The sequence below is a fragment of the Myiozetetes cayanensis genome, unplaced genomic scaffold (genome assembly GCF_022539395.1).
Source record: "Myiozetetes cayanensis isolate MyiCay16 unplaced genomic scaffold, myiCay2020 scf5-8, whole genome shotgun sequence".
NCBI lineage: Eukaryota > Metazoa > Chordata > Aves > Passeriformes > Tyrannidae > Myiozetetes > Myiozetetes cayanensis.
In genome coordinates, this window is record NW_026087742.1 from 106164018 (window position 1) to 106308196 (window position 144179).

The 144179-nt window shown below is 39.4% G+C and overlaps 2 protein-coding genes across 7 annotated transcripts; one reads left to right on the plus strand and one right to left on the minus strand.

The window, feature by feature from the left end:
* Positions 1–20077: 20077 nt before the first annotated feature.
* On the plus strand, positions 20078–55301 carry GK (glycerol kinase). 2 transcript variants are annotated; one of them, XM_050333317.1, is made up of 20 exons: positions 20078–20249; positions 28169–28242; positions 28881–28987; positions 29577–29654; positions 30590–30669; positions 31650–31787; positions 32225–32334; positions 32926–32992; positions 35461–35496; positions 36138–36205; positions 37694–37736; positions 38423–38503; positions 40417–40495; positions 42348–42444; positions 44049–44133; positions 46678–46798; positions 46964–47107; positions 48067–48147; positions 49630–49716; positions 52870–55301. In XM_050333317.1, exons 1-20 carry the CDS (start codon positions 20172–20174, stop codon positions 52875–52877), a joined length of 1662 nt encoding a protein of 553 aa, XP_050189274.1. In that variant the 5' UTR covers positions 20078–20171; the 3' UTR covers positions 52878–55301. The 2 variants fall into 2 exon arrangements, with proteins under 2 accessions (XP_050189274.1, XP_050189275.1); XM_050333318.1 differs by lacking the exon at positions 49630–49716.
* A 22908-nt stretch (positions 55302–78209) lies between these two features.
* Positions 78210–121420, minus strand: TAB3 (TGF-beta activated kinase 1 (MAP3K7) binding protein 3). 5 transcript variants are annotated; one of them, XM_050333312.1, is made up of 8 exons: positions 121198–121418; positions 97113–97301; positions 93124–94258; positions 92806–92883; positions 89581–89741; positions 87208–87301; positions 85786–85869; positions 78210–82786 (listed from the first exon to the last, which is right to left on the minus strand). In XM_050333312.1, the coding sequence occupies exons 2-8, from the start codon at positions 97212–97214 to the stop codon at positions 82638–82640; spliced, it is 1803 nt and encodes a 600-aa protein (XP_050189269.1). In that variant the 5' UTR covers positions 97215–97301; positions 121198–121418; the 3' UTR covers positions 78210–82637. The 5 variants fall into 5 exon arrangements, 4 of the variants coding, with proteins under 4 accessions (XP_050189269.1, XP_050189268.1, XP_050189267.1 ...); XM_050333311.1 differs by having other exon boundaries at positions 92806–92943; XM_050333310.1 differs by having other exon boundaries at positions 92806–92979.
* Between the last annotated feature and the right edge of the window lie 22759 nt (positions 121421–144179).

The following is a 144179-nucleotide window of genomic DNA, read 5'->3' on the forward strand; positions in this document are numbered from 1 at the left end:
CTAACCAGAATCACTGGAAAATCAATCTACTTTCATAGAGATACTTAAGTATGGATTTAAGACTTACCTTCAGGCAACTATGATTTGGAAAATGTAAGTGGTCTTTTTTTTTTTCCCCCAGTCATGAACATGGAATGTTTACAGTTCTCTAGAGAATACCGTCTCTATTTCTGTTTTATGTACCTACGGAAGGGAGACATAAACTGATAATTTTTTTGTCATATAAATTGTGCATTAACATCCTGACAGTCTGGGCTTTGGGGGCATTAATTTATTTTAGTGACCTTTTCTACATTCACTCCTGACCTTGGAAGACCTCTCCTCAGCTAAGAAGCACTGCTCTATACGAATTTCCACCATGTGGTTTATAAACTTCTCTGCATGTAGCACTCAGAGGGCCTGATCCAGAGCTGAACGAGCTGGGAGATGATACAGCACAGCGGCATCTGACCCCTTTCACAGAGATCTCTGCGTGTGCTGTGCCTCCTGCTCCCAGTGGAATAGATGTAAGAGGAGAGGAAAAGCCTCAGCACCTCAGAGAGTCTTTCAGTCAGTCTCTTCATCTGTAAATGCAGATCAAATTGTCTAAGGCCATGCCAAATAATTTTTGTCGGTGTACTTCACCACAGTGAGCCGAGTGCACCAAGACTGTGCATCCCTATTACCAAAATGGAAAAGAAATACGTTTCAAGTAAACTGTTTCCTTCTCTACCACATTCTTCTGTTCACAGGGAATTTCCTCAAGGAGACTGCTTTAATTTTGATCCCACATACATCTACCTTAGCTTCTTATTTCAGTTCAAGAGTTTATTTTCAAAAAAAATGTGCCAGTTGTTTGCCCTCAGTACACTTCGGTTTGCCTCTTGAAGCATGGGAAACAGACTATTTTTGGATGAAACTCAATGAGAGGACACACAGCAGGACCACACCTGAAAATTGCCATGGCCAAGTTTCCTCATGGAGTTTCATGGAGCCACAGTGGAGCTGATCCAAGATCACCCCTGTCCCCCAGAGCATGCATCCCAGGGAGGTAGGGTTTCAGCAGCTGCTCTTTCTCTGCCAACATCTACTCCAAAGGTGATGCACTATTTGCTGATGCAAGCAGAACAGAAAAATGCTGTCAAGGGGCTCACCTCTAGGATAGTACCTGACAGTCCATCATGCCCAGAGTGACCCTTGCCCATCAACATCACTGAGCTCGTGTGACTCAGAGCATTGTAACTGATAAGGCTGCACTGCCAGAAACAGAAGAGAAGGCTGAAGTTCCTCCTGTACAGCTACAGACTCCAGCACAGAAGTTCAGAATAAATAAATCTGCCTAACCTGGCCTATTTGGTCAAACAGTGCAATGACTCATCACTTGCAGTCAAAATGTTTGTATTCTAGAAATTATAAATTAGGAGCTTTTGAAAGGACCAATATTCCATAGATTTTTGTTAAAATTAATAGTGGTAATAGTGCAGAAAATAAATCTATTTTCCTGCACATACAATCAAACAGGTATTTACACAGTAAGCCCTCTCTTGTTATCAAAAAATTTCAGCTCTATTCTCATTTGGTATGTCTATACCTTTAACCAGAAATTTTAAAATTCAAAATATTAACTGTATCACTTTAAGATTATCACCTGGTTTATAATTACTTTGTGCAAAGGACAAAGGAGATATTTTTAAACCTTTTGATCTTTGGAAAGAAAGATTTTATGGGAAGGAGATAAGCATTATCTAGTACTTCATCATAAAGAACAATCATGAATGATTTATGTTCATTACAGCTGTAAAATCGGATATATTTCAAGCTTCCCAGTATGCCATACTTGATTAGAAGTCAGTTAGAAGAAAAGTCAGTTTTCAATGCATTTATTATGCTGGTATAATTAATTATTTAAGTAAATCAGCAGTATTTAAGCAGGGAAGAACCTCCATCATACACAGTTTTCTTTCCTCTTCCTTCATTGTTGGTAGTATAAAATAGATCAGCAAAAATTTCTAGGTAAAATATGAGGATTCCCATCTTCCAAATGATTGCCAGGAAAGTCTGGTTTCAAGATATCTCAGGCTGAAAGGAGTCTTCTGTGCGAATTGCTCCAATTGTTTCCACCTGTTATGTGGAAAAAAAGGTGGCTATCACATCGTTCTCTCGGCCATGCACTTCCAAGGAGGTAAAAAAAGGTCATGGATGCACTGAGAGCCTTGCCATCCTGGAAAAGGTGAGGGAGTTTTGGTGCCCACCTGTATTTACTGTCTCCAGCTTTCCATGACCAGTGATGACCCATGCAGCAATGGGAAGTCTGACTGTCCTTGGCACCCACAGCTTTAATTCCAGGAACTCAGGGAGCACAGCACCTTCCATGTAGTTAAATCCATCAGGTTCTGCAGTTTGATACTTCAAAATAAAGTAGTCATTTCATCACACAAAATCACCATTAAATCTTTTAGTTAACTACAAAGGCAAGGGCCATGAATTTCTTGATTTCTTGTTACATTATAATATGTCTCTTTGTACTTAGGTAAAATAGGGTACATTTTCTGCCTTATATGCTCCTTCTAGTCAATATAACATACAATTTATTCCTGTGTTCAATTTTGTTTCTCTTTTGTGGATGACATAATATTTAGTTATATGCAGACATCTCTACAGATTTGATCTATACGAAAATCAAGAAAACAAAAGCAAGGCCTTTAAGAAAATTATAAGCAAGACCATTGCACTCTCCAATAAAAATCTCTAAGGTCAAGGGGAGTTTTATATGGGAAAATATGGCAGTATTGGACGTAGCATATGCTACTCTTCATTATTTTCCCAGAACCAGTCTTTTTAGTAATGAGTAGCCAGTTAATGAAGACTTTTCACTCCATGTTCTTTTCTTCTCTCATTGATTTACATGAACTAGGAGATTGATCTTGTCACAGTTCAGAAATCTTTCCCTTCAGTCTCAGCCTCTCTTCATTCATAATCCTTAATTTACCTTTCGTGGTCAAATTGTTCTGCCCATATCCTTTTCTTTTTAATGGTCATAAATAATACTGCACTGATGTATCCTGAACAAAGTGCTTTATTGTCCAAGTGATCCCACTGATGGCAGAGACTATACTGAGGTTTCCCTGCACAACCACACATGGGCACACAAGCCTGCAAGCGCTGTCAGCGCAGGAATCACAAGTGACCTGCAAAGCATCAGAAGGCAGTGCTGGGCAGGCTGCCCTCTTTTCAAAGCCTGGCCAAAAGCCAAAAACTTTTCTCTTTTTTTCCTCTTTTTTCTTTTTTTTTTTTTTTTTGGTCTTTTAACTCTTACCATGATAACTTAGGAATGGATGGTTTTTAAGCCAACAAACAAGAATATCTAAATACCACCTACTTTTTAGCACCCCTCAAATAACAGTGAGGATAAAAGGTGGTCTACAGTGTGCAAACACATAGATGTATGTATTTACTGGCATCCTGATGTACACCATGGATGCTGTGTACAGCTTGCTCTCTTCTGCTGACTGAAATACCCCAGGGTATGATGCATTTCAGTCAGCAGCAGAGAGGAGCCTGACTCTGCAACACACTGGGTAGAGCGCAAACCACAGTCACTTGTCAAGCAACAAGGTGTATTCTACCCCAGCTCACCACCCAGCTCAGTAAATGGGTCTATCAGCAGCTATAACTCTCCTTATCTTTGCACCTTCCAGATCTTTTTAGGCATCTTTTTAAGCTTCTCAGAATGCAGACATCAGTTCTGCTCCTTTCTTAGAATTTGTATTGTGGTGGGCATCAGTAGTCCTTTGAAAGGCGATTTCCAAAGAGGAAATTTAGCAATGATGTTTTTTTCTGGGGTGATTTTTGCTCAAGATGCATCATTCCTCTGTAAGTATTTAAATTTCAAAATATGTGTATATACACTGAAGGTTTGGTGGTTTCTCTCAGTTTTAGTTTTATTTAATGCTTTTCATACATTGAAAATTTCTTTAAATGCTTGAAATTCATATAAATAATTTCACAGCAATGTGATACATTTTTTGTTTATAAACTTGAGTGTGTGTAGCAGACAGGAGCAATCAAAATTAGTATTTCAAGTGGTAAATAAATAAAACAGCTATCACAAATCCTTGAATTTCAAGGCATCTCCTGCAGAATAAAAAAAGTGTTTGAGCCCTCAACTATAGCAGGTCACTTCCCACTACAGGGGTTCCACAGGGCTGTTATGCTGCATTTTTTACTCCACAAGTCTGAAATGATTACTTGCATATGCTTAATTAAGTAGCAGCTAATTACATCCTATCAAACAGATAGAAAGGCACATCATTTGATGATTATATATATATATATATAAATATATTATCTTAGTGATAAGACTAACCAGTAGGTTGGAGAGGAAATATTTTTGCTGCTTTCACCTTTTATTGAAAAGCCTTTTTACAGATTCAGTGTCTAGAGCAGAGACTCCAGCAGCCCACACCATCCTAGGAAGAGGGCAGCAGAGATGTTGCTGTTTTACCAATGTTGCCAGAGCTTGGTTTTCTTCCCACAAGAAACTTTTTTCTGCTTTTTTTGCCTCTGAGTGAGCTTGGAATTCCCTTCTCATCACGTCTTCAGATTTAATAAACTCTAAACCTCAGCAAATCCCTGCTGATAGGAGGAGGAGCCTGTTCTTTCACCTGCCTGCACCTTGAGGACAAGGAAGACTATTCATCTCTGCAGGGCAAGTACAGTACAATACTGGCAGTTTTCTTCCAGGCTTTCTGCCAGATTCCCACTGTGGCTACACAGACCCTCTGGGATAAGCCAGGCTTTTCTAAAAGAAGAACTGGTTAATTATAATACAAAAGGTTCAAATGCTATTTTCAAGGGTAATACAGGTTGTCTGGAACACTGCCTACATATATAAAATCCTGCCATATGATACATGCTCTAATTCCAGTGTTTGCATTGGGTCTTTGTTAAAAATAAATCATGCATGCCACTGATAATGTACTTCTTGGTTTAGCGACAACTGGTGAGGCTTTAAGATCAGGCAAAGAGCTTTTATCTGTAAAACAGGATTGAGTAATACATGAGGATTTTCTTTTTTAGTTTTTTTTACTATACCTCAGTGTAACATAATAGAATTGAAGGCAGTTGTGCTACGAAGAAGGCATATTTTTTGTTAGTGTATCAGAATACCACAAGGAAGTTGCAGAAATCCAGGAGGTATTACAGAGGTCTTACAACACACCTTAGGTGTGTTGGCACGTCTATAATTTCTAGATAGAGCCATCCCAGGATAAATGGATGAATTCCATGCTTCTTTTTAATTCCAGGACTGGCCCTTCATTTGACTCTGATTCCTACATCCCTCACTTTCTTATTTTTTCATCTTTCCAGCAACCACCTTTTTCAGCTATCCCAAATTCTCTGTCAGTAACATTGATTTGAAAAGTGTGTCTGAAAGCAGCAACAGAATAAGCAGCTGATCTGCTGAGTCCTTTTAACAAAATAATTAAAGAAAAGACTCCCGCATTTTGGTCCAATCAAATTAGATGCCAGCAAACCACTGCCCATGGTTTTGTTTGAGATAGGTATTCCTGGGCAACCATGACATGCGTGAAGAAAAACAGGAAAAGCAGCAAATGGGAGAGTCTTGTAAGCAACAAGCTTGTTGTGAGCAACAAGCATGGACAAACTCTCAGTTCAATCTGCTAACAAGGAATGGTTATCAGCACAGTTCACTGCTGCTGAGCATTATCCAGGGCCCTGAGACCCAGTAAAGGAAGTGAGAAGGAATGGTGTCATGGGCAAGTTTCTGAAAAACAGCTTGAAAGCAAAGGGTCTCTGAGTTTATTTTTTTTAAAGAAGTGGTTACTGGGAAGGGGCAGAAAAACAGTAAATTGAGCAATTACACAGGCATAGAGAACCCAGGAAGCTTTTTCAGATGGAGGCTGCAATTGAGATTTTACAAGGAAGACTCTTAGGAAAAAGTTATTTAGTTATGTAAATAAGAGGAAAACAATTTTAGGAAAATAGATCCAGTGTGGTTTCTGTAAAAAACGAGGGTGGAACTCAGTGAATTAATGAAACTGTATGTTTGATGTGGTGCTTGGGGGATTTACTGAATAGACATATCTATATTCAGGAAGATGGGACAGAAACAATAAAAGATTTAGAACTAACGTAAAGCACTTTAAATTTAAAAAATTTAAATTACAAGCCACCAATGTGTCATTGTGAAAAGAAGGCCAATATCATCTTGTGCTGCCTTAGGCAGAGCACTGTCCATGCTTTGAGAGAGCTGATCCTTCCCCTCTGCTCTACCCCTGAAGATACTCAAAACCAACTGGACACAGTCCTGAGCAACCTGCTGTCACAGACTCCTCTCTGAGCAGATATTCAGACCAGATGATCTTCACAGGTGCCTTCCTGCCTCAGCTGGTCTGTGTTTCTAAATAGGAAGGAGGTAAAAAATACAGCATTTGGTAAAAAACTCAATAAATATTTCTTTGCAAATGTTTGCTTCTACTGCCACATAAAACAACAGTGATGTGTGAATACAATACACAAGTATGTGTGACTGCAAGCACAATGACACAATAGACAAAAGCTGGATATAAAACTGGACAAAGAGGGAGCAGAATGACCACAAAGGAGGAAAACAGAGACTAAAGGTGAGAAGAGATTTGACATTTGTTCTCAAAGCAACTTTTGATATTTAATAATTGGGGCTATATTACCAACAGTGCCAACATCCACTATGTTCCTGAATGAGAACTGTAAGTATTAAAAGGACAATTTTCTCAGCTTGTAAAATCACTTAATAGCAAGCATGAGTTTACAAACACTTTCAGGTAAACAAGACAATTACATGGATTTGATTACACAAAAGGGAAGCAAATTCAAATTATTTCAGTAATGACTAAGGCAAACTGGAAACAAACCACCAAATTAACCACTCAAGGTGGTCCCTACAGGTCAAATAATTACATTTTCATAGTAAAATATATGAATGCTGGCATCGAGAATCCCAAACGAGCGGAGAGAGTTCTGAAAACCAATAAGAGGCAGGAAACCTAAAGTTCAGGACAATGTGGATGACTCCTAAGTCAGTATTAAGGAATTTTTGTGTCTTTCTCAGTGCTCTAGAAATGCTGAAAAGTTGTAGGCCTGTGCTGTCAAGTAAGATAGGTTATTTCCTTTTTTCCTTCTTTAAACTGTTTGTCTTTTGTGTTAGGAAGCTGGCATCTTTATTGACTTGGTAAAGCTATTTATTAGGGAAGAACTAAATAAATCATCAGAAATTAGAGATATTTAGTATCGGTGCCATATCTTTTTTTTTCTTTTTCTTTTTTTTTTTTTTTTATCTTGCATCACACCAAGCTGCACAAGCATCATTGTGTACAACACAGAAATTGTAACTTAAAAATTACAGTGACCTTACAGACATCTGTATCATCATCAAACTGAGGAGCCATTCATGCTAAGCCACACAGGGCAAAATTAAATAATCAAAAAAGATTTGTAAAATAATTATACATAGCAGGTGTCATAAGAAGAAGCACTCAGCACCAGAGCATAACTACCATTCTGCTATGGATTTACTGTTAGCCGTAACTGGGAAATATTTCACAACATACCTGACTCACCCATCTGTAATATGTGATGCAATCAATGTTCACGGAAATTCGCATCCAGCCTAGCACCCGAGCACAGTACTTGAACTCCATACTATCATGCCTGGGCAAAATTCAGGATTAAGGCTACTTGCTGTCCTTAAAGCAGATTGTTTGCCACTCACAAACTGCAAAGAAAAGTGGGCACATTATTGACAACATTCTCTGCTAGCCTTGAGGAGCTCCAAAGTTTGACTGCTGAGGTCAAATGTGTAAACAGAAGTCCTGGTCTCTGGTGACTACCCTGAAGAGTTGGACTTTTCTTTTTAACTGAAGTCTTTGAATCACTTAAGTCACTATAAAGAGAAGACTGGGAGGGCACAATATCTCCATATACCCCCAGTTACATCCCACATCTTCTCTGCACACCCCACATCTCTGCAGACCCAACTGCACACTCAGTATGAAGATCAAGCTCTCATGAAGAGCAGGAGGTGTTTGGTTATTGCCTTGCTGCCTTTCAGCTGTGGCTGAGGAGAGGACAGAGAAGTGACAACTTTGGCCATTCTGTTGCTTTCTTTACTGCCCAGCAATGTGACTTCTGGGATGAGCTAAACAGGTGAGACCAGCACCCATAGCAAGGGACAGGCACTTCCCCTCAGCTGTGCGGGTCTCAGAGCAGCCCAGGAAAAAGGAAAACTACCAGCACCCTGACTCACAATCCTGGCAGCTACAGAGGGCATGGGAGGGAAGGAGAATCAAAGTTAGCCCTTTTGCTATTTTAAGTGCTGAGTTGAATTGCTTATGATTAGGATGTAACTCTTAAATGGTGGAATGTTTTTTAATGCAATAAATACCAACCTGACATGAGGCACAGTGAGTGTTTTTGTAGCGCAGGAGGGACAAAACTTTGTCCTGCCCTCTAAACAAATTTATTCTTATAAGACCATTTGGGAATTGAGAAGTTCTTTTACCTGTATCCTGGAAAAAAATCATACTTTTAACTTTTTTATTATTATTATTACTCCAGTCCTTAGGCCCACAAACATGGAATATTATTGGACTCACCTACTCCAGGCACATGTTTAGAGGCACAAAGATGAGAGAGTTTGGGCCTCTGAAGATTTGCATTAATGAGATAAGACATAATTTCTAAGATTTGCTAAAAATTAACATTCCATCTCTGAAGAGCTTATGTGGCAGAACACAGCCCAGTTCCTCATTCTTCACCTTGAAAGGTAAATGAACTGAGCATTGCTCGTAAAAGTGTAGAATGAACTTTGCACAATAGGTGAAATTTGTTATAATCAAGACAGCCTCTGAACTTAAAGCAATAAAAGAGGCAGAACAACTGTGTAATAAGTTCAGTATCCACATACCAGTCACTCTACGTGTAGAAGGTCACACCACATTCAAGGTGTCTCACCTTTCTTCCACAACAGCCTCTTCAGTGAGTATCAGATTTCTTCTGGAGGCTGGTTGTTTAAAGTTTACCTGATGAGGATTTTTTGCAAAGCCAAAAGATAGTGTGTCATACTTAAACCTACCCTCTCACAAGAAATACACTTTGTTAGCTGGGATCACCTGTTTTACATACACTGCCTCAGTTGTCAGAATTATAAAGAAGTTAATCCTTCTGCTGATGTGTATAAAGAAGACAGAATTTCAGCCACAGAAGAGCTCTGTGTTTTATGGCAGGCTTCCAATTATTACAAAATTTTAAAGAACAAGAGGCAAAAAGAAAATAAGAATCAGTCTTTTCAGGAGACTGTACAGAAAAAAATCCTTTTATTTGGATGTTGTGTCCTCTGGGAACTTAAGGAATAGTGTAACTGAATGTCTAGGGGAAAAAAAGTTGGTGTTTCTAATCGTAGAAGAGAATGATGAGGTAACTTTCAAAGTTCTCTCACAAACTAAATTATTTTATGAAAAGTAGTGGCATTGATCTATTAGAAAACCACTTAGTAGTTTATGCTATTTGATGTATATTGTGATGTTATTTTAATATCTGCAAATATTCTATTCTATTATGTTACATTATGAATACTTTGTATATATTTATATTACATATATATAAGAAGACATACTCAATCATATATATTATGTACTTCTGTATTAAATTTAATTATTCAGTGTTCATACCATTTATTTTCAAAGTTCATGTCATGCATTTAACCACTGTGAATTAATTAGAACTCTATTTCTCTACATTTCAAATGCCTCCAAGATTTCTAATGCTCTCTGTCCTTTGTTTTAGCAGCCTCACGTACTCCACCACTAATCATCTGAGAACACTGTACAAAATACACCATGAACATAGTTTTTTTCTGTTCACTCACTGTTTATCTTGTTTACAAAAGTACAGCAAACAAAGCTGTAAGCAAAGAAACCATTTTTATAATAAAATTTTAATCCTGTTTCTTTCTTAAGCAGTGACAAAGCAAAGCAAACCCACACCCACACCCACACCCACACCCACACCCACACCCACACCCACACCCACACCACACACCAAGCACATTTTAGAGCATCCACAGGAGAAAGGCATATCTTTTTTTCTTCTTAAATTCACTGCAAAATCTTCCTTTGACTGCAGGGGGAGCAAGAATTTTCCTAAAGTATTTTTGAAACATTTAGCTGTGGTGCACTCAGTGAGCAGTGTCTTTTTCATTAGCCAGATAATTATTTCTGCATAGAACAGAAAGAATAAACTACACCCGTAGCATATGAAATCAGACTGAGCAGTGTGTTGCCTCAGGCTGACTCCCTGTCTCAATATGGTAGAAACAAATGTATAAAAGAGGCTAAAGCTAGTAATTTAATTTCTTTGTATTATTGTACCAAAAATATAATTTCATACGGAATGAATAGCCAGCTATAAATTTATCTTAGAATAACAGAAAACATATGTCATTAGAAAGGTTGTTTTTCTACTTTTGCAATAAGTAGATGAATTTTACCACTGCTACAATGATGTTCGTCACCTGAATGTCCAGCCTTATGATTTTATCTGCATCCCTATTATCTTTTGGCCCAATATCCCCAATAAGGAATATATACAGACAAATCACTCTTTTGTAGTCATTAGAATCTTATTAAACTCCATAGAAGAATCAATGCAGCTTCTAATGTCCTCACAAGGATGACTCACAAATAAGGCAGCTGGAGCAGTTTCCACCCCAGCTCTCAGCTCTGCCCCTAAGGAGCTTCTGCTCCTGCAGAAGAGCCTTGTGACCTGGAGAGAACCAAATGCCTTGAGTAAGCTGTTCTGATAATGGACCAAGAGCATTACTGCAATTACAGATTGATAACAAGTACATGCAGTATGAATATCTAAGTACGTTCTGCTAATGAACCACTGCTGGGTGACTGAAATGTCAAAGGTCTTGAAATATGAGGTGATAACACAACTGCAGTGTGATGCAGTTATCAGGAACTCATCTCAGGAAACCTGAGTGGGAAACTGTTTTGAGGTCTATTAAATAAAAACAGGAACCTGCTGTTGGGAGGCCATTCAGCCAGTGTATAAGCTTCACATAATTCACCATGTGCAGAACTGCCCAATAACCTATTGATGCAGCCATAACTGAAAGCAGAGGTGGAACCATCTTTACATTGTACATGTAATGTACATATCACAAATACCTGCTGCTGCACAAGTGCCTTAGAACCCAGTATGCAAATCTGAGCACTCTGCTTGCCTGCAGTGCTGCCTACAGAAGTGTTACCTCATGGTCACCCCAGGGAAAGGCTCCCTTTATGTTTCTTCTGCTCCAGCATCCTGCCCAGCAGGCTTGGCTGCAGTCCAGCTGGCTCTGACAGAGGCAGGTATTAACACCAGCGTTGTCCTGGGTTTCCAGGACTGCAACAGGTCTGGTGTCTGTGCTGGGTCAGGACAGTGTGGTCAGCAGTTCATCCTTGCCTTCCAGGATTGGAGAAGGAGTAGCTGAACTGGTCAGTGTTTCAGACAAGCAATTTTCTTCATTTTGCAGGTTGTGATCCTCCACCAGTGCACCAGGGAAGTGCAGTCTTTAGATTAGCAGTCCTGAGTATTGCTTACGATATGTGGCCTCAGCAGATGCTCAGAAAACATACAATACATTGTTAAAATGTCAAATTCAGTCTTTGAAGATTAGTCCACATATCCACTTTCTCTTTGAGTGACAGGGCTTTTTGCCTTAGTGATATCTACTAGACATGTCTCAACTCTCTCAGGCTCTCCTCAGGATATTCTATAGGGTTTTTTACCTCACAAGCTCAGTTATTCTTCAATACTGGAGAGCCCTTTTCTCTTGGGCAGCTTCATTGATAGCTTCATTGATAGTTTGGTCACCTTCCTCCCCATGTTTTTCTTATAGTTTATTTCAGTTCATTATATCTGAGAGTTTCTTTTTCCAGAGCTGAACATACCTTTCAAGTTCTGCTTTGGCAATCACAGAAAGAAATACATGTAATATCTTCCAGGTTCATTTCAAATCCAATTCAATTCCCAATACAAACAAATCAAGGCATTTTTACCTTCACTTTTATGAAGTGTGGAAAGACTGGTGTTCATTTTGATGTCCCTGGTGAGGTATAATTGCCGGCTTACAGAGAAAATGAGTTTTCTGACTCAAGAAAAAACTTGTGCATTATATGTGTCTGTCTCTACTCATTTGAACCTAAAACACACCAAAATAGAGAGCAAAAGCTTCAGGAATAGCTGCAGCTGGTGTGTGTCATCACATCAGTGTCAGAAATGATCTGTCACTCTGGATTAAGTCCTTTCACACCCTGGTCCCTGGAAGCATCACTAGAACTGAGACCTCCTCATCTGACATCTGGAATGTCTTTACCTATAAACCAGGCTTTGCTGGACTTTTCTTACCTACTCAGTGATCTTCTGCAGAATTAGTGGACTGTAAATATCAAGTCCTCACTGGAACTACAGAGTTTTCTTTTAAACACCTGTCTTCTTATTTAGGGAAGTATCTAGAAAACTCAAAAACTCAAAAATACATAAAAAAATACTAGAACCATAAGAACAGGGAAAATTGTTAATCTGGCAGCAACTCCTAAGTCTGGGTTATCCAACTACCATATCAAGCTTTTCTCCTAGGTCTTCCTATCTTTATTTTGAACCTTCTCTGTACATTATATATCTGTTAACTATGAATCTAGGAGCAATTTCTATCTATTCCTCAACTGCTAAAAACTGACACAAAGTTAAAAACTGAAGCAAAGGCATGTCCCATGCTCCTGTTCTGGCAGGAAATTCGTTAGCACTGAAATCAAAGGTTGGGATTTGCATTACTTGTGAGTAACCTGGGTGTGGAAGTAATCATTGCAGTCATCAGTAGTTCCACTTACAATGTAGGTGACATTGAGGTACTTACAGAAGACCATTCTAACAAGCCCATTTTTCTGACAGCATATCATTCCCACATGTTTCATGTTTCTGGGTAAGAATGTAGCAACATTAGCTAGCAGATTAGCTGAAATTATGTGCTTTCCTAGCAGTGTATTCCTTGGTTGTCCATAGAGCTTTACCTTTTTGTATTACAGACTCTCAGATGCTCTCTGATACCCTTCTTCCCTATGGCTGACACTCAGCCTTACAGAGATATTTTTGCTTTGAGTATTTAGGGCAAAGGTGACTGACATCAATGAATGACTGTCTTAGAATGACCTCAAGACTGTTTCCATCTTCAAAATCCGTAGGATGACTCCTTACAGATTGTTTATTAAACCACTACAGACTATGAAGCACTGATACAGTACTTGGAAACCGTGCAGGTTGTGACAGCAGTCTTGAGGTCATTCTTTGCTTGAAGCACTTTTAGTGTTTCAGACTCTGCTTGGAGACACGCCACGTGGAAACTGGCACGCAGTACTTCCGAAGGAAGGCAAGAGTTTTTTAGCTGCAGCTTACACTTCTTGAGAAATATCAATCAGTAGTACGTTATCTTCATGCTCCCTCTGACTCTGTCTAGATTACAAATGCAGAGGAACTGAAAGCATGTGCCTGATGTCAACCTCCAGACTTGTCATGGAGTTGAAAGAAGTAGAGCTGGAGCATTGCTACAGGTACTCCAGACCGAGTGCTTATTGCAAGAAAAGGCACAGACCCACAGAATCACGTAGGCTTGAAGAAACCCCAGGAGGCCAACTGGCCCTACGTCCTGTCCAAACAGGCACAGCTAGAGCAGGTTGGTCAGACCTTGCCCAGTTGCATTTTGACTACCTGAAGGATGGAGATTTTACAGTCTCTCTGGGCATCTTCTCCACTGTCTGACAACTCTGACTGTGAGGGGAAAGGAAAAAGTTAAAGAAAAAGAAGTTCCTTATTTCTAGCCATCCCTTACATCTAAATAGAATACACGTCTCTTCCTTCCTGTCATGTCACCACGCATCTTCAAGAGATACTCCTCCATGCTTTCCCAGTAGGTAAAGTTATAGGTAGCAGTAAGATGTCCCTTAGGCTTTCTTTTTGCAGGGCTGAATAAACACAGCTCTCTCAGATACTCTTGGAGTATCTGAGAGTAGATAAAGTACTAAGCTCTCCCCTCAGTTTTATGAGACATATACTAGTTTTGTGATCTAAAACTGAAAATGTTTTAAAGTTACACATAGCAATGTCTCAAAGTTATTCTCTAAAGGAGACAGTCCAGTCCAGTATTCATGATAATAATATCCATTAACATCTCCAGAATTTCCCAATGGAGAAATGACATTCGATTTGATGATGTGGAGGCGGAAGGTCTGTGAGCAACTGAGGCAATCTAAGAAGTTGCAGCTGCTAAATATTTCATGCTGTCTCTAGTCTCCTCCACATTATCTCCTACTTATTCTTAACCTTTCCCATGCTCCTCGTTGTGGAAAGCTCTGCTTTTGCACCAGCTCTGGCACTTATTAGAGCAAGTGAGTCAATTCAGCTTCTTGGCAGAGAACAATCCGCTTTTATTTTGTCTGGGTATGTTTTCTGCCATATTAATGAGCTCAGATTACGCAAGAAAGGATCCACTAAAAACCAGACCCATTGCACAGTAAGCAGAAACTCTGCATGGCCAGGATCGTGATGGTAGTGATAAAAACATCACCTTTTAGGACCTATGGGTGGCTAGATCCACTTATCCCATGGAATCCTGGCTCTGTCAATTATTATCACGTTATTCAGTCCCGTGCTCTCTGAGGGCAAATGGAATGCAGTTACTGATTCCTGAGGAAGGCAGTAGCCAGCGAAAGCAGTGCCTTTGGACCTGAGAGAAAGTTGTACTTTATCTCTGCTCTCCCAAGGACTTGCTATGTGACCACTGGCCTGTAATTTAGCTGCTCTGAGCCTTTCTCCATATCTGAAAAAAAAAAAAAATGCCAGAGGCATTACACTTTCACAAGAGGTTCTGCAGAGATAGTACATCAAAAACTTTTGAAGTTCATAGACAGAGTATGGATCCTGGGGGCACCTAATTACATAGAGTAAATAACTAGAGCACTATGTAATAATCAGTACTAAACTCTCAATGCCCTCTCTGAGGCTGTTGCACAGTGATTCAGCATGCAATAAGCAAACTGAAACAGAAAACTGAAAAGATGGGAAATATTTTCTTTACTAAATGTGTATTTTCCTTAATATACTTAAAGATATTTCTACATATAGTATGTATATTTGATGGTATGTTTTAATATACACCATCCTTCTGTACTCTCCGTGGACACATCGCGCCTGTCACCTGAAGCTTTATTTTCTCCTGCTTTGTTTTAGTTCTTCTGCATGATGCAAGACCACAGGTTAGTGTAGGACTAACAGAATCTTTTTAACCCAGTTTAGCAACAGTGTCATGGCTTTCATACAGTTCTACTTCTGCATCTTGGTTTTAACATCTACACCACATATGAAAACCATCCTGGAGTGTATACCAGTAAATTTCCAGTCTTGAGCTTGGATTTAGAGGCAAAAGTGCCAAATATCAGGATTTACAGCAATTCACATTTTTTCTAATCCTACTATCACACATTGCAATTTCATTTAAGCTTATTTTTTGAAATAGCCACCATTCAGTGAAAAAAAAAAATGTACATGAAAAGATGCCCTGTATGAGCAGCAGTTGCATTGCCTCTGCTAACTTGAAGGCTGAAGTAAAGAACAGAATGAGGCTATGAGGACTGGTCCTATCATCAGTTTATGGAGCATGAATTAGGTTAACTCATTTGATAAAAATAATCCAAAAAAAAAAAGCTAGTAAAATACAGCTGTTATGAAACCAGTAGAACACTAACTCATTTTTAATGTGTCCCTTTGGCCATAGAATCATAGATTATGCTGAGTTGGAAGGGATCCATCAGGATCATTGAGTCCAGCTCCTGGCACTGCACAGGACATCCCAAGAATCACATCATGTTCCTGAGAGCATTGTCCAAATGCTTCTTGAATCAAGAGTAAAGTTTCAGGAGTAATATTTGCAGTAAGTTGTCACAATTTTTTATGGAGGGTAGATGAGCAAGTATCTCAGAGTTAAGGATTTTGAAACACAGAATATCTACTATACCACTAATGAATATTTATACTTCTCTGAATTATCCATTTTAATTCCCAAGAACATTTAATTTTATCTATACATTCTTGGGTTTTGTGTTTGTTTTTTTTTTCCCCGATTTCCCCATGTTGATTTGAATAATAGGGCTTTGAGTAATCTGATCTAGTGAAAGGTGTCCCCGCCCATGGAAGGGAGACTGGAACGAGATGATCTTTGATGTCCCTTCCAACTCAATCCATTCTCTGATTCTATGACTCACGTAAAGACTTTCTGGTTTAATAACTACTTTTGAAAGGACTTAGTATTAGTTGTCTTCAAACTGTGAATTTATTTTATCTAAATTTTATTTTTGTCCACCAGAAAGACAGCAACTGTCTCAGGGTTCAAACAGTGTGAGAGTGATTCTAAATATAAAGTGTCATTAAGGGAAAACTATTGTCTAATATCAGGTCAGAAGTAAAACACATCCTGCGAGACATTCATTGCATCACTGCAGTCATGGCTTCACAATAAAGCCATTCTTGCCAAATGGTAACACAGTACTGCCTGTGGACACCTTCCAACACAAACGCAGAAGACAGAACATGGAATTGTTCACTCTAGTTGCCCCACCCTCCTCTGAATGTATAAAAACGTTCCCTCCATACAGTGCTGCAAACGATCTGTATAAATGTGAGGGCAGGGGCAGCCAAGGTCACGAACTGTGGGTGCTGAGCCAGAGAAATGGAGTTTACCCACATGTGCTGGGACACGCACCCTCACACATACCATCCAACTTCCCAGTAGGCAAAAGGCTGCATGTGACAGCGTGACTCGTTACCCTGACACACCGTACACTTTACAACTACACCTGTTCCTGGCTGGTTCCAAATATTTGCCTTCCACTCTTCCTGAGGGAACACAAAGATCAGACATCTGTGAGGAAGAGCAGGATTTTACGGCCGAGTCCCCTCTGTCACTACGAGGCGGAAAGGCAAAGACATGGACTTCTGGCATCCACTCCTTAATTCACACTGTATCACATGCTTGGAGTAGCCTGACACAGTCACACTCTGTCCTTAACCTGAGGTCAATAAAGAAGAATCAACCAAAAAGAGCAGAATGTAATTGCCAACTTCCCTTCATTCTGGTGAGATTACAGAAGAAAACCAAAGTGAAACTAAAAAACCCACACGAAAAGCAAACAACTGTGTTTATGTGCTATTGAAACCAGTTCTTTAGGAACTAAATTCTGGTGCCTCTTAAAAATGCACTGCAAATATTTATGTGCTTCATGAATGTGTTTCAAGTGTATTCAGTACCTTAGAAATATTTTAAAGAAACCAAACCAGTGGGGCTGTATTCAGATGTGGAAAAACCTTCCATCTGAGTTCAGTTTAGAGAACAAGAGGTCAAAAAGCTCTGTGTGCAACAAGAGCACCATTTGCAGGAATCTGCATCGCGTGGGCAGTTGAAAACAAGCAACCTCTTCATAAATGTAACATTTTGGGGAATTGAATTCAACTTTCTTATAATTAAGTTAGCCAAAATCAATAGGAGTCTCCATTATTTCTGCCAGGTGAAAATCATTATAGCAGGTATATCTAACTTCCAAAATCACTCCTTCTGTCATGAATAATATATCCTTTCCCCCCCTCCCATTTCATATGTTCTTCAGCAGGAGAATAGAATAGTTAACAACTTAATATGTATTGTGTAGAGTTACCTCAGTGAAATCTGAGTCAGAAGCAGAAGAAATTAGTTCACACAGATTATCCATGCTCCTTCCTTTAAAGGAAGCTAATTCCCTTAAAACTGTCTCAGTTGAGAGTGGCCTCACACTGTCTTACTGTAAAGGTACAGCCACAGCTCCACCCTTCCTTCCCCTGCAGGCAGTTTCCCTAGGACAGTGCCCACTATCCCTACTCTGCAAATAGTAACACTCAGGTATTTTTTTTGTTACTATTATTGTACAATATTATTATTATTATTGTACAATAAATACCACAGGAAAAAAATGTTCTATTCAAACACTGAACAGGAATGTAAAAGAAGAGAGAGCACACTGTTGAATGACCTGGGAAGAATAAGCTATTCTCCCTGACTCTGTATTTTCTAGTTTAAGATTAAATCATTTCCCCCTTCTGTCTGATTAACTTGCGTGTCTATGGCAGGTTAAAGAAATATCATAGGTTATTGCTGCCAACTGTTCTGTTCCTTGTCTATGAACATACACAGGCAATGCTAAGGAACACCCAAGAAAATGGTATATCTGTACCTCCTAGAAAATCTCTGTAACTCAGTAATCCTTATAAACTGTACCTAGGTGCAGTAGTATTTCATGTTTTGCATAAATCACTCACATTCCTTCCTCCCATTCTGGATCCTGAGAGAGTTCAACCTTTGTTGAAAACAGTCACATCTTATCTTGAGTTAAAATACACTCAGAACACAATACCGCAGTTTTTAAAAGAGGCAAAAGAAATAACAAAACCACACTTTCCTAGGAGTTATACTAATTAATATAGATTTAACTAAGATTCCATGGGATTCACTCCTCAAATTGCTAATCTACATGGAGATGCTGTAGTCTTGCATGAGCTTTCCTAGTGACCTGCATCTGTTGCCAATGGCTTTAGAGTAGAAGTTTCATGTAGCACACACCGAGGGAAGTTGAGGAGGGATATCTAACAAAGCCAGGTGGGATCAGTATAATCTTCTGGTATAAACTGCTGGGGATCCTTCTCTAAGGTTTGCAGCACATTCTTGAGCAAATTCATCTCTGAACTATGGTTAAATTCTAAGGAAAAATGACAGTCTTGGCTATAAAACTTGAGAATAGAGAATCCTTCATAATACTGGGTAAGTGGTTCCAGTGTTTCATTACTCTCAGTGTTGAAAATGTGAATTTTACCACTAAACTGTACTTGTCTCATTTTAGATTTTGTAATTATGGGCTGCAATGAAATCCCCTGCTATTACATATTAGTGGTTAGTGTTGTTCACATCCCTGCCAAGGCTTTTAAGTGCCAGCTGAAGCACTAACAAACAAAACAAGGAAACGTCGGAAGAGCTGGGTAAGATGTCACACAAAGCATTCCCGAGCGGCAGCACCCAGATTTTGCTTATCAAGGAGTAACAGTGGCGAAAAACCCTGAGTTTGGACACAGACCAGTAATGGGCAGTCACAGCGCAGGCAAATCAGTTTAATGGTGTCTGTGGGGGCTGATTTGATGGTGTCTGGTGGGGGCTGATTTACTGGCACCCTGTGTCACTGGCAGCTTTTCGTGAGCTCCAGTCAAGGTTGTTGGCTTTTGCAATTCCATCACGGGTCTTGCAACACCAGAGGTTTTTCCTGAAGCACGAGTTACCAGCAGGTAGGTAAGGAAGGGAGTCCGAGATTCCATTTTATTAAGCCAACGAATATTTCTGCGCAACGCGGGGCAAAGCTTCAAGAGATGAAAAGCCGCTTTGGGGCTGTATCGTAGATATAAATATCATATCTCGGCCAATGCCGTGGTCACTCAGTTTTGCAGTAGTACAGCATTCGCTCTGAACATAAAGATTCCCAGCGGACGTCCCGGTTTGGCGTGTCCCGAGCGGGATTCCGCCTCAGAGAGCGAGGGGGTTATTCCGATTACGAGAGGAAGAGGTTTCGCTCTTTCGAGGGGAACGGCGCCTCAGGGCACCAGTGACCCCAGGCGGGTGCCCGGGAGCCGGTTCGGCGGGATCCCCCGGGAGCCACCCTGTCCCCGCTCCGGAGCCGCCCCCTCCCTCCCGCCTCCCCTTCACGCCGAGGGGCGCCGGGGCGGGCCCAGGGCAGGGTGGTGAGGGCGTGACGCGCGCCGTGCGTCACGTGACACACCCCCTCGCGCGCCTCCGGCCCCGCCCCTCGCGCCCCGCCCCCGCCGCGCCCCGGGCGCTGATTGGCCGCGGGCCGACAATGCGCGCGGCAGCGCCCCCCGCCCCGCCCCCGCCCCCGGCTTCACCCGCCAGCCACGCGCCGCCGGCCGCGAGCTGCCCGCGCGGCGCCGGCGCGGCCGTTACGGGCGTTGCGCTGAGGGACCGGCCCGGGCGGCAGAGCGGGCACCGAGCGGGGCCGGGCGGGCTCATGGCCGCGACAGACCGCACGGCGCTGGGGCCGCTGGTGGGAGCCATCGACCAGGGCACCAGCTCCAGCCGCTTCCTGGTGAGCACAGCGCGGGGAGGTCGGGGCGGCGCCGGAGGCAGGCGGCAACACTCCCCAACACGGCCTGAGGGGCGACCCGAGGCTCCTTCGCCTTTCCCCCTCTCCGCCCCGGCGGGGTCCTTGGCCGTGCCCTTGGGGAAGGGCAGGGGGAGCGGGCCCGCAGGGCCGGGCTGCGCTGACCCGGCTTCTACCTCCGTGCCGCCGGTGGCCCGGGGTTGCCCGAGCCACCGTGTCCCCTCCGGTGTCCCTGTGCCGCGTTCCCGCCGGGAGCAGCGCCCATCCCGCGGAGCGCGGCCGGGAGCGGTCCCGGGGCGAGCCCCGGACCAGCGTCTCTGGCTGCTGCTGCTCCAGGGGACCGCGAAATCCCGCTGGTCCGAGCAGGCTGCGCTTGAAATCTCTGCTGTTTTAAATCTGTCGGGTTTTAACTATCGGTTGTCTCGCCCTGAACGGAATCAAACGGACGTGGTCCCCAGGCACTAGAGAGGTAGATCCGTGCGAGTGCAGGGACTGTGGTTAGCTGCTGTTCAAACAATGCGATGACTCCGCTGTGATCCCTTCTAAAACCTACCCGGGCCTGCTGAGTGACTGCTGCGGTTCCAGCTCTCATGTCAGTGCATCCTGTGCACTGTAGGTATTCAGGTGGCTGAACCTGCACAGCTTGTGAAACACCGACTTGTTTAAATGCTGGAGGAAGAGAAGTTTGTTTAAGGATGGAACGATTAATATATTAACAGTATATATAAGCCCTTTACTTGAAGGATCTAGTTGTTTGTATATTATGCAATAGACTGTAACTAATGCTATTATATATGAAATGTGCTGTATAAACTTCCTGCTTGCAAATCTCTACAAATGTCCTGTACCTTAGTCAGTAAGTAGTGGTAATTTGACGTACTTGAATCCTGATAAATTACTGATAAATTCCTCCATGAAAAGGATAGAGATAATGACTAGATATAAAATGTTGTCAGATGTGCACAGTATTGATTAATCTGGAAGTTGAATTTTTTTTTTTTTTTTTGGTGAAATGTTCTTTCATGAAGCAGGAGACTAGAATACCTTCTTGACCTGTGTTACTGTTATTACTCAATATCACGACCTTCATGGGATTGTCAAATGACAAAACACAGATCTGGGGGTGGAGAGAAACTCCAAACTGACAAATGACACCACCGGGCTGTCCTGAATGCCAGTCAGGAGTCCCTTCTGGGAAAAAGTCTAAAGAAGTTCCCTGTAACACGTGAAGATAAATTCTGACTGCTCTTACGTGTATGGCAAGTTAACTTTTTTCTTATCCTGAGAGGACAACACAAGTAGAACTAAAAGAGACACTACAAACTCTAAATTTATTTGCACATGCTTTTTAAAAGTTCCTCTTACAAGGAAATTCTTACACTAGACACATTCATTGATGGCTTGTATGCAGTCAGGGGGGATTTTGTCTACATGAGGTATGTTTCCTCTGTTTGAGGACTCAGGTACTCCCTAATTTTTTCAAAAAGTGTAGTGTGACTGTCACTCTTCAATTCTTCTTGTATCTTTCTCAGTTTCTCTCAACTCATGTCAAAATACAGCATTGTCTTAAACTTGGCAGTGTGACTGTACTATTACGATAATGAAGTTGCGTGGATTAGAGAAAATCAGATACGTGATTACTGAGTTAAATCAGAACGTGGAGGAGAGGGAAAGAAGAGGGCAAAGTGTGCAGGGATCTGCTACAGGCCACGTCGGTCATGCAGATAACAACAAGTGTATCTGGAGAATTTTGTGCTGGAAAGGCACTGCTGCAATTAGAAGAGAGACTTCACTCTGAAATATTTTAAGCCAAAATGTAATGTAATGTTGTTTGTGCCTAAGTTGTTTCCTTGGCTCTCTTATTGCCTCTCGATCTTTTACCATTAGTAGTTTTGCTTGCCTTTCTCACTTATCTCTCTACGTTTTTTTTCTATAATACTTCCAACAATTTTTGTCTTCAAGTCACAAGCCAAAATCAACTTGTTGTTTACTTTGTATATCTAGTTTTTTTAAGGTTGAAGACAGATGATTTTGACCAGCTTAAAGAACTCTGGGTGGAAAACTGGCTGGTCCTATGAGGCCAAAGAGTAGTGTCAACAGTTCAGAGTCTAAATTTACAATTACTGGTGGCAGATTTACCACTGGTGTTCCACAGCAGTCAGCAGTGAGGGCTGATACCCCACAGTATCAACAGCTGTGGGAATGGGTTCGAGTGCCTTCTCAGAGGGAGGCAACCAGTGGACTGGAATTCCATTTGGAGAAGGGGCCTGGCAGAATCTTCATAAAGTTCAACAAAGTTTAGCACTTGGCACAGAAGGCTAAGGAGCTCCGTGGTGAAAAAGGACATGGATTCCTACTGGACAGCAAGTTGAATATAAGTGAGCAGTGCATCCTTGTGGTGGTGCAGATTAACCACAGTAAGAAAAGTGCATCTGTGTGGTACCGTGCCTGGTGTTGGACCCCCGCAGACAACAAGAGGGTTTGAAGAACTGGATTTCATCCAGGCAGAGGGTCACTAACATGATCACTGTGCTGCAGCTTTCTTCACACGAGAGGCTAGGGAATTGTCTGCAGCTCTCTAACCACAGCTTGTAGAGAACACAGAGCCAGGCTTTTCTCAGACACGCACAGAAAAAGACAGCAGGCAACAAACACAAGTTGCAGCAAATAAAGTTTCAAGTAGATGTAAAGAAGACATGCTTCACTATAAGAGACCAGAAAGTCTGTGGAATTTCCAGCCTTGCAGATACTCAACACCTGACTAGAAAAGCCCCAAACAACCTGGTCTTAAGTTTAGTGAGCAGTGAGTTGATTTAGATGACCTAGATGAGTTAGATTAGTTTCAGAACAAATTATCCTGTGTAGGGACACAAGTTTTCAGTCTCTTGCATGAATGAGGAGTCTGTGTGAGCACAGGTGATAAAGAAGCACCAGAACTCAGGTGCATTTCTGTTACTGTCCCTGTGTATTTATCTTTGCTTCTAACACAAAGCGTGCGTGCAGTTTTAATTTATGTGTTAGCTTTACCTCCAGGAACCCTCCTTTTTATCTCTACTTTGATTATCTACTTTTGCAAAAGTAACTATGTAACTAAAGCTTGCAACTGTTCTGTTAAGTTGGGTTGAACTTGGATAACAGAGTTACCAGGCAGAATGTAGTGCTTCAACTACCAGTGCAATTACTTAAGGCTCACTGTCTTAATCATATGAAGCAGGAAAATAAATTGAGTTGGCTAAACAAGTGTACACAGATGACTAAATTCTGGCCAAGATGTTTTTGCAAATGTTTTCATTAAATATTTGCATTTCTCATGTTCCATTTTACGTTATTCATGAATCACATAAAAATCCGCTATAACTTCTTTTGCAAAAGTCTAAGGCTCAGGAGATAATAGTGATCTGAACCACTGTTTGATCTCTTGAAAGGTATTTGCTGGATACAGTCCAGGAACAGCAAGAATTGAAATACACAGTGAAGTGCCTATACAGTACTAAGTTCTAGGTTTGTCAGGCAGACACAGATTTTTTTTTTTCTCATGTCTGTGAAATATTTCTTTCTTCCTTCACTTCATCTCCAGAAGAAACATTCAAATAAAGTTATATCACACTGCAAGCATTCTTTCAATAAACACAAACTGATTTTAGGTAAGGAAGAGATTAGTACCCACTGAGCTTACCCTTCAGATGGGAATCTGTTTCACCTCTCTACTAAAGTAACATGACCTTTCAGGAAAAAAGCAAAACTTGATTGCATAGCTAGCCAAGAAAGGTTAAAAATATTGCAAATACATTTTTTCCCTAGCTCCTATCACTTAAAATGCAGTGCAGTTTTGCTCTTTAATCCCATAATAATAAGCATAGCCTAGATGGGAGAGGGATGTCTGTTCATCAGGAGTCTTCCAAGAAAGATAATTTCTAGGAGACTCCTTAAACTGTACTTATTCATAAGTTCTGACTGTGTGCATTCCTGGTTAAATGCTAAAGAGAGAATTATTGTTTGTCTGTCATCCTTACCCCAGCTGGGTTGATTTCAATGCATTTGCAGAAAACTCCAGTTCTGAGCTTGTTTGCCTGCAAAGCCATGGCTGTTCCAGCTTGATAGAAACTCTTGAGGATACAGTACAGACTAACAAAAATAGCTTTTCTGCAGGCAGAGTTAGGATACAAAGCTTGAGCAGTCATAGAAAGTTACTTCTAAAATCTGTTTTCCCTATTGTCTTTTCAGGTGAGCAGCTTCTTGCATCACTTCTGTGAGCCTCATATTTCTTTTCATTCTTTGACAATTGTTACAGTGGATTGATACTAATTCTTTTCCACTAAGATAATAAAAACTGAATGTAATACAGAATAATGCGTAATATGAGTAACTGCACCCCTTCATGTGATGTATTATATTAAAGATCCTATAAAGAGCTTGAATTAAGTGATCAGCCCTTGTGCTTGTCTGCTTGCTCACATACAGCATGGCTAAGTAGGTCTTTCTTCTCTCCAGTCTTGAGACTCAAGGCTCAAGCTCTAATTCTTTGCTGGGAGTAGAGGCAGGGTGTTATTTATGCCTTTTCTTTAATCTCTCACAGATAATTTAACACATATCTCGTGACTTTCATCTCTGTTCAAGACAGCTCTATGTGTCCAAATAGCATAGACAATTCTTTCGTGACTACTGCTGATAAGGACAAAACTTTTTCCCCCACCCTATGGAAAGCAAGAGATCAATATCATAAACTTGAACCAGTTTTTAATCAATATGAAAGGAATGAAAGCCTCTGCTCCCAAAAAATTACAGAAATACACTTCAAACCTATTCCAAGAGGAATATATTGACCTTATCTGAATTATTCACAGAGTCACAGAATATGCTGAGTTGGAAGGGACAAGAATCATGGAGTCCAACCACTAACCCTGCCCAGGATCATCCCCAAGAGTCACACCATGGGCCTGAGAATATTATCCAAATGCTTCTTGAACTCTGTCAGGCTTGGGGAACCTGTTCCAGTTCCCAAACACCCTCTGGGTGAAGAACCTTTTTCTTGACATCCAACCTAAACCTCCCCTGATACCACTTCAGGCCATTCCCTCGGGTCCTGTCACTAGTCACCACAGAGAAGAGATCAGTGCCTGCCTCTCCTCTTCCCCTCATGAGGAAGTTGTAACTGCAATGAGGTCTCCCCTCAGTCTCCTCCAGGCTGAACTGACCAAGGGACCTCATCTGCTCCTGGTGCAGCTTCCCTCAAGGCCCTTCACCATCTTTGTTGCCCTTCTTTGGACACTCTAACAAGCTTAATATCTTTCTTACATATGGTGACCAAAGCTGCACATAATATCATATTTACTATCACTTACTTCTCTTTCTCACCAGCCAGAGAAAAACAGGGACTATATAGGCGATTTCTTTTTTTTACAACAGTTGTGGGTTTTTGGAGGGAGTGGGCAAGAAAGACTGTGAGGTCCCATTTGCTATATTTATTCCCTACTTTATTTATCATCTTGTAGGTTTAAATTTAGTGACTCATATTTGACATCTTTTCACGTACCAGAATTGTGTTTATCAGTGTAGAATTGTAGAATCACAGAATGATTTGGGTCAAAAGGAACCTTAAAGATCACCTAATTCCACCCCACACCATGGGCAGGAACAGCTTCCACTAGACCAGGTTGCTCAGGGCCCCATCCAACCTGGCCTTGAGCATGGATTGTTCCAAGCAAAACCTTTTAATCTCTTATCCTGAGGGAGTGTCTGCTGCTTTTGTTGAGAATGTCAGAAGGTTGTGGATTTGTTTGTAATGTATTAGGAAAGTGTGTTTACCTAGTTCTTCTCTATGGGCATGAAAAAATCTGTGCATTTATAGTGTTATTGTTTCTGTTGAGAATTTATTGCTGTCACAACTTACTGCTGTGTCTGTGTGTCTCACACTCCCGATTCACTCAATGACTTTTTCTAATTGATTCTATGTTCCAGTAGGAATCCCTTGCAGTGCCTTCTTTTTCAAGGAATACTGAATGATTAATAGTGAATGATTAGTGAATGATATTTAACATTAGTAGGTCAGATACAGGTTCAGTAGAAAGTCCTCTGTCTTTCTTTATTCTAAAACTTAATCAATGTGAATATGCTTTTCATAGAAAGGCAATTTCAAGTAAAAACATCTTACTGTGCACATGCAAAACTTAACCTCTCCTATTAGATATGTTGTGTAGCATTTTAAGACCCATATCCCCTTTTGCAAGTTCCTTACAAAAGTGTAGTACTGACAGAGCTTTCCCTTTTTTTTTTTGATAGCTTCATGTCAAGCCTGAGCTGGTAGATGAAACATAGATAAGTAAATATAGCAAAAAAAATACAGTGGTTCTCTTTCTAAGTAATCTTTCCAATTGGTAGGAGAAAAGAACAATCATGTACCTTTTTAAGACTTCTCTTCTGGGCAGTGGAGAGTGAAAATTAGCTTTCAGCATTTTCCAGAGGTTGTGCTGTTTTCATCATCAGAGCAACCTGGTCTAATCTGCTTTGAGCAGGAGGTTGTACTACAGATCCCTTGAGATCCCTTTCGCCCTGAATTATTCTGTGATTCTGCTATGTAAGTAGAATGTTTTCTAAACGTCTGAGTTTTACTCTGAAGATACACTTCAATGTTCCAAAGAAACTGAAGAATCAGAACTTCATCTCCTTTTTGTCAGAATTGTTCTAATAGTTTCAGAATAAAGTGTACTGTCTAAATGTAATCAAGAGCTTATGGATTAAAAGCTTTAAGAGAAATTCCTAAAATTTGTGGAATGAGAAGGGAACATTAACAAGGAAGTCCAGAAAAGATTAAGTTGTATCCTAGAGGGCGGATGGATATAACTGAATTTTGTTTCTTTAGCATATGAGTGGTTTCTAAGCCTGTCTCACCTCTGTGTGTCATAAAAATTAGGATGATGTCCTTCTGACATGTTCTGCAGTTTACCTGAACCTGTTAGATTTTACTTTCCAGATCCCTGAACATTCTTCAAGCAAAAAGTTCTGCATGGTCCTCGTGAGAAAGAGCCATTTACACAGGAATGTCATTGCCCTCTCAGTTACTCTGGTTTACTTATTGTACAGTTGAGTTGGATGTTTTACCAGGTGTCATCTTAGTTTGGCCACTGCAGAGATTCCTTTTGGAAATAGGCCACTGATGGTTAATGAAGATTGTTGAGCTTTCCACCTGACCTTCTACTGCAAGGCAGAACCTCTAACTTGTGATTCCGTAACAACACCTGTTAATATCGTTCTCATGATTCTCCACTCTGCTGGTTTTGTTGCAGTATATCCAAATTTAAGTTACTTTTCTGCACGTTCTTCTCTTTTTTAATATATTCTGTTGCTGCAGTGGCATTCTTTTCTTATCGGGTTGTTCACGAGCTCTGTACTTGTAGATTTTTTTTGAGACAAACTGGGTTCTGCCTCGGTGCTTTTTCTCTCTTCACAGTTTGATCCCTCCTGTGATTTCTCACAGATTCTCACTCTTCTTAAAAGTGAGCTAACCCAAGAAAACACATAGCTCTGGCATTAGAGTATCACAGCAGGAACTAAAGAAATATTATTACCAACAACAGGGGGTATTTTACTGGGAGATATTCTAAAATGCATCATTAGTTTAATTTCTACAACCACCACAAGAAAAAATGTGGTTCTTTCCCAATCCATCAATAAAAAAAACAGTTATAATTGCCAGACTAACAGCAAAGTTTACCAAAATACTCTTTGCCTATCTTAATTACAAAAATGCATGTATCTGAACCCAGGTTACATGGATATTGAGGTTGCTGATAGAAAATTACTATCCATTATCACAGCACTGTATTTGTTCAAAAAAATAAATGTTAATTGATTGTTGTTTAAACTTCTGTGTTCATAGAAAATTCCATTGTGTAATTTATTTGCAGGTTTTTAATGCAAAAACAGCAGAGCTCTTGAGTCATCATCAAGTGGAAATAAGTCAAAAATTCCCTAAAGAAGGGTATGAATTTCTTTTGTTTTCTATTTGTGTAGAGCTTATATATTTTTATCGAGTGATCAAAACTCAAGTTGATTAATAATTATTAAGAGCATAATATCTACCAAAAAAGACACCGTTGTAGGAAAAATGGCATAAAAGAACTCACACTGGGTGTTCAGTATATGCCCTGAGTTACAAATCATTAAAAAATACTTAATGTACTCATTACCATGTTTAATGTCTAAATTTCAAAGTTTAAAACTAAAATTTATATGAGACTTAGCATCTAATTTAAGGTGGTAAAGCTGTTCATTTTTACAGTTTAATCATAGTCTTCAGTTCAATACATAAAAATATCTTAGTTTGTTCTCTGGGTGGGGTTTTTTTTTGTTTATTTGTTCCTAACTTACCTACCATTTGCTGCCAATGCCCCCCGTATGGAATAAAACAAAACAAAATTCTTTGTTTTCTGCAGGTGCTTTTTTGTGAAAATACGTCTTACAGTTTAAAAAGGGTTTGAAATTTCTTATACTTTTCCTAGATACCTAAAACATTTTTTGTAGTTATAATTGTATCGAAATGTTCAGCTTATTTTTCAAGAGTAGAATTTCTTTTTTTTATGTAAGTTTTTGCTAACTGGTGTCTACTGTTTGTTAAAGATGGGTGGAACAAGATCCAAAGGAAATATTAAACTCTGTCTATGAATGTGTGGAGAAGACCTGTGAAAAACTGAAACAACTGAACATAAACATCTCTAACATAAAAGGTACTTAGGGGTAACTGAGGACTTTACCATACTCATGGTTGAACAATTCAGATTCTCTAATTTTTAAGTTAATAAATAGAAAGGTGGCAGCATGTGCAGCCTCAAATAAAATGTTACATTGGAGTTTAAAAAAGATTTTTTTGAGGAATAAGAAGAAAATAAATCTCTTGTGTATATTGGCAATACAGAATCTGCAAAGTAGACTTAACCTAACCTTGTGAAACCACAGACAAGTGATAAATGAAGAAATTCTGAAATTTAATTTAGCACTAATTAGGGAAAGCTAGTTTTGTCAGTGTTGTCAGTGTTGCTAGTGCTGTCAGTGTTGTTGCTGTCTCAGTTTGTGACCAAAAAAAGAGAGAGATTTAGAGCATATAGGTTAAGCAGCAAAAGTTGAAAGATGAGTTTTTAGAAGAAACATTTCTAGATTATAACATTAAAAAGTTGTAAGCTTTTTATTTCCCATTTACTTTCCTCTTCTCCTTACCTGTCCCTCCCTCCTCTCCACCTCTCCTTTCCCTCCCTCACCCCCCCAAAAGAGGAAAACAAACCTTCTGAGAAGGATACTTCTTTCTATTTTGTCCTGAAGCCATTGGAGTCACCAATCAAAGAGAAACAACAGTGGTTTGGGACAAGACAACTGGAGAACCTCTGTATAATGCTATTGGTAACTACTATCCTTTCTGAATATGTAATATCATAATACAAGCATGTTGTGGAAAAAATACTTTCCCAGTTTCCTGTGCAGATCTCATGGCCTAGTCTACTAATTTCTTTGGTTTTTTGGAGATCTGTGCCCTAAGATCTGTGTTTGTATACATACCAGTGCATTTAAAAAAACCCTATTCCATAAAAATTCTAACTTAATAAATATCTTTATGGGTTTTCAAAACCCCAGTGTTCCTGAGGGGCTCTTTGGTTCCTTGCATGTAATGAAGTTCTGACTTGTGCCCAGTCACTTCCTTTGAAATTTTCAGAATGCTATTGATTTAACTTTAAAGGAAAATCATGGTAAGTGGGTTTAAAGAGTACTATTGATCAGATTTTGCCAGCTGAAAAATAGTAATTGTCTAGAACTGCTGTTTTAGGCCATGTCAAGTGCCAGATAGAGTTTAAAGTGGTATCACTGAAAAAACAGAACTCTTCTATATTCAAATATGTATAGTTAACAACTTTATCTTAAGACTAGCAATACCTTAATAACTGACGTGGTCCTTTAGTTCAAAGTTTATATAGGAATAGTAAATAATCAACCTGCTATTTGTTTTTTAACCTCTTAGTTTAATCACAGTCATCTGTTGCAAAGTAGTGTTAGTCATTTGCTTATACTCTGATCAAGTATATGTCCTATCATGTGGAAAATTCTGTTTGATTTCTCAAATCGTTTGTTATTCTGAATCAAAGGAGTTTACCTAACCATTTTTAATTTTTGCAACAGTGCATTTAATATACATTGGCAATACAATATTCTTTAAACTACATGAAAAGATAAAAATAGACAGGAATTTACTGGCAAGAGCTGTAATTCTGTAGAAGCAGCCTGTACATGTCACTTTTTGTGTATTAAATACGTTGATCGATTAATTTTATTCATGTTTTTAGTGTGGCTTGACCTGAGAACCCAGTCAACAGTTGACCGTCTTCTTAAAAGAATTCCAGGAAAAAACAAATCCTTTTCTAAGGTAAGATATTGCAGAACGTTTAGCTGCTACAATATATGATGTTTTGGATATATAGATTTAAAATTCCCCACAACAAAGTAAGTCAGTTGTAGTTTCTAGTCCCTTCTTAGCTTGCCAAAGTAATAAAAAATGTGGATAATACACTGATCTCAGACTAGAAAATGTTTCAGTTCCTCAAAATAAGTAATTAACACTCCTTACACATCTTACTAGAGAAGTTAAAGGAGTAATAGTGAAACTTAATCATGTGCTATCTAGCCAATGATAAGTAAACATCACACACAAAAATTAAGATCATGTATAAAAAAACTGTTTGGGAAATAATTTATTGATGTGAAATTAATTATCCATTCTCATCTTATGCATTAATATTGAAATTAATTGCAGCCAATCTGATAACTAGGAAGATAGTTTGCAAAGAGGAAATTTATTTTTATATATATGAGTATATATATAACAATTTGCAAAAAATGCTTAAAAAGGTGTCACAACTCTTTGATTAATATTGTCATTGAATGATTGTATAAATATTATATATTTTTTATATTCTAAGTTTCTTGTAGGCAGGAAATGGATGTCAAAAAGCGTATAAATTTTCTTCATTTTGAAGTTCTAGTGGAATACAAATTTCATCTTTCCCATGTCGTGCTGCTCATTTTTGTTGTTGTGACTTGTTGTCAAGTCATATGGAGATGTCTTAGATAAGACAGGACTTCTGCAAACAACTTTTTCCACGTAAATGATCTTTGAACTGCATTTAGATCAGCTTTGATCTTTGTCCATTAATGCACTGGTTATTTGGTTTTGTTGTTCTCAGAACTTGTGTGTTGTATCTTATCTAAATAACAGTTTGTGTAATTTCTCTTGAGTTTTCTATCTTTGCTTTTTCACCTATTATCACCATTTTTAAACATAACTACAGTATTTATGGAAAAGATACTTTCATGGCATTAAAATGATTTTTTTTTTTAACTTTACAGTTTAAGACTGGCCTTCCACTTAGCACTTATTTTAGTGCAGTGAAACTTCGATGGCTTTTGGATAATGTGGAAGAGATTAGGAAAGCAGTTGATGATGGAAGAGCTATGTTTGGGACTATTGATTCATGGCTTATATGGGTATGTATTTGTGAGTTTATTATCACTCTTTGTAAAACTAAGTTCTATATCATACAAATTCCAGTGCAAAGTATTGTGATACAGTACTGTGACAAAGTACAGTGGTACACTGGGATCACACTATGATGTTAATTCAACCCACTGAAGAAATTCCATTAAAGTTCTTTGCAAGGTGAACTTTTACTGTCCCTGTACCACAATATTTTTTATAGATGCTTATATGTAGTTTACCATTATAGGTTGCTGTAAAATTTTAATCACGTTTTCAGAAGAATCTTGGGCTCTAGGAAGTTGTATCAGGTCTGCCTCTTCAGTTGTTGCAGAAATATCAGAGTTTCCAGTCCCAAGCTAAAAGCTTTGTGACTTAGAAAATTTTTTGTAGTTTGTTCAAGGAAGCCTATATCTTTCCTTGACAAATAGTGTTATTTTTTTTTCAGAGTTTGACAGGTGGAAAGAATGGAGGCATTCACTGTACAGATGTAACCAATGCCAGTAGAACGATGTTGTTCAACATTCATTCCTTGGACTGGGATCCTGACCTCTGCCAGTAAGCTCATTTTTTCAGTAATACTGTTATTTAGATAGTTTCTAACTCATTTAATAATAAGAATCTCTTATGTAGACTAAGATCAGCAGTTACTTTTGTATTTACTGTTGACATTAGTGACTAAGATTCATTGTTCTCCAGATGTCCATTTTACAATGGTCTGGATTAACTAAAAGTAGCAGAATCTTTCTGCAGGTGGAGGACTGGTTCATGTAAACGATGGCATTTAATAGTTTATTACTTAATCAAATTTGTGAGGCAGTTACAGTGATAATGTCTCTATTTTAAATTTATCTTTATTACCAACAGTACTATAAAGATATTGTTGGAAGGGAAATGACTTCCCACATGAAAGAGTTGCATATGTCTTCAAAATATGGAAATATATGCTGGTTCACTCCACAAATCAATGTCATGTACCCTAACAAGTGGAAAAACACATAACTATGGATTAAACCCTAGAAATCAAGGTTCCTTTCATGGGTTTGGGGTTTTTTTATTTCTAGCTTAAACTTATTTAAGAAAACAAAAGCAAGATGCTTTCGGATTTAGCACTGACCATATATATACATTATTTTGTATTGTGTTCAGGTTCTTTGAAATTCCTGAGGAAATACTTCCAAAAGTACGAAGCTCCTCTGAGATATATGGCCTGATGGTATGTTTTCTAGTATTTGTGTAAAGTTAATCTTGTAAAAATATAACTGTATCAATATGGATTTGATAGAATTTCTATAGATTAAGACTAATGTTCTTTTCTAGACCCCCTATTGTTTGATTTCTGATTAGTATGTTGTTATCTACTGTTGTATAATATTATATGAAGTTGAAAATCTGTTTACTTTGATGCAGCACCAACTCTTCTGATACAGTGGCATCTAATTTATTAGATTCAAAACTGGATAAACTGTACATTTGATTTTGCATTCTTTTTCCTGGTAGATTGTACTATTTTTAATTAGGAACATAGAGGCATTTTGTAATTAAGATAAGTTATGGGATTTTTATTTCAAATATAACTCTAACTTCCCTGAAATGTAAATATTTTTGCTAATGTGTTAATAGAAGTGTTATTAGAAGTCATTGCTGACTTATTTATGTGAAAGTCGGATGGGAATAAATTGTATTAAGCTGAATGAGTGAGGTAAATGGAAAAAGATACTACCTGACCACTACAACAGAATTGCTCGTCACTTTAAATGTGAACTTCTGTTTCTCTTCCCCTTTCCTTCCATTTTTTTTTCTTTTTCTTCCTTTTGCTGGCTGTAGAAAATCTGTCCTAGCCTGGTGAGTAGAGGCTTCCATTAGGCTGACCACCTATATCTCACCCATTCTGCTCAGATGCTGTGCATTTCCATTGGTTTAAGGATTAGTGAAAGTGCACATTCTAGACCAATAAATTTGCCATGTATTTCCAAATCTGAGATATTACAATTAAAGTTCATGCCAAAATTATTTCTAAAATGTGATCTCAATGTAAGTGTTTGTCTTAATTTGCAGACTGTTGAATATTTCTTTTCATAGTGAAATAAAAAATAGAGCTACTGGCTAATAGATGGTGGCTATATCATTTTATAAATGAGAAAATAAGGCCATTCTGTCTAAAAATATTAATTCTATTATAGTTAAACATCAGATTCATGTAGAGTTTTTTAGTGAATTTATAAATGCAGTTACCATAAATCCATTTAGTTAAAATGAGAATTAAAGAAAAAGATATTCAGTTTGGAAATACACTTGCATGGCTTTACTGAAAATGCATTTTTATTGTCGCATAAAGAAACAATTTAAAGAAAGAAGTTAAAATTGTCAGGGAATAGTTAAATAATTAAATAAAATTCTCAGGATCCCCTTACTAAGTTTGCAGATGACACTGAGTTGAGTGGAAGTGTTGATCTACTGGAGGGTAGGAAGGCTGTGCAGAGGGATCTAAACGGGCTGGATTGATGGGCCAAGGCCAATTGTGTGAGGTTCAACAAGGCCAAGTGCTGTATCCTGCACTTGGGTCACAACAACCCCAGGCAGCACTACAGGCTGGGGGAAGAGTGGCTGGAAAGCTGCCCGGAGGAAAAAGGACCTGAGGGTGCTGTTTGACAGCGACTGAACATGAGCCAGCATGTGCCAGGGTGGATAATGAGGCCAATGGCATCATGGCTTGTGTCGGCAATAGTGTGGCCAGCAACACCAAGGAAGAGATCATCCCCCTGTACTCAGCTCTGGTGAGGCTGCACCTCAAATCCCACAATCAGTTTTGGGCTCCTGCTGCAAGAAAGACATTTGAGATGCTGGAGCTTGTCCAGAGAAAGGCAATGGAGCTGGTGAAGGGTCTGGAACAAAAGTGCTATGAGGAGCAGCTGAGGGAGCTGGGGATGTTCAGTCTGGAGAAAAGCAGACTCAGGCGAGACATTACCGCTCTCTAAAACTACCTGAAAGGAGCTTGTGGTAAGGAAAGGGTCAGTCTCTTCTTTCAAGCAACAAGTGATAAGACAAGAGCCTTCACAGCAGTGGTTGTCAAGCATTGGAACAGGCTGCCCAGGGAGGTGGTGGAGTCACCACACCTGGCCTGGAGGTACTTAAAAGACGTGTTGATGTGGCCCTTAGGGACATGCTCTAGTGATGGAATTGTCAGAGCTGTGTTAACAGCTGGACTTGATGATCTTAGAGGTCTCTCCAACGTAAATGACTTAATGATTCTGTATCAGAAATGTAACTGAAAAACTCTGTGGTAGTATTTGGAAGAAAGTCTGTATGAGGCTCAAAATGCTGTGTTGTAAAATCATCTCTCTTCACTTAGAGTGTCACCACAGTCACGATTTTTTCTAGTCACTTTACCATTTTGCACTTTTGCATTTTACACTTGGCATTTACTGCATAGATTACACTGAACCTAATTTTCTGTATAGTATGGTAAGACCTTTTGAGGTGACATAAAGTATATCTCTAAAATTCCCTGCTCTCTGTTTCTTAGTGTTGTAGACATGAGCTGCATTAAGCTGAATTTGAGTGTACACCTGAACCGAATGGTTGTTTTCCTTTGAGCATTAGAAATTTAGCTTCTTTTATTTTGCCTTCAATTATAGTCATGGAAAGCTAACTCACAGCTTTTTTTCTCTTTTCTCAAAACAGAAATCTGGAGCTTTGACAGGAGTACCAATTTCTGGGGTAAGTCCTACTTTTACTCAGATTCTAGCATGACAACCTGACACTGCATGAACAAAGCTTCACAGGACAAAAGCTTTAAGATGAGTGAGTTCTGCTATGAATTAAGCTGGGGGTTTTTACTTCAGGTTAAACATGAAGTAAAATTTGGAAGATGAATTATTGATTGGCTTGATTCATCATTATTAAGGCCTGGCTGTGGAAATACAGCTGACAGCTTTAATGTGTGTGTGTAGTGCTGTTGGAAACTTAGGATCTCTAAGTAAAGGAGTAACATTACAAAATAGAAGCAAGCTCTGCTTCATATGTATAAAAGAAGTTCTGTATATATGTAGTCCAGAAATGCTTGACAGATTCTCAGCCTTTTAATATACAACATATATAATGATAGTAAATTTTATTTTATTTTATTTCTTTAAATTGTTCACCATAGGTAGCACAACACATTTCATTTTTAGTTCTTACAAAAGGAAGAGTAATAAAAACCACAGCTTATCTCAATACGTTTTTCCTCACTTTCAGTTACCACTTTCAGTTGTACAAATAGATTCAAGTTACAGTGAAATATATCTGTTCATGGTCCTTTTTCATGCACATAATTCATGTGCAGACATTTGCTAAAAGAAAATATCTCTCACTTTCAGTGCTTGGGTGACCAGTCTGCTGCTCTTGTTGGGCAGATGTGTTTTCAAGATGGGCAAGCAAAAAATACGTAAGTTATTATTAAAGTGAAACACTGCTCTGTTTTGAATTTAGTATTATGTTATTTTTCAAGCTCACTGCCAGATTCTTTTGTAGTTAGCAGATCTACTTTTTGACTGTACTGACTTACAAAGTAAACCATGAAGTTACATGGCTTGTGAGGTATGATTTGGAACACAACCACTGTGAGAAAAACATCCCTGTGTGATAGGAGGTTTTTCATTTTAAAATTTTCCAAAAGAGAGATTAAAACAGTTGCAGGTATCATTTAAATTGTGACCTCAAGTTAAATGAATAGAGGCCTGTGAGTTAAATTGCATAAACCTGAACGGCACAGCATTGCTAGATGGGAGACGTTCATTTCAGTTGCAGTACTTAGTTTTGCTTCCCTGTCTAGCCCAGCATGGAGAATATTGCATTTGTTTTTTTCCTATTTCTCAGCCTCTTCGTGTACCCTGTTTAAAATAACCGATCAGTTAAATCAGGCAACTGGTGTAATTAAACACTCATTTGAGGAAAAGCTCTCTGTTTAAATGACTTACGGTTCCATTTACAACCACATACTTTATTGAGCATGTAGGTACATGCACTTTCACAGGTATAATTACACGTTCATCTATACTTGTGGCTAATTGACCTCCACTTTTTATTTTATATGTATGCACAAATTAAATGGTTAGTGGCCTTGTGTTTTAGTAAAAAAACATAGTTCTAAGTTATGTTATCACAAAGTATTTTTATAATAAATGTTTTTGTAACACAAGAGACCTTTTGAAAAAAAAGTGAATAGCACTAAACTAAAAGGTAAATGTAAGAATTTTTAACTTATTTCTGTTATTGCTTTACTCTTTTTCACTCCACGTATAACTGAAGACTATCTCAGTAGTGTTTTAAGCTATTAATTTTCAGGGGTTTAGAAAGGTAGGGAACTCATAATTTCTCAGAATAAATTAGAGTGGATTGCAGTATTTTATACTCCTTTTATTAAACTGTGTCCATTTGCATGTGTCTATATGCACACAGATATGTGATGTGGTCTTCAAATAAGAAACATACCATTTTTAAAAGTTTTTGAATAGAATATATTTAAAGAAAACCCTTTTCTTTATGACGGGGCAATGTTTCTTAAAATTTCCTCTTTAATATTGTGAAATATTTATTTTATAAAGTAGCTTTCATAATCAGCTTAAATTGAAGTAGGTAAACACTGCCCTAAAGAGGAATTCACATTTAGTTTTCATAGCCGTATCTGCTCCCTGATGAAGTATTATACAAGAAATAGCCAGAAAGAGAGGAACATGACAAGATTTTTCAGCTTCAGGCTGCATTTAAATCAACCTTTTTGAGGATGGTTTTATCATAAGTTAATGCTAAAATAACCTTCAAGGGTCAAAATGTGGTGTCTTGATTCTCCACAGGGGACTCATGGATTGATGAGTTACAGTAACAGGTTATCCTTTAAACATTTTGTTCTAACTTTACTTTGCTTTCATGCTAGGTACGGAACAGGCTGTTTCTTACTGTGCAATACAGGTCAGAAGGTCAGTTGCATTTTTTTAGTTGTTCCATTTTAATTTTTTACAATCTTTATTTAAGTTCTCAAATACAACTCTATGTTAGCCTTTCTTAGACTTACTAACAACAATTATGTTGCCAGACATAAGGAAAAGCACAGACTGAAATCTGAAAGAAAAGAAAGTAATAGTTTGTTGAAGGTGTTACAGAAAGACTCCATTTCCTAGCTCCTTAAGTGTCCAAACAGAACTTTTCATGGAAAGTTTCTTACTCTTTTCTTGTACATGTTTCTTAACATCACATAGGGAGGTTTAAGTGTTGTGTTACTTAATCACAGGCCTGCTTTTTTCTCTTGGCTATTTTATTTCTTCTCTTTATTTTTCTCTCATTATTTCTTTGTAGTTGGAATTGAATAAATAACTCAAAGCTTTGGCTTCCTTCTCATTTCCATCTCCCTCCAAAGACCCCCAATTCTTTGCTATAAGGAGGTTGGAAAGATGTGTGGCAGCTTGTGGAAAGGAGAATTAGCACCAGCAATCTGAGGGTTCTGTGACAGGTGTTTATTTAGAGTGACTGATAATGTACTTTGTTTAAACTTCCCATATTTCATTTTAAGGTTTGGTTCCTTGTTTATTACAATTTGAATGTTTTAATTTAAATATTTCCTGCCTCTGTTCATGCTTTACCTTTTCTTTTCCATTTCCTCATTTAGTCTGTGTTTTCTGAGCATGGTCTTCTAACCACAATAGCTTACAAACTGGGCAGAGACAAACCTGTTTGTTATGCACTAGAGGTAAGTTCAGTAGTTTCTTCCTTTTTGTAGTGATACATGTTCTTGTTTACTTCTGTTATCTGGTATTTTTATGTTATCTTGAGCTGTGCAGAAATGAAAATAGCTCTGTGTTTTGGCTTGTGTGCCTCAAGGCATATGTGTGGCTTTGGTTATCCTATCTCCAATCCATATCATGTAATCTAATAAAATATTTCTTCATTGCATCATTTATGTTTTCAGGGCAAGATGGTGAAAACTTTTTTTTTGTTATTCAGTCTTTCAAATCCTTCATAAATGTTATAAATAAATAAAACAGAAAGACTTCTATACTAAATTGGGTTTAAGACAAGAGGGAGGGAAAGTACTAGTGTTTCAGTTATCCTCTCATAATAAAAGTCATAGCTAAATGTTTTTTATTTCATTGTAATGGATTTTACTTCTACCTTTAAAAATCTGAATCAAATTTCTGGGAAAAAAGTCCTTTAACAATTTTGCTTTTTTTTACCTACTTAGATTTAGGTGCCTACTTAAAGAATTTAGTTCCTTGGTTCTCCGCACAAGTCTGAGGGCTTCCAAATTCTGTAGAAAATTGTATTTTTACTTAAACTTCAGGGTTCATTGTTTTAAAGCTCTGCTTCTAAAGCACAGATCAGCTGAGCACCTGTTTGACACCAAAGCTTTACTGGGAACAGCAAAATAATTACTCTTCCACCTGTGCTGTTAAGTGGGCTAACTATTATAATCCAATAGTTATTCTCAAAACATGTATACTGGATTCTCTGCTGATATTGAGCTTTTGCAGAGACCCTATGATTTCCATGTGAAACAAAGACAACACACAGAATTTTTTTCATTGGGAGAATAGTTTGTGGCTTATAATGCTTTACTAGGATGTGGGAGGCTGTGTTCATTTCCTTCCCTGAGGAAAATGAATCTTGCATTTGCCATGTTCTGTCAAGCTTGGGAGTTTTTATTTTGTGTGGGTATGTGAGAGGTTTGTTTTATTTTTTAAGCTGTGTTCTTGAATCAAGAAGTGGAACTGTCTTGAGAGTGATTTTTATTTCTGCATACTGAAACACGTGCACATGTGCTTTACTTCTTTACTTCCAAGTCTTTAATGATATTGTCTGAAAACATGGCTTCATGGTAAATATCTTTTATCCTATATCCATGCTAGAATCATCCAAAGTCTGCTGGTTAAGACACTACCCAGAAAGGCAAAAAATATGGATTCAGCCTTTTCTTTTAAATCAAACTTGTATCTTGTAGCAGTAATAGCCAGCTGCTTAGAAAACAAATGAATGAAAATACAATGCTGCTCCTGTTTTACTTGAAGCTTGGTCTAGTAAACTGGAGATTGTCTTGTGGAGAAGTCCATTATCACTTTGCAGTGAGAGGAGAGCCATGTCATTCATGTGTGATATGATGGAGCCATAAAGGGCCAAATTCAAAAATTCAGAGCAGTTTTGCTGGCAAATGCACCAGTACCTAAATTTTCTGCCTTTCTGGGCATTTGTATGTAGACTGGATATAATCAGTCTTGTTTCTTTAAATCAAAGCATAAAAATCTTAATTTGTCAGGAAAAGAAATCTGAGGCTACTGGACCTCATAACTGTGTATTCAGGAGAAGACATAAAATAGAAAGACAAGAAGACTGCTTAGGAAATGTCACTGTAACTTCCCCTCATGGAGAAAAGCACACAATATTTACCTTTTCTGGATGGAACCTCTGTAACAGGCTGCCCTTTTTACACAGCAGTTTCCAGATGCCAAGAAACTTGTGGTTTAGTTGTGAGCATTCTTGGGAGTGCTTCAAGCTGTGACTGTAAGCCTGAAGTTGGAGGCCACAGCTACCTCTCCTCTCCGGTCTTTTAAAAAGGAACACAAAGCTACCAGTTGTTGTCTCCTAATGTGGTGGTTTTGTTTCCCTCAGGGATCTGTTGCAATAGGTGGTGCCGTTGTTCGTTGGCTGAGGGACAATCTGGGTATCGTTAAGTCTTCAGATGAAGTTGGTGAGTGTTAACAATTTGAAACTGTTCAGTGTTTTAAGTTTTCCAGTGTCATAATGTCTCTATTGGTGAATGAAAACTCAAAATATTAAAGAAAAGATAGAAGGTGCATGTATTTTGCTGTGTTTAAATAATTCACTTTGCATCCATGAACTCTTTATTATTGATACATGTATTTCAAAGAACCTCTCAATACAGCCTTGGAAACTTTGTTCTTTTGCAACCTGTACTTTTTAGTAGTTTCCCTAGCAACTAGATATTCAGGTGGATACTATATATACAATGTATCTCCTGGTTTCATGTGGTGTTTCCAGAGTCAAGAGTATTTAAATCTATATTACAGAAACCAGCTCGTATTTGATCCTAAACCTACATATTCTTGTCATAAACATGAGAACCTGAGGCCCTACATGTGCAACAATTTATGCAGAAGGCTTCATATCCATCGAGATAAAGACCTCAGTTTGCAAAGTTGCCTCTTAAAGGAGTTGTGGAAGAGGGTGATCTGTCTTGGCTAAGAATACAGTAATCCTTTAGCAGTTGTGCAGCTGATGTTTTCTGATTGAGCTGAACTGAAACAAACTGCTGTGTGACGTTATAGGAACTAGGAATACATCAAACTTTGGAAAAGGAAAAAATACCAGAAGCATGCAAGGGCAAAAGTGTGAAAGTGACTGATTTAATAAGACTTAAGACTAAAAAGAGATTCCTTACAATATTTTTAATAATTTGTTATCTTATTCCAAGGTGGAAAAATTTAGAATTAAAATTTTATGTAAAACTTCAAAGATTAAGCAAAAACTTAAAACATTAGTCTGTTTTTCTGAAAGAAAACTTTGCAGATCATACAGCAGAGTATAAACTTCTGTCATATGAATTAGTTGTTGAGACACTACAGTACCTCTTCACAAGTTTGTGTGACTAGACCTTTGGAAGGTTTGAATTTCAAGAACTTTAACCTTGTCAGTGTTGGTAAAGTCATGTAGAACTTCATCGTCTCTTCCTGTTTCCCTGAACATGTCCTTCCTTCTCCCTTCACAACTTTTTTAAGTGGAGTCTGTATGAAAGTACCATTTTAGAAAGATTTTTTGAAGAAGTTTTCTTGCTATTGTTGTCTAGTGCAATGCTCCTCTGATCAATGCAAACAAAAAATTTACAAAAGCAGAAAAAAAGCACTTTTCTTTCTTGTCCTGGGAATGAGCTGCACTTTAGCATTATATCCTTTGCAATTCTAGATGTCTTAATGTAATTTTTTTTATGACAAATATTTTAGTATTGAGTTCATAGATACACAGTTATTACTCAGATATTAAGAAACTTCAGATTTCCTTGTAGGTGGCGTTGTGAATTAAATACGTAAGCTGAGAATTTGGAACTCTAAATCCATTTGAAGTTAATGGGAATTTAGTTCTTAACTCCCTTTGCTCTTGATCCAGTTTCACTTGCTTGTCTTGACTTAAATGCAAGAGAAGTGTGACCTTTTGGACTGCTTTGAAGATTGTGTTCTTTACCCACAGGATAACCTTTGAAAACCTCACAGAATCTAGGTCAGAATATTAAGCACATAATTTTGGGGTTTGGTTTTGATTTTTTATATTACATTTCCCACAACTCCCTGTGCCCCATATTCCATTCATACTGTTGCAAACAGAAAATTAATTAACAAGGTGCAGAGTGCCAGCACTAGTTGTATTTCTTAATTGTATACATGGCTTATGGCTTGATTATTTTTGTAGCTACCTAATATATTCTGAATATTTTTACAATTTAAAAAGATAACACTTTTAAATGTTGTATTTAAGTGTTGGTACAGTTGTGAAAAGCTAACTGAAGCCTGTTTGTGTGTGTGCATTAGAAAAACTGGCTGCAGAAGTGGGGACTTCTTATGGCGTGTACTTTGTGCCAGCATTTTCAGGACTGTATGCACCATACTGGGAACCCAGTGCAAGGGGGTAAGGATCTGACTGAACACTGCATTTGCAGAAGGTTTTAATCATTTTAGAAATCTACCACACTTGTCTTTCCAGGCATGTGAAATTCTTCTTTTTGTTCCTTTGATGTGTCCAGATACATCATTCTCTGTGGTATCTTCAAGAAACTGCTGAGTTTCTGTTTTGTATTTAACCTGTTCAAAACAGCAGCTGCTACTGGGAGAAAAGGAAGGATTAGCCAGCTCAGCTACTCATCCTCCTCTTCCCTTCTGACCCCCTCTGAAAAAAAAAGAAAAAATGGGGGGGGGGAGCACAGTAGGGAAAACAATTTCTGGATCTGAAAGGATTTTCATCTCACAAAAGTAGAAGAGGAGATCTGCATTCCTGTGAGCTGTCAGGCAACAAAAGTAGGAAAAGAAGAACATAGGGCTGATTAGTGTTTTTGAGATCAGTTTCAGGCTACTTAAATCCTTCCCACTTTTCCTCCTTCCTTTATATCCAGCTTCCTTTCCAGTCTATTGAAAACTCTTTTCTACTCCTTTTTTTCCAGTCCCTTTCTGGGTAGTTCAGACTTAACTAGCTGGTAGTGGTTCAAACAGTAGCCTTTCGTTTGTCTTTTCTGCTGTCTTGCCTACTGTTCCTGGAATCACACATGCCATGGGAATCACAGAAGCATATAAATTAATATATAAAACCCCTTTATATATAAAAACCCTTCCCTAAAGTGAGAAAAGAAGTCTTAAAGGATGTCTAGTTCCCAAGCTGTCGAGTAGTTTCATCTTTAGAATTTAGATGCTTCTTGTACCTAAGGAAAAAGAAGAAGTTTTGAGATAAATGGTTTTACCATTTTTCAGATCATAGTGTTTAGCTTTTTATCTGTTAAAAGCTGATCTTTGGAATGGTAACAACTAAAAATGTCCTATAATATCTTTAATGTCTATCTAAAAATGTCCTATAATATCTGAACTTGCATGTATCCATGTATACCAAATACAACAGCTTTTCTGCGTAGTATGCTGCTGTTCCTTGAATGTTGAAATAGGATGAATAGGATGGTTATCTGCTCTGCAACTGAGAGTACATTGACAGAATTCAGCTTACTCGTGATTAGATTTAGCAGAATTTCCATATCCAAAAACCTCTTTGAAGGTTCAGAAGCAGTGAATGGCCAGAAAGATCTGAAAACAATTTCAAGCATTTAGAGCACAGCACTGACCCAAACTGTGCTTTTCCATAAGAACTGAAAGCAATAGAAAATTTATTAAGATTTTAGTGATAACTGATATTATTTTTTAAAGAGAAATCAGCCTCAATCATAGTTTTTTTTTAAGGCATACTAGGATTTGTGGAGGTGTTTGTATGTGTGTGGGGGGTGAATATAATCCATCTGCATGCAGATTGGCAGAAACAAAGTAATTTATGGCACCTGTATTGATTGGACCCTGAAAGCACCTTGGTAAGGAAAATGAGAGAGTTTCAGATTAAAGGAAAACAAGCTTTTTAATATTAAAAAGGAGTCCTCATACAGTGGATTGCATGAGCTTTGAATTAGAAGACCTAGGTCTGAAGTAATGGTGTATGTCTGTTAAGAAGTGTGTCCTAACTTTGGGTTTTTTTCTCAACAGTATTATCTGTGGCCTTACTCAGTTTACAAATAAAAAACACATCGCCTTTGCTGCACTAGAAGCTGTCTGCTTTCAAACACGAGAGGTAAAGGCAAATTGGGTCCTAAATTCATTGTAAATTAGTATGATAACAGGAACAGTAGCACTTCAGGAAAAGAAGGGATTTAAAAGATGTAATGAAGTTGAATTATATGCTTTATATTGTACCTCAATGCTACTCTTGTCTTTGCTTATTGCTAATGTTGAAAAATTTTTCCTGTGGATTTATCTAAGATTGACTGGTACATTACTTTGAAGTGGCAATGCTGCTTTTTATCAGCACTTAAAATAAGGTAAATATATTTTGTGAATATTTTGAGAGGCAGAACATAGAAATATTAAAATGACAAGGCCAATGCCATGACTAAAAAGTTTCATTCATGTAGGAGACTACATTTTACATTGTCTGCTGTGACAGAGGTGGCTTCTGGTATACAAGAACAAAAATGAGTTAAAGTGAGACAACAGCAAACATATCAAGGGAAATCTGGGTTCACTTCTTGCCCATTACGTCCTTCACTGCCTTAGATGGAATTCTGCAATACCGAAACCAAAATTCTCACAGAGGAAATTAATCCCCCAACCAAATCAAAGGGATTGATATCAGTGTGAGCATTTGAATCTTTGTACCACCATCTACTCCTCCCTGTGTTTGCATTCCCTGTGTTCTGTGCAAATACAGGAGAAAATGAAATCCTTAGACCTCACAGGATAACATTTGATTGCATGGTTTAGCCTGTTATTATTTAAACACACTGATTTTTAAAATAGCACCCAGCTCGAACTGTGTAAGATGAGGAAAGCAGCATACTGTCCCTGTAGTGACACAGAATAAAGTACTGGTGGAAAAAGACAGACAGAAATTTCACCCAAGCTTCTGCTTTTGGAACTGCGCTGACAGCCTTTGAGTCCTCAGAAGGTTGTGAAGGAGATTGGAAGTAGCATTCTAATTCTTATACTGCAATTCAGGGTAAAGTTACAGGGAACTGAACTGACAGTCTGGTTTGTTGTCTGCTTCTCTTTCCTTGTCTGTCCTCCCATCCATTCGCTCTCATGTGACAGCTCAATGAACTTTCCAGCAGAAAATTATCCCTCTTTTTGCTGGGCTATTTTTCTGCTGGATTAATGACCTCAGCTGCCTTGCAGAGGAGTGCAGCAAATGTCAGAATGTGAGACAGGGCATGTGGCTGGGAGTAGGAGAGAGGAGAATAAAGCTCTTACACTGACTGAGGGTGAAGTTTACTGTTTGAGCAGATCTACTACTCCCCCATACTTTAGTCAATGTGGTTTTATCACAATGACAGGAGTGCCTGATCAGGTCTCTGGACATACTTAAATGAACAGATTAAGTCCTATTGGCACAGGTAAAATACATGTACATTTTTCAGAGATACATTGTTAGTTCTGTCTTGTCAAAAACAAAGTTCGTTTAATAAAAAGTTAAAATGGAAGTCTTTAGGAAAACTCTCAAATTTCACATCCACTGGAGTTCTTGCCTGTTTTATTGTGACATTCTGAGTACCTTATAATTCAAAAAACTCCTTCCTTATGCAGACCGATGACACATTATGTTTTTTGTTCCTGAAGGCATTTTAGAAAAATAAGCAATTTTTCAGTTCTAAGAGGTGTACAATGCTGTCGTTAGACAAAAGTTGCATATTTGGATACCATGCTCTTCATCCAACCTCCATACAATAGAGATAGCAGCAGCCTGGTTATGATTTTTGTTCCTTCATCTTCCTTGTTAGTAGCATTATTTTCATTTCTTTTAATCTGTACTGAGGGTATGATGATCCAACAGGCTCTTTCACAGTGATAAACAAAACCAGAGCCTTGTATGGTAATCCTGTAGTGTTACCAGTAGCTAAGGTTTGAGGCAAACCTTATGTTCTTAGGAAATCCTCTAAAAAGCATATTGATAAGTATCAGTAAATTAAATACTTAGAAGTAAAAATAAAGTTAATTAGCCTTTTTTCAGCTATCTGCTGTGCTCAAAGAAAGGAAACATCGTTTCATAAAAAATTACATTAACAGTTTATTTTTGGTGTCTGTCTTGTTTAAATGTAAAATACTCAGTTTTCAACCACTAAACCAAAATATTTGAAGAGGCTGCTCTTTCAAAAGAGTTCAGCATTCCTCAGTTCCTATTGAGGTGTCTTGTAGATTGCCAGTTCAATGTTTTAATCTTTCAATTCTTTAATACATCAAATTAGAGAAAGTATCTAGACAACCTAAATCAGCTAAAGGACTCCATTTGGTATTACTTCTTCCTTCTTTGATAAATGTTGTAGTTATCATCAGTTTTTCTTCAAAATTCTTCTTCTCAGGCCACATGAGCAGCACATAGGCTGCATATAGAGCATCAGAGGAGAAAGATTTCTACACTAGGATTTCTGTAATTAATAGATGCATGTGCTGTATATTAAACAAAACTGTATTGTCACTACTTCTGTTTTGATCTTTTGATATATAGGAGAGGAGAATGATCTCCTTAGTGCTCTTCAGCAAATGTGAAGTATCGGTATTTTACTCTCAGAGGGTATCGTATTTCTCTGCAATTAAGTTGTAATGTATATTACTCTTACTTAAGATTTTAGATGCCATGAACAAGGACTGTGGGATACCACTAAGTCAGTTACAAGTAGATGGAGGAATGACCAATAACAAAATCCTCATGCAACTCCAAGCTGACATTCTTTGTATTCCAGTAGGTAAGATGAAATTGCAACTACTATTTTCTTTTCAAAGCTGCTGAGAGCAGATTGGATGGCTTGTTTAGATGTTGTTTTTAGATAGATACGTAAATCTTTAGTCCTAATGTTATCAAGGTGTCTTTCATTACAAATCATCATGGTCTTCTCTGTGATTTACTTTAGTAAAGCCATCAATGCCTGAAACAACAGCTTTAGGAGCTGCTATGGCAGCAGGAGCTGCAGAAGGAGTTGGAGTTTGGAGTCTGAATCCTGCAGATTTGACAGCAGTGACATCTGAACGATTTGAACCACAGCTCAACCCAGAGGGTAAAACCATTTTATGTTATCTGAGTTGCAAACTTACCTTTTGACCAACAGGTCAGGTTTTTAATTTATTGCAGTCTGACATACTGAGATAAAATGAATATTCTATGAATGTCCTCACAAATGTTGAAGATCAAGTTGGTAGTGTTTGGCTTTGAGAAAAGCGCATTTTGCTTGCTCTTTTGTGCCCATATTGACCACTAAGATTGGAGGATGGTTAAAACAATGTAGCTCCATCAAGGAATATGTTGGGGGCTTTTTCTGTCTTCTCTTTCAGAGCAGCTTAGCCCCAGGCATTGCAGTCAGTAGCTTTGGATTCATAGCAAGTAAAATCAAAGAAATCTTGAAAAGTTTTTGATATAAAAGATGTTTTCCTGTGCATTTGTGAGTTTTCACAGATGTAGAAAGGACAGACTGACTGTTTTGGGGAGACTCTTCATTTGGCTTTAAAAAGCCTACATTAGTTAATGGGTTTTAGCTAACTATCTTTTTTATCAGTTGTTAAGTGGTTGTAGAGATGGAAACTATGTACTTGACATAATTAATCCCTGTGCAAGACAAATGCTTTTTTGTCTTTTCAATTATTTCTTAATTTTTGGTACATAATTTTGTCTTACAATTTGATTATAATTACTTCTACAATCTCTACTTCAAGACACCATTTTCAACATTGAAAGGTTTCTACATGAATATCAATTACTTCATTTTGTCCTGCTTGTAAATCTTCTTAATGGTGAACATGCAAAAAATTGATTTGATTTCTTCTTACTGTGCATAACTGTGGGCTTTGAGGTGGAGTTTTTTTTAATTCATAAAAGGATTTTATAATACTTTTTTCTGCAAACAAGTAATACTGTGCTGAAGAATGGAAAACTAATATTGTAGTGTTTGGTTCTTTAATACTTATGGTTGTATTCCTATGCACTGAGAGGCTTTTCTGTTTGCTGGTTTCTCAACTTTAGAAAGTGAGTTTCGGTACGCCAGATGGAAGAAAGCTGTGATGAAATCTATGGGCTGGGAGACATCTGAAGCTCCTTCAAACGGTAAACCAAAAATTAATGCAGGGCAAGTATTATTAATTAGCCAGTTAACCTTTTCTGTTCATGCTGTCTCTGGACTATTACAGCAATTTAAAGATCATTTCTTAAAACCAGTGTGGATACAAAGCAGAAAAATACGTAGTTCTTCTTCTTGAAAGGAGCGCACAATTGATATCTTGTAGGGCTCTAAAAACAGAAAATATGAAATCAAGACTAACTGCAGGTTTTGCAGAATGGCATTGGCTTACAAAAGAAAAAAAATCTTACCTAGAAGAGATACAGCACAATTCTAAGACATTACAGGGATTTTGTAAACTTTCTTATACTATGACCTCATGTTGCAAAGGAGGAAAGTTCTATCCTGTGATTTTTCTTGCCATATCTTGCTTTTGTCATTTGCTGTATATTATAGAGGGATTGATATCCACATCAAAATCTATTTGACCCATAAGGGTTAAGAGCAAGAAGTTATCATAAAGTGAAGAATTACATAGACCTATTGTTCACACACAGAGAATATAAAAACACTCTTGAGGGACTGAACAAGATCTTTCTTTAAAAGTAGAGGGCTTTCTCATCTGTCAGGTTTGAATTAAATTAAAGCTGCAGTCTTCTATGATCTATAATTTGAATTTACATTTGAACACTATTTCAAGATAATTTTTTAGTCCTTAATCATCCTATAACACATCATGTGAGCTTTATCTCCGTTTCATTTCCCTTTTGTTGGAAAAACTGTTAGAATGAAAAGTATTAAGTAAAGACTCCTCAAAATCTAAACTCCCCCCACAATCCAAAATCTACAGTTGGAACCCTCAAGCTTCATGAAGTCTCTTTATTCTTGAAAGATAAAATTTTCCTTTTACCATCCTTTATGTTGATTTAAGTATTTTATTGAACACCATGTTTTACAAACAACTCTGCCAAGGCTACTGGGAAGGGAAACAGGTAATTTAGCATGAGTAACATGATTCACTTCAGTACTGTCTAGTATGATTTAATACTCTGATGCTTCACCTACTTATATATATCAATTTCCTTTTGAAGAATGAAAAATTCTGCCTTGAAGAAAGTAAAACTAGATCTTTCCTTTCAGTTCATGTGAAAAGAGCTGTGTTTATCAAAACTTATCTCAGTGATTATCTGGTTTAATACCTGGGGGGAAAATGTTATTTTCCTTAGTTCTTGCTTTGAAACTTTGTCTTCTGCCTGCTAGGGATAGTTAGATTGAAGAATATTAGAATATGGATGGGCTCAACCTAGATAGTGCTGACAGTAGAATTTAGATTTGAACTCTTACACTGAGAGTCTGTTTTGAATTGTTGTGGGGTTTTTGTGTAATTTCTTTTTTAGTTTTTCTGCAAATGTCACTACATTTGTTATCTTTTGCTGTTCATATGATCTTTAACACATATATTGCAATTTATATATATATTTCTCTTTTGATTTGCTTGACTGGAAACACCCTCCCCTGGATGACATCAGGTGACACTAGTATCTTCTCTAGTCTGCCTTTGGGTCTTTTTATTATGAGTAGCATGGTAATGTTAATCGGAGCAAAGTACGTCTCAGGTTAGTTATTATTTGAATTAGATCACTTTAAAAGCTATCTGCTCTAGTTTAAGTGTTGGGTTGGGGTTTTTTTGTATTCCATCTGTTTGTTTCCAGCAAAAATGACTGATGCTTTTTGTTGTTCATGCACACGAATGTTTGAGGTGTGAATCAGACATAATGCACCTAAGGGAGCCAAGTGAAGACCATCTCGAATTCATCTTCATGTGCCATGAAATTTGTAGTTTTAGATGCACATGAAACCTTGAACTCTCCCCTCCCTTTGTATCTATGCAGATTGCACATTCTATAAAAGGGATATAGGTTTGAGCAGTCTAGCAGAGCTTTGCATTGCCTGAATTACAGTGTGCATTGCAGTTAGAATAAGGTTCCATCCTTTATCCTGTATTTCTTCTTGTAATGTCTCTAATTATTTTGTGGATCTTTTTTAAACGAAGACTTATTCTTCTGGGCCTGAAAGGCTTGATGCACCTCTTTGGTTTGTTTGGTCCCCTTGAAACTATTGTATTGCTAGAAATCTTCGTCTACTAAATCTATAAAATATTCTTTTTGTACTTTGCTCTTGATGGATAAGTGAATTAATCTTGTCTAGAAGAGAAGAGACCCTAAAAGGCTTATCTGCAAAACTGGGGAAGGGACTGTGTGCATATGCAATGAAGATGCATCTTCAACTTATTAATATATGACTTATTTAAAAAAAAAATTCTTAATATTGATGACATTGTTAGTTGCTTATGTCAGAAGTAACACATTTCATTAAAGTATTCTTAGGGTAAGAAAAAGAAGTTTATATGGTGCTGTCATTTGTTCTTTGTTGCTTCAGAATTTCATTCCAAAGAAAGAATTTTACAGTATAGGCATTGTTGCTGCTTAGTAAGCTGTTTGGGGGTGGTTGTTCAGTTTTCTTTCTTTGTTTTGGTTTTGGTGGGATAGGCAGGGGGTGTTAATTAAACAGACAATTGAGGACTCTAGCATGCTCCTATGATGATGTGTTTGTATTTGTTTCTACTCATTCATCCTGAATTAACTATTCATTGTAATTTTCCTTGCATGGAATAGACTGTCAGAGCTTGTAGGAGAACTAAAATCAAACTAAACAAATGCTACGCGAAAATCAAACTGAACATATGGATTCACGTTAATTTACTAACTCTGGAATGTATCTGTGAATGAGGAAAATCTGAAAATCTTGATTACGAAGAATAAAACAAAACCAGCTGTGAATAAGTGGGTAAATTTTTAACAAGCTGAACAAGGCAACTTGAATATAAATTCCAGGTCAGGTTCTTCATCACATGGAGGATACCTAAAATAATATGAAAATCAATGATAAGTGGGAAGATAAGCAACTTAAATTCTGGATTTATTGCTTTCGAAAAACAACTAATCACTAACCTGCATATAATTATCTATACTTGCACTGCTGGAGCTCATAAGAAAAGATTTCCTTTTCTCCCTTCCTTAAGCTTGTCAGTGCCCTTCTGACCCACAAGTGGGAAACATACTCATCCCAGCTCACTGTGGCCTTCAGAAACCATTTTGTCCTTGTTTTCAGATAACAGTGACTATGATATGGTTACTGTTACTATGTATATATAGTTGCTATATATACGTCAGTATAATTATTTTATATAATAACATATTGGTTTATTATTTACATGTAAGCTTCAGGATGGGAGAAGCTGCAACAAATTTCCCCCTCATATTTGTTTTAAAAATGATGATGTCTCGAAAGAAATAGCAACAGTGATATACAGGTTGTAGTTTTTCCCAGCTGTGTTCTAAGGTAGAACATGATATATAGAATTTGTGTGGCTGGCTGAAGCAGGGCAATTAGACAATTTGATAAATATTGTGTTGCTTTTAAAAGCCAGATTCAGTACAGAAACTCCATTTAATTAATTTGTTACATTTTATCTTTTAATGAAACGGTGGAACTCCATCACAGTCATCAGTGTGTTGGAGGATTGAATTTAATGAGGACTGAATCAGGTTTGAGGATTGAATTTAGTGAGGACTGAATTCATCCTTCATGTGCTGAAACAGCAGTAAGTCTTGCATGGCAACAGTCCTGTTGTTGAACGTGTCTCTCTAGGGCAGGGCCATGATTTTACAGCTACTGAAACAAGAAGGAAAAATCTGCTGTACCAGAATAGAGAACACTAACGTGGCAAAACCCCATCTACAGAACTGCTAAGCTGCCTTTTCATGTGGCACCTGATGACTGAATTTGAAGAACAATACTGTATTCCATTATATCATTTCATAATTCCATCAAAATCCAGTCAAATACTTGTACCTTATTTTATGATCTTCATTCTTCTCTCCTGAGGGGAAAGGGTCATTGTTTTGTTTTATTTCACTATTGAAGCAAGCTGTGTATAGCAACTGCAGTCCTTATGCTAAGATTTTGTCAAGTTTTTCACAATAGTTTTGGAAGTGGACACCTGAGAGATTTCAATATATTTTATAGCTGTACATTTTTTTTGGCAGGGTGGCAGTAGAGTTAACTAAAATGATCCTATATTTTTTTAGACTCAAGTTGAAATAAATGCCTTTTCATGCCTAAATTGACATCTCAAGTGAGATATAGTGGGGATTGGCTGTATATGGGATCTTATGTGACATCTGACATATAAAGTCCTTTGACTTTATTCTCATAGAATGAAATGTCAGTGCTGATAGTAATACTGTATTCTTCCTGCTTAAGTACCCTGTGGGGGTATTTTTAAGATTCTGTTTGTCCTTTTTAGTTTCTTGTGTTGTGATAGTTACTGCCAAATTGCATACTAATTTACGTATAGGGATAACTATGCAGTTTTGCAAGATAACTGCAGTAATATTTCCCAAATTTCTGGAAGCTGAGCTCATATTCAGAAGAAAATATGCTTACATTCTCTTTCTTCAATTCTTCTACTTGTTAAAAATTTACCCATCTTAATCGTGTGGTCTCTGCTCTCCTACTATGTTTACATCCTACACACAAGTGCTGGCTTGCCTGGTGTCACAAGACACATCTAATTTATAATTGCAGTAATTGAAAACAAAAGTTGGTTTTACTGAATTCCTCTTACAGCTCAGCTGTGTTATAAAGCATTGTTAATGTTTTAGAGTAAATTCTATGTTCCTAATGCATGCTTTTTCTTTTTTAAGGTAAATGAGACTACTTAGTGGACTTGATGGATGCAGCTGATTTTTTTGTCGTGATCTGTTTTGTTGTCGGAAGAGATTCTACCATCAACGTGATTATGCTGCTTGTGTGGTTCAATATACTCATGAATCCACCTGTCACCAGTCTCTGAGTAACCTTCCAGTGGTGCACTGAAAATTCCGTCTTCAGCCCTTCATTACTCTGTTCCCTTCCCCATCAACTCCAACTGCACTGGAGGCCTTTGCGTGAACTATCTCATGTCATCCTCTAAAATTTCACAAGCCCAAGGTTTGTTTGAGAAAGTGGTATAACAAAAACCTGCCATCTCTGAGGTAGTGATGGCAGATGTTTAGCTGTCCTTTTCAGGGGTTTGGTACTTTATGCAACACACTGCAGAAAGTTAATGATGCACTGTAGAACTTTGTAAACATCTTAGAATTCTTCCAGCTGCTCTAAATTTTCATAGGTCTTTGGTTGCCAAAGATGTTCTATTGTAGTGGCCACTGGTCTAATACAACTTCAATGGTACAAACCTTTGAAACACTAGCCCAGAATGGATTACCAGTAGCACACAGTGCCACTGGTTTGGCAGTGAATAGGTTGCTGATATGGCCCACAGAGTACTGTTGAAGTTTTCAATCACAAAGTTTAAAAGTTCTGTTTAGCCTCTGGCACATTTACCCATTAGAAGTATTTAAGACACCAAGTCATGTGGTTGTACCTTTAAAGAGATGGGAGTAAAGAGACGTTTTGGTTAAGGCCATGTTTCATCTTCATCTAGTTTAGAAAGACAATTTAACTCAGCATGATACTGACAGGACAGCTGCTTGGTCCTCGGCAACTGGTAACTCTTAAAGCTACTCTATACAATGCACTTTTCTTGACCAATACTGCACATATTCTGTCATCCTGCTTAAGGATATTTTAGTGACTATTTGTTATACTTTTGAAAGTGGAAACTAAGTTAGTTTTCCTTAAAGAGGGTCCACTCCAAAGTAAATATCAGGTCTTTAGTTCTTGATTTCATTTAGTATATCTCAGGGACCACAGTCTCCCTTTCAGTTTCCACCTCCATAGTTTTAACAGCAAGTTGTTGCAAAATATGCTGGGACAATCCAAACCCCTGGCTCAGAGGAGTAAGTGGCACCTGAAATGGGCCACTGGAATTCACAATTTATGTGACAACTGAGTCACATCCACTTTGAAACCTTTTGTTTTTCACATGTAAAGGAGTGAGGCAATAAATAATCTTACCTTCAGCTTTCCTGTTTGTACCAACAGCATCCCAAATGCCAGCCTTATTGGTTAGATCAGAGAAAAGGTGTCTTTGTATAGTGCCATTAAATGGGTATGAATGGTAGCAAGGCTAAATGTGGGAACAACATGGAGAATTTCAAAGATGTGTTTAAATGCACTAGGAGTTAAAGGGAGTGTTTTTGTGTACATTTGTTCTTAAAGATTTTTGTTTTTAACAAAGTTTGTTTTTCTTTGTTAAACTATGATTAGAGGCTTAGTTTTTAAAAAGATGTTAAATATATGTGTCTGAAGCAATGGATTGCACAGAAGTTCAGGTCTGTACAATATATTTAATATCAAGTGCATATTAATTACCTTTTTATTTTCAAGTGCAATGACCTTTGAAAATGTGACTTTTAATTTAGAAGTTAGAGAAGGAACATTTTCGTCCTGTGGTTGCATATATAACTTCAGCAGAGAGGGGGGATTTTTGTGCACAGGTGAAAAGAGAACAATATCATTCAAATCCTGTCTCTCCTGTAAATACTCATGTGTGAGGTGTGACAGCTAAAATTTCTGGTGTTTCCAGTTTGTATTGGAGAGGTGAGGAGTGAAAAAAGAACATGATCCCATAGGAAAATCTTCATACTTCTTACCTTTGCTCTGAGCTGTTGCTGACTCCGCCGTACCCCAAGGAAGAGGAGGAACAGCATCCTGTGGAGCACAGGGGGCAGGGGCAGCACACACCTCAAACACTGGACTCCTGCGTATGATGCCAAAACCACTGAAGTGCTGAACCTGGGAACGATTAATGCTGACGTGTTGCCTTTGCCCATGACATGTGAGGCAGGGGAGAAGCTCGTACGTAACAATTAGGAGAGGGATTTTTTGCTGCTTTTCTGACTTATCTTTTACCGGGAAACATAATTCCTATTGATTTTTCACTGAGTAAAAATCATTATTTTATTTTCAATTGCTGTTGCAAATGTTTTTTAAGAGTTTCACACTACTGTTAACTTTCTACCAACATAGTTGAAATATATTGTAAACTGCCTGTTGGCGGAGAGGGGACAAACTGTTCAAGTTAGCTTTTTGTGAAGCTGTGATTTATTTTTTTCTATAAATTACGAGTTTATAAATTCTTAATTGAGAAATGCATTAACTTGGTATTAAAGTACCATAAATTAATTGATATAAAGTGATGGTTTACTCTTGTATATTTGGACACATTGCCATTTTTGTTTTGTACATGGGGCAGTAGAGCAGCCTCTCTCACAGATATGTGCTTTAAATTGCTCAGATGTACAGATCACGTTTATGCAGTACTGCCTTCTGTTTCAGAGATGCATTTAGTCTCAAGGACTGGATCAGGGCTCACATTTCCTCAGGTCCCTCCATGTTCAGGAAAAAGCAGGAAAATACAAGTAAAACAGCAGGTAGGAACATGGTCATAATACAGGTTTGATCCAAAGGGATGGTGGGGCCAATACGCCAAATGCTTCTTGGTCTTATCATAGTCTGGTGATTGGTACGGGTTCAAAGCTGTTACGAGCTGGAGGGAGAAATGTCCATGAAATAGCAGACGTTGCTGGGGGCACCAACCATGCGGTGCATGAGGTGTTTGTGTTATGTTAAGGAAGAGGCATGGGGTGTGTGTGGTGGGTACATTGAAGGAGTGTGCCTACCGGATTCTTGTTTGTTCTGTCTGTTTGTGGCTTCCAGTTGCCTTCTACACATGTACTGCTCCATGATCTTACAGGGATATAGCCTTCATCTGTAGTCTGTACAAATCTCTAGTCCCCTATATCGAAATCAGTTGTGTGAGTCAGAAACAACACACACATGCATGCACCCTGGAAACAAAAAGGCACTTAAATTTCACATCAGCACCCCAACTTTAAGTAACATGTTATTACTCTTACTCAATATCAGGCTTCTCCCTTGGCTCGTGGGACTGCAGTGTTTTCCTTTCACACGGCAAAGTTGCAGCCTTGCCCTTAGCTGCCCTGCACCAGAGTGTACTCAAATTCCGTGACTCATCAAGCTGGATTATTATGAGATTAGAACTTTATTAATTTAATTAGTATCAGAAGTTTATAAATAAGTTTTGTTCAGTGAAATCTAATACAATGTTTAGTCTATAACTGGAACTCTCTGCAGTATAAACAAGCTTCTTAATATCCATGTCAGCATGCAAGGTATAATCTTTCCCTCTAAAGAACCCTAGATCTGTATCAGGTATTGCAATGCTGCCCCATTACAAACTGCAGCCTGGGCCCATGATGATTTTCTTTTTCTTAATTATTATAATTGACTGGAATTTATGGAAGTAGTACTCATCAGTCCTGGAGATACAGACAGGCAAATGAGTATCAGTCTTTAAAGCTGGGAAGTGGCACTGGAACACTGCTAGAATGATTTGTCCAGATGGATCTATGCTGTCCTGAGGAATCTCGCCAGGCTGGAGAAATGGGCTGGCAGGAACCTGACAGAGGGAAATGCCAAGTCCCACTCCTGGGAGAAACAAATCCTGGCCCTGGGACACGCTGAGGGCCAACCTGCTGGGAAGCAGCTTTGCAGAAAAAGTCCTGGAAGTCCTGATGGATGCCACGTGGAAGCATTGTTTGCAGCAATTGTGACGAAGAAGGCAAACAGCACTTTGGACTGGATCATCACCAGCAGGTCAAGGGAGGTGATCCTTCCTCTCCACTCAGCCCTGGTCAGACATACCTGTTGCACAGAGAAGCTGTTGATGCCCCATCCCTGGAAGTGTTCGGTGCCAGGTTGGATGGGGCTGTGAGCAACCTGGTCTAGTGAAAGGTGTCCCTGCCCATGGCAAAGGGGTTGGAACTGGATCATCTTTAAGGTCCCTTCCAGCCCAAACCATTCTATGATTCTGTGATACCTGGAGTGCTGGATGCAGCTCTGGGACTGCCAGTATGAGAGAAACTGCAGGCATACTTGAGGGATACCTGTGACAGGCCACAAAGATGGATAAAGTGTTGGAGCATGTGTCATGTGGGAGAAGCTGAGACAACTGGGACCACTCAGCTTGGAGAGAGCTCAGATATAAATTCCTGCTAAGACTAAGGGCCACGGAGCCAGACCCTTCTCAGTGGTGCCCAGAGACAGGACAAGAGGCAAAGGGCACAAGGAAACACAGGAAAGCTCATTCAAACTAAAGAAAACAATGTTTTACTCTGATGGTGACCACACGAGTGAGGAGATTGCTTTGAAAGGTTGTGGAAGCTCCATCCTCCAAGATACTCCAAAGCCGATGGGACATGGCCCTGGTCTCACTGACTCTGCTCTGAGCAGGGTGTTGGCCCAGACAATCAGAGGTGCCCTCCTGCCTTAGCCCATCTGTGGGCCTGGTTGGGTCAGCCACAGCTCGACTCCAGCAAAGGCTGAAGGCTTGAGCTGGCTCCAAATAAATGTCAGGGAAAAGTACATCCTAGTTTACTTGGCAAAACCAGTTCACTGTGTATGAATCAGTTGTCACCCATTGTTGTATTTCAACATTATTCAGCTGTCATTATTATTCTGTTACCCTGTGTACCTATTTGCTTTGAAAGAGTCAAGTCTATTGTGTGGGCTGATTATCTTGCTTGGTTTAGTCTGAGAGATGTTCTTTCAAGCAGCTACAGTGTGAGTTCAAGGTAGAATGATTGCTTTAGTCCAGTACTCTATTTTTCATAGGGAATTATACCACCAGGTGATTCAAAGTAGCCCAAAAGGCAAGCATGGGATAACATGTTTCCAAAGATTTCACAGTTAAATTGCCATTAGCAAAACCTAAAAATACAGGTTCCTTAAGTTTTTGTAACGGAAAGACATCAGTTTGGGAGTCATTTTTTCTGTCTGTGGTGTTTATTCTTTAAATCTATGGGCTGCCGCTCTGCGGGTTCCTTCTCTGACTGTTGTCCAAAGTACATCCACTTCAGTTGGAAGGATCTCCTGGATTTTCAGTTCTGCAGGGATAAGGAACTCCGAGAACTGAAGATCCCACAGCTCTCACTTCCTGATCACCTGACACACTTCTTGGGTCTTGTGCAATTAGCAAAGCTCTTGCAGACAGGATGGCACTGGCCATCAGTTGTCACTGTCTAGAACGAGCATTTTCCCTCCCATCACTAAAGCCATTGCACTTCTATTCTGTTTGCTTTGGTAACAGGAGGGGTTAGTCAGTGTGCTCAACAGCACCCACATTTCCTGTGCTACTTCATAAACAGCTTTAGGAGTTTTAAGTATATAATTTCAGCTACTTATTTTTTTGCTAAGTTTTCTAACTGCATCTTCAGTTTGAAGAACTGACTCTTCAGCAGAAGAAACTGCTTTAACAAGGTAAAATGCTTTTAGAGATCTCAGAGTACAAGTACTGGAGGCATCAGATACTCCCTAAGTTTTTGTGGGTTTGTTTTAAGGAAAAGGGGGAAAGGAGGGGAATCTGGAATGTGCAAGAGACATGTCTTCATTGTGAAGCAAAGTACAAGATAATAACCTTAATACTGTTCTCAAGTAAACTTCAAGATGTATTATTAAGTCTCTTAAAGACACTCTCCCTCAGGAAATATGTTTGAATCACCAACACAAACTAATCTTATTTGGACCTTAGTCTCCAACAAGGTGCAAACCACTTCATGTGCAACATGATACCTCTGTTCTGTGACTCTTTTAATACATAAGTCTTAAAGAAAACAAACTGTACCTTACCTTGCTTTGGGTTTGAGCTCATTGACAAACTTCTGACCTGAATTCGTCAGGAGCTGTCATACCCAGCAACATGTTTCAGACCATTTCTTTGACTGTTAGCAGTCTTTTTGTTTGACTGCTAATTTCACACCAACAAATGAGTGCCTACAATGCAAGGTTTGCCAAATTTCAAAATGTTAAGTAATGTTAAGTAATGCTAAGCACAATTCATATTAGTATAATTAATAATTAAATTAAATGAAACATAATCGTGCTGAAAGATTTTATTCGCTAATCTTGAAATAGGTTATTTGCTTATTCATGAGGGTGTGAAATACTGGGTCTCAATTGATGTGCAAATGAGCTGTGTTGTATATTGGAATACGCAGGTATGCTTTTATTTTTCAGTGTGTGAGGTAAGCCCTGAGGAAAGGCAGAAAAAAAAAACATACTCAAATTTTAACAGTTCAGAACACAGTGTAATGCAATAGGAGATCAATATAACAAGCAACAGGATGGTTAAAGGTCATAACAGTAGGATGACACTGGCTTACAGAATATCTTTAAACATCTGAAACTGTTGAAAGGTTTCATTATAGCTTCTTTAAAGAAAGGTAAATCAGCTATTCTGACTTGCTTTTCAAAATCTGATGAAACTATCACAGCAGCATTTGGCACGGTATTGTCAAAATGAAAATGTTGAAATCATAATTTAAATATTTATGCAAAACATGAGTCACAGCTGTACTACCTTACAATAGAAACAAAGATAACATCAGCGTGCGGGCAGCTCACTTACACACTGTAGATCAGTACTGCCAGACTAGTTTGCAGTTCATGTGGTACTAAACACATATGAGGAAAGACAGCGAGCTCTTTCATAATAAAATAATAATTAAAAAAAATTGGTGTGGTAACTCTTGTTTACAGATATTCCCCTAAGATTGATAATGTTACAAATTTTCACCTAAAAATCAGGAAGTTCCAGCACCAAGGTTACACACAGACCTAGTAGTCCATGTCCATTGAAGTATAATTAGGGTGTTTTTTTTCTCTCAGTGGATAATTCATCTTGGACACTGCCTAGACTTTGAAATGAACTGATGTTCCATAGTGGGGATAATGGATGTAAGTAAGATCTGTGCATCTTTTGTTTCTCTTTTATTTTGAAGTTAAAGGTTTTGTAGGGCACAAGACATGAGATCTCATTATTGTGGTGCTTGAAGTTACACTGAGCTACAATTGTTGAACAGACACCTCCAGGATACCTCTCACTCTCTTCTCTGGCCCTGTAAACAACCCAAACATTTCAAATCTATATTTATATGCTGAGAAGGCTGCTAACACTTGTTTATTTTGGGGTGTTTGCTTATCTACTCCCTTGCTTGGGGAGTGGATAAACTTGGCATCAGTTAAAGCATTCCCGTCTCAGAATGGGAACAAGGAGCTGGGGTTTCTCCATCTGTCCCCCCACCCTGCTACTGGAGCAAGATAATATCTGGCAGTCTTAGGGCATATGTAATCATGCATCTGGATGACAGGCAGTGTCATACTTTAAAGATGCATTTTTCAAACCATATACTCCTTATTAACTTTTATAGTACTAAATCCTGCCTCTTGATGGACAGCCTCGTAGTTGCAGCCCAAATGAAACGCTAATACAGAGAGACGAGCTAAATAGGAGTTCTGCTGAAGTCCACACTTTGAGTGTTTGTTGGGGTTTAGTGCAGCACCTTATAGGAGTTCTGATGGGTCTGGCTTACATCATGTCAAGAAGAGAGTACTGCTTCTGGAAAACAGCGTTCAGGAGGGGAAAAAATGTGTCTGATGCACTGGACACTTGCATTTCCATAAGTTCAAATACCCCCTCTCCGTGTCAGCTTGACGCTGAAGCCGGGCCCACACTACAGCCCTTTGCCAGCAGAGCTGTGCTGCCTGTGGCCGTAAGGGCACTCGGCTGGGTTGATGGCTTGGTGCCTGCACACACCAGACATGGTGGCAGTGCTGTGCTTTCACTGCCTTCATGGGCCTTTGGGTGGGGACTGATCTAAGTCTCTGTATTAGCACAGCAAAATTGCTTTGCTGTTTTCTTATTTCTCTGCATTAAGAAAGGCTTTGGCAGTGCTTGCCTTGGCATCTTGGGCTTGAAGTAAACCAGGCTGTTATCAGAGCAATTTCAACAGCTCGTTTTTCAGGGCAAGTCACATAATGCTTCTAACAAATTAGGACAAATACAGTCTATTCCAAAGTAATCTTTCTTCAGCAAAGACAAACTTTCCAAATGTATGAGAAAGGAATTAAGAGTTCACAAAAAAAGGCCCCAGTGACAGTATCACTTCATTTGGGTCTGTGCACAGGTAAGATCAATTGATTCCTAAAGACTTCTTTGTCCTTGGATTGAGCTTTAGTAGCATCCCATATGGTGGAAATTTTCCTAAGAACAAAAAATAAATCTGTCACTGCTGTCATTTTCTTACCAGAGCAGATGTTAAGGAAATGTGGTCTTGACTGTAAAAATTAAGCTCCTGTTTAATCAGTCGAGTAACTAGACATTCCTGGCCCTATGTCTCATCATTTAGCAAGGCTTATTTCATACACAACAGTCATTTGCATGTATATTTATTATGTTATTATGTTCATTTTCAACAAGCATACATTTGTTTTCTTTCTTTGACATTTTCTTCATTTGCTACTGCCACCTAGGTTAAGTAAATGCCACAAGTGACTTGAGAGAAAATAGTAAATGATGGTGCAGTTTATAAACAACTGCATTATAAACAAACCAAAACATGTCTATATGATTATGGTAAGTTCTGCTTTAAATCTGAAGCTTTTGATTGATTAAAAATTTAAAGTCTAAATTGTATTTGCTGAACAAAGGAGCTTTCTTAATCACATTTTCCCTTTGTTGAAAAGTACCATCTGTTCATAATTTTAAAAAAGACACTTGTTGACTGTGTTAATTTCTCAAGGAAACTCAATTCATTTATAATTAAAGGTACTCACTTGGCAGTTTGACAAACAGAAGCCCTTTCTCTATTCAGGAAACAAGCCATGCACAGGCAGCACACTGAGTCTTGCTCTCTTCCCTTCCTGCATCACATATACAAGAAGACTTTTGCTGCCAATTAAACCTGGGCCATCTTTTTGGACATTAGGATGTCTGCTGAGATCTCCTTGTTGGATACACACCAAAGGTGTGTTTAACACCATCATCGGTATGTGGGCAAACAATACCAGCCTCTGTCAGGAACCTGTGGCTGAATCATTCAGGTAACAACCTGGCATTATTCTGGTTCCCATTCAGTTGCTTTCTTTCCTTCATTCTTCTTCCCTTTATTCACTATCTGTTTTGATATGGGCACACCCTGTGTGTTTAAATGGCTCAAAATAAGACTAACCATTTCTTGCTTGATCATTGCTGTGTGGGAAATGTCACTCACTTATTCATTATTCTGCTCTATCTCCTCTTTTAAAAGTGCCTCGTTGTTTATCCCAGCAGAGGTGAGAGGGCACAGTCCCTTAACCATGGTCAGCTGTGAGTGTAATCACCCTGTTTGCTGTGCTTACAGCTGCACGGAAATGTAAGCCCAACTTTGTACCCATCGAGACCAGTAAGCCTCCTGGGCTTCATCCCATCACCCCTGTGAGTGTGCCTGGAAGTGCCTCAGGAGCACAGAGCCAGCCCTGGGAAGGAAAATCACACTTCCCCCCGTGTGATAGCACAAGAAGCCACACACACACAGCTCCAGTGACTCCCTCCAGACACAAGAAATTCTCACCTCCGTCCCTCATTGCATCCAGTGGTTTGGCGTTCTCTTTGCTTCCCCTAAAAACTGAGCACCCAAGCTGAACCCATGTGGTTCAATGCCCCATCAGAGATGACAGGCTGTGAATGCCCCTCTCTCTTTCCATTGTCTGAAATCTGACCTTCCAGAGTACAGCAGGAGGAGTCAGATGCCCTGGGGAGCAGCGGAAGGGAGGCATGAACTGCCGCCCTGCACCTCCTCGCCTGCGGGGAAAGCCCTCCCTGCCCCTGGGGTTTGGGATCTCAGCAGTGGGACCAGCAGCTGGCCCTAAACTCGTGCCCAACGTGCAGCACAAGGTGATACTTTTGTGGGGACTTCAGGGACTTTGAGGAATAATTTTGCACTGTGCTCGCAATAGGATGAAGGAATTCACCTGGGAATCATGCCAGGAATCTGGGATGCTTTTTCTCAGAGCTGTCACCACAGGACCTAGACAGATACATGCAGATCAGATTCCAGCTCCTTAACTAGGATGGCAGTCGTGGTCAGGTCCCACTCAGCCATTCACTTCATGTCAGCTTTGCCCCAGGGACATTTAGAAACCTGTCAGGACCTTTGGAAAAAAAAAAAAAAATTAAAAATCCAGAATACTGCAATTGCAGGTGTTTAACAAGTTTCTCAATCAAATTATGTAAAGGAAGTGGACTTAAAACACTACAAAAGTTTTAATTAAAATTTATTTCAATATGTAGAAGGAACCCACCAACTTTTAATAATTAAATCTTGGCAAAAGGGTTTTAATGGAAAATGCCAGTGAGCAAATTGCATTAATTGTGTAAAGCTACTCAATATGGCTTTCTCTGCTGCTGTCCTAATGGAGTAGAAAAGAGAATAAAAAAAGCATGCCAAAACCTCTCTGCACAGGAGTGGATATTAGTCACTTCAAATTCTTTCCTTTTTAATAGACTGCATTAGCTTAACTTTCAGAGGGAGGAAAGTAATATTCTCAGTGGTGAAAAACAGCTGGATATCATTAACAACTTCAAAGCGGAGGTGGTGCTTTCATCAGTTCCATTTCCCTTCTCTCCCTCCTCTCCTCCCTTCTGCCCCCTTTCCAGAGCCATAGCTTTCTTTTTCCTGTTCCCACTTAACTGACTCCAAATTTGTGGGAAAATGTAGCTGGATGTTTTGAGATTTCCTTCTGTATTTTGACAAGCAAGGCTCTGGTGTGCACTATTCATTTTCCTTTGGATTATGTCCTTTGTCTGAACCACCTGTGCAAAAAGCAAGACCGTGAGAGAAGCCACCCTTCACCGTGTGTGCCTGAGCGCCCTTTCTCCTGGCTCCTCCACAAGTGGAGCTGCAACTTTGATATCAAACAGAAGTAGAACTTTCATTATGTTCCCTCCTTTCTCCATACACAGCTCCTTGTCTCCACAGCAGTGGCTGCAGCACTCTGTGCATTCCCTCCAGAAACCCCTGTTCTCCCCTTGACCTTCTGGAGCAGAAGGCAGGCTGTGTGCTGGCCTGGCTCTGCCACATCCAAGCTGTCGAAGCCGCATGATTCGAAGAATAACCCGATTTTTAGGGTACCTATGAGAAGGTGGTGGTGGCCAAGCACATTAAAATTTCACCAAAGACTTGTTTTTCTGTGAGTGCACTCTGATCTCTGCCCAGACCAAACATCAGTGCTCACTCTGTGCAGGTTTCGCCATCGGTCTCACCCCTTGGTGTAACGTGGCAGAAGTTGTCTGGCACTGCCCCGGGAAGCACACACACTGCCACCTGACTAAGGGCCTGGAGTACATATTTATTAGGCTTAAACCCCTGCTGGTCTGTGATGTGTCACTGATAGGGCAGGCAGAAAGTGGGGATCAGGGTGCTCTGGGGATAATGCCCTCTGCAGTGACGGCCCCTCTCGAGCTCACGGGGTCACAGATAAAGTGTTGCACTGGGTTTATTTACAGACAGAGCAGGGAAAGGGAAGAAGCAGCTCCCCATTTGACACACAGGGTTTAACAATCCATTTCTAATGCTCCCTATTTAATGCACACTTCATGTAAGACTGGCATCATTTCTAGGCAAAGAAGCTGACTCAACACAATTAGCTCTGTGTTGGGTGGAGAGGGCAGGTGTGATGAGGTGGCAGCCACCCACATCCAGCTTCTACAGGGACCAGGGCACACTGAGAGCTGCCCTCCAGTCCAGACCCTTCCTTGCTTTTCCACTCAGTCTCAAGAATGATCAAAGAAAACCCAGTAAATCCAAGGGGACATTTTCTTCTTAGCCCAAATCTGTCCGTCTTTCCCTCTGTGCTCTGTCTGCAGGAGGAAGGACAAATAGAAATGGTTTTTATGTGGTCTAGCTTTTCTCCCTATTGCTTTTCTGTTGTTGTCTTTGCAGACAGAGAAATTTTGGTGGTTTCTGAGGAATAAGAAAGGCTCTGCCTTTTGAACCACTGAACCACTGCTGTTGCCTGTTGCTCTCCCCAGGAAAGAGATGCTGTCAAGCTGAGAGGAATCTGTTTGGGGCAGTTCAGTAGATGAAGACCAGATTTTGCAGGATTAGCTCCAGTCAAAGTGCCATCATTGAGGATATGTCTGGAAAAGGTCACTAAACAGAATTGTTAACCTGTTTCCATTTCTTCCCTCCTATGGTCAGGATCCAGTGTTATCTGGATATTACTGTACCCAGTGTTGTATTGAAGATGAAACTCCCTGTTCTCCCATACTCCATCACCCAATGCACATATTTTTTTCCTGATTACTGCTTGTCCATTTGGCATTATGAGATCCTGCTCTTTATTCGTGCATTAGGAAAAGCCCCAGTGGCACTTCTAGATGGTCAATAAATGAGTTACAGCCCGTGGCATTTGATTATTCACATCTCTACCCCAACAGGTTTCAGTGACTCAGCCGTGGTTCTGAGGTGGAAGGTAAAGCTCTTCATTAGTAAACTTCTCTTCCCAGAGGGTCAGGGTGGATGTTCTTCACTGCCACCAGCCCCTCTGTTACTTCCAGTGTTTTAACTGCTAAGGAAAGCCATGAGATCTTCACTGCCCCGGGGATGGTGTGTTTACCAAACGAGGTAGGTGCACATCCTAAAGAGCACAGGCAATAATCAGGATTTATGCCCTTCCTTCAGGGGACTACAGCTGATTTCATAGCCACTGGTTTTTTGCTTTTCCACTTTCTCCCTCCCTAGGGATCACTTTTCCACCTAATGGGATTGCCATTGTTAATTATTTTAATACAAGTTTCTCTGTGCATAATCCACACAAGGTCTGGATTAAAAATATTAATTGCAGATATGGTTGTGTATATACATGTATATTTTAAAGTTTATAGTTTTCATCTCTTCTTAAGCTCAAGGGGAAGATAAAAATAATTTTTTTTTTTTCAAATCATATAGTGTTTGAGTTGTTGGACTTGGCACTATGTTTATGTCCCCTAACTGGAATTTGGAAGACAGCTCTCATATAGGTCTCTTGGGTCTACTAGAGATTATCTTCTCTTTATGCATCTTTTTTCTTTTTTTCTCTGTGATGTAGAGTAGTGTGAGTACATTAGGATTATTCCACTTGAAGTTAATTATTTTTCTGTTATCTCCCTTTGTGAAGTGTTAAAAGAGAAACTTACATTATAGGGCTTCATATATTTATAATATGTCAAATAGCTGATTTTTATTTTTGATTCCCTTTTTTTTTAAATTAAATTGTATTTTCTGCTTTTTAGGATTTGATCTGTAACATGATGAATCATTGTCTTAATTGCAGTTTATTTTTTTCTGATGGGGGCACAGAAAAGTGAATACAGCAGTTTCATTACTAGAACACAGGAAGGTCACAAACTATTCTAAAAATCAAAATGTGAGTGGGTGGATGAATACATAAAATCCTTGTAATTATTGTGCTTTCCAGACTGCATGGTGGGACTTGTGTTATTTATATTCTGTCACAGATCTATTACACATTAACTGTGATGAGCCATCAGCTCCAGATTAAGTTTTGGGCCAGTGTCTTTGTTTCCTTGCGTGATCGTTTTAGTTTCAAAATAACCTTTATTCTCTTTTTGCTGTTCCTGATGGGCCTAATGAGCAGAGCTTGTATGAAATACCCCAAAGGCAGTTAAAACCCCAGAATTTAATTGCTGGTGAAAAACGACTTTTCCTGGGAACATTTCTATTCCGAGCCCTGATTAGTCATTGAAAATCACCCAAGTGATGTTTATGTAGCTCCTCAGGATAAATATTTTGCAGTGGGCTGTTGACTGAGTCTCTAAATGTCTTTGGGGTTTGCTCAGGTTTTCTTTGCTCGTTAATAATGTTTTCAAACACTGAAACTTCATTGGAGAGAGGAGGAATAAGTGAAGAATTTTCGGGGCTGTGGGCACATGGCTAGATGTTGACTGGACCATGACTAGATCTAATGAGATGTTTATTCCAGCAGTTACCAAGACTATGAATTGGGATTGACTGAGGACAGGATGCTTTCTCCTTATTTCCATCAATAGTAGGACCAGTTTGGCAGTGTCCAAGGACATCTCTTTTATCCTCTCCGTAACTAAACAATAGACAATTGAGTGCAAACAATGGAAATAGAAGTCACAAGGCTATCCATTGGGGGGTTTAGTAGCTCAAGGGAAGCTGCTGCCAGAAAATCCTGTGCAGTGGCCACAGGCACAAGACCTGCTGTGTGGCTTTTGCCCAACACAAGGGTCACTCCTGGGCTGCTGGGACCTGGCATGGCTGATTCTGTTGGCACTTCCCACTGCCTGGCATCCTACAGGCTCCATCAGGCTGAGGAGAGCAGGCTGTGGGGGTGTCACTGTCAGGGTGTGAGCACACCTGTTTCACCATTTGCTTTAGAAGTCTTGGCAAAGCAGAGTTAAGGGCTGCTGGTGAGAATAAGGTGATGGTTTGATGACTTTGACATGAAGAAGAAGCCATCGGTCCTTCTCCCCAGTCACCCTTTCTGCCCGACACAGACCTCTCCCAGCAGCAGTGCACACAGGATTTACCCTGCTCCTGCCTGAGAACAAACCTCACACAATGACTACAAATTCTGCACCTATTGGGCAATACTTTTATTCTTGTATTACCTTGCACAGAGAGAATTTTTGTTTGCTGTGTTCCTAGCAAATGCAACAGGAACCATTGGTACTTGGATTTTAAGAAAAGGAAAGGCACTGGCATTTCATCACGGAGAAGGATCAGGGAGACCTCTGTGTGGCCTTCCAGTACCTTCAGCAGGCTTTGAAAATGGAGGGATTATTTTATACAGGCAGTAGGGACAGGACAAGGAGCAATGGTTTTAAACTGAAAGAGGGTGGGGTTAGATTAGATATTGGGAATAAACTCTTTACTCAGAGGGTGGCGAGGCACTGGAACAAGTTACCCAAAGGAGTTACAAACGTCCCATCCCTGGCAGTGTTCAAGGCCAGGTTGGATGGGACTCTGAGCAACCTGGTCCTAGTGAGTGACATCCCAGCCCATGGCAGGGGGAGTTGGAACAGGATGATCTTTAAGGTCCCTTCTAACCCAAACCATTCTATGATTCTGTTTCTTTAAATTCTACAAGATACATCAACACTTTCCTGACAATATTTAGGGTCCTGTTACCCAGCACTGAAACATGGCTGAGTCTTTTCTGTGGAGTGAAGCTGGAGTTTAAAACAAATGCATCAACTTTTGTGGTATCTGCTACTGAATCTCTATTTGAAATTGAAGGGAGAGTACAGGTCAGTGTGCTGGGATATCAGCAAATGTGGTACCTCTCATTTGTAATCGGTACTGAACTTGAACTTTCAGAGTTTCCATATAAACCCAAAAATGTGTGTGGAGGGCAAAATTCAGCCTGTGCTTTGACCTGCTTGTTGTCTACTTAAGCTGATTTTTGGGTAAGTATTTAAAGGGTGAAGTGTCAAAACTAGAGCAGATACCACAACATGTCTTTCTGAGTTGTGAATCCCTGGCACCTTGATTTTGCAACTAAACAAAACTATCGCTGCCATTTGGTAGCTTAAGAGCCTTACAAAGAAACAATGAAGAAATAGTTTGTCACTATTTTATTTATAGCTGAACCACGATTTAAGATAAATAAATATTTGTAAACCAAAAAATGTCTAGTCTTTACTTCTGTTGCATTTCCTCTTGTGCTTTTCCCATCTTTTAGTTGAAGGACAGGAAAGGATTTTAAAATCCCCTGACAGTGGATTTTTTCTTTGTCTTTCAGGACAGGCAAATGAAAAAAACGGCACCCAGATCAAAGTGCTGGATGTAATAGCTCTGATCCAGGGAAATGTCTTCATTCAGAGAAGGTTTTTAACTGTATTTTAGTGAGAAATAAGTAGGTGTGTTCTGTGTTTCCAGAATAAAAAATCAGCTTTGACCAGTTTGCAGCCTTAGTCCTTCTCCCCAGGATGGAGAGGAGATCTGGGTTCCCTGCTGAATGAGAACAATGAATATGCAGATCCAGTACAGCAGTCTCTTAAAGGATTGTCCTTTTAGGACACTTAGTAAAATGAACAGAACAAACTGAAGTAGGGGAAATCTTGGTTTGTGTCTCACATCACAGACTCTGAAATACAGGGTGCCTGAAGTGAAGTGAAACCACCAAATGTAGGGATAGGATGGTAGCACTGGAGTAAGAGTTTTTCAGGGGAAAAAAAAAAAAGAAGTTAGAAAAAGTTATAAATGTTTCATTGTCTTTAATTCTAAAAGGAGACAGATCAATAATGGGAAAGGTACCAAAAATTTCTGTATCTCAGTATTGATTTTTATGTTATATTTATCCTTTGAAAGTCACTAGCAGGTCATTACTGAATTGGATAGAAGAGCACTGGAAAGTTAAGGACTTTTACCACCCTCAAAAGCTACATATTTGTCACACAAGGTTACAGTGACCTTTTATTTTTGGAAAACCATTAGTTCCACATAGTATGTAAGGAAGAACAGTCCCAGCTGTCAGACAACAAACCTGAAGTCTCTGTTGCTGTCTGAGGGTTCATACATCATCCTTTATGCTTGGAAAGAAGGAGTTTATTTTTCTAGCCTAACAAATAATTTATTAAGTTTGTCTTTTCAGTTAATCATTACCCAGCATTGCACCATTAGCTGATTTGTGACCCTCATTATTACGATTCTATGTTAAACCTGTGGCATTTACAGGCTGGACCCCTGTATAAATAAATTCTGGACTAACCAAGGTTCTGTAAAAGAAAACAAATACCAGACCAATGCCTAAAACTTTCCCCCTCCCCTGGGAACACTTGATAACCTCTGCATTGGTGTGTGTGTGTTTTCAGGGCTTGGGCCGTTCACTCCTGGGTTTCCCACACAGACCCTCCAGCCAAAGGACAACGTGCAGCCCTGTTGTAGCAGCAGTAGCCAAAATTCCCATTGTGCAATGCTTATTTTACAACTTATCTATATGACATTGCCAGCCTTCTGTTTAATTACAGTTTAAATTTCAATGCATGCTTTTTCAGTCAGAAAAAAAATTTCTCTATCCTTTTTCTCTTTCAATATCTCATTTCAGTGTCAGTTTTTCATTTCCTCCTCTGCTTGATCACTACGCTTTTTCTTACAGTTAGCTCTTTTTTTTCTTCTGTTGCTTCATGAAGAAGATATCTTCTTTGAATATTAAACATACAGTGGGACATGAAGAACCAGCAAATCCCCAAATTAATCCTTCTATCTAGTTATGCTTTACAGTTTCATTTCAGTTTTTTCTTTAAAAGAGCACCAGCATCATAATAAACTGCTCCAGGTAACCCTTTTTTTCCTCAATAGCAATTAAATGCTTTTGGGGGTAAAAAAAGGGAATTGTTCAGGGGATTTTAAATTAAAGCCTTGACATTTCATAATAAATTTACTAGAAATGCTGACTGTGAATGAGATTAGGGGGAATGTGCCAGGGAGGGCTGTGCAAACCCAGACACTGCTTGGCTTCATCTGGTGAGGTACCAGTAAATAGCTCCACCTGGATCCTGTGAATGAAGCAAGCCTAAATTGGCTAAATTAATTCTGTATTATTTGGGAGAGTTGGGAAGATTTAGGGAAAAAAAAAAAAAAAAAGAAGCAACCCCAAACCCCTGCCACCAGTGGTTTATTCCTCAGTGGTTCTTCTTTATAGCAGGTAAAAGATGATTGGGATGTTAAAAATAGCATGGTATTTATAATTTATTCAGTTGTTTTTCTTTCAGATTTTGGTGCCCCAGTTAATAGAAGTGGTGTTCAGGCTTTCTTTGAAGAAAAATAATTTCAAACTTTCCCTGCAGTTAGGGATTTTTTGACAAGGGCTTTGTGCTGAGTGTCTGCTTTAATAATCCTGTAAACTGCAGTAAAAGAGAGAGTTACACTGAACCTGAAACTCAACCACAGCATCTTTTATATTCTTCCAGTGTCTAATGTCTGTAATTTACATAGAATCTGCTGTGAACTTTTTTTTTCTCTTTGTGAAAAAAAAATTGCTTCTTTTGCTCTTTTAATCAGAAAACTATTTGCTGTTTCTTCTGTACTTGACAGGTTTTGCCAGACAGAATGGGAAAAACTTAATTTGTACAGTTTCATTTCTTCTCAATTTTGAAGGATGTGATTATTTCTGTTTCTCTTTTCTGAAGATTGTAGGTCTTCAGGTAGGGATCTTTAAGCAGTAATTACTTCTGTCAGGAGGAAAGGGAGAATAAATGGACTGCTGGGTATTTGCTATTACCTTCGATGATATTCAGCCTTGTTCTAAATGCCTTGTCATTATGTTTACAAGATAAAGTAACCTCTGTGTTGGGCACCAAATTCTGCTGCCTTTCTTAATGTACATAGTCCAAGCTGTCAAAACAAGTAAGAAATAGACTGAAAAGGATGCACTGAAATCTGTGGAACATGTGGACAAAAAACTATTTTCTTATTGAGAAGAGAATTGAGCACATGAACCAAAGAGACTTTTTCTATTAATACTCTTCACTGAGTTCCCATTATTGCAAAGGTGTTTTAGTGCTGAAAATCAGAAATTGCACTAATATTAGAGCTGCTTTATTACATATTTTTCTGTGAAAGAAAATTGACTTCTATAAATAGATAAAACTGCACGTTCCAGGCTAATACGTTTTTACTCTATGTTGTAATCTCTATAAGTACTACAGTTCGGATGTTTCAAGAATCCACATCAAACACTGAATTCTGGACACCACAGTTATTGAATTCTCCTAAATATTCCTGTAAAGTATGTTAAGAGATGGTGTTCAAGTATGGGGTGAGCAGTAACACTTATCTGCTGGCAGAGGATGTTGGCTTCAGTGCTTCCTCTTGGGAAGAAATTCTTTACTGTGGGGAAGGTGAGACTGGAACAGGCTGACAGGGAAGTTGTGGATTCCCCATCCCTGGAAGTGTTCAAGGCCGGGCTCAATGAGGCTTTGAGCAACCTGGTCCTAGTGAAAAGTGTCCCTGCCCACAGCAGGGTGGTTGGAAATAGATGATTTTTAAGGTCCCTTCTAACCCATAGAATCACCCTGTGATTCTGTGATTCCCTTGTCACAAAACTGGAGCGTTAACAGGGAAAAGCCCAGCTTTGGTTACATTTTTGTACGATTCATAAGATGCTGATTTTTCAATATAACTGAGAAAGATATTATAATGTTCAGTAATTTTGGAGTTTGTCAATATGAGAAAAAACCAAATTAGTATAACTGAAACAAAACAGAAAGCTAAAAAGAGCAAGGCTCAGACTGATAAACCTTGGTTAGGCCTTCCAAATAAATGGGCAAGAAAATCTTTTTTGTAGTAAATAACTACACAAAGGTAAGAGCATTTCTTTCTCTTGTTTTCCTCATTATCATCTCACTCTTCTCACACCTGAAAACTGAATACCGTAAATAAGAAAAAGCAACTGGCTGCAGTTTCTCACAAATTCTGTCACTAAAATCTTAATCTGCCAAAACACTCTTACTGAAGCAGACACACACAGAGGATCCTCTTTGCTTCAGCAGGAGCTGAGTGCACGGCTCTAGAACTGAGCTCCCAAACACTCCCTTCTGACCAGGCATGGAAAACAGGCAGCAATCAGCTACACAGCACTGCACAGGCACCACCTGACACTCACAAGTCTTCAGTGAGAACACACTGCACTTGTGTCAGTGCAGTTTCAAAATGGGTAGTTCAGACTGGCTGCCCCAAAATCAGAGGCAGAGGAGCAGAGGCTCCAAGAGGTGACCAAAATCATGAGAGGACCCTGTGTCCAAGGATTTCTGAATCCTAGTGGTACAGCACAAGTGGGGATGTCTTTCCCTAGGAAAGTGGCGTGACAGGTGTATCAAACACACCCAGATCACACGTGTCCATGTGACTGACTCTGCAGCATCAGTGACCTGCAGGAGCCCAGCAAGGCCTTGGCCTGCAACTGCCAAAGGCAGGTGGAAAAACGTGACAGCTCAAGTGCATGACCTGAAAACAACCTGGATGTCTGCACAAGTTTAAAAAAAAAAAAACCAACAAACCTGACAAAACAAAATTTATCTCTGGGAGACAGTAAGTTATTCCTCTGGATAGGGAACAGGTCCCTCATTTGTCAAGGCAGAGAATTTCTTTCCAGGCAGTTTCTCTTGTAGAACAAATCTGATGTCAGTAGAATTTGTGAACTGGAAAAAGAGTAAGGTGGTTATCTTTCACTTCCAGTTTTAAGGAACAGCTTTGAAAACTACTGGGAAGCATTTACACACTCTGAATTTATTGCTGTAATAAACATGCTTTCCTTTTTAAAGCCAGGTTTCACCATGTGGGAATTCCACACACTTGGCGATTTTTAAAGCTCATGAAAACATCCCTATTTCTCTCCATGGTGGACAGATGATCTGAGTCACAACCAGAACACAGTTAAACAGTGTAGCCATGTTTAGCATAACACCCTGCCATCACCCTGTTGTCTTTGCTGTCAGTCTGGCTCCTTCCTGGGTTTACGTGCTCTGTTCTCCTCAACAACTGCACCCTCCCAAGCGCCTTTCTGTGGCTGCACACACCAGTGGTGTGGAGTTGCCAAACCCTGCAGTCTGATGGAGACAGGGCTGCAGCTGCTCCGTGCTCCCAGGGCTGACCAGGAAAAGGTCTGATCCCGTGTTCCCCACAGGCACACGGACACAGGCAGGTGGGATACACAGGCAGGTGGGATACACAGGCATGGATATGTGTGGCTGGGCACAGATCCATGCAGGGAAAACACTTCATGAACACAGACAGCACCAGGAGTCTTGCCCAATCCCCTCTACAGCAGGCCAGGATGGAGGTCTGTCAGTGGGAGCACACACAGACACACGTCCCGTGTGGATCCCCCAGCAGCTGGACGGACACAGGGTGTCCCTGGGAGCTGTCCCAGCTCCTCACCCTCCCCAGCTGCTGGTCCCTGTGCTTGTGTGCACTTCTGTTTTCCTCCAAAGGCTTCTCAGTCTCCTCGGCAGAGGTAGGGGATCCACCCATCCTGATCTAGAAGTACAGCCTGGATCCCAATAATCTTACTTTCCATAACCCCTGCAGTGTGGATACCCTGTCAATGCAATAAGCCAATTCCATTTCATTCCCAGTGAGGGAGAGTGTATTTGGAGGGCACGAGGACATGTTAGTGCTCAGAGATTGATGACCTGAGTGACTGGAGTCTCAGCATTACCACTGAACCAGGGAGATCAGAAAGACAAGGTGACTATTAATTCTCAGTTCTACATATTGAGAACACATATTGAGAGCTGGAATTGAAACAGTCAACCTTTCATGACAGAGTTGAATTCCTACTAAGAATTTATCAGAAAAAATAGACACCACAACAAATCAGAAATTCCCAGGCTTTCCACCTCAGTCTAAGTGAACCGGGGAATCTCTGTATTTAGGGATTAACCAACAACCTAGGAAAGAGCAAATCCAAAAAGTACATTGATACAGTTAACACATTTCTTCCCTAATATTAAATTCAGAGAGAACTTGAAATTCTACATCAACAGTAGCTCCTGCACTGGGATACAAAGTGCATCAGCCACCACTGCAGATGGAATAACATCTCAGATAAGCGTTTCAATAACGTTTTCATTACACATCCTGCATGCACACAGCTGTTCAACACTCAGAGTTGACTTAAAACATTCGTAGTTAATCTATTTCTTGTCTAAGAGTCTCCTTCATTTACAGAAGTGCTGCTGGAGAGAGGGCAATGCTCACTCAATGAATACCCACACCAAGAACTGTTGTTCATTTAGAAATATTTTGCTATCCATCAGACAACCTCAGCTAAGGAACAAATACTTGGGGAACCTCCTTGGCCAAAGTAGGATATATTTCATCTTGGACTAGAACTGGAAAACAAGCAACTGGAAAAACATGATAGAATATTTAAAGGGCATGTTTGGCAAGTTTAATAGCGCTGAAGTTGAAAATAAAAAGGATCTGGTTATCACTCTCTTAAATGATGGCCCTAAGTTCCATCTAGTAGTCAGTGAACACAGACTACTAGATGAATATTGTGCATACAAATCACTTATCACATGATTAAATAAAAAGTCCAACATATATATTTTAAAAATAAGCCTATTTCAAATATCTCACTTCAATATATAACACAAAGTATGTCAATTTTGCTGGCAGTTGCTGTTTTACCAGAGATAACAATTCTTCCTACCAGCATTGGCTTTAGTTTCCTAAAAGGGCACCAGGGTCAAGGCAGCCAGTCTGCTTCTCAGTTACATTAAAAAGCCATGGTAAAGCCTGCAGTAAGTTTCAAAATTACATGTGTTAAGATCTGCATTATAGATTAATAAGGTTCTTTGTCTGTGATACAACACTAACCTGAGGTACCAGTGTTGGGAAGAAGAGGTGAGTGTACACACAGCTCGTTACCCACTTACTGCAGCTTCCAAGTTTTCAGAGGTTGAAAGATGTTTAGGGGCAGCTTTGTGGTCATACATTATTAGTCATCATTATTAGTCAAAAAAAATAAGGAAAAAAGATAAAGGAAAATCTGTTTGGCTTATGAACAATCGGTTTTGAGACAAATGGAGCAGGGGAATTTAAAATCAGTTGCCTGGACTGGTAACCAAGCCATCAGGCTTCAGTATCTGCAGTGATGAAACATGACCAAAGCTTTTGGCCACCAAAGCTGTTCATCACAAAGAAAGCAAATAACGCACACAAACTTAATTAAAAGTATTCACAAGCCTTCATAAAGCCACAAGTTCTCCCTTCAAAGTTCTCTCAGACCCTGCTTGCTCTAAACTCACGTATCTGCCTGGAAGGTGCAAGACTGTCATTCTTCCCCTCCTTGGGAGCTCAGAGGGGTACACGTGGATCTGGATTGTGGGCAGGGACACGGCACTCTCCAGCACACAGGGTAATTTGCAAAGAGACTCATTTATATTGCCAAAAGCAACTTCTGCTTTGCCAAGTCATTAGAATTAATTGAATAGGCTCAAAAGCAGAGAAGAGTAATTTCAGGTGAAATGAAATATAAACCCCCATGTCAAGAATATGCAAGACTGGCTCAGGACACTCGAGAACAATCCAGCAGAGTCCCTGAGAGCTTGGGATGAATATTTATGGAGCTGTGACTTACATTTTGATGCAGAGCAGGGAAGTCCCAATTTCCTCCACAATGTTCAGGTATTTCCTGAACCACCTTTTCCACAAGGGTGGGGAGTGTTTGGTCCTGTTTTTGGTTGTTTTTTAATCTTTCCCAAAAGGTCAAGTATCTTTCCTGCTGTGGCAACACCTACCCCTCGGGTGCCTCACCTGCAGGCAGGCCCTGTGAAGCGATGGCCAGTGCACCACAACACACTGTTGGGCTGTACCAGTCTGGAGCCAGAATTACATTTTCAAACCTATGAAAACCTTCCTCGACTAGCAAAATTTTTTTTCCCTGAAATTCCTGAAATAAAAAGTCCATATTTTTCCTAACAGGAAACCCCATTGCCACATGCCTAAACTTCTTTTCCTAAAACACTTCCAAAAATGTAAGAAGCTTTTAGCTCAAAAGGCAAGCAGCAGCTGTGTTGCAGGTCTTTCATTCACAGGCTTTGTTCCTAAAGCAGTAACAGAGCCCTACCTATATTTTTTTTTTAAAGCAAATCTGGCAGGAGGGCTTTTGCCAACTTCAACATGGTCACCATGGTTTGGGAATAAAGGAAAATTATTTTGTCAGTATCTTCAAAATGGAACTTGTAAAAGCAGCAAATACATGTCAGGTTTTGAGCCTTGCCTACCCAGAAAAAACATATCTGCAGAGAGGAGTTTTTATTAATGTATTTTCATCTTATAATTTTTTTTTAATCAATACATATTGCTTTCTAGACACAGATCATTTTGTGAAACAAAGTGGTGCTCCTGCAAAAGGCTTTTACAGGTCTGTCCTGGTTTTTACTGTCAAACTAGAATATGCCACAATCACTGATCCTCCAGCTAAAAATCAACAGAGCCCCTTTCCTAACTTCACAAGGTTCCCACAAAACATCAGGTAACCCATTTAGAATGTGACACTTTGAGTCCACCTCTTCAATCAGGTATCTAAATCACCTCCTTCCAAAAAGTGCACTTACAATCAGAGAAGGTGCAATTAAAGATTTAAAGCACTTACCCAGCACACCATGGATCATCCCAACTGATTAGAAGCAGCAGCACTTAATTCCAGAAATACTTACCAGTCACAGGGTAAATCATCTCTCAAAGAGCCACAGGTTCACTACTGTCAAAACCAAGCAATTCTGAGGAATAAATCAATTAGTTTTATGCAATTCAGGCAGATTCTCCTCCTCCTCATGACTTCAGGGAAAAAAAACACAAAAAAAGTCTTTTAGCTTTGTGTGGTCTCCATTAGCACAATACACTTTACAAGTACCTTAACTTTACACTAAAAAAAAAAAAAAATCAGTTTGAAATGCAATGATTTCTAAAGCAAAAGAATCAAATGTTTAATTAAAATATAAACCTGTCCTGAAATTGTGATAAATCCAACTCAGCAAAAGGAATGTAGAACTAAATTCGTACCTACGTTTACTGACCAAAGCCCAAACCTGAAGCTGCAGCAGGTTTGTTAGAGGAGAACATGGTAATGACAAACTGTGTGTGAGCCAAACGGGGCTGTAGCACAGCTGTGGAGCTTTCAAGGTTTAGATCATGCTGAGCTGATACAATCGAGGTAATTGAGCAGACAGACCAATAAAGTGCCTATTTGTGCATTTCCCATTCTCCACCCTCTCCCAGAGCAGTGCCTTTCTGTGGAGGTTAGAGATGAACTTCTGTAATCCAGATATTTAGTACCACTGCTGATAAGCAGGGAAGTCTGTCAGCCAGGCTACAACCTAAAGCAGGTAAGGTGACCTCTTTAATAACAACTTTCCATTCAAATATAAGAGAGAAGTGGTAAGCTCAACTTCACACTCTGAACATCCCATCCATTTCCATACCAGAAGCTGCACAGAATATCCATCATCTAAAAGGGGTTCCTGCTTATCCACGCCCATGGGAACAGGATTTGGACCCCAGTTTATTATTCAGCAAATGCCTAATGGTCACCTAAACAAAAATCCCAAAAGCCCTGAAACAAATGTTCAAGTGGGAGCCCAGAAACAAATCAGGCTATGACTGCCAAAAATGGTTGTGTTTTTAAAATGTTTTCAACTACATACAAGGACAAATGCAGGATGTGATGTTTGCTTAGTTTTATTAATTTATTTCTGCAGGAATCTGCAACTTGGAGTATGCACTTTCTGGAGGTACCATGCATGCATAGCCTCTGAATGCTTTTATACAATTTCATCTCTTAGTAATAAGTTCATTCACAGCATACACAAATCTAGAATGTAGACACCATATATACAGGATTAAACAAGATCGTGTCTCTTTTTAATGAAAAAATTTAACAGGGTTTCACACAGCAGGAAGTATGGATTAGATACACTGGTGCCACCATAAATAAATAAGTTTCAAGAACACGTTTTTTTCTTTTTTTAAATTGGTTTCAAAGGTACTGGAAATCCAGGATTATGATATTGCATTAACTCCACTTATTTGTGATTATTCAAATCCAAGAAAAATATTTGCATTTATGGACATGAACAGCAATGAAAGCCCCAACTGAAGAAATGTGGCAAAATTCAGTCATGTCTGGGTTCATATAATATTGACATTTTGAAACAAAAACAAATGCAGCAGCACATAGAGACAGTACTGACTACAAGATGTGATATCTGTGCCTTCTTTCCTTGTGGGATTTGGAGTCATGGAGTACAGAGTACATAAATTCTGTGGTACCACATGAGCTCTTCAATTGTTTATGCCCAAACTGTCCACATCAGGATAGTCATTTTCACATTCTAGGGTACACCACTGGATTCTAAAATAAAAACTATCATCCTGAGGACAAGCTTGTTTTTAACATATTTAATATTCTCACATTCTTTTTTAAAACATTCTTTATTGGTTTTATTTTGTCCCCATTTCAACTCAAGTATTTCTATTTCCGTTTCAAGGGATTTTACAATCAATATTAAAAGTATTTAGGAATTGAAGCAAGAGATGTATAGCTGGGACAGAAAAAGTAACTGAAAGAAAAGTTGGATTTTTTTTTTTAAATGTGATTCAGTAGCATATCATAAAGTACTGAGACCAGCTCTTTTAAGAATTATTACACCTTTTCACCACACCTCCCATTTTTCAAGGGAAACACACACATACCACAGACACACAGATACACAATTCAATCTGATCTAAGACTACATTTTACAAAGTACTTCCTTTTGCTTGACATCCCACCCCTTTTCTCTTCACCCAAACAAGACTAATAATTACATCAAATGAAAAGCAGATCCAAAGTTCAGGATTTCTTTTGGTTTACTATGTTCTGAACAGTTTTCCACAAGCCCCACTCTAAATAAACTTTTAAAGAACTACAGTAGTATCCTATAATTAAAGGGAATTCATCTTAATAGCACAGTAAATATAAAATAAGCTTTATAAAATTTCAATGAACAGTGTGATCATTTTGAATAACTGAATGTCCAAGTCAGTTACAAACTCTACCAATCTAGTAGCATGGTTGAGGGAAAGCCCAGTCATTAAGGAAAAAAGAAAACACAGGTAGTGCATTAACTCAACACAACAGCATCAGCATCCCACCATTCTCACACACACACAGGTTGTATACAATACAGTGCATTTTGTATGCCAGCTGACATTAGGGTTTTATGTGCATTCAATAAATATTACATAAACCAATCTTTTTGGTATAATCTACAATTCAGTTGGGATGTGAAGGACATCACCTGCTTTCCGAAGGAAAATGGATCTTCCCATGTTCAAAATACAATTTACATTCTAACAAACCACAAATATTGAAGCACCATGTAAAGTCTTTACTATTCATGTTTCAGTATGGGCATTTACAAGTAAAAGAATAAAACTGAAAAGTGTGGGTGTTTTTTTCTTTCTTTTTTGTACAAGCAACAAATGAGAGTACTTCAAAAACCAGAGTCAAATTATTGGTACAATGGAATTCTTTTTCAGTTTAACAGTGCTTGCCCACTCTTCCACAAAGTATCTTGCTGTTGTGGCAGCCCTTCCTTCTCTTCCTCTGGTGAAGCTGGACTAAGATTTGCAAGTCTCCACATGTGGTTATTGCAGTTCAGGGAATTACTGGACTGGATGCATATTTTCACCCCCCTCCCGTTCAAAAGTAGCATCTATTCTGTCTGAAAATGGCACAATTATATTTCTGATTGACACACCTACTCTCATTTGCTGACTGTCACTTCAGTTGATATCTTTTTGTAATTTCCAGCAAAAACAAATGCTTCCAGAACTTCAACAGAAGTATAAATGAAAAGAAAATTGAAATAATAAGGCAAAGGCATCAGGATAGAAAAGTCATGAAGTTACTGGTATTGTTTTGGGTAATTCATTATACAGCTGATAACAGCTATGCTTCTGGCTCATCTGTTTTCTAGTTATCTCAGTTTTGTCAGAATGCCCACTGACATGCACAAAATTGGTATTTGCCTTCTGATTTCATTTCACAGTAATTTTTTTACTGCTTTTCACATGTGATGAGCTCCCCCCACAGAAACATAAGTCATCAGGAAGGAAGGAAAGCTATCTCTGATGCCTTTGACTTTGTTTTGCTCATCAGCGGTGCACACTGATTGCTGGATCTCTCCTAGCTTATTTAGAATTATCCTGAAGATTTAATTAGTGCAAGAACGTATTGAAAAACACCAGATAAAATATTGGTTCCTCTTCTAAGATCAACAGTTTGGTTCTTACTGTTGTCTTTATAAACTGTGGGGAGAGAAGACACCAGACTGAACAATGCAGTAAAGATGAGTTTTCCTCCACCCACCCCTTGGCAAATACTGCTTTATTTTAAATAAGGATTCAGACACATGATTGTTCTACCACATCTTAACATGTTATCACACATCAAGTGAACTGTGGTAATTGACCATATGGATGTGGCTGCCATGAGCTAAGAACGGCTTAAAAAGAAGTAGCTTAAAACTCCCCTGGCAAGGTTTAGCTGGCAAATTTTGCCTTATGGTCACAAAGTCAATTACCGTAACTCAGCTGAGGTGCTTGGTCACGTCTGAATTGTGATGAAGTTACACCATAAAAACTCAAATGCACTGTACCAGCCTCTGACCAGTACACAGGAACATCCCACTCAGTTGCACAGTTGCGTCACAATCATTCAGCTGCCCAAACCCAAGTTCGAGTTCACAAGTATCGAGTGTTTTATTACAGCAACCTGAAGCATTCAAACAGATTGAACATCACCTTTATAATACAGTATTTCATATGCAGAAAAGTACCAATATGATTTTCAGTTGCAAGTCTCGTGTTCTTCAACCTACAAGTATTTCCTGACCAAAATAAAGAGAATGCAGTGTGTAAATTTTTCAGGATCTGGCATCTGCTATTTTGTACAGGCTGGTTTATTACCAATGTGCAAATAAACCTTTACTGAAGAGCTGATTAATTATTTTTCAGCTAACTTTGATCTGGGGCACAAAGTACCTTCTGTGCTGTAAACGTCATGAATTCTTCACAAATTGGAGGCTGAAAAGATCTAAGGAACTGGGTACAAACTCTTCTCATACACAACCATGGCTGAGCTCAAGTCTTCCAAACAGAATTTGGAGTAGCCTGTGTTTGGCATGTCCCTGTGCTGTCACACAGCACAGGCTTAGAAGATTGTTGTATATAAAAGCATACTTTTAGCTTTGAAACACGACGGCCCAATGAAAGCATGCAGCAGTATTTGCATCTGTAATGTGGTAGAATTCATTCTCGGTTTATTACCAGTGTTGACACAGCCAGGTGAGCACTGTACAAGCAAACAGGATTGTAAAAAATTACCTCTGATTAAACTCTCTGTAACACTCATACGGTTTCTCATTTAGTCACCCCAGGTTACTATTTCAAACAGCAATTTTTTGTAGACATAAGTTACCCTGAAAAAAAGCAGCAATTACAGATACCCTTCTCCTTGTTGGTTTTCTGTTTGTTTGTTTGTTTAAACATTGCAAAATTTATTGTTGCATTTACCTGTCTTCTTTTTCAGTAGCTTACAATCTAGAAGCACAGGGAGCCTTTGTTTTCCAGCTAGCTGGGGCCAGGATAAGTCAGCTCTGGCTCTTCAGTTTTTCTGGTTAAGTGTAACACTTCACACCATTACTAAGAGTCCTATATTTTTTTTTTTTTTAAAAAACAGTAGGTTTGGGGTTTGTTTTTGTTTTGTTTTTTAGAGCCACTAAGCAGCAACTATAACCACAGGACTAAACACCAGTAGTTATTTGCTTTCCTGCATACATTCTTCTCAAAATTAATCCTTTTGCATTTTCAGGTTTCATTTTCTGCTCCGCTCACTGCAATGGGAAAGAATTTAACCCTTAATTTATTTATCTTTTAGTGTAGCAGAAGCAGAAACATCTTAACACATTACTCCCACCCCTTGCAATACGAAGATTGTTGACTGGCAAAGGTTGAGCAGATGGACTGAAAGGTTCCCCATGTTTCCTTCTCCTACAGCTGTTGGCTTGAGAGCCTGTTTTCAACCCAGTGCAGCCCCTTCCTGAATTTCAGGTGTATCGTGGCATCTCACACTGTTCACAGCGATTCAGTGCTGGGTGATTTAGAAAGGTGCAGCTCCCACAATTCCATGGAGCCCCTTCAAAGTCTTCATCTCTTGGCTGAGTCCGTGGAGTCTGTTTGGAGCTATTTTGATGCTCTAAAGAAAAGCCAAAAGAAAAAAATCTTATTTCAGAAGAGAAGGATGATTGTCAAGATCATAATTCTGGTTGGTTACCTAATTAAACAGTCTATTTTAAAATGAACATGGAAACCATAACATTAAAGGTCTTTTCCTAAAACACTTCTAATTCAGTTTGTGAAATCTGAATATTGAAAGTATTTCACATCTGTAAAGAGTCACTTAACCATAACATCTTAAAAACAAAAAGAGCACTCGCCACTGTTGGGTCATTGATACTGCTCAAGGTTTATTGGCTTAAAACATGAAAGTTTGTTACTGGCACTGCAACACCATCCTGTTAAGGAATGACTTCACAGGCTTACATAGAGCAGTCTATTACCAGATTCTAAATCCAATAGCCCTACTTTACCTGAAGTGAAAAACTACTTCTAACTTAGATTCTTCAGTCTGACAGATGACACTTTTTCTGCATCTTTTCTAGCATTTATCCAGGCTGAAAAAAATACAATATAAAAATAAAACAATAGGCCTGTTTCAAAAGAAGACAATTCCTTTTCTTCCTCACGGCTTTGCAGCAGGAATCTGTATATGGGAAGCAGCATTTAAGTCTGCTTTCATTCATATCAGTATGTATGCAAATAATACATGAGGTCTTAACCCACGGGAAGACCTGGTTTTCCTCATCTCCTACCACCACTTCAAGACCTCAGGTTATCTACTACAAGTGACAAATAGTCCCAGGATGTGGGAGCACAGTGTTGCACAAAATGTTAATATTCAAAACAACAATAACACATACCTAGAAGGTAAGGTCAAGACACCCATCTGCTAAACAAACATCTGTAGAGCAGCTTTATTAACAAAGAACTTAAGTGTAACAGAGGCCTGCAATTTGCAGCTGCACATAAAGAACATGTTGCTGCCCCATCTGCTAAAAACACAGCAGACAGCTGAGGACAACCTTAGTGCAAACAGTACTTAGGTTTGTCTTGATGCCTTGGGGCTTTTTTTTTTTTTTTAACTTTTGTAGATTTTAGAAGCAGTTGTGTAGTGAGACAAAGGAAATAAAAGTGACCTCCTCACTTAGATGCAAGCACTCTCCAGCCCAGATGCTGGAGAGTCACATTAAGAGTGCTTGACCTCGACAAACTCCTCCTAAGCAAGGGACAGTGTGGGCACTTGACTGGCCAGATGGTAGCACAGAGCAGACCCTTGTCTGCCCACACCCGTCTGCCCGCCCACCTTCAACAGCTGAACATTAAAGAATATCTATTTATTATTTAAGAAAAAAACCCAAACAAACAAAAAAATCTTTCTAATGTCATCATGTTAAAAGCCAAGCTCAGAATACAGTAGGCCAGCCCTAAAACTGAACTCTAATAAGCTGACAGGCAAAACTGGGAAGGTAGTCATACAAATCCTTACAAGGCGTTATCTTTCCAACTGCCAAATACAATTAATTTAACGCAGGTTTTGAACATTAGTTTGCTTTGAAATAATAAGTCAAATTGGCTAGTGGAGTAAGAGAATCCCTTCAAGCATCACAGAATAATAGTTCCTTAAATCAACCACATGATCTCTGCAATTTAATGAGAATCCAGGCAGCTGCCTTCACACCATGGCTCACCTGCTGCTCCCAGCTTTCCTGGACACTACCACCAATGCAGGGAACTCATTCAAGTTTTATCTTTTCTTTAAACCACAAACAGCAGTTCTGGGCCTTCTCTTTCTTTTAAAATTTCCACACAGTAATAATTTAATTACATTGCTTCAAAAGAGGAGGAAAGTTTCATTACGTGAATTCAAAATTCAACTACAGAAACCTTTGTGAAGTGCTTATCAGCAACCAGAACTTATTTATAAAATTCATAGTGTCAAGGTGTCTATATAATTACTGATTCAGAAGAGCTACTTCTTTTCCACTAACAAGTGCAGTACATGCTAGTTACAGTAAGAGGAGACACAATACTATGAACCTTATCACACAACAATTTCAGAGAAAAGAAAGCTCTATGTCAGAGTATAGGATCCCAGACTGGCTATTTCAGCAGAAAGTTACAAGGTGTCTTTAAAAACTTCCACTAATATTTAAAACCATTCTTTTAACAGAATTCAGTAAGAAAAACATAGGTCAAAAAAACCACCAAAAAAAACCTGAGACAAAAGGTAGGGTTCTGATCTGAAATTACCACTAAACACAGTTGACTTCAGGAAGTTACTGAGCTACACAGCGACTGTGTGTCTGCTTGGGGTGTGTTGAATCACTCTAGCATGTACTGACTGAATCTCCACTGGACAGACAAGTGAGACTAATTACAGAGCTCCTATGCTTACAAAAAACTTAAGTGTCCTGTACTGTCTATGAATCCTGATACTACATAATTAGCACTGAAAATTAATGAACCTATGCAAGTGGGACACTTATCTCTTTCGACCAATGTGAGGAAGTGTCCTCCTTGGTTCTTAAAATATCTGAAGCTCTTGCTGTGCTAAAATTTCAGGGCTACTGTGAAATTCATACTGTGCACAAAAAGAGAGAGATCAGGAAAGTTAAAATATAATTAAGAATCTAAACACAAATCTTAAAAGCTGCTGTGACCAACTAAATCTGTATAAAAGACTCCAACTAAACTATAAAATCCTAACAACATATATTAGAGGGTAACTAACAAACCTGACATAGAACTTTTAACCTAGAAGTCTTTAAAAAAGAAAAACATTAGGAAGCTCAAGTATACATGTAAATATTTGTATATTTTCAGCTCTTTTTATAATAGTGAATAACAATATTTACAGTCAAGGTATTAACAGAATATTCATTTGCAACAATCTGCCTGAGGAAAACAAATTGCAGCCAAGATTAGTGCACTTACAAAAAAGTGTTCTTGTTTGATTTATATAGAAAGAAAAGTTAAATAAGTAGAATTACTTTCTGTCACCACAGAGATTTTTTTAAAAACAAAAATATTCTCTCAATGCAGATTAGGTAACTTGATGTATATTTGTTAACCTACCCTTTTTATATGGCTTTGGTGGCACAACAGGACCAGGCTCTATGTTATCATAGAAGTTACATGTGGCTTTCGGATCAAAGTTTCCTGTCAGAAAAGAAAAGTGCAACTTGAAGGTTATTTAAATTCCTATGCCATGATATGAACATCTAGAGGCTTCTGATTTTATACATCTTTTTATAACAACATTATCTCTTAGCCTTTTCACAAGTTTTGACACATATTTTCAGTTTTGTGTCAATCCTAGTCATTTTTAGCAGGGTAATCCCATACTGAAGAATCAGCTCCAGCTCAATGTTTTGTATTGCTCTGTGAAATGTAAGTCTTTCTATAGGATACTTCCTTGATAAAAAAGGAAGACTGGGCATATTCTAATCTATTTGATTCTATTTATGACAAGTTTGTGTTGCAAAAAAGATTTTGGAAGACCTCAGTAGATTTTTGTTTGCAACCTGCAGTTCTGTTCGGTATTACTTGGCCAAAGCCTCTGTCAGCAAAAAGTTAAAATTTTAAGTAAAGGATCTTCACAAAGGAGCTTTTTTAGGTTGGAAAAGACCCCTAAGATCACTGAGTCCAACCATTACCTCAGCACTGCCAAGTCCAGTAACCAAACCATGTTCCCAGGAACCACATCAATGGGATTTTTAAATACCTTCAGGGATAGTGACTCCACCACTTCCCTGGGGAGCCTGTTCCAGTGCTTGACAATGCTTTCCCAGAAGACATTTTCCCTAATATTCAAACTAAACCTTCCCTGGCACAACTTAAAGCCATTTCCTCTCATCCTGTCGTTTAATACTTGGGAGAAGAGACCAACCCCCAGCTGGCTACAGCCTCCTTACAGCAGTTGTAGAGAGCAACAAAATCTCCCGAGCCTCCTTTTCTCCAGGCTAAACACCCCCAGCTCCCTCAATCCCTCCTCACAGGACTTGTGCTCCAGACCCTTCACCAGCTCCACTGCCCTCCTCTGGACACACTCCCACATTTCAGTGTCTTTCCTGTAGTGAGGGGCCCAAAACTGAAAACAGGATTCAAGGTGAGGCCTCACCAGCGCTGAGTACAGGGGGACAATCATTGTCCTGGTCCTGCTGGACACACTATTGCTGATAAAGGCCAGGATGTCATTGGTCAACTTGGCCACCTGGGCACACTGCTGGCTCATGTTCAGCTGCTGTCAACCAGCACACCCCAGGTCTTTCTCCTCCGGGCAGCTTTCCAGCCTCTCTTCCCGAAGCCTGGAGCGCTGCCTGGGGTTGTTGTGATTGAAGTGCAGGACCCAGGACTTGGGTCTTTTTGAACCTCCCACAACTGACCTCGTCCCATCACTCCAGCCTCTCCAGATCCCTCTGCAGAGCCTTCCTACCCTCCAGCAGATCAACATTCCTGACCATATCCATTTTTTTTAAAAAAGTATCAAGTTAATACCTCTAGATTGAAGGAGATCAACTTCTTTCAGTGTACAGTCAACATTTATTTGGAGTTGTCTGTTGAGGCTTCTCAATCTGGTCATTTCCTCAGGCTAGAAAGAAACAACCCAAAATAGTCATTGTGGGAAAATCAGCATCTTATTTGAAATAGAAATAAAATTGCTATAGCTTCGTTAATAGCTTTATTAGAAACTGAGTATAGATAAGGCACTGAAAAAACCCAATTTACTCTCAAAAAACATTCTTCTATTGGCATGTGAGGAGGAAAACAAACAAGTTAATACTAAAATTGGTTAGTAAGACAACACAGCTGAGCTCAAGTTTATAAAACCACACACCTTATAAAACTCTATAAATTGACAGCTTGCTATCTGAGTTTGCATCAAGATGACTAGAAAGCAGAATACAAGCTACAGCCCACCTTAATTATTACTTGATTAAAACTAAGGTCAAAAGTTTATTTGCATCACCCCAAGGAGCTTCCAGAAGCCAAACCTTCTAGCGCAGTATATTTAAATCATTCAATTGCTGAAGGATGGTAATTATTCTTAACAGTAATCAATTAAGTCCATATATTTGCATATCATTAAGAACCCCTAAGTTACTGGAATATGAAGCATTCTTAATACTAGCAGCACTGATTACTAACACCTATGTAGGAATAACTATCTTATCCCAGGACACATGCTGGCATCAGAGTCACGAAATCACACAATGTCAGAGGTTGAAAGGAACCTCTGGAGGACACCTGGTCCAACCCCTCTGCCAAGCCTCCAACCAGACTTTGTGCCACTGACAACCACACTCTTAGCCTGGTTGTTCATCCGGTTTTCAATCAACCTCACTGCTCACCCAGCCCACACGTCACCAGCTTCTGTATGAAGACCATACAGGACACAATGCTGAAAGCCTTACCAAAGTCTAGACAGACAATAATCACTGACTATCTAGGTCATCAGGACAGACTTTTCATCATAGACATTTATTGAATTGGTCAGGCTTGACCTCCCCTTGGTGAATCAATGCTGATCACTTTCTTGTCCTTCACATGCCTGGGAATGGTCTGCAGGATTAGCTGCTCAATCACATTCCCAAAGATCAAGGTGAGGTTGACCAGTCTGTAGTTTCCTGGGTTTTCCCCTTCCTGAGAACAGTAGTATTTACTGTCCTCTAGTCTTCAGGCACTTTCCCACACATTATTAATCAATCAAAGATTATCTAGAGTGGCCTTGCAATGACATCTGCCAGCTTCCTCAGCACTCAAGGGTGCATCTCATCCAGGATTATGACTTCATGTATGTCTGCTTTGCTTAAGTATTTCCTGACCTGATTCCCTTCCACTAAGGGTACACCTTCTCTGCTTCACAGTTTTCTTAAGGTCTCTGGGACTTGGGATTCCTGAAGCACTGTAAAGACTGAGGTAAAGAAGTCATTCAGTATCTCAAGCCTTTTCCATGTTCTATGTAACCAGGTCCCCCATCTTGCTGAGCCCACGTTTTCACTGGGCTTCCTGTAACAGAAGCCCTTCCTTTTGTCTTTGACATCCCATGCCAGATCCAACTCCAGTTGGGATTTGGCTTTCCCAACCTCATCCTTGCACACTCAGTGCCTCTGCATTTCTCCCAGGGACATTCCTGCCAAATGCTGCCCTGAGACAGGTGAGACACATAGCAGACACAGTAATTAAATAGCCAACAGCCCCTACTGTGCCTTCCAGCCCACACCCGTGTGCCCTGCTTATGTCAACACAGTGAGTAAGTCTGAAGCGATTTGGTTAAGAACTGAGTGCAGTGGAAGCTATTTTTCAGCCACATGAACTCCCTTATCAGAGCCATACAGTTGTTTGAGTTACAGTCACTTGCAGGTGGAAGTCACATAGATAAGAAGAATCAACAAGGAAAACAGGAGAGGGAGGTGGCAACTATTTGAGCCAACACTGCCACTGAGAAGTTACTTGGCACATCCTGCACATACCAGATGAGAAATACCATCTATGAGATACAACTACTCCAAAGTACCTTTGAAAAATAAAGTTAAACCCTCCTGCATGAACACCAAGCACTGTATGGCTCAGGTTCATTGGGCAGACTTGGATATACTTTTACAGGTTGTTAGGAAAGCAACTGCATTCAGTTCTGTGGTCCCCAAAAGCACATGCATTCAACTTTCAGAAGTTCTGTTGTGAACACTAAGAAAGCTGAACACGATTCATAAATTACAAGAACTACCTTACGGCAAGTCAAGAAATGACAATAAATTATCTCCAAAAACTCATGATTTTATACTCAAGAGTTTTTGTACAGTACTTTAGTTCATTGGAAAATAAAAAATAAATCTGTATGTTGAATTAAAATACTAACAAATTGCTTACTGTTGGAATTGCAGTTGTACAGCTCACTCTTCGAAGCCGCCTCTGCATTAGATCATGCTCCATGCCATTGACTTCGGTTTTCAGCCGTTCAAGCTCTTCCTTCTCAAGCTTCAGTTCCTTTGCTAATCTCTCCATCCTTGCTCGTTGATGTAACAGCAAGGCTAATGTTTTACACAGAAGAAATACTTACTAACACATAAAAACCTGGAAAACTGAATTCTTAACTTATGCATAAGATTCATGAGTGACCTTTCTGGGAAAAAAAAAGTGATTGTAAACATGCAGCCAAGTATCAGTGTGAAGATGCTTTCATGCCAAATGAACTACAATTTAGAACACAGTTCTTCCAGAATAAAGACACATTTTTAGACAGTAACTTGAAGTAGATATTACCATTTTGGTCAAAGCTTCTTTTTTTGCATTTGGTCTTTCTCGTCTCAAAAATACAAAGGCACCTGTACAAGGAGACAGCTTCTCAGGACGAAACAGCAACCTAGTCATATTAACACTCTACTAAAAAAAAAACATTAAAAAGTAAAAATACCAGAGGTAAGATCAGAAGGTAACACATACTTCATGCCTGCTGCTCAACAGCAGCTGACACACCAGCCTTGAGACATCAGCCAAGGTCTGATGTCAGTCCTAAATTGTTTTTCTTTTCCACTGCTATCTATCACAGAGTATGCTACAACAACTTCAAGCAGTCAGCTTTTCAGGAATACTGAAATATTCAATACTTTGAAATATTCAATACTTTAAGTTCCCCAGAGTTCAAAGACAAAACTATAGAACTTCAACAAAATAGCCTAGAGGATCCAGGAAATAAAAAGTGGGATAAGCTTAGGTGCTTCAGACTCTAATTCTACAACAGAGCTGATTCCTCTCACCTCTCTCTGCTGTTAGTCATTCTCTCATTTTTGTCTTGGTACTGAAATTTATGACTGTCACAGGTTGATGTTGGGCTCCTAGGGAACCAAAGAAAAAATTCTGACTCCCTAAAAGATAATAGTTTCCTCAGGAAGAGCATTTCTCAGTATTTCATGATGATGTAAAACTGGCCAAGTTAGTGTGATGCTTAATCCTTTCTGATCTGGCTGGTTTTACCTGATTGAAGTCTGCTAGGACAGAGAAAAATAAGACATTTGATGCGGGTATTCAGACAAACAAGCTGCTCATGTAACAATGTTCCAGTTAAACTGTTCAAAATAAAGATGTTGTAGAACCTGCAAAATGCAATTTCATAAAAGGTCCAAGCAGCACTTGCCCTTTTTTTTACCCCTATCCAACAAAGGCAAAGAAAAAGCACATAATATCTCAGGAGCATTTGCATGTGAGCTAAAAAGAAGTTAAGACAAATAAGCAACAACATGACACAACTTACTGCAGAATAACAAACAAACCCTCAACCAGGAGCATTAAAATAAGGGCTTTTTTATCAGATACAGTCAGTATTCTGCACAAAAATGTAGCACTATACCTTGGATTTTGTATGGATTCACCAATTCACAGCCAAAGAAAAAACACTGAACATCCTATCCAAGAATAACATCAAGTGTTTTCATATTACAGGCACCAGTACTACTGAACAAAACTGTTCTCTCCTTCTTTAAGTAGCATAGTCATGCAAACAGAATTAAGAGACAGTACAGATACCAGGCTGTGTGATTTTCCACTACTATTACCAAACCTTGTCTTTGTGTGATTCCTCCAACTGAACATGGTATGACTACATTTCATATCTTCACATTATACTCTCAAAGTACAACTCAAACATGACTCATACTACAAAGAAACAGTACAAGTACAGAGAGCAGAAGGAATTTTTGGTAACATTTTTCACAATGGTTCACATTAAAGAGAAAATTAAACAAACTTGTTCTATGTATTAAGATGTTAAATATACTCTTCTTAAGGATTCCTTTTGTCGCAGTAAAGAATATAATGCTTATTCTTCTACAATTTATTTCTGTCGAGAATTCAGAGTGCAGCAATAACAAAGGCTCTGGTAGGTATTGCCACAAATGCAAGTGCTCCCAAAAGCATATACTAACTAGTTCTATTGAGTTTGTTTTCCAAACACAAAAATCTAGTCAAAGACACAAAGGTAAAACCCAATTTCTACATTTCAGAATGTGTTTTTCAAAGCTATGTGAAGCTACTTGTAGCTTTCTCACATAAATGAACTGTTCAAGGAAGCTGTAATAGGGACATTACCAAATGTGGCATCAGCGCTACAGACCTACTGGCAATCTTTCTTACTGAAGAACTGGGTCTAAAGAATTTCTATTTGGGTCTACCAGGTACAAACCAGCACTATTTCAGTTCTCTGAAGTTAAAAAAATGATAGAAGAAATAACAGAGGAATAAACTCTCTTCTCCAAACAGAAATCTGGAAAATAATTGTTGCTGGTCCTCATCCTGTCATTACCCCAAATGACTTCCAGACTGATTAATTTGCTCAGCTTTAAATTTTTCAAATCTACACAGCAGATGACTCCAAGAAAAGTTTTCAGCTAAAATTTCTGGTAAATTTCAATTTTTCTTTTCCTTTACTGTATTTGAATTCTTCATTTATATATGGCATTAAAACTATGTTCTACCCCTACACAGCAGTACACACATCCTAAAATTTGTCTGCTAATATCTTCCTCCTCTTTGAAAACTCTGTGTGGGAGAAGAGAACTTCGGATTAAGTTCTTCAAAATAATTATTTTAATATCTTTCAAAACAAAATTATTATTGGTATTGATAAAGTTTTTTTAGCTGCAATCCTACCTCTCTCGTTTTGCACTTAATAACCTTCAATCTACACCAAATAAATTGGATTCAAATGCAGAAGCCAGTGCTTCAGGTCTTATAACACATTTGAATATGGAACAAATACCAACGTTTTAAAAATCCACATGTAAATTTATGACAATTCTTCAAGCAGAATTTACAAACTACAGTTTATGAAGACACCACTCACTCTAAAACTTCAGTCTTTTGTTTAAAGAAAGTCCCCTAACACCAAAAGCATAGCAACTTTAAGACCCTCAGAAACTCTTTATTCATTAGACTGAAACTTAACAATTTTTTTAAAAAATCAGAACAAACTCATTCCGTGATTTTTGGTGCAATTTCTATTTTTCTCTGTACAGGTTCCAAAATTATCACTTACTAAGTAGTAAAATCAAGGTGAAAACACATTTTACAACACCACAATTTGCAGGGTTAAACATTTACCTTGAGTGTAAGCATAGTCGTCCGATCCAGAACTAGAACTTCTCTGATACTTATGGCTTCCTTTTTCTCCTCCAGATCCTGGGATTACAGAAATAGGCTGAATAGGTTCTGGTGCTGCAGAACGCTCTTCTTGGTCCACTAAATTTAAAAGATTCTCAGTCGGTGCTCGACCTACTGTGATTTTAAAAATGGTTGGGTTTGGCTGAGATACCATTACCCGAGGAGACTGTGTTGGTGCACCTGTAGGTCCAGTTGGTTGAGTGTAGGTAATATATACTGGATTAACACTAAATGGAGGTTTGGGTTGCCCCGACATACCTCTTGATGGAGAGCTTGAAGGAGGAGTAGTGGCTGTATACAGCGGGTGCTGGTTTCGTTGAGATGGTTGATTACTTATTGGTGAAGGGCTTCTGTTCATTGCAGTCCCAGGTCTTTGCGGTGGCTCAACTGTAATTTCTATTTTATTCATGGAACCTTTGGATAAACTAGGTCCAGCAAAAGGAGGAAGGTACGACACAGAGTGACTGCCTTGTTTTTGAAAAGTCTGGGATGCTTGCTGATATGGATGGGGAGGGACAGTTGAAGGGCTGGGAGGCATGAAAACATGTGAACTCTGATGACTCAACTGAGGAGGCTGAACCTGGTGTTGAGGAGAGCCAAAGGGAGAGGGACACTGGGACGCCGGTGGCGATCGAAAAGCTGACTGAGGGATCTGGGGCTGTTTTGGAGAATACTGAGAAGGTTGGTAGTTCTGTTGATGTGGATATACAGGTAGAGGACGGGGAGTATAATGTGGAACTGGGCCCTGTGGCGATGAATGCCACTGTGTATTCTGAGGAGTCTGTCGTCCTGAAGAACTTTGAGATGTTTGTCTTATATAAATAGAGCCAGGAGTCCCATAAAGATTGCTTGGAATCTGTGGAAGAATTTGTAGAGCTCTGGGTACACTCTGTCCAGAGGGGAGGTTTTGTGATACTGTAACAGTAATGGGATTTGTACTGTACCGAGGTATGTGCATATACGTGGGAGGAGGGCCTTGCATAGCAGACGTGTTCATTCCTGGTTGTATGGAAGATGGCTGTGGAGGTGGCTGTGGAGGAGGAGTAGCTGCATTTCTATTCTGGTCATTCATGAAAAATGGATTGTAACTAGGAGAAGCTGCCACGACAGCAGGAGCAGAATGTGGTTCTTGAACTAAGCAGATGAGCTGTTTACCTGCTGTGCGTTGAGGGTCAATGTGTCCATCGCTTGAGCTGTGTACCAGTGTACGACCACCATTAAGTTGAGCTCCATCCCCCGCATGATAGCTGGTATGAGGATGAATACCCAGATTAATGTGCAAAAGGCTATTTCTGTTCATTCTGGTGTCATCAGGGCTGTGGTACTCCATGTACAGGTATTTGTTGCTCTCCTGTGCAAGGGCTCGACAACAGGCATCGAGGTTGTTGTTGTTCTAGGAGTAAGAAAGGACACCTGTTACTGTCACACAGCACAAGGAAGAGCCACTGTTCAGTGTTCAACAAGCCTTCAGCTGATGCCACAACCAAGCCCTAACTCAAACACAACTAGGGAAAACAATTCATACACAGGAATTCTGAAATAGAGGTAATACCGGCTGAGTCATGGTATGCAAGTCATACATAGCTCATGCTGCATCTGGAAAAATGCTCTGGTAACACGAGCTACACTACAACACATTAAAAAAAAAAATCCACTTTTGGGAAAACAATAGTTAGAATTCTTCATATGTTGTTCAAGGAACAGGTCAGTACAATTAACTACTTCTAGTATCAACACAAATCAAATTACACTAGATCAAAATTGCAAACTCTGAAAAAGCAAAACAAAAATGGAGATGACATTTTAATGTTTACCCAAGTGTTTACTGTTTTCACTTTTCTTTTACTATTTACTTGAGTATTTCTCTTTACCTGAAAGTTTAACAGCCTAACATTTTAGACCAGCTTTTATTCACTGAACAGTGTTTAATGCCTTAAAAAAGTAGCCCAAGTCAGTATTGCTTGGAGAAGTACTGCCAATTCTATAAAGCACCTTACAATTCCAACAAAATTTCACCTGCCTTTAAGAATTTCAAGCTTAAGGTTAAAAAAGGTTTATTCACACATCAGTGAGGAAACCAAATAATCCCTATAAGTGTTTGATTTGTTCTGTGGTGCTAGCAGTTGAAACTATACAGACAATAAATTATGAATCAAATGAGAAATCTAATGGGGAATTCCCTTGCCCTTCTTGCCCTCTCCCCTCATTTCAGCTTAATCTAGTCTTATTAAAAGAAGAACACAAATGATAGCTTTTTCCAAAGGAATAAAATCCCTAGAAGGCATTCCAGATGGTGGATTTTTTTTCCTCCCCTCTTTCTCATATGACAGCCTGTATCAGTAGTGGTTCAGATTTTAACTTAAATAGTAGTTAAAGGAAACAAATTTCACTTTAAGTTCAACTCAATCTGGCCCTCAGCACCCAAACTTTGTTATATATAATCCAAGACTGGTACCTTCTTTTACAGAGTACCTTCTTCCAGAAGAAGCGTGTACATATTTATAGACAAAAACACCCCCGCCTTCCTCAACGTGCTAAAATTACCATTCTAGGGAATATACATTAATAATGGTTTCACTTCTATTTTAAACACTATCCCTATATAACATTTTATACATAATAATACACATATAGTCTTGCAACACAATTTTCAACAGCCTATCTATTGGATGAAGTCATGTTACATTTCTTTTCTAAGAGACCAATAGTTAATTAGTCTTAATAGTAGAGTGAAGATGACTTTCCCAAAATTTCATGATTTCACCAACAGATGAACAAACACACATAATTCAGCATCTTGTCACATGAAGACTTACTACTGAAGATAACAGAAGACAAAAGAGTCAGTGGAAATATCCAGATATATCACTAAAAATTGAAGATGAGAATATGTGGGAACCAGATCTTGTAATAACAACAAGCACCACAGCGCCAAGATAGCAACCTCAAAGTTAACCACTATCACCAGACACTTGCCATCTAAGTAGAACTTCATATACAGAGTCCTCATCTTCCTTACGTCACTTGGTCAGGGTGCAGGTAGGAGAGAATGTAGATAGGACAGGTTCTAACCTGATTTGATTAGAGTATGGAATATATTTGTTATTTCAAAGGACCCTCAATTTTTGACAGGTCTAAAACTCAAACTCATTTAAATCTAGAGTATTAATTGCAAAAAGTCAATGAAAACCAGTTCATGCATCTTTAAATATAAAGGGGTTTGGAAACAAAATCTACACTTTAAAAAGTAATAAGTATTTTCCCTGTAATGTTAACCAGCTACCCAGAATGCCCTATTACAGATACAGAACACCATATGCTTCTGCAGCATTAGGGGATCTTTAATTTTATTGTTTAAAGATGCCTATGACAAACACAGTTCATCAAAAGGATCATGTACTTAGCAGTGCAGAAGAAATGACTGCCAGGATAAATAAAGCTTTAAATTACTGGGCTTCCCCTGCTTTACATTTGTGTGGAAGCAATTAATTTGTATTTGTCTGGTTTAGAAGACACACAGGGTAAAAACTACAGCCACTGTTCTAAGTAAGCCTGCTCATCAGCCAGGGACAGGGAGGATGCAAATACAGCTTCGTAATGTTAGTCATGGCCACAACAAAGCCAAACCAGATCCTGTATGTTTCTATTCCATTCCTGAAACTTCCCGTTAACTGAAGGTATTCCCAGATGAGCATTACTTTGCAAAATGTGCAATATGTGATTTTAAATGAAGAATGGAAGGACAAAACGAAAAGGAAAAGGTGGGGAGAGGAGGAGGGGGGAGGAGAACCATCACCATCTGACTTGGAAACAGAGAAGTAAAATGAAAACTTTGGAGAGCCGTGGCAGAAAGATGACATGAAGACAAAAAAACTCTTAAGATTCTTAGCTAAGGCCAGCTCCTCATCTCGGAAAGAGAGTCACTGTTTGCCAAAATCTTCTTCAGTATCTGTATGTTATTTATGTAGCCATCATCAATAAACATCCCATTAACCACTTCCTTTATTCCCCATATGCATAACAGTCATAGGTTGCACAGACAAGGAAAAACTGTCAGTGGAAAAAAAAAAATCATGAGCCTAAATGAAGAATGACAGAAAATTTATCCCTAAAACACAGGACAGAAATGCAGGCAGCGGAGTCCTCCAATCTTTTAAAATAAAACCAGGGGAATGGAAATCTATGTTCCATGTACACTACTGAAAAGGGTTTTCATACTAAAACACAACACACAGACTGTACCATACCTGAAGCATGCACTGAGATACCACCCCTTCGGGTATCTCAGGGAAACGCTGCCGGAGATCATGGAGTACCTGCACATCAAGTTGTTGACTGCCCTGCGCCATGCCAGATGGATGATGTTCCAGATTACCAAAGAATGGAAGTCAACAGGCCTTCCAGTGATTATGGTCTTCTGAAGCTTCTGGCATTTTCTGTAAGAAACAAAACAGTTATCTTTTAATGTTTTTAATTATTAATTATCATTTATTTTAATTTATTTAATTATCATAATTTTTCCTCCTTCCCAAAATGCATGTTTAGAAAAACTACCGTATTCAATTTTTAGATCTAGCTATCAAGAGAGACAACAGCTTAAACACAAGAGTGGGAACAATCACATCTCAAAGTTTAACATTAAACCACTTACTGGACCACAGGTACGGCTGTATGACATTTCACTGGAATGCGCTAGTTCAGGTCTTTACTCAGTCTCATTGTCACACCGTGTAGACATCACTTTAATTAATCTGACCCACATAAAATGCAGCTGCTACATATTTACTTCCAGTGATATCCTGAACAGTTTGCAGGAAAGTCTGAAGTCACCACAAAGCGCAGATGTCTGTTATTTACAACATGCTAGAAATAACAGGTTGGAAAACTAAGCAGCACAATTATCCAAAATACTCTTCTATTAATAGGGCTTAAACCCTTTTGTCTTTACATCACTAGAAATCCAAGAAGTCAGAAGAATATTTTGTGAAACATAACAAGAATTAAACAGAATTTAGAGTCCTTTTTAAGACTAGGGTGAGTATCTATTTAATATTTTTCTAAAGCACCTGTTAAATTCATACTACTGTAATTAGTGACAAAAATAACTCTCTTTCCATTTCAGGATTCTTGCATTCAACATCAAAAAGATTCTATCTGAATTTCAATACCCACAGACTACTAGAAGGCAAATACAGTCTGAGTCAACAAATGCTTTTCTCACTTGTGGCTCATCATCACAGCAGTAATCAAGAGGCAGCTGAAATCTAAGCAAAGATTCACAAAAACTTTGCATGAAGGTGGTGCATGACACAGCCCTTCTAACACATCCATCATTGCTAAGCTTCAAAAGCCTTTCCAACAATGCTGCTCAGCTGAATTCTTAACTGCAGAGAATGTAGTGCTGTGCTCAAAAAGGAAATGAGAGTCAGATAGCAGCAGAGTCGGTGTTCAAGTAAAATATCAGCTACCCAAAATCCCAAGCTTAAATCATGCTTATCTCAACCTCAGTGCAACTGTGGTGGCACATGGCACAGGTATTCCAATCAGCTTTCCACCTGAGCTCAACTTTCAGCAGCAGTCCAGAGCAGCACAACACATCAGCAAGCATACACATCTCTCTGCATAATAAATTCTAACAGCTTCCCAAGCCTTTCCTCTGGAAGCCTCTTAGTTTTCAGAGGCAAGAAAACAGAACATGGCTCTTCAAAGAAAAGTCAAATGTCAGGTTCAGGGTAAAAAAAAAAAAAACCAAAACTTTGGTAAAAGTTTTCAGAGATAAAAATAGCAGAAGTCCAGCCTAGTTCACCACCTGGTTGCTTTGTACATGGACAGCTCTCAGCTGCCATCAGCACTCATTAAACACCACGTATGCTCAGGGTTCCTCTCTGTCCTACCTCATATTCCAATATCCAATATTACACCTGTCACATCACAAACCTTTTCAAGATAGATGAGACAAGTTTAAAGAACAGTGAGATGCGTGAACTATCTTGCTGCGACTTCAGAAATACTGTAATAAACTTACCTTGTATAATCACAATGCATTTTTGTCCTCTGCAGTAATGCTGCACTCCTTTCATTTTAAAAGGAAATGAGCTTCCACTGACTACAAGAACCAGCTGAAAATTCCTATCTACACTCACAGTATGGATCTTTTATAAAACTTTTTTGTCTCTTTTTTTTTTTTTTTTTTGTAATTGACAAAAAAACATCATATTCTGAAAGGCAAACCGTAGCACAATACTCAAAGAAAACCTGACAGCAAGCAAGGTCTATGTGGTTCCAGACAACTCTCCTTTTCCCAGGAGGAAGAGGCTGAAATGCAGTAATGGAGGGGTACCCTACCAGAATAAATTGCAGTTAAAACCCTTTTAGAATAACAAATGACAGTAAATGAAACAGAAGATAATAATTTTAAGAATTTCATTTGCATGAGCAAGTGCCTTTGCATCACTTCTCTCTTCAAGTAAAAATTCAAACATAACATGGGTGAGCAGACTGGAGATCCACCGTCAACATGTACAATGTTTTCCTACAATAGCTTTAAAATAAAGGGGTTTTTTATATATATTTATATACTTATATATATATTTTTATATACATTTTTAACACTTTCTGAATATGTGTGGTGAGTAAAGGTGTAATACAAAGTAATTGGCAGTTACTGGCCAACTGTGAATTTTACCAGACTTCCAAATGCAATGCATAACAAACTCCCATTTTCATTTTGAAGTGTTGAATCTTCCAGCCTTTACAGTTACACACAAAGCCTTGAAAAGAAACCCAAAACAACTGTTGAGAAGCATGAACAAACACACAATCATTCAGAACCCTTTAGATTACATGGCTGGACTACTGTGGAAATTTGTTGTGTTTTTTTCCCAGTCGGTACCACAAAATTCACTCCTGTCATTATCTAACAGCCCAGCCTATGTATTGTCCAGCATTTTGTTCTGCCAATTTTGCTTGACCTGCCTACATTGACCTGCACGTTTTCCACTCTAAGTAGGCACAAACTGGCTGGAATACAATACCCACTTCCCATGTTGCTCCACAGCACGCGGCAGGCGGAGCAGCGAGTTATTCAGAGCCAAGAGCTTACAGCACAAGCCACACAGCTAAGATGCTTAGACAAGAACTCCTGCTGAGCCACAACAGACTAGGAAAGCAATCCTTCAAAAAGACTTTCTTCCACAGCATCCACAGGCTAAGGGACATGCTGAGGTGCATTACATTACCAGCCTTATAATTACTGAAAGCTGAATGCATCAAAAACCAACCCAAAGTCACAATGAAAGCAAGATCTGTGACTTTCAGAAATGAGCTGAGGGTGCCCAAAGTCCAAATGGAAAGTATTTCATGAGGATGGAATAAATTAACACTGCCACAGACATGGCAGTTCTAAAGGCAAAACCAAAGCACATTGTCACAGAACTGGTCCTGCTGTGTTAACACACAGAGACGACCTCAAGAGCCACTAGTGAATCTTGGGGATTATTCAAACCGTGACTCAAGTCCTAAACAAGTATAATAATCAGTTTTTCACACCTTTTACATGCTCAAATTAGATGTGCGGGAAAACAGTATCTTTAAATTTAATCTTCTTTCCTTCAGCCATTTGCATACCCTCCAAGTTAAGAAAACAAGTAACAATTCCATTTATCAACCGATGTCACTTCTCTGAAAGAATGAGAAAAGCAGGATTACTGTAGTCTTGATACTCCCCACAGATGTGTCCAAATATGGACAGAAGGAAATTTATTTCACTACTGTCATTTTTGAAGCATTAAATCACCTCAAATGAAGATACAGAAATCAGGAATTAAATTCAATTGAAAACTAAATTAGATCAATACACATTATCTGAAAATTTATAACTTGTGTACTGATATGCACTTATGAAATTACAATGTACGGAGCAACTACAATAATTCCTGAGTGAATTTCCAGGAAACAGGTTACCTGAAGACAGTTTCTAAGGCCTCATCAACTGAAAGTTAATTGTTAAGAGTTTTATAACAACAGTGGGGCAGTGAAGTGTTGAGAGATAAAAAACAATATGACAAAACACAGCAATAAAAAAAAAACCAAAACAAAACACTTTAGAGAATCATATTCTGAGTTGGAAAGGACCCACAAGGATCATCAAAGTCCAACTCCTGGCCCGGCACAGGACACCTCAAGAATCACACCATGTGCCTGAGAGCACTGCCCAAATGCTTCTTGAACACTGTCAGGTTTGGGACTGTGACCACTTCCCTGGGGAGCTTCCTGTTCCAGTGCCCAACCACCCTCCAGGGAAGAACCTTTTCCTGATATCCAGCTTACACCTTCCCTGATACAACTTCAGTGGCTCCCTTTCACCTCAGGATATTTTATGATTCTATTATATGCATTTATATAAATTGCAAGGCATTCAGTGAATTACACATTTGGTAATTTCTGGAATGACATCACCCCTTAATAAAGGGCTGCTTTAGGGTAGATGTCAATTTAGCTGTAGATAAATAGATGTAGACAAACTTCCATCTGGACACAGGGCTACAGTCCTCCAAGGATGCCAAGAGTTATGGCATGTGAGGCAGCATGAAATAACAGATCAATAGTAGTTACCAGTCATATACAACTAAACAGCTTTCTGAACTTTTCTTCCCACTCAACTCAGCCAAACTAATTTAACCTGCTAAAACAATTTAAAAACAAAAACCATCTTTTATTAGCTTAATAAGCTTACCCTGCACAATGCATGCCCACAACACCATACTGCTGTGGAAAGGAAGAAAGGGTAAAAAGGGGAAAGAGATGCAGGAGCAAGAACACCACCTCCCTCTTTTCAGCACAGGTAAGCCACCTGATCAGTTAAAGCCATAACAAGAAGACACCTTCACCTGAAGTAAACTTAGAACACAAGAACCAAAGCTGTTCTGGTAAGAACAGCACGGAATCACGATGGGGATTTTGCCAAGCACTGTCAATCCTGGAGTCAGACACTGACCAGGCTGTGGCACTGCAAGAAAGCTGCTCTGCCACCTGAGCTCTGCAGGTGCCACCAGCAAAACGCTCCTTGAAATTTTACTTCAAACTCCACATCACTTGCCAACCATGCAGGCAACACTGCTCTCTACAAAAATTCTTTCTGAAAACTGTGACAGACCAAGCTGATTACAGGCAGCAGCTCTTTATGACCAATATGGTTATACCCTCTACATCTCCACTGATGCACTGGTTACATGCTTCCAAAGGCTGGGATACCCTCCATACAATGCACTGCATGCCAATAGTAATATCTGAAGACAAGAGTAAGTAGCTCAGCTGACATATTTAGAAAGTACTTTATTAGACTAAGTATTAGTATCTTTGGATTTTTACCTAATATTGTGGTTTTAACAAATAAATACAATTTCAGCCGGAGCCCCTGGTGGTCTAGTGGTAAAGGCGCCGCGCTATTCGATTCCCGGTCAGGGCCACTCCCGGGCAGGCGGAGCTCGTTAGCCCTTAAAGGCAACCCACCTACGTCCTGAGGACCTCGCTGCCACCGTCCAAGCTCGCTTGGCCCCGGCAGATGAACCTTAGGATTAAAGGGTGGGCTCAGTTCCGCGCACACTGTGTCTCACCTAAAAAATCCAATGCGCAGGCTGGAAGGTGTAAAGACCTTCCCCGGATCTTCACTCGTGAAGACTGGCCATTATTTTTTTTATTATTTTATTATACAATTTCAGCCAAAGTCTACATTACTGTATCATCATACCCCAATGCCACTACCGTATTTCACTACTCAAGTAGAGGTTAATGTGTGTAGTTACCGTGGTACTTCCTACAATGACTGCAAACACACAGCAGAAAGGCTGTTAAATAGCAACAATTTTGTAAAAACTTTTGCATAAAACCATGACATTTGAAGATGAACATTTGAACTGAGTTTCTTTGCACAAATCACTAACTACACAAAACCAAGTTTAACATCTCATCCCATACATACCTGCTATTTAATAAGTATCAATTATAGCCTTGTAAACATGTCCGGCACATGACCTGGTAGCAGATGCAATCATGTAATCCCACTTCTAATCCTTGAACAGCCTCTGGAACCACTGTTTCCTTAAATTCAAAGGGGTCTGCCTGCAGTAGAACACTAAACTGGCTGTTAATTGGTTTAAAGTCATCACAATATATTAATTCCAAAACTGGAAATAATGAAGGGAACTATTTTGTACAATAGGTTTCCATTTATTTAACCATTATACAAAACCAATTAACCCATCCTACAAATGTCAGAACACTCACATCAATCCAGCTAAAACTTTGGATTGCTCCTTAAGCAAAGGCAAGTAAATGTTTTCATGGTAATGTAACACCTTTATAATGATTTGCTAGTAAATGACCTTAAAATCTCAGACTCATGAGAAACTAAGTGTGTTATAACAGCACCAGGAGCAATTTTTCCTCACAACCATCTTCAGTCACACACTCACTCTGTTTAAATATGAAATATATGACAAAAAAACAAGGATTACTTTTCCCTGCAACAGTCCAGCTAAAATAATTTTGTTGATTCCATATAGCTAAGAACAACTCTCCCACCTCAGAAACCACAATTCCCATTTGCTGGAGTTTTCTGTATTTACAGGGTGATCCATCCCACAGTTTTTGGGACTGTACTGCTTCACAGGATAAGAAAGACACAATAGAATTTAAAGACATTTTGTCAGTTCATAGAGACATATGAAGTACAACAAAGCAAAAGAAAAGCAGTCAATATTTAAAGACGAGCTCAGCATGCTGCTGGCACTGCTCTGAATGACTGGCTACGTCACTAAAACCACAACTTCACGGTTTGGCAAGCTGTCTGTTGATGAACACTCTTGTGTAAATGATCAAGAGATTCATAAAGCCCCTGGGTGGTAGGAAGGTGATGTGAACCACAATAAAGAGATACACAGCAGAATGAAACTAAAAGTAAAGCTGACAAGCAGCTTCATCTTTCTTCTAAGTCTCTTTTACACCCTGTGAGGCTGCACCACATACTGGTAAATACTCCTGTAGGAATTTATGGTTCTCTCACTCTAATGAGCAATCAAAAGCAGCTCTTACTACAGAACAAAGCCACAAAAGAGTAAGTTTTCAAGGCAGTGGGACAGTTCAGGAACGATGCTACTATACCTCGAGTACCAGCTTCCAAAAGGGCGCTGCAGAACAGCAGGTGCACCCAAAGCTGCAAACACAAGTGAGTTTGTACCGCTCACAGGTAATCCTGAGGTTACCACAAGTATCATGACAGTACCCAAAGCTATGAGGACGATGAACTGGCTTTCTTACCAGGGCATATGATCTGTGATTTTTGACTGTTTGTGAAATACTGGCTGTGGCTGGGAAAAATCCTGCAGTGAACAGCGCACTGTCAGATTTCCTAATTCATCAACTTTAGTGCTGGCCCTGCTAAAAGCAGTTTTATGATGATGCAAAAATTTTTGGCAGTTACATCCTATTTTGGGAATCAAAATGAGCCAGAAAGGATACATGAAAACATGAAACTGAGTACACACTACAAAGTATGGGAAAAGGTCTATTGCAAAACTACAGATCACAAACTTCAGCTTATTCTTTATTTTAAAGTACAGTCTGCTATTCATATTTCCAGGTTTAACAATTACTAGAAGTTGAGGTTTATACTAGAGGGAAACCAAGCCAAACAACTGCAAAAATACTGGATTATTGCTTGATGCATAATTTGTTCCAGAGTGAGCTTCCTTCTCATAAGTGTGAGATTAACATTTCTTGAAGAAGAAATGTCTCCAAGTATTGCTATGGACCGACAGTTATCTACAGGTCACCAGCTCCACCTCGACCAGCTCAACAGGAATTTATTACTGTTCCAGCCTAACATATGTTTGATACCTCCTACAAAACTGATCCTCAGCATTAGCTCCTGCATCACAGATTCATTGTCACAGACTGAATTTGCTTGTAGGACATTTGGAACAGGCTTTGTTCCGAAGATATATTTACACTGGTCAAAACACAACCAGTCCTTCCACGAGACAATTCTACAAAACAAAACACTGTGCGTACTTTTGCAGGAGTTCAGATCAGTAGGAATTCACTAAAGCCACAAGTTTCAAAATGCCTGAACACAGAAGTCATAATTAAAAAATAAAATAAAAAATAAAAGAAGAAAGTACCAAATTGTAATTTGGATTACCCACATGGAACTTGTAATGGCTCACTGTAGTAGTGTTGTAAACAACAGTTTAAAATAAACAGTACAATTTCTCTGTTAAGCCTCTGATGAGTTTTTCTATGACAAACCCTGAAAATATTCTATATTCAGTGAACTGATTGAATTAAAGATCCCTATTTTGTTGATAACTGCATATATGGAAGAGCTTTACAGGATGCAGACAACTTTTGTAATACACCTCATCCTCAGTGTTTACATTTTTCTGCATCATTGACAAGTGACCACAAAGCATATTTGCACCCGTAAAGATGCAGCATTCCTTTTCCTGCAGAGATAAAAGGAGACTCTCACTGGTTTCAAGTTAAGTGACCTGCCTAAGTTTATCAGCATCTTGTATAACTGACAACTCTGCAAAGTCTATTGCACAGACTGCCCACATATTGTATTGACATCTACACCCAGTATGACCAGTAGAAATAGGACAGAAAATGGGAAGCGTGAACATTTGTGCAACACTCTGACCTGCTGACTACCAGCCTCTCCTCACTTTGGCCATCTTAAACTAGGAGAAAAACCCTAGATTAGAAAGAAGTGGAGAGAAGGGATAACAAAACCTCCTTTCAGGATCCCCAGCAAACACTGATGGAGGATATGACTCCACACAGAGGAAACAGAGGAGGGAAGCAGACAGGCACATGTAAACGGGAACAAAAAATAAGACACAATTAAGCAGAAAGCAGATACAGGAAAACAAGGAACAGACAGGAGTCAGTAGAGAACAACAGCAGAGAGAAACATGAAACCATACTCCCTACACACCAGAAAGCATCAACTTCCATTTCTGAAGTTCTGAGTTAAGCTTTGGTGCCCTGACTGTGAATTTGACATGACTAATTGCTATAAAATATGGTGAATGAGTTACACAGCATGCCTGTCTTTTCTATCATTCCAGAAGAATTTGTTAAGATAAGGAAATGTAACACAAACCTTGCTGATTCTGTGATATCTTCTGACAAGTCTTTCCATGAATACCCCAAGGGTGCCACAAAAAAGTCAAATCAAGAGGTTACGCACCTCATTAATATTATTTATGTTTTTTTCTAATGTAACACATTGAAATTATCTATAATCATATGGGTACACGAAGAGATGATTGAGTATCTGCTATAGTTGAGGAAATGCTCTGTCCAATTTCCTAGTAAAACAGAAGACACCTTAAAATAAAAACATTATCTGCAAACAACAAATATATACACGTGTACATAGCTAGATACATGTATGTACAGAGATGTCATATAAGCCCTAGATTACTATTTTTATTGTTTTTTCTTTTGCTTTTGAGGGTAGAAAGGGTAGAGTAATTTAAAATTAGATTTTTGTTTCTGCAACATGCTTTATTTTCTTTTAACACCACAATCATCTTCTGCTAACATTATTTTAGCTTAGCCCCAGACTGACTTTCCAGGGACATGTGCCTTAGATACTGTACAATGCAGACATTTTAAAATGTTCTCATTCTACACTGACTTTAGCATTCTCTATTAAAAAATACTAATAGCACACCAAAAAAAAAAGGTCTGGTGGAGTGAAAGCTGTGAGTCTCCCCTCCTTTCATAAGCAAAGTCTATGTTACAACTGTTGCAGCGAAAAATGTTGGCCTGTAAGGTGATTATTAAACAAGCAACACTCAGATAAAGCTGTAGCTGTCCTGTCTGTGGAACTGCTTGAACAGCAAATCTCCATAAGGAAGTCTAGATATTTCAGATTCACTTGTTCATAATCCTGGGCCAGAAACAGGACAAGCCAAGAGAGAGAATGGAAAGACTAGAATACAATTGTTCATCCTAAAATGCACTGATGCATTCCTGCCAAAATTCTTCTACAGCTTTAAAGGACTTGAATTGTATCCAATACCTTTACTTGATCAAAGCTTTAGAGTATCTTCTTCCTTACAGAGAGCTCCAAACCAGGTGGGTTTAACACCAGAGAATTGCAGGCACCTACACTGAACTTTTTATTTTTTTAATTTTTTTTAATTTCTGCTTTGAGTCACAGAATGGTTTGGGTTGGAAGGGATCTTACAGATCACCTAATTCCAAACCCACTTTTTATTGTTTTTCTTGAATTAAAAATCAAATAGCTACTCAGTAAATTCTTTTGTTCCCAACTCAATGTAGTATACAAAGTTCATAGGTTTGAAAACCCAGTATTTAAAGCTAATGAATATTCTACTCTAATAATGCAGTACTCTTCATACTGTCAAATTACTTTCCTGCTCTTCAGTGTGCTCTGGGCAGAAGACAGGACTGGAAACTGAATTTTTCTAACAATTTAACATTAAATTGTAAACTCAATGAGTCATTTGTAGGTCAGTCATAGCTATGTAACAGCAAAACACACTTTACCTCTCTCTCTGAAGCTTTAAAGTCATGACTTTGGTAGGTTAACCAAAGCTGTGTCTGCAGTCTGGATACCTTGGTTACTCAATTCAATGACACTGTCTGCAAAGGCAGGTTGTCGGTATTCAGGTCATCAGTCATAACATTTGTTTATTTTTCTTGGTCTGACACCAGAAAATTTCAAATTCAAGTGAAGAGATTAACGCAATTCCTGGCTGGAGCATGCATGACTTTTTACATACAGATGAGTATAAAAAAACCCAAACCAATTTTGTGATGGTGGAGCTGGATGCCTCCTTCACAGAGCCTGTGATTACAATATATTCCTCTAATGGGAAAATGTTAAACCACTCTGTGGCTTTATAGAATCAGCTTTACAGTATAAAAAGGGACAGAAATCCTGCCAGTCTCTCCACAGCTGACACTGCATGGCTGTCTGATGGTGAAGTTACAAGCAAATTTCACTTTCATCAGTTACAGCTACAGAAAAAAGCTATAAATCTGAATATGAGACAAAATAAATGAAGTACACTCTATGAAACTTTCAGGAATAAGAAGTATTTGGTTTTTCAAAGCATTTCACCCAAAAGTCTCTATTCACAATTTCAGTTTTTAGAATACCTTATTTTTATTCTACATGACAAATAACCTTCCAGATGTAAGTCAAACATGCATGTTAAACATTTTAAGCTATCAGCATCTCTCTAAAGCCAAATCATTTCCACACTGATCTGCCTTACTGTACTCCATTTAAGGTTGGTAGGATAAACTGCACTGATTTCATTTCCCTTTTAGGAAGGCTATCCTCATAATCCTGCTTTAGAAGAAGAAAAAAACCTAGGGCTCAAAGGCAGCTTCAACTTAAAAGTTACTAACTAATTCTACTTTCTAAGAGGTTTGGATTATTTCACTTCTCAAAAACAAAAACATGCTGTCCAGCAGCTCAAAGCAGGCACATCCTCCAAAATCAATGTCCTCCTTCACCTTAACAGACCTCTGTTCTTTTCAATGTATGGGGTCTTATGGATAACTTTGTAAAGTAGTAACAAAAGAACTGATGAAACATTCTCTACATTACACTGAACTTGCCCTGTTACTTGTGCTGCGTTTGGGGCTCTTCACCTCCACCAGAGGAGTGGAACTGACATCCACTCACCAGTCTGAGTGGCTGCAGATGTGCTGCCAGGAATGTAAAAGCCTTTCTTTCACATGAAGTGACACAGTGCTTTTGCTTAGATGCTGCAGCACAGGAGGAGATGTGGTATTAAGTTATTCTTTAACCAATCTCCCAATTTCTTTACTGTTAAAAAGTGGCAGTGTCCATATCTTTTGTAGAAAGGAACAATATGGAGCATGCCCAGCTCTTCATTTAGAAACTCAGAACTTCGATCTGAAACATAGATCTTTCAGGTTAAGTCCCTGGAGTCTTAAAAGAGCATCATTTACTGAGAACACAGAGAGGGGAAAAAAAAAATCAAGGTCATGTATCTTCCCATAAATCCAGTGCAGTCTGGTACACAACAGGAGGTTAGACAGCAGAAAAATCTGAAGTTTAAAATAATTTGCAGTCACCCCCGGGCCAGCCAAACACAACTGTCACCAGAGCATTCCCCTGAGGCCAATAACTGGCACACAGAGCCTGTCCTGGGCAGGCAGCACAGAGTGAAACACTTCTACGTTTCTGAACCAAAGAAGCAGTTGAAAGAAAAAATTCATCAAAATAACACTGTAATCTGACGCCTCCATCCCAAAATCACAGCACAAGTCACACCCTCTGCTTAAACAAACAGTCGATGACTTCTTCAGAATTCTCACAACATTAACGCAAACAAACTCACAGCTCTCAGCATTTACACGATCCAGACTCAAGTGCACACTTTGGGTTCTCTCTGCTTTTAGAGGAGAGGGAGAAGGAAGGACATGAAAGTCTTCTGACATTTTTAGTGCTGTTCAACCACAAGCCTTATTCTGTGCTGTTCTGTCATTTTTCCCCTACAGGATAGGAAGCAATGCTACACAAATATTTAAACACCATTACTTTTTTTAGAAACAGAATTCAAACCTATACGAAAATTAGATATAAACAGGTCTCTAAAATGCTATGAATAAGCACATTCTAAGAATAATTCTGCTAAACAGCTTTGTGTATTTAAAACTTGGTTTTCAATACCTGAGTGACCTGAGCAATACTGTAACACATCTGTCACCTGTTAGACTATATATCATATGCAGTTCTCTATTCCTTCCAATTGCTGGATAAATATGCAAATTAAGTAGTTAGAGATCTGCCATGAAGCCTGTTCTTTGATTCAGCATCAGTTTTATAAAACCAAAGGTAATTTATCTTTTAAAAAAGCCCTGATAATACAAAAATAATTGTATTTTATTATCATGCCTACTTCAGATCACCAGTTTTCCATTATGGTGAACCAAACTCAGTACTGTTCAAAGACTGGATTTCTTCTTGCCTGAAAAAGACTAAAATCTTTTTATTAAATACTTACTCAAGAAGTACAGTCAAAAGAATCCCCAGTTACCAGATTTACATTTTAGTATCATCTTTACCAACCTTACTGATTCTATGTTTTAGCCAGCTTCTGCCAAGAAGGGTTACTGGGAATTCAGGGTATACACGAAATCTTGAATACTTGAGGGCCACTACTGTCTACACAGTTTAACCTAAGGAGTTACTCTTAGCTCAAATATCTCACTACATATTTTGTCTAACTGTCAAACAGATTAAAAATAAATTTCACACAAAACTGAAGACTTGCAAAAGAAAATGTACATTTGACTCTCTGTGCATATCAGCTCAAATACAGGATCTCTATTACTTTATTTGTCAGATTTCCACACCCAACTTAGATGAGAAGTGCAACTTCCTACGTATTTGAAAAGTAAATGAACTGGACACAGACAAAACAGTCTAATGAGAAACTGCCTTTAATAAACAAAGTTCTAAGCATGTGTAAGAGTAAATGCATTCTTTCTGTAGTTATACATGCTCAATTCAACTGAACTGAGTCCAGAATAAACAGAAACTACAGAAAAAAGAAAAAAAAACAAAACAAAACACCACACCAAGCTGGGCACACAATTAAGCTACAAGTTAAAACACTGCAGTATTGACTTTCTACTTATTACTATCCAAGTATTCATTATGTAAAGCAAGCTTTCAATAACTGAACAACATGAATCATAATAAGCACTCTTAATCTGTATTAAAAATTCTCAACCTGCATAATTTATTACAAAAAGTGACTTTTCAAACTCAAATTATTATTTTCAAATAAGAACCACATATTTAAAGGAAATATCATCACTAGAAATCAAAATTACATGTTCCAAATGTACAGAATCATTCACACAACTGCTTTTACCTAAATAAAACTGAACTGACAAATGGATTTTACGTTTTAAGTCAGTTTTTAAATTACTAATATAAAACAAACATGTCTAATGAAGACTATATCAGACTATCTAGACTAGTCTGGGAGTCAGTAAAAAGACAACTTCCTACTGAATTTTGTAATATTAGAACTGCTTATTAAGATGCTATTGAATGTTATTTTCGGGGGGGGGGGAGGAAATAAATTCTTAAATATCAGAAGTGCAAAATAATTAACAGAAGGAAAAAAAATCACCAAAAATAACAAACATAACTAAACCTAAGTATCAAGCTTCTTACAAACTTTTTTAATGAGGAACTCAGGACTGCAATCTAATTCCCTTCTATGCAGAGACACAGAAATACAGTCACAAGGGAAAAAAATACTGAGCATCCCAATCCATCCATTTTCTTGTCCAGCACACAGAGTCACAACTGAAAACACCAAACAAACAGCAATCCCAGAAGAAGACAGGATTTTGCTATTGTTGTTGAACTCTGAATAAAAACCATTAAAAATCAAACCAAGTGAGCACTAGGCACAAAACCACATTAACTTCAGGAAATAAGCTGTGGAGGGGGGGAAAAAAAAAATCTTTGTTCAGGGAAGTATTTATCATCATAAAATGCTTAGCGACAGCACACACTCTGGGTCCTTCCACAAGAGAAAACTGTCACAAAGGAAGTCTCATCTATTTCATAATCACCTTAAACCAGTAAAAATACAGTATGTCTGAAGAAAGAATTTGCTTCTCCTTTCCTTTGAAATGCTTGCTCCTCCCAACACGCCAGCACAAATTTAGAGACCAAACAGCAAAGGGGACATTACTAAAGCTAAACTTTGATTTACCAACACTAAATACTGGCCCAGTCTGGATCAGCTCCATGATTCGCCTCAAAATTCCACAAAACCTTGTGTCACAGTCAGACAGACACAACACTGACAGAAGCAGGCAGCCAGGGTGAGAGAGAAGTGTTAGATTCAAGTGCCACGATGGGATTTGAGCAGGAAGATCTCAAAGCAGGCTCTCCTTTCAGGTAAGACAGGAAAAACTATTAGAAATTAGACTTTCCCATTACAAAAGCAGTCCAAGTCATAACTCTTCAATTCCATTTAGCAGATTTCCTTCTGTGACACAGGCACCTCAACAGTTGAACAAACCATGCAACCAACAGTTGTGGTTGCAACCAATATATCCAGTTGGTCACTCTTTACTTTGTGGTTTAGACACTGAAGAACAGGTAACATTTCTAGAAATCTTCTTTCCGAGATTAAATGATAGAACAATCAGTATCCCTGTGAAATTCAAATGATCTACATTCAAGCAAGCCAGAAACCTAAGCCTTAGGGAAGCACTGATTGTTCTGAACTCCGATGAAAACCTGTCTTTGAGTATTCATTTTCTTTTTTATTTGGAAGAATTAGGAGAAGCTCTTAGTCTTGACCACAGGAAAACACAGCAATCAAACCAGATCAGTTATGAATTTCAGGAATTAGCAAATAACAATAATCACAGAACAGAGAAAATAATCCAAAAAGTAGGCCAAACTATACAAAGTACCTACACTGAAAAATGTTAGTATTTTGAGATGCATACAAATGATAAGTCTAATCTAGTGTCAAGAAATAATTAAAACACCCACTTAAAGAGAAGTTTGCAATCCTCACAGATTCCCTCCTAAAAAGTTATTCTGTAGATTTACAATCACATGAATAAACTCAGAAGTTACTCATCTTTGACTACCTGTAATTATTTCATAAAACCAATACAGATTACACATCCTCAAATATATGCACAATAAAAACTTATGAAAATTCCACCTTGAGGTTTGCACCTTAGTAAACTCATTTAATTTTTAAGCATTCTTTTTTTACAGCTAGTAACATCATTAACCCTTAAAGGAACCCCAGTTAAATGCTGCTTCATATAAATGCAATACAGCTATTTTACAGCTTGTCAAGAATGCATTACTCAAATAATCACCACTACTTCCTCCATATCAGATAAAAAGAAATCGAGCAATTTTTTTGGTATAGTATTTGTCTACTGGATAGTCTTCTAGTAGGATTCTGCCATGCTGTACTTACTATCAGGTAACCAAACAACTAAGATGATAATACTACATAACATGGCATCATCGCTACTAGTGAACAAATAATCCAAAATACCAAGTTTTTCTGATTGGTTGACATTTATTATAATTTAATAAAAATTAAGATTATTTATGGTTATGTAATGTGCTTACATAATTCACGAATTCTGGTATACACAGAAATAACTTGCCCTACAAGTCTAAGTGTATCACTCACTTGCTGGGAAAACAAAACAAACACCACCCTCACCCCCGGAAACAAAACCAACTGTGGTTAAAAACAAACAAACAAACAACAACAACAACAAAATCAAACTCAGAAAAGCAGACAAAAGAAAGGTCTACGCAAGTCTAAATGCATTCCCCTTAAGCATACTAGAGTTTTCATTTTCTGAACAGACTAAATAGCCTGTACCAGAAATAGTTTCACTTAAAAATGAGTGCAGCTTACATAAGCATGTGGCATTCAACCATTTTTACTGATGGCAATACAACCAACAGTGGCAAAAAAGTACTACATTAAACATGCTCAGTTCAGCAAACAGCATTTAGGAAGCAATTCAGGATATCAATAGCCTTTAAGGCTAACTAACTAAGGCTACTAATAGAGCTTAAACTCAAATATTTCATGAATGGACGAGTGGATACAGTAGTCCAGTGACTATGCTCAGGAAAAGTTATTCAGAATAGCCCCAAAGCAGAAATTTGCCACCCTCATGAGGGCACAACTTTTCCCATAAGACAAATTTGTCCTTTCTGGAATCTGTGTTTTAGCCCATAATCAAAACATAAGAACAAAAGATACCAAAATGTCAATGTCACAACTACTTTCTTCCCTCCTGAATCAAAGATTACAAATCAGAGAAAAACACTTAAGCTTTTTGTTGGTTTTTTTTGTTTCCTCTTCTTCTAAGTACTTATGAAAGCCTTATCTTTCAAAAAACAAGAGACATTATGAGAATTCTTTAGACTTCTTTACAGAAAGATGGACCAAAACAATGATCTGTAGGGTACATTTTAACAAGACTCAATGGAGGGAAAGTAGATAAGGACTGCTTGGTTTTGTGGGAGTTTTTTTTACACTCAATTCATAGAAGAGAGCCAAACTTCTTCTGATGCTGTCCTGACAGCTCCTTGACACCACTTCCCTTTCATCTAGTTCCTAGAGCCATCAAGTCCAGGAACTGCAATCCCCACAGGAATGGCTTCAGTAAGCCCAGGACTGGCAATAAAAAACTTCTCCACCTCCCCCAACCATCATCAGAGTGAGCAGAATTTTCTTTTTCGGATGTGGATTCCTTAAGAGAAGTAGGAGCTCCTCCTTCATCTTTGCTATGTTTGCAGGAGGGGAATCTTCTATTAGACTCAAGACACCAGTCCACTAATGCTGTGTTTCGAGCTCTCAGTAACAGATGTATATGAGAACAAACTGCACAGGGACTTCTGAAGACAAAACCCCAGAACTGAACTGCACAGATAAGAACCAAACAGAACAAGCCTCCATGCCCTGATCGCATCTTGGGTAACATATGCTCTTGGGAGATGTGTCATGAATTTTTGCTACAACTTTTACAGAAAGATGTCTCAGTTAAGGAAAAGCAGCTTTCAAGTGCCTGGTGTTCCTCCAGAAATAGAAGTACTGTTTATCACAGTACCAGGAACGTCTGCGTTGTTGGTACTAGTGCCTTGATGAGTAACAACAACAAGGATCACTGAAGATGCCTTAATGTCCACATTACTATAGAAACATGTCATCCAGCTGATGGAACTAAAACCATCGAGACCTGCTATACAGAGATGCTGAGAGGATCCTTTCTTATCTTTGGAAATCTTAAAGTTGTCCTCTACAATAGCCACAGATTCATCTCCCTCTCACAGCCTTTTACTCTCAGGTAAAGGAACTATTTCAACACTTTGGTGATTTTTTTTTTTTTTTTTAAATACAGTAGATCATAATTTCTAAAGACAGACCAAAATAGTTGATCTTACTTAGGTCTCTCTTAGGCCTAAGGCTACCTTCAGCCTCATTTACCTCAACTCCCAAATCTTGAAAAGGACTGGCAGGTAGAACATTTACTTGACTTGGAACTTTCTTTAAAGGAAAAGCAGCACTTACTATATTTAGAGACATAGTTTCAAAAGCAAGGAGGCAAATTTCATTTAAGAGGGGTCTACATTCTGCCATTTATAAACTTATAAAATTCAGCTGCAACAGATGTGATAGAAACTGCTTTCTTTGTCTGGCCCCTCTTACTTTAAACCGGATATTCCAAGAAAACAATAATAAAAGAATATGTTTGTTACAAGAAGTGTTCATGAACTCAAACTGACACAGAAGGAAGCTGAATGTGAACAGGGATAATAATCTCACTGTCACTGCCTGCTACTGAAACCAGTACATGGGTATCGCAGACCAACATCTCCAGTACAGAATCAAGACAAAGTACAGAACTGCAAACATATTTCTGAACAATTACTCAAAAAACTCCTAAACTCACAACCCATGAAGCACTTTCGGACCAACAGTGAGGTTCATTTTGAAACACCTGTATAAGCCACTGATGTTCATGAAAAAGGAACAGCACGCAAACTTTTATAACCGTATTTTCAGGATGTTACCCAAACAGCAGGAGACGAAAGCACAGATGCAGACTAAAATAATGGTTACCCCATGCTGTCCATTTGAAACTTAATAACTTGCAAAACCCATGATAATGTACAAAATCAAATCATAAGGACAAAGTGCTTAAGATTATGCACTGACAAAAATGTCATTTTAAAAATACAATCTCATAAGTGTTCCCAGTCCAGTTGCAACACTTACTCAGCAATTACTGAAGTCACATTTGCACACCACCAGATCACCCAGCAACTAAAACTTAATTTTTACCAGGAAAAGACAAACTAGCATTTCAGCACAATACCCAGGAAATAAAAAAAAGTTTTTAACACCTTCAAGTCAGCAGTGAGAAGAACTTTACTTGACGTAAAGCTTGCTAGTAAAAATTTATCCTTTTAACATTTCTTTGCGTAAATATGAAGCAACAGAATGAAATTATACCAAATTAACACTTTGCCTTATCTAAGCACATAATTTCTGATCCGTCATGTAGCAGGATTATGGTGAGAATTACTATTCCATCAAGAAAATCTTAAGAATTTCAGGAAAAAAGGCAGATACATTTCAAGGCAATGCTCTGCAGAAGACCTAGTGCCTGGCTTACTACTTCTGAAAGCTGATCTTCAAAAATATCAGCATGAAAACCAAGTTCTACATTTCTTTTATAACTTGCATAACACCTGGGTGAAAAAAACACAAAACCAAAAAACCACCCCACAAACAAACAGCCACCCCTTATTTATCAAGTATTACTAGTCCTATGTCCAATGCCAATAAAACAAAGAACAAAACAAATTCACAACTCTTTTCAAGTGCTAGGGAAAAAATGTCCACATTTTAAGTCAAGCCAAAGTATACAAACTCCCCACAGAACACAAAGAATTATACTTGAGGATTTATTCCAATGTGACAAATGACACACATAGAACAAACCAAACCTTTCCCAGTCATTTTCCACTGAAGCTGTGACACTGTAAACCAGTAAGAATTGTTCAAACAGATGAGTTTTCTGAGCAAATCACCTTAGAACATAACCAAGCAAAGGAAAAATGAAAGCTGCAACAAGATTAAAACACTAGCACTGCTACCAAATCTGATAAGAAACAGTCAATACTGAATACAATTTAGAAAATCATTCCAGTTTTTTTTCTGCCACAACATCCAAAACAAATACTGATAGTAACAGAGTTTTTTTTCCTACAAATTCCATTTGCTCTTAGATGAACGATGATTTCACAGAAATTGATCTGCTTTTCAAATTAATACACACTTCAGTGGATATGCAATTTCATTTGAAAGCAAGTATTTCATTATCAATGTGGAACACAACTGATTGAATGCAATCTGCTGAAAGGTGTTTTTAAGAAAACACCATCAATGATCCCACATGCAGACAGAAAAACCATCTGTATTTCAGCTGTGACTGCCAGGTTACTGAACACCACTGCAGGAGAATGACCTCTCTCCATCTCGTCTTTGACTCTTCCGCTTGTTTACAAAGCCCCCTGTTTTATACAACTCTCTGAAAAGAGCAAAAGAAGAAGTAATTTTCCTTACAATAGAGTTAGATTAGGATAAAATCTGAAATTCATTGAAGATGCTTTTAAAACACAGCTACTTTGAATTCACACTCTGAATAAAATGAAACCCACCTGAAATTCAAGAACTAATGCTTCTTGAGAAAACAAAGCTGTATATAACCTTAACAGAGATGGCATTTTTCACTTTAGTGCTCTGCTGGCTATTGTGAAACAATAGTTGAAAAGGGAGAAACATTCAATGTAGTGGGGTGTAAAAATATTGAAATGTTAGTTCCACTCAACATTAAACTGAGACAGGCAGTGTGATCCATGTAGTTTAATTAATTTTCAAAAAGAGGCAAATAACAAGAAAAATGCTAAACAGTGATAACTCATTGCACAACTTGAGCTATATGGTTTATTAATAACACTGTGGCTTTTATACACTGAATTTTGGGAGATGTATTTCAGCTTCTCATGTTGAGAAAAAGGCCTCAGTGATGTTTTTGCTGGAAGTCGTGCACGAGTCCCCTAAATAATAATACCACAGTGCACTGACTGACACAGCACAGAAGTTGCTGGCCAGCTCTCCATCTCACACAGAATGAGAGAGAGCAGAGAACCATCTACGCTGTCAGGTTGAACTCACATCATCTGTCTGAAGCTGGAGAGACATATTTGCTAAGCACTACCAGCACACTCATAATTTGAAAGCCTTTCAAAGGACAACTTTGACTGACACTTCCAGGTTTGGCGGACTACAAGAACCTATTCCAGCAATGTTTTCAACCAACACCTTCAACATTTGCATGCACAAGTCTAAACAAGTATTTCAAAACTCATCTTCCCATTCGGGAAGAATGCTTGTCACACGGGAACTGGCACCACGACATCAGCACACATTTAATCTCAACAAAGTGATTCTTGGTCTTTCAGGAGAATAAGACAGCCAATATCACCCCTCAGACAATATTTTAATCTACTGTGCCCATACATAAGTAAGAGTCTGCAGAACCTTTGTATTATCTACACAACCGAAAGAAAGCTTCAACTTGCAAGAAAACAGACAATAAAAGAAAAGTTTGGCAGGGATTTGAAAGTAAATCCCTAATAACAGTTTACTGCACTAGGCAGCACCAACACTTTTCAGTTTATTTTCCTGTTTGAGTAAGGGCAGCAATATGGACAGGAAAAAATATCGCAAACTCACAAGCCACAGATATTTCTACTGTGTAACTTAAAACACTTTCAGTCAAAAGTAGTCCAAAAGGTGCTTATGAAAATGTTTCAGGCTTTGTATGAACACTCAGTTTCACGGTCCATTTGTTACCTGCCTTTTAACCACGACCATACCATGTAACAAAAGTAACTCCTTCACTTGCACTTTAGTTGCCCTTCTGTGTGCACACACAGGTGCAAACACCCCAGGCACTGCTCCTACTTCAGCTCCCAGCAGTGGGAACAGCAGCATCATACAGATGCTCCTGGAGCAAAATGTGTCATACCATAGTTGAGTTGGATGACTAAGCACACAAGACAGACTTGACATTATCCAAAATTTACTAGATTTGATCATTTACTCAACGTTTCAATAATCTCAAAAATACCTTTGGTGTCAAGTAAGTAAATCAAAGGCTTTTACTTGTGTTGTTAGCGATTTTGCTGAAACATTGCAGCTGTGGAAGTAAAGATGCAAGCTATCATCCCACATGGAGATACAGCTCTTTGAAAAATAACTCAAAAAAACATCTAAGTTTCCTGTACTGCAGTACATAACTCTTGCCCTAACCAAGAGTACTTTTTCAGGCCACACTTTGAGGCTACTTATGCTATTTAAAAATACACACAAAATGAATCATCACAGGTTTGAAGTCAGGAGAAAGCGACTACAGACCACTGCAAACAAAAAGTGAACTTCATTTCAGCGCTACGTAATTTTTGAGAGGGGACAGGAGACAAGCTCCTATCAGATAACCTTAAGAATCACATTAATGTATTCTCTCGGATGACTTCAAAGGAATCCTTTTTTTCCAGTAGGATTACTCTTTACTCTGCAACTCAACTGACAGACATCAGCACAGGCATATCACCAAAGCTGAGCAGAAAAGAAGGCACATTCTCACCACGCCCATTCAACTTCTCTTGTCTTCCCCAAGATGACAACTAATGGAAGGAAAAAGAAACCTCAGTGAGATCCAGGAAAGAACAAGAATGGCCACGGATCTCACAATGGCCCATTTATATTTATCTGCAATCGCTTATAGCAAAGGTTAGGGCCCAAGCCAGATGAAAATACATCACAAAAATATAAAATCATAATAAGAATTCATCACACTTGTTCAATTCACTGTACCTAAACCAAAACATTTACCATTAAGGGCAGACTTAAATGCTGATTTTATTATCCTTTACTAAAGTGTATAAAATCTGGCACCTTGGTAGTTTTATGAACTGAGAGAGTCCATATATACATTAACAGAGGCTGTTATGGCATTCTTCAGATTGCTGCTTTCAACAGACACCATTCACAACACAGGACAAAGGGCAAACTTTAACAAATGTTGTGAAACACTTTATTTTTAAGAATCCTGTTCCTCTCTCTACAAAGAGGAAATGAATTCAATATTTCTCCTTTTTACAAGAAATATGTTAACTGAAAATAAACTTGCAAAGGGGTAGAATAAAGTATTGCTTTTCTCACAGATCTGGAAAACAAAATTGAAGTTACCACAACAGTGACTGGTCTTTGACCACAGAAGCTTTACCTGTAACTTTTAAGAGTTCTGTCAGACTGAGTGCTCTGAAAACAGGAGTGGTCAAGTGGACCTGCCACAGAACATGAGCCCATAAAGAAATACTACTCAATTTTGTCTCAGCGAACACCTGCACTAAAAATAAAACACGTTTTGATACATCAGCAGGATGAGTTGACCTGACCACTCTCAGTATTTACTGAGAACAGAAGAAGAGCGGAAAAGGAAAAGTTACTGTGCAACATCGAGCTTAAACACCTTGAAATGTACTTATTATAAAAGCAACTGCAAATAACCGCTAGCCAATTTATTTAATATTTAATGCATTCATCGGCTATAAAGTTATCAATAGACCACTAACAACATCTTCAAATTGGTTACCACTGAGACCTTCCAAGACAGTTTAATGCACGTTTACTTGAACACAGTGTCTTGCTTTAAGTTTTCTTCTTTCCAAGTGTGGCTTATCTGAACCACTCTGGGTTTTTGGAGGCAGGGAATCTCTACCAAACCCTGAACTACAGTTACTGCCAAGCCATCCAAGCTATTGCCTTTCTTCTCCTTGTTTTCTCCTTGCTAAAGCAAGGGAAACAACAGCCAATATCACGTTACAAGTCATGTCTGAACAAGGGGAAAGCACAGTGACTGCAGCCAAACGTTAACACCGAGCAGTGTCAAGCCCTAAATACGAGCTGCATCCTTCCACCACATCCACCTATATTACAAAAACATACCAAAATGAAACCCGAGCTCGTTTTCCCCGTGCCAATATAAACAAGTGATAAGATCTCAAACCCGACCCGAGGCCAAGACTCTGGACAGAGCATAACCGAGGCCTCGCTGCCTTCGGGGGCCTCCGTATCCCCGGAGCCAGGGCTGGGCAGCAGCATCATCCTGCTGCAGTCACGTCCCAGGGGCAGCCTTTACCTGTGAATCTACTTGCTTTTCACTACTTTATTCATTTTTTATTTTAACACCGCAAGAGCAGCACCGGTGGCCCAGCAGGCACCGCAGGGGGACAATCCCTGTGCACGGGAGGAATCCCCGGGCTCCAGAAACAAAGACCAAAGTTTTCCCTGCTCGGTGCTGCGTGGGAGTGCGGCAGCAAAACAGGAGCCAGGATCAACACGAGCCGCCTCCCGGCACCACACCCGGGCCCACGCAGGGCAGGACACCCCCCGCTCCCGGGGCCGGGAACACCCCCCGCTCCCTCCCGGGGCAGCTCCAGCCGCTCCCTCCCGGGCACGAAGGGGACAGGGGGACATCGCCCGCCCGGCGGGACGGGGGGAGAGCGGAGTGTCCCCCTGAGCGCCCCTTCCCGACCCCGCTCCCGCTCCCACAAACCCGCCCGCTCCCTCCCTCAGCGCCCCCCGGCCTCACCGTGCTGCGCTGGGGGCTCGGCTGCGGCTCCGGCGGCTGCATTCCCGCCCCTCGGCTGTGCCCCGGGGCCGCGGCGCAGGAGTCCCCCCGCTGCTGCTGGGGGAGGGCAGGAGGGCAGGAGGGCAGGAGGGAGCGGGGCCGGGCGGGGCCGGGATCGGGATCGGGATCGGGACGGGGTTCCCGGGACGGGGGTCCCGGCGCGCGCGGCCGAGCGGCGCTTCCGGGCTCGGGGCGGCGCGCGGGGGCCGCCGGGCGGGGGGCGGGGCCCCGGCTGCGCGAGCGGCCCGACGACGCCGCGCGGGCCGCGCGCGCCGGGCGGACCCGCTCTCGCGAGATTTGGCGTGGGCGGGGGGGCGGTGGAGGTTTGAACGGGTGTGGGCGTGGCCACTGCGAATGGGGGCGTGGTCGTGGCAGGGGGCGGGGCCGGTGAGAGGGAGGGGCGGGGCTCCGGCGTTCCCGGGATCTGGCGTCCCCGCGTTCTGGCATTCCCGGCCTCTGGGGTTCCCGGAATGCAAAATTCCCGGGCTCTGACATTCCCGGATTCTGGGATCCCGGCCTCTCAGATTCCCATGTTCTGGCATTCCCGGGCTCTAGGATTCACGTGCTCTGGCATTCCTGGGTTCTGGGATCCTGGATTGTGGCATTCCCGGCCTCTGACATTCCCATGTTCTGGTATTCCCTGTCTCTAGGATTCCCATGTTCTGGCATTCCCGGACTCTAGGATTTCCGGGCTGTGGCACTCCCGGGCTCTGGGATCCCAGATTGTGACATTCCCGGGCTATAGGATTCCCGAGTTCCCGCGTTCCCGGACTCTGAGAATCCCTCGTGTTCCTCCCCTCTGCTCCATCGCACCGCGAGTTCTTCCTCAGCTGCTCTAAACGAAGGTTTCCAGGAGCCGGCGGACACAGCGCTGGGTGTTCGGGGGATGCTGACCCACGGGCCGGGCTTCTCCCTGACCAGAGGATCCTCCCGAGCGAGGTTGGGCGGTGGATGAAACTCAGGGGTTGTTTTCTGTGTATTGATGGCGACAATAAAGTGTGTGGACCCAAATGTTCCGGCACAATTCACAGGCAGTGGTTCAGGTTGGAGTGGCCCAACCTCCCTGCCCAAGCACAGATCACAGAACCCACCAGGTTAGAAAAGACCTCTGAGATCATCGAGTCCAACCCTTGACCCAACACCTTGTCTATCAGACCATGGCACCAAGTGCCACATCCAGTCTGTTCTTAAAAACACCTCCAGGGACAGTGACTCTACCACCACCCTGGGCAGCCCATTCCAGGGCCATCCCAGAACACATGGCACGGGTCCGCACCCAGACAGCTCTGGGGTATCTCCAGGCAGGGAGGCTCCACAGCCTCTCGGGCAGGCTGTTGCACTGTGTGGTCTCACATAGCATGGGATGTCTGTGAGCAGGAAAATGCCCTTGTGCTGTGCTCCTGCCCAAAGGGCTCATGATCCTGTGCCATTCCCAGTAGAGTTTTTCTGTCCCTCTGTTGGCAGGACACACTAGAGGCTGTGATTATATGGATTGATCCAACATGAACTTTTCATTGACATCCACGGGGGCTGAATCTTCCTGTTGAGGCAGAGCCTTGCAGATGGTTTAGTGGGTGTACATTGATTTTTCATCCACAGACTGGGCCTTCACTTGAGATTATGTTCTGTTTGTGTGCCAGTGTAAGCTGGTCTAAAGCATCTTCTCCCAAATGATAAAGACCATGATTTGTGTTTTTTGGGTGAGGAGTGGTGGTGGTGGTGGTGTGTTTATCTGCTTTTCTCTGTTTAGTTAGCATCTGTCTTGTGTAGATTATTTTTCTTTCTTATCACATTTCATCAGAGCCACAGAAACACCATTGCACTGATACCAATGAGAGCAGATGCAGAGTTCTGTAACCACCTTCTGTTTCTTTCTGGTAAGGAACTGGAAGTGCAGGGAGGATGTGTATCTTGTATTGTCATTACTGACTCTCCAACGTCATCTTCCATGTGCAGAGGCCTCAGCTCCTGTGTCAGAGGTTGTGTGAAGTTAATTAAGGAATTCCTGTATTCTAATCCCTGCATCGGAAACAGGCCAAGCCCTCTGGAGAGGCACGATGCAAAGCTGGGAGTAAACAGGATCTCTGTGCAACAGTATTGTTATCTAACAGGCATTGATTCTTATCCTGTGATTGGAACTGTGATCAAGATGCTGAAGTGCAAAAATCCATAATTTCCAAATATAAACTCATGCTGAATAGTTCCAGTAGCTGTATCTAGTCTCACTTAAAATGGAAGAAACAGCCCTTGGGAGTCTCTGTGCCCTGGGTTACCTGTACTGGCCATGTTTTTTTGTCCAGATACTGACTTGACTTGTCCTGTCATTTGTTGCTTCTAGATTTTTCAAATCAACATCTGACTCAAACATCTCCTCTACTGTTTCTCACTGCCTCTCTGTAAACTCACTGTCCTACAGCTCCAGTGTGTCCTGGCAAACCACTGTAGCTTCATATATAAGTGGGCTCCATGGCTCCATTTCACTCCAGCAGCAGCCAGTGATTTTTTGTGTGGAAATTACGCTTTTCCTCCGCAATCCTCTGCAATGGACTGTAATGGAAGACTATAATCTAGCAGTTGCCTGACTCATATCCCACTTTCAAAGCAGAAGTGTTCCAACAGAAATTGCAGAGGCTCAGAATTTTTCATCGAGCCTCAGCTAGTCGTAGGTTTGGGAGCAGGATTGCTATACTAGGAAATTAATCAGTCTTGAAACTTCACAATTAATCACAGCAGAGCCAGTGCTCTGCAAGAGAATTTAGGAGAAAAATCCTTATGGGTATTAGGTGCCTGATTACCCCAGAAATCAAAGATTGTGTGTGTTCTGACTTTGCTGAACGCATCTCTGAAAGGAGATCATTTTATTGCTGATCCAGCTTTTTTGTCTCTTATCCGTATGACAACTACAAAAATTGATTATATGCAAAAGGAATATCAGGAAAGTATTTAATGTATTTTTAGCTGCTCCTAATGGGATTTAGCAGCTGGAAACAAGGAGAGCTGGCACTGAGTTGTAATCAGGGCAGTTCTTAGACAGCTGTGTGAGAACCAGTGTGTCAGACAGGGCTCTGAAATATATCACCATTTTTTCCTGTATTTTAAAAAATGCTATGAGGAACTTGAAAACTAGGCCTCAATACTTGCAGCTCAGACAGTTAACTCGAAGTCAAATGGAATTCATTGTTAAATCCAGGCCTGTAATAACTTCTAGATGAAAATGCCTCTGGGCTCTGTGTGATGTTTTTATTTTTAATTTAATGCTTGTGGCACTTATTACTACTCATCTTTGAAAGGCCTCAGGTTTGGATTTAAATTCCGTGCTACATTCATTTTTAAGCAGAACAAAAATGTAGTTATTTCTGCTCCTCTTTTCTCTTTATGAGCAACAGTCCAAGAGACCCATTTTCCTATTTTGGAAGAAAGCAATTTTCTGCATATTTGTGCCAAGGAATTGCAGTCAGAAAAGTAGCTTGAGAAAATGGCCCTTCCATAGGTTTTCTGTATGAATAGTTCCTATACTCAGTTAGTTCCATTTACAAATCAAAAGCATAATTTTCCAATGTAAGCACTGTAAACTGAGTCTTAAATCTAAAAGGGCTGAGTTCTTTCTTGCTATTACACTATGGGCAGTGTGTTGTTACTGAAATATGCCAAAAGGTTTATAAGTCCACCTCACTTTTCTGTGTTTCATTACATTTAAGGCATTTCCTCATCTTACAGTGAATTCTATGCCTTGAAAACAATTTCTAGAGCATTATTCATCTGCTAGATTCCAAATTTAGTTTTGGACCTATGCATCACCCTTTATACCTTTGCTAAAGGTGTTGTAAAACTGTTTTGACTCTGTTAGGTACCCTGGCTGGTTTTGAATTTCAAACTGGTGTCAACCATGTCCCTATGAGCGAGCAGTATAAAATGCTTATTGTTTTAACAAGGTTCATGGATCAAGAAGTTGAGTTCAAAATGAAGATATCTTTGAACTTGTCAGTCAACGCAGCAATACTGAAGTTGAGAAGTCTAAATGAACTTCTGAGGAAATGGCAAATATTCCCTAGAGCAGTCAAAAATGTTGTTATTTTGTGTAAAGATGGAATCTTTGCTGCCCTGTAAGGTGCAGATCTAAGCAACTGCAAAAGTTTATACCCTCTGAACGGCCACCTGACACAGTTTGGAGAACCTGTTGGTGTATGTGTGTGTGTGTGTGTGTGTGTGTCCAGGAAATGATAAGGCATTATTCCTCACTATTGCCTTTTCTGTCTCCTGTGTTCTCCATTTCTGACATACAACACTAGGATCTGTATGTGTTCCAGAACATTTTTGAGGTGTGCCTTTGTACTCTCAAGTTCTGTAAGTGACTCCAACAGTCAGGGACAGAGCTCTGTTGCAATTTGGGAATGGTCTTCTGACCCCAAGAACAACACAGGCACTGGGAAGAGCAGAAGAGCTCTGCCAGCCTGCACCTCTTAGTTGTCTTGCTCACAGCAGTCCCCATTTTTATTTTGCAATTTCCATAATTAAGTTTGCTGCTTTGCAGATTAATCCGTGACTTGGAAGACCGAGATTCTACAGAAATACACGTTCTCCATAAGCATGCTTAAAGACTTCAAGTGTTCCTTTGCAAGGTCTTCTTAACAACTGCAGTCCTGGCATAGGTGTTGTCACTAGAGCTATTTAGTTGGTGCTGAAAGACTGATGAATTGAATCAGTAATAACATATAAAGTGTTCTGATTTTTGAATGTTTAAATGGGATATTTAGTGTGAGGAAAGCGAAAAGACATCCTTGTATGTATGCCTTTATGGGCATGCATTTTTGTTGTAAGGGTTCAAAGGCTTTAGTACTATAATTTAGAGGAAAATTGTGATTTTTTGTTTTCCTAACATGACATGAAGACCGTGCTTCTCTTTTGGATGATATATAAATACAATTGATTCCCTTGGGGTTATTTTTCATTGCTGTTAGCTTTGGTGCTCTGGTCAGATCCAGTTTCTGAATACCTAGAGTTCCCCTGTGGTAGCAGGAATTTAAATGAATGATGTCACTTGCTCCTTCTGTGCCAGTGCTATTGTGTGGAACTACCGTATTCTGTAAAATGAGCTTCTGTTTTTATCTTAGGGGTGGCTGCCCTTCTGCAGTGCACACAATGCCTGTGGTTTAAGTCCATTGTACCGTTTATTTGTCATATAGATGCACCTAGACTGGGGAGGCTATGATTTTTAAAATAGCTTTTAAGGATTTTTTAAATTCTTAAGGATAATAGAAACACATTTGTAAATTATCATGGTAGAAGACTGTGTTTATTTTCCTTAACTTCAGATGATTTGGTGGTTTGCAGTTCGCTCAGGATGAGAGTGACATTTTTGCCACAATTCCTGTAGTCAGATCTAGTGGTGTCAGGGTGTTTTTTCCAGTTCCCAGATTTTTCGCTCAAGTGTGACATTTGGAAAGGAGATAGTGCTTTTGAGTTGTACTGACTGCTTGTCTAAACTCATCATCACATGCTGGCAGTGGCCCAGTCATTGCTCAGTGCCGGCTTATCCTGTGAGCAGGAATACGGGCAGATAGCAGATCACCACATCACATCAGATATTGCTGCTAGTAAAAGCTATCAGAATGATTGGGTCAGAAAACCCTAGTCTGTAGAAATGAAATACCCATCCTTATGGGAATGCAAGAGAGTTCTGTGCAGCATATAGAAAGCTCTACTGCCTGAGGATCAAATGTTCCTTACACTCTTTCTTGCTTTCTTGCTCATCTGTTGGGCAAGAGGGTGTTACAGCTGTGTGAGTTGTTCCAGAGGGAAGGAATGGTGTATTTTGACTGTGATGCAAGTACTTTCTTTTGACATCTCTTGTTATATTCCTGGAAAGATGCAATAGAAAATGATTTTCAAACCACACTCTGTAATACCACACAAAGATGCAACCAGGCTGAAGGATACATGAGGTTTAGGGGTGTCCAACTCATTATATATAATACAATAGATTTCATTCTGTGACTGTTTTGATTTTACAGCCTGCTATGGAATGTTTAGTTTCATCCCTACTGAAATATTTTGGGGCAGCAGTAACACTGCCTTAGTAGGGCATAAGTTGTGTGGAAAACACTTTAAATTCAGTCTATTGAGCCAGCACTTACAGTATCTTTACTCAGTAAATGGTGATGCATAACCAAGCTAGGTTTAATCTAGCTACCATGCAGTTTAACAATCATATAAATATAGCACTGTAGGTTTTTCTGAGGGTTCATAAACTTAATATGTATTTTATGTAGGGTTTTCTGCAGGTTTGTACAGTCAGTGATGAGGTGTGTGCTGCTGAGTCTGTATTACTCCTGTTGCTGTTTCTAACTAGATAAAATTTAATGTGACTGTGCCCACTGCACTAGAACCAGCTCTTGTGGCAGAGGCACCTGCACAGAGGCTGAGGGGTGTCATAGTACAGACTGGGTTAGAGGCCAGAGATCAACATTATTTATGACCTACATGTGTTGCTAACTAGTAATGGAGAATTTTGTCTCAAGTCACTGGGCAAAGCATGTAACTTCTTGGACCTTGGAAAGGAAGCTTTAAGGTAGATCCCTGTAGTTAAAAGTGCCTTGACTATTGATTTCCAGTTTATTACTAATTTGCTAGTCCTGAAGGACACCTTACAGACAGAGTGGTTCTGTAACTCAGCAGCACCACTTCAACAGGAAGGGTGGGGTTGTTGAAGGGCACTGGTACAGTAGAGTTGGAACCAAGATATTTTTTAAAACTAATCTTGTGCTGCAACACTTTATTGAAATAGTTTCCCTCAAATATGGAGAAGCTAACACTTAACTCTGAAGGCATCTGTGACTGCATTTCCTGTTCCAGTCCCTCACCCCAGGACAATAATCAGTTTAAGTCCCAGCAGCCTGGAACATCTGTGAGCTTTGCAAAGGTCTAATGATAATCTAAGGCCAGGGCAGAGCACAGGACATTGTTGGTGGCTCACAAGGACTGTGCACAACGTGACCTCAGTGCTTCTGCAGCCATGGCACTGCAGGCTGGTTTATGTAGGAATGAGATTTTGCAGAGTCACTCACAGACTTGTCTTGTGTGGAACTGGGGACACACAGCTTCTGTTTTCAAAATATTACTGGGTAATACGTAGTGTTTGAGATGTTATTAAATTTGCTTGCTGAGTTGCACCAGTTTCCAAGCACGGCACTTCTCTCATCTCCAGCCAGATGAAAATCATCGTCCCTTCTTCCTACCTGATGCTGGGATCAATACTAGCAGGGGCTTCAACACTTCTGGTGTGATTTACTCTCATTGAAGTGAAATGTAAAGACAACTAAGGGAAAAAAATCAAAATCTTAACTTCTTACATGTGTCTCTCTGTTGAGGTTCTTTTGCTATTTGCTACGTATTCCTTTGAAATAACTTTAAATTAATTAAAGTGTCAGATCACAAGCATCAAGTATCTATGATTCTCTTTTGATCCTTAGACCACTGTTTTTTGAGGGAAAAGCTAACTACAGGACCTAATATAAAGTGTATGAGAACTGGAAACAAACCCTGCTGTCATCAGGTAGAATTAGATGAATGCTACACAAGACCCTTTCTGGGAAATTCCAGATGGTCTATGGAAAAGTCTTTTCACTGAGGTACTCACAGTAAAGATTCAACACCTTCCACTCTCCTTAAAACTATACACACCTGAAACTTATCCCACCATATTTCTTCTTAATGAATAGAAGTAGATTTCTCTGAAGACAAGGAAAAACTTCCTACTGCTGATTTTGTATGGAAGACTTAAGTTTTATTGAATTGGGCAACCATCCTAAAATGCATAGCTTACATACATTTGTTCTGTACTATTTGAGGCTCTCACAGTCCAGTCTTGTGTGTTTTCTCTACACAGTTTAGCAGAGCATGGAAACAGGTTCTTATTAACCTCCTGTCAGGTACTGCACGAATAAGAGCAAGCAAAGGGACAGAAAATTCTAGCAATTCTCCTGAGTTATATGACCAGGCAAAGTCAGGGTGGGTGATTTCCTGCAGGTCAGTAGATTGAAATACCAGGCAAAGTTCACGGGGGAGAGGGGAAAGAAAAACAACCAACCAAACAAAAACAAAGAAAATATGAATGCTGACTTTTAGAGAGACATAGCTCAGGGAACTAACACCTTTTAAATAAGCCTTTAATCTGACATGCAGCTTTCCACCACAGAAATTGAATGTCCTTTCCAAGCAATGTATTTTCTTTCCTGCCAAATCTGTGCCAACACAACAGTAAACATAGTGAATACAAGTTAAAAAGAATGAAAACTTTCATTATTACAAGGAAATTATTGGAAAAGAGAAAGTGAATGCCTCATATTTCAGGCAAATGATATGAGGGGACTAGGTGAAATTGTAAACAAGTTAGGGTAAATATTTCACTTTTCATTAATGATAGCGTGACTATAAAGAATCACATTTTTCAGCCTCTACTGACAATTAATTTCTTCACACATACTTTCAATGATATGTAAAATGAGGTAGCTACTCATTTTGAAAGACAGATAACTGTATATTTTTAATTTATGTTGTCACAAGAGAGCCACACAATCCTTTATTGCAGTAAAACACAAAGCATGTTCTTGACATGGGTTACATTTTTCACATCAGACAGCAGCTGATGGCACTATTATCGCAGAGTGTGCTTTAAATGGTCTGCAGCTATGGAAAGTTACTTTTTCATCTGCCTTGTCCCCAAGGGAATGTTTTGTTTCAGAGTCCGCATATGCCTTTGAAAATGTACTTTCAGCAATATAATAGCTGGAATGGTGTTATTCATCCTTGGACACAAGGATTCTGCTCCAAAACTGTTACCCAAAGTTAACAGGCTGTATTGTATCTGGTTTCAAGTGAAAGCCATTCAGCTTTACAGTAATTAGAAAGTGAAGTCTAAAGAAATAGCTGCTCCTTAAAACAACCTTCCAAATCTCACTCACTGAGGGTCTGCTACTTGTTAACATTCAAGTCAAGCCAAATTATTTGCACTTCCTTTGGCACAGAAGTTAATCCTCCTGCGTCGTTTGCATGGGAGAGCAGCCAGATCCAAAGCGTAGACAAAACTCCACGAGTATCCCTGGAGCAGAGTGCTTGCAGGACTCCTGGCCCTGCGCCGTTCTCAGCAACACCATAAATCTTCTGGAACCCATTAGCATAGGGGGCGTGGCTGAGGCTGATTTTTGCCTCTTCTATTTCCTATCTCATTGCAGTCTCTCAGCCAGAAGATGTGTCTGCCAAGGTGTACATAGAGGGAGCTGGTGTAGTGCCAGGAGCGAGTTTGTGCTATTGAATTCTGTCAGCCCTGCAGCTTCACTCAGATAAAAATGTTAGTGAAGTCAATAAGCTTGCAAGGACTTGCAAAAGCTGTGTGATTTGTTGTTTGGTCTCGTTTAAGGATGAGGCAGGTTTTAGGACAATGTTCAAATGGCACCACCATTGATTATTTTTCAAGTAACAGTACAAAATATTGCATCATGTGCAGAAATTAACTCTTAAACCCATCACAGCTGGTTGTATTTTTAGATTTTTAAGGAGCACTCTTAAACCTAACACAGCTGAAAGGTTTCCCACTGAGTTGGTATGCATAGGCTCAGACCCTTAATATCTGAGAAGAGAATCAAGAGGAAGAGAGAGGAGAATTAAATCTTTTACAAGAGTAACTCACTACAGATTTTTAATGTACCAAAACAGCAGTTGCTTTCCAGGTCAAGGTTACCAGAGGCTAAATTGTTTGAAGTTTGATTCCACGTAGCCTGAGAACAGGATAAGTCTATAATTATGTGTGTTTAGATCTCTGTTCTTTTGCCATTGTGGGTGCAGCATGAAAACCTGGAGTCCTAATAGAAATGAAGGATTTTTCAGCTCAGTTGAGGTCAGTGTTTACAGGATGAGCTTTGTAATTAAAATTCAAGTCATAGTTCTAGTCTAATATTTTTTATATATATCTAAGTTTTCCCAAATTCTTGGCTTCTACCTGAATTATGTCTTCATCTCTCTCATCTTTGACCATTTATGTTTTCTGTGTTACACTACTGGTGCAGAAATCCCCTCTCCAGTGCAAACTTGTTCCTGCTGATTTCTGTGAGGCCTTAGCACCTCACTAAGTTTTGTTAAATGTCAGTTCTGTTTGTTCTGCACCTATTTCTAAGATAAATGGAATGGTTTGTTAATGTTGATGTGCATGGAAGCAGTTATTACCTTGCACCAAGTCTCATATTTTGTAATGGTGAAGAGCACAGTGAAAGTGTGTTAGGGAACACTCTGGGCTGGAGTAGTAGCATTTCATAGCCATTTAATGCTGGCAGAAATGGATACTCAGGATGTTTTTTCTTTAGTGTGCTAAGTAGCTGCCTCAGTTACATCTCTGCATCTTCCATGGCACCAGAACATTCATAATACATGACACCAAGTCCTGAACTTGGCCTAGAAATTGAGAAGCAGTTTAAATTTTGTCTTGCTTGTGATTTTGCCAGTACAGTTAAATGTAGTTTTATTGAGACATTTGCTCTCCAAAATACAAACCACCTTGTTTTGGTTCTCCAAGTGTTCGTTTAAAACAGACAGTTTAGCTTGTACACAGTGATGGCTTCCTGAACGGCAGAAATGTGTTTCCCTAACAGATCTCCTATTCATTTATCTTTCCCAAAGTATTTTATGTAGATAATTAACACTGGGTAATTAGAAGTATCTTCAGTCTGTGTAATTGTACAGCCTATAATTTTTCATAGTAATGTGATTCATTTTATCTGAAGTTGTTCAACACATATCTTTGTAGCAATTTAATTTGCATGCCTGGTTGGTACCGCCTTCCCTTGGTTGCCTTCATTTTGTGAGATGCTCAATTAGTCACAAGGCTACAGAGACAGATTCAGGCAGATTCAGAGCTTTGAGTACGTTTTGCTCGCTCAAATCCTTTGTAGGACTTAGAAAACACACTATCCTTAAAGCTTAACCTCCAGCACAGCAACACAGCCTTCAATTAATAGATAGCACACCAAAAGGGAGCAATTCCATGGCCATTACTTCCTAGCGAAAGGAGGCAAGCATCCGTGAAGAAGGAGGGATCTGTTAGCCATGTGTGTCCTTTTCCACAGCTTTACAGAAAGCTCAGGATATTGACATTTCTGTTCTCCCCATCATGTGCTTCTGTGTGTTCTCTGGAAAAGCCCCCTGCCTCTCACCACCCTGGTAAGATTGGGACTGCTTGCTCTAGGCCACAAAGCCCAAAGGTCTAAAGCCATAACTGCATAAAATTCAGAATCCGTGTAAGAAAAATAGAACTTAGTAGAGCTTGGCACTAATGTACAATGCTTTAGTCATGGGGTCAAAAATCACTTCTGATTTTATTTTTGGTAACTCACTGCGATGAACTGTGTTGCCCAAAGAGAAGAAAGGTCCATTCATGCATGTGAAAACAAAATTGTTTCAGCCATGACTGTCCAAAAATGCCTTATATTCTGTTCCAGCTCTTGCATATGAGATGATTCCCCAGGCCTTTGATTCCCCAGGCCTTTGATACTCATGAATCATTTCAGTAAACCTTGTTCTTTCTGGCTTTATTTGATTTTTCTGTCTTAGCATGTATCATAGTAGATAAACGTGCTATTCTTTGTCAGTGCTCATTTTTTCTCTGCTTTAGAAAATATTTGAATTTGGTTTTGTCTTCCGTTAGATCGTGTAGTGAAGCATTTGGATCCTTCTTAAGCACCATAATTACATCTTTTCAAAGTTTCTCCATCACATTAGCTCCTACACACATGTGTTTCTTTCCATGTTATTTCTAATCCACCATATCTGAATGACCAAAGCTTAAAGTGTCAATGAAGGAGGTGTTGAGGAGGATTGAGAGGAACAGTAGCCAAGAAACTTCCAGTAAAAAGGAAGAGACTGAAATACTAGCCTCCAGTGTAGAAAGAGAGACAGCTCTCGTGGAGATCTTAAATGTTTGCAGGGAGGAATGATTGTTTTTTGTTTATTTGTCATCTCTGTCAGTCTCTTGGCAACTAGATGCCCTTCATTTGGTTTATAACAGCTCATGACTATTCTGACAAAGACTGGAGACATAATTAAGAGTAAAATATAAGGTTCTTTTTTATGGTGCATTTTGTCCACAGGAAAGTGTGCCATGGACTGGACGTCCTAAGGCTGCCTATGACGAGTTTTATAAGAAATCTATGGCATGGATGAGAAGCAGACTGAGCACATTGTTTCTTTGGCTTTCTCTTCCTTTTGGCAAAGGTTATGTGAAATTCTCACTTAATAGAGATCCAACAAAAGGTGAACATTTTTGCTCATTTGCTAACATTTGCTAGTGATTAATAAAAGGGTAAATGTAAATGGATGAAGCGTTCATTTCCCAACCCAGGTTGAGTGGCTTTACTAAATCAGAGGACTGCATTTCTGTGAAGTCTACAATGTGGGCAGAATTTAATGGAACTTTTTACTCTCAAGTGCTGATAATACTTCTGATAGAGTCCAGAAACAAATTCAGAACATGTTTTGATGCAACGTCACCACCACCAAAATAACCCAAACTTCCAAGAGAACACATCTCAGTGGCACTGTGACTCGCACACCCATGGCTGTCAACAGATTTGAGTCAAATTTCATTCTCAGTTACCCAGCTGAACTTAGGGGTTTGGTATACACCCTTTTGGACCCATTCCTGCCAGCAGTCTCTCCTAGTTCCAGCAGCACACAGTGTCATTGCCTCTTGTTGTAGGGAGACTTCGAGTTCTGGATGTGGGGTCGTTTTTAGGGACTGAGTCTGCAGTGATCAGCTGACTCCTTTCTGATCCTTTCATTGATATCGCAGTCCAGTGCACATGGCGTCACATCCACATGACGAATCTGGAACAGAGCTGGCTTCCCTGCTATCATTAACTTGGGTTCATCACGATGCTTCAGCAACCTGCCAAGCTCTCCAGTAGTAATGAGATAAATATAACCGGCTGAAGCAACAACACGAGTGTAAGCAGCAACTTTATCTTGCCATTTCAACTTTGCACTTGGGAAAAGGAATGACTGTTCTGAACAACTATCACAGCAGTTGCTGATATTAGCCTGAGCTGTTGATGGTGACAAGGTTGCCAAAGGAGACTTACAACGTCCCAGTGGATTCACATTTTATATACGTCAGCTTGTAAATGGTCGGAACTTCCTTTTGGCATTACAGGGGATCAGCAGTAAAGAAGCTACATAAGCCGAATTCTCCCTTGTTGTAATTGATGCAATTGACTTTTCAGACAACCTGGCCCAGAGTACACATTTAATGCTTTCAGTGATGGGCTGTTTTTGTTCATTTTAGTGGAGCAGCTTTCTCTGGTTTGCCCAGGATTTATATGGATATAAATATACAAAGGATACCAAATCAGGTTCATGAAAGTGATCATCAAAGAGCTCAGTACTGCGGAAGAAGGGCTAAAAGTTTTATCTCATCTACACTGTTGTAAATTGAAATTAATACCAACAAATCAAAGTAATTTATCTTGACAGGAAACTATGATACCTAATACAGAATGTATATATCCTTCAGCACCCACTGTGGTAAATCAGTGCTAGCAAACAGTCTGCCTATATTGATGAGACACTGAAGTAAAATAGTTGCTTTGGTATACAGGGGGTGGGGGGAGCAACCAAAAAACTGGTTCTACCAAAAGAGTGCAGGAAACACACCTGCAAAGCAAAGGGAAGCGACCAGGGGTAGATTCCAGTCATTGTCCGGCTTCAACAATTCTACTGACTTTACTAGTGGAACCGAGAGCACAATGTGTCCACTGTGTCTTTAAGAGCCCAGCAGCCTTAGAACAGCAAATTAGCCTTAGTCTGCAGTCTGTGTGTTACATGAATCTGACTGATTACATATTTCCTCTGAGAGTGCAGTTGCACATAGTGTGAGTTGCTACTCCTTCAAGGATGACACCTCCTATGTTATGCTTGCTACTGTTGTACATTAATCTGCTTTAGAGTTTTATGTCAAATACTTTTTTGAAATCCAAGTAGATTATGTCCATTAATCACTTTGCCCAGTCTGTGTTCCTTGTGATCTCATCTCTTATTAATATCTTTAGGATCTTGCCTACCACCAAGGTCAAACTGGTCTATAATTTCCTAGCTCCACCTCGGGCCTTTTTAAAGAGGGTTATGTTTGTGTAACTGTGTCCTTCAGTAGCTGCTTCCTTTTCAGAAGGCTATGAAGAATCTTTCACCCAGTTTGCACGGTTTTGATTTCTAAAGTTTTCTAGAAATCCTGAAAATGTTGCTCTGTTTTAGTTGTGTTAGTTTGCCCTAGTGGTGCTTAGGTGTATGTCTGGACTACTCAGTCCTAGAATCTTTCAACATCTGGTGTCACCTCATCTTCTTATATAGAAAGTACCTCACTTTATTTTTCATTTATCTCTTTATAGTGTAAGTTTCTAATTGCAAATTGAAAAGGCTTCATCTTTTTTTTTTGGTCACTTTTGTGAACAGTGATTCTTTTTGCTGTGAAAGTGTGGCAACATACAGGATTGCCTGGGCTACACAAATATTCTTCATTAGATTCTATTTTTCATGGGTGGAAATCCAAAAGAATTCCTAGGAAAGCAGTAAAACCTTCTAGTAATCCACTGAGGTTGGAATCATGCCTGTCTGGCTCTCATTGTATCTTGTCTTTTCTGTATATATCCTCTTATATATCCTGTATATATTCTCTTCTATATGTATATGTATATGAGTAAGAAAGAAGGTTTTTAGAGGGAAGACCATATTATTTTGTAGCCTTGAACCTGTCCAAGTGTAGCAATGGAATTTAATAAACAAAATGAAAGAGAAATCACGGCACAGTAAAGAATGATATACAGATTACAGGCTAAAGACTTCTGATGAAGAAAAGTTGACAGAAGTAATGTGTTAGTACATTCTGTAGGTAAAGGCTTTGTCCAGATTGAAGCAATTACAGTTGTGTGGATGAAAAGGATCTCTAGAAAGTGAATTAAATAAATAAAATCCTTGCCAGTGGCTTCAACAGAAATTTAAATAGACAAATAGACTTATCAGCAGCAAGAACCATACCTCTGATAATTAGAACCAATGCCTTTGGTGTGGCTTGGCAACAGTAATGAGTCACAGAAAGAAGTTTTGACTTTTTTTTGTCAAGTGTATGTGTGACATGAGAGTAAGCAGGAGTTATCACTGGAAATTCTGATTAGGAGTCCCTCAAGAGAGCGTTAAAATATGTTAAAAATAAATCATGGAAATTTGGTTTTTTGATTTTGAAGGCAAACCTCTTGCTACTTTAAAGTTTTCCTACCCTGATAATTCACATCAGCGATATGACTAGATATATGCTTTCCTTGTTTTTGATTTGGATTCTCTGAGATTGCCCGTTCATTCTGCATGCAGAGCAGTGCAGATGAGAGCACAGAACATGCCACGTACATGGTGTCAGCATTCTCAGCATGTAGCATAGCTTCAAAGGCATGTCACAAATCAAGATCATGTTTAAGGTACTGTTGTCTTTGCTGATACTTATGAAATTTGCCACTAGTGTTACAGCTTTCTTTGTTTGTTTGTTTTAGAGCCCAGCCTCTTCATGAAGGAATTTACATACCTGACGTGGTTAAGGATGCAGCATAATGGATGTACCTTTCAAAAAAAAAAAAAGGTGTTTTTTGCCAGCATTAGTTAGCAGTATGATGTGGGAGGGGGCATGAGTGGTGTTCCCAGTCCTTCCAGAGGGAAAGATTTGGGCAGGAATAGGTACCTTCAGTGGATCGACACTTGCTGCATGGCTGGTATTGCAGACAGGAGTTTGGCTCCTACACACGTGCAATTAGGAGGAGCAAGGACTTAAAGGAGGAACAAGACCCACCTGACAAGGTTTGGCAAGAAAAGTGTCTTTAGGAGTCTTCAAACCTAGTGAGGACAGGTTGTAGGTAAGTTGGCGAAAGTTAAAGAGAAGCGAAGGCAAAAGGAGCAGTACGAAAGTGACAGCACAGTGGGAGGGTCTGGCACTTCTCTGTGACGGGGCCCATTTCAAGTGCCCACACACCAACACCTGCTGCAAATAAAGGTAAGAAGTTAGAAGTGTGTGCACAGTTGCAGAGCTGTGCCATCTTTGGGACAGAATGTGATGAGGTGGTTTATAGGACTGGAGTGCTGCACAGGTGGGTATAGGATCTTCAGGAAAGACAAGCCAGGAAGCAACAAGGAAGGCTGTGCAAGAAGATGGCTGGTGATGAACTGATTGGGAGCTCGGGGATAACAATCAGAGGATGTTTTCACTGGGAAGGTGGTAAAACACTGGAACAGATGACCTGAAGGGTGGAGGGATCTCCATCATCAAGTCCTCAAGACTGTATTGGACACAACATTTTTAAACATGCTTCAAACAGGGGCTTAGACCAGGATGACCTCCAGAAACCAGTCCAGTATTAGTTATTCTATGATCAAGTGGAAAGCAAACATACAGTGTTTTACCTCCTGATACCCCATGTTTAGACTGATTAGATCACATACTTAAGCTGAAGTGTGAGTAAGAACCAACCATGCCAAAGCTGAAGCCTAAAATCCTTTTTTTTGTTTTTTTTTTTCTCTTAAAGAGTAGCTGTTTTTTTTTTTCTTCCCTTTACACATATACAAATCACCACCTGGAGAGAGAGGGCATAAACAGCAATTTATGTATTTGCATAGTATTCACTTGAGGAGCAGAAAGAGGGGGTTAAATCCCTCATGTTTAGCAAGGACGACACAATAAAGTCTGTGAGTTGCTGGAGCTGTTCTAACGTTGCACCCATCAGAGGGCAGCAGAAACTGCAGAACAGGCTGCTTTGTCACTTTTAATTTCACATTCAGAAAGAGCCAGAAAAGAAAAGAAATGCTTTAGAAAAAGAAGCACTTTAGAAGCACTTCTGGTAAAAGCTAACTTGATGCCTAATTTTAATGACCTTGAAGTGGTCTAATGCAATTCCAAGCACAACAATTTTCAACAAAGCAGTGTAACTCAAATTACCTGTTGGTGAGAACAGCTATTCTGCATATACTGTGGTAGAAGAAAACCAGACTGTTTAGGAAATTAATGTTTGGATGAATGCTTTCAAATAACAAGGACAAAAATATGTTGCAGTTTTCTACAGGGTTATAGAGCTTTGTAGCGACATTTTATCCAAATAACACCTGTTGGAAAATAAAAGGGTTGTTCCCTAATTTACAGCAATGTAGAGATTTCCCACACTAATGCATTTTCAGGAATTGTATCCACAGTAATAAATGAATGGCATTCAGAAACAATGAAAAGCTAGAATTAACATGGGATACAGAGAAGACAGTCAGCATAATGATCTCTCTAAATGCCTACTGTGTCATACAGAAGGAATGAAATTAGTGGCAATAGTTTTTATCTGTGGATGACACCTTGAGTTATGTTGGGAGTAGCAAGTGAGTATAAATAAAGGATACATTTTTCTTGCTACTTATCAGTTATTAGCAGTATTTTGAAGTGCTTCATGTAATTGTCAGAAAGTAAATAAGGTTACACTGAAATAAAAATAAAAGTATTTATTTGAGTAAAATGTTGTTACTGTGCCAAAGGAAGACCCTTGCAGGGAGGGTTTTTAAAGGGATGGAAACAGGAGCAGAGCCTGCTTTCTATACCTCTGTGGATGACACAGATATTTGGACACCTAGTTTATCCATTTATCAGAAATTCATGCAAATTTTCACTCAAATCTCATCTGCTTTCTCATTCAAAGAATTTTCAGTGTGTCATATATACAGGCTGAGTCCTGGTAATGGTATGGAAGACTGTTCAGGCAGCTCAAGAAACATGGAAACCAGTCAGCTGAAATCATTCAAGCAGCCTGCTCTTCACTTCTTCCCTCGAGCAAAACCACAAATCAGAGTTCAAGGAGAAAAAAGCAAGAGATCCTTCCTCTGAGACAAAAAAGATCTGTTTGCAGAAGGTTTCCAATCCATATTGCTTCAGGAGTATGCAGCTTACTCGTGGCTTAGCTGACCTTGTCTCTTTTGAATATCACATCCATCACCGTAAAGCCTTGCATGCTCTTTGTGTTGGATCAGGCAGGTGAATTCACCCTTCAATCAAAGACACCACCACAGTGATCTCTCAGACTAAGAAAAATGAGGCATATTTTGACAAGGGGCAAGGATTTGGTGAAAAAAACACTAAGGCATGACAACTGTAGAGTTTCTGAATTGTGGTTTTTCTTTGGATTTTTTTTTTTAATATATATTGAGAATGTGTAATGCTTGGGGTTGAGGCAGAAGTGCCTCTAAGCCCAATTTAGCAGAAACTGGGTTTCCACAAGAAATGCTATTAATTCTTACAGAAGCTGCCCAGATCCTGTGAATTTAGAGGGAGGGAGATTTCTCTGTGTGGGGATTTTGCTTTTGGTGAAAGGCAGGAGTTGTCAGTTCGCTCTTCCATCTGACTGATTACATCAGTGAGAACTAGGTGACAAGTAACCTTGTTACTCATAAAAGCAAGATCCACTTCAAAGACGCTGCCAACAAACAGTTAATTCAGTTTGGCTGATGTCTTTTTGCCTCACACAGTGGTACATTACACTGCTTTGAATATTTATTGCCTTAATTTTCAGCCCTGAGTAAATGAATACACCAGTTTTCACTCTCTGTAATTTATGTAATTACCTTTGTCATTTGCATAAGATTTAAGCAGATAAAAGGATTGGAGAGAGGATAAGTGTTTTTTTTTTCCTTAAAGTTTTAACAAAAAAAGTAAACCTGTGATTTTAGTAAAAGAAAACAACAAACATCTTTTGTCACACTTGAGGGCAGCTGCTACAGTGCTTTTCACTGGACACTGCAGGCAGAACTAGCAAGTCTTCAGTGCTGTCATGAGTGGCAAGAGGAACATGTAGAATTATTATTCCCCTGAAGTCACTGAACACAAATTAGTTCAAACCTGATTATGCTTAGGTTTTTTCTCGAGAGGGTCTGAAAGATAAATAGAAAGCAGGCCTTGGGAGGTAGCATTTTCTCCACAAATGATAAGCCACGTGGTAAATATTGGTAAAACATCTGTTTTACAAATGTCTTACACTGGGCTAGTGCCTTTTGCATCCAGGGATGATTTTATATGCTTCTAGATCTGTCTAAAATCGAGTTTGTGTCATTTCAGCTATTATTATTATAAAAACTGAAATAACTATAGTAGGTAGCCTCCAGTGTAAATACTGTTGTAAATGAATAACAATGATTAGATTAACATAAACAATTCTCTCATGGAAGAATATTGCTAACTCAGCACAGCTGAACTAATATGAATTTTCTGCAGTGGAAAAACCACTGAGGAGTGCAAGGAGGTACCTGAGGCAGTGGTACCTTCAATCCTTCTGCAGTTCCCCTCAGGAACTACTATTTTACTGCCAATGCTCACTCAGTGTCTGTCTTCCCTCAGTTTACTGTGAAGCCTGTTGAGTTCACTGCCCCCATACTCCTGCAAAGAACCCAATATGCAATTTGCTTTGTCCAGGTCCTAGTCATAATAAAGCTGGTTGTGGAACACTGAACATCCATGCTGCCCCTCTCTCAGCATCTTCCATCAGAACCCTCTGATCCGTCTGTTGCTGGACACAGGCAATGTAAGGCAAAAAACAGTGGGGAAAGGGATGAATCAGAGAACTAAAGGAAAGAAGTGAGAATGAAGAAGAGGAACAACTGCAGCTTTTGAATTTGTTAACTTTGCTGCCCAGACCTTAAAACTTAAAACTGAATGTATTTTAAATCTAATACCTAACAAATGTATTCCTGTCACTGCCTCGTCATGTTTCCTTATTTTCTCACAGGTCTCAAAGCTTTGTTCCTGAAGAAACTTCCTGTCACTTTTAAATAACTCTGTAAATCACTAACTACTTCATAGATCAAAAGTTGGTAGGGGTTAGGAAAATGTGTACCAGAGCCTTTAATTTCTTCATGGTTAAATGAACAGTAATTCATTCAGAGGCTAAAAATGCAACATCAAAGGAGTCATCACTTCAGTGGAAAGGGTGTTTAGTCATGCAACAGATACACAGATACAAAGGCTATGACAGTTTTTTCTCTTAGGTTCTCAGGAAAGGCATTTTAAAAGTGAATATTGCTCATGACAGAAAAGGGAGCAGGTTAGTTCTTTTTTTTTCTTTCCTGTAATATCAATTCTCTGCTTCCAACGCAGTCAAATAGTACCGTTGATCCTGTAGTTCTGAGTTCACTAGACAAGGTAATAACAGGGAATTAACCCATAAGACTCACAGGCACAGATTTCCTGGCTTTTTATTAATTCTCCAAGTGAAAATTTCTGGAGTTGTTGTTCTATGAAATTGCGTTGTCTCCCTCTAGTGACTGCTTCTGTCTCTCAGCTCAGGTTTAGCATGGCATTTTCAGAGACAGGGCATCTTTTACACTTTGTGTTGCAGCCTGTTACCACCCCATCAACGCCCAAGCACTTGTAATGTGGCTGTTTTGTTTGCAGTGTTGCTACCGCAGCTGTCAGTGGGGCCAAATCAGCTGTAGCTTCAGAAATTCCACCTCGGCAAAATCCAGCACTGAGGCACACTGGCAATCCTTGAAGGAGGGAGTGCAGGTGCCACACAGAGCAGGTGCTCTGCAGTCTCTGGGTTTCTTTTAGGGTTAGGGTTGATGTTTGATGTAAAGGACCACACGCTGCCCTCCAGCAGACACCAGCTTCTGTACTTCAGAGCATGGAAACCCAAGATGTTTTCATTGTGATCTTTAATTGCAAAGTGAGTGTTTGGCATCTGCTTCTCACCCAAGAGCCATAAATTAACGTTGCCAGTTCATCAGGTAACACTTGCTCTTTTTACTCCAGTGATTTTAACTCTTCGCCCTCTGGGTCTCACACCCAGCTTCTTGGTATCTTGCTGCATTGATATGGGCAGCTGTACTCCCATAATTATTGATGTGAACCAACTAGAATCTGAATGTGTAGGGCATTATTATGTCTGAATTGATAGGATTCCATTTGCTGGATTTCAGTTTTGCCTGCCTTATGGCCATAATGCCCTTGCAAATCATCCGTCCGAATTGGATCGCATTGGGTCGTTTTCTGGGTGTGGCCTCTCTGTCCACCCCGAGCTTTTGTAGTGAATCTGACTTCATGCATAGGGGGATTCGAAAGAGGTAAAGAATCGTTTCCCCCTAATTCATTATCACAGGGATCACCCCCTATATTTTCATCCTGTTCTTCAGCGGATGCAATTACTTTTCTCATCTGTACAATGCCGGGTGGATTAGCAACCTGCTTAAGCATCATCTCTACATTTTCTTCCAATTTTTGGTTTTCCTACTTTTTTTCCTGTAACCGCTTCTGCAGCTGCTTCAATAACAGTAATAATTCAGCTACTTTCCTCCTTTGTTTCCTCTCTCAGATCTTCTTTCTCTCTACTGTGCATTTTCCTACCTAAATTCTCCAGTAACTGCCTTTCTGTGCACTCTGCTGAAGCAAGTAGAGTCCTAAGAGAATCATTCTCAGTCATAAGCTTATCAGCTTGGATTCCCATTTTTGTCTCCTCCCTCCCTTTCTTGATTTAACTGATCCTGAAGTCCTTTCACCAAATCTGCAGAGATCTAATAGTTTCTCCCTCTGCTCGTTTGTTAGTATAACCTCTCATTTTGTGTGGCAATTAAAGCTGCTCCCCAAACTGCACATAAAACTGCTTTTCTTTTTCCCTTTCCTACCTTTTGTTCATCTTTATCCAATTAACCAGCACTTCAGCGCTCTACCATTTTCCATTTGCTGGTCCTGTGCCTGGTGCTGATGGGAAGAGATCATATTCTCTCAGTTTCTCCAAAATGAGGGAGCAGTCAAGCACTGACAATTCCCAGGCAGTCGTGACTTGCTGCTGCTCAGACCCCTCCCAACTCAGAGCTGAGGGATCACTTCACAACGCTCCCTGCCCATCACTCATGGGTGCAGTGATGGTATCCTGTACAGACCCTTTTGACCACACTTGCATCCTGTCCATGTCACATCCCATTCCTGAGAGGAAGGAGGTACCTGAGATTCATAGATGCCCATGGTCAAAAAGGAACAACAAATGTCAGAGTCCAAAAAAAACTTAGAAACCTCTTATATTGAATTACACATTTGGCATAGAAATTGATGCAAGCTAGTACCTTATCTTCTAGTAGTAAGAGAAATAATGAAAGAAATAGAGAGAGAGAGAAAGAGGTCAGCCAGGAGAGGAAAGGAGATCTCCAGTCCTGAGTCCAGCACTGATGCAGTCAAGAGGGTGTCCAGAGTCCAGGGGGACATGATGAGATCTCCAGTCCTGAGTCCAGCACTGATGCAGTCAAGAGGGTGTCCAGAGTCCAGGGGGACATGACCCAGACTTTGTGGTGGTATCTTTTTATTCATAAGTTTTCCTCAATGTGGGGCTAAGTTTCTCACTTCTCCTGTAAATGAGTTAGCATGTGCAGCTTCATTCTTCTAGACCTTTCTGGAACTTAGTCACAGGGATTTAGGGGTATTTGGTAGTCTTGACCCCCCTCCTATTACTGGATTGACCTTTGCTCTCTTCTGTGGTGACCCTGTCTTTTGTTTGTGTGTCTCTGTGGACCCAAAAGAGGAGGTTGGCTGCAAGAGAAGTGCTGCCCTGTCTCCACATGGCCCCTCCCTCCAGCCACATTCTATCTAACCTGTCCCTTTGTTATCGGTCTTTGAGGCATATCAGAGAATTCACTCCTTGTCGACAGAGTAAAAGTCCACAGATGGGTGTCCCCAGATGGGGCAGTGTCCCCAGGGCAGGCAGCCTGAGGCAGCAGTGAGGGACTGGGCTGAGGGAAGGCTGTGTTGAGTGAGGGCCAGGGCAGAAGCACCAGCCCTTGGAGAGTGATTTCTAAGACTGGGGAGAGGGTGCAGGGGCTGTGGGGAGTGTTTTGGGAAGGGCCAGATGTTGTCCTTG

What these genes read in the sequence shown, in the direction of transcription:
- GK (XM_050333317.1), top strand. Translation starts at nt 20,172, where the DNA reads ATGGCCGCGACAGACCGCACGGCGCTGGGGCCGCTGGTGGGAGCCATC. An exon ending in CAAAAATTCCCTAAAGAAGG is followed by an intron (nt 28,243 to 28,880) that starts GTATGAATTTCT and finishes TGTTTGTTAAAG; the next exon opens with ATGGGTGGAACAAGATCCAA. An exon ending in AAAACAAATCCTTTTCTAAG is followed by an intron (nt 30,670 to 31,649) that starts GTAAGATATTGC and finishes TTAACTTTACAG; the next exon opens with TTTAAGACTGGCCTTCCACT.
- TAB3 (XM_050333309.1), bottom strand. Translation starts at nt 97,214, where the DNA reads ATGGCGCAGGGCAGTCAACAACTTGATGTGCAGGTACTCCATGATCTC. An exon ending in CGACTATGCTTACACTCAAG is followed by an intron (nt 89,742 to 92,805) that starts GTAAATGTTTAA and finishes GTAAAACATTAG; the next exon opens with CCTTGCTGTTACATCAACGA. An exon ending in TGATCTCCTTCAATCTAGAG is followed by an intron (nt 85,870 to 87,207) that starts GTATTAACTTGA and finishes CTTTTCTGACAG; the next exon opens with GAAACTTTGATCCGAAAGCC.